This window comes from Hyperoodon ampullatus (assembly GCF_949752795.1).
Source record: "Hyperoodon ampullatus genome assembly, chromosome: 18".
In the NCBI taxonomy this organism is placed as follows: domain Eukaryota; kingdom Metazoa; phylum Chordata; class Mammalia; order Artiodactyla; family Ziphiidae; genus Hyperoodon; species Hyperoodon ampullatus.
The window spans coordinates 61148486-61292664 of record NC_136931.1 but is presented as its reverse complement, the minus strand read 5'-3'; positions in this window follow the sequence as shown (position 1 = coordinate 61292664).

Here is a 144179-nt window from a genome sequence, read left to right as displayed (position 1 = left end):
ACTCCACGCTTTCACTGCCGGAGGACCTGGCTTTGAGCCCTGGTTGGGGAAGTAAGATCCCATAAGCCCCATGGTGTGGCCAATAAAGAAAAAAGAAAAATAACAAAGAGGTGGAGGGGATAGAGACAAAGACTATAAACGGAAAAAACAAATGCTTTCGTAAGCGCTTTCAGACTTTCCTGCCAAGCCTGTTGCAGTTTTTCATCAGTTCTGTTTTTTGGTGGGGCAATGTTTGAGGAAGCAAAGGACCCCATCCCTTTGTTTTTATGTGTTCACTACTCTCTTGTGTCAGGAAAGTTGGATGTTGAGGGCAGCTCCACCAACATTTGTTGGAAGGCTTTGTTCCAAACATCTCTAGCCATTGGCATAATTCTTTGTGAGAAATATGAGGGCTTGAGTCATGAGCTACTTGAACTTGTAAGAAATTAGAATACCAAAAATAACATCACACAATACTTGTATTTTATATCTAAGGAGAGAATGGTCCACATAGGGATCGCCACATTAAAATGTGCACCCCTAAAGACGTTGAATTTTTTTTTAATAGGTAAACTTCTGTTCATCTGGTTTTAAATGCCTGATACTATCTCTCACTCTTTCTTCTTCTTCTTTTTTTTAGTTTAAAAAGAAGTACGTTTATTAGTATATGCACACAGTTTGCAGAATAGAAACATTTAGGGCATTTAGGGAAATTCACTCAAATTCAACAAACCTCAGTGAAAATACGTTGTATTTGTTTAATGGCAGACAGGTAATTACTTGAGTCTATTAACTGGCTGCATTTTCAGTCTTCAATAGGTTCTTTTTTTTTTTCTTTTAATTTTTTATTTATTTTATCTTTGGCCGCGTTGGGTCTTCATTGCTGTGTGTGGGCTTTTCTCTGGTTGCGGTGAGCGGGGGCTACTCTTCGTTGTGGTGCGCAGGCTCCTCATTGTGGTGGCTTCTCTTGTTGTGGAGCACAGACTCTAGGCACGCGGGCTCAGTAGTTGTGGCGCACGGGCTTAGTTGCTCCACAGCATGTGGGATCTTCCCAGACCAGGGCTCAAACCCATGTCCCCTGCATTGGCAGGTGGATTCTTAAGCACTGTGCCACCAGGGAAACTCTCAATAGGTTCTTTGAAAAGATGTTTAGCAAGGTGGAAGATAACTTGATCCATGTCACTTAGAGCCTTTATTTATCTATTTTTAAAAATTTTATTGGAGTATAGTTGATTTATAATGTTGTGTTTCAGATGTACAGCAAAGTGATTCAGTTATACATATACTCATTCTTTTTCAGATTATTTTCCCTTATATGTTATTACAAAATATTGAGTATAGTTCCCTGTTCTGTACCGTAGGCTGTTGTTGGTTATCTGTTTTATATATAGTAGTGTGTATATGTCAATCCCAGTCTCCCAATTTATCCCTCCCCCCCAATTCTCACTCTTGATTCCATTCTACGTGGGTTTTTTTCTTTTTCTTTTTTTTAATCATTCATTCATTCACTTCGATATTTATTGGATGCCAGAATCACTGTTCTGGGCACTTGAAAGGCATCACTGAACAAAACAGATTGAAAAAAGAAACAATCTTGCCCTACAGAGTTTACATAAGCAGCGTAATAAACAATAAATTGTATAAAATACTAGAAGGTCATAAGTGTTACTGAAGGGAAAAAATGGAGCAGTGTAAGTTGAATGATACACACCAATCTGTGAGGGGATAAGAACACGTCATAATTTTAAATAGAATGGTTAAAGGGGGGCCTCTTCTCAAAGCTGACATTTATGCAAAAACTTGGGAAGAGAACAAGGTGCTGGCTATGTGGGTATTTGGAGAAAGTTCTCTCCATGTAGAGGGAACGTCCAGTTCAAGGGCTTTACGGCTGGGACATAACCTGGAATATTCGAGGCACATCAAGGAGGTGATGGAGCTGAATCAGTGATGAAGAGAGGGAATAGTAGGAGATTAATTCAGAAAGGAAATTGGGAGTCCAATTGCAGTCAAATGCTGCATAACACTGTTAGGGTCTTGGCTTTGACTCTGAATGAAATGGGGAGACATTGGAGGATTTGAAGCAGAGGAATGGCTTGATCTGCCATGTCTTTGAAGGGTCACACCGGCTGATGTATTGAAAGTGGTTTGTCGGAGGGTTTGTTTTCTTTCTTGTCTGACAGCGAGGTGCTCATCCTGTATGGCTGTGGCGTTCTGAGGTGAGTCCTAGTTCTTTCCTCTTTCCGCTGTTTCAGCCTCTCTAACCCTGTGGAAAGGACTGGACATTTCCAAGTCCCCCTCTGCAGCTTTCTAGCGGTTGAATCATAGGTAAAACCAGTAAAATAAAACACACATCCAAGTTAAATTCATGATAAAGGAGAAGGATCCTCCTTGTCCGATCTTATAAATGTTTGTGTGAAGTTTCTTTTTGTCTTTACAGAGTAAAGTGCCAGGGATTTTAACAGGTGAGTCCAGATGTATACATGCAGGTCTCGTGTTTGTATGGGTTTCACAGTTGCCACCATGGACTTACTCCCTTGTGCTGGCATTGGATATGAGTACTTGAAATTTGCCCTGAGATTTTTTTTTTCCTTTGAGGCTAGTTTTCAAGCTACACAAGATAATCAGTATTAACTGAAATAATGTGAAAAAAATGTGCCGTACAGGGGATTCCTTGGTGGTGCAGTGGTTAAGAATCCGCCTGCCAATGCAGGATACACGGGTTCAAGCCCTGGTCCAGGAGGATCCCACACGCTGCAGAGTGACTAAGCCCATGCACCACAGCTACTGAGCCTGTGCTGTAGAGCCCGAGAGCCATAACTACTGAGCCCGCGGGCCACAACTACTGAGCCCACAGGCCACAACTACTGAGCCCGTGTGCCTAGAGCCTGTGCTCAGCAACAAGAGAAACCACCGCAATGAGAAGCCCACACACCGCAACAAAGAGTAGCCCCCGCTCGCCACAACTAGAGAAAGCCCACATGCAGCAATGAAGACCCAATGCAGCCAAAAAGAAATTTAAAAAAAAATGTGCCGTACAGAAAAATATAAAATTATCATTTTCCTCACTCGGGGCCTTCTTCAGAGCCCGTTTTTTTTTTTTTTTTTTTTTTTTTTTTGGCTGCGCTGGGTGTTCATTGTGGCGTGCGGGCTTAGTTGTCCCGCTGCGTGTGGGCTCTTAGTTCCCCCACCAGGGATCAAACCTGCATCCCTTGTATTGGAAGTCAGATTCTTAGCCACTGGACCACCAGGGAAGTCCCTTCAGGGCCTTTTTTTTTGTTTGTTTTTTTGGGCTGCATTGGGTCTTCGTTGCTGCGTGTGGGTTTTCTCTAATTGTGGCACATGGGCTCAGTAGTTGTGGCTCGTGGCCTCTAGAGCGCAGGCTCAGTAGTTGTGGCACACAGGCTTAGCTGCTCCGCGGCGTGTGGGATCTTCCCAGACCAGGGCTCAAACCTGTGTCCCCTGCATTGGCAGGCGGATCCTTAACCACTGCGCCACCAGGGAAGCCCGTCATTTGTTTTGAATCTCAAAATTTCCCAGATTTGAGTCCATGGGAGTTCCTTTATGCTGGTTTGTCCCATTTTCATGTCACCATCACATTTTGTGCACTTAGCTCTGATGCAAAAGATAATACAGTTTCATCCTGCAAATTTCCTTTCTCTGCCAGGAATCAGTCTTTTCTCCAAGGAGATTTTCTTTTTGGTAGAGAAAGGTATTGAGAAATCAAGAACTGGGTCTTGGATGTGCTCAAGGACATAGGTGAACCGTTGCTTCCGGGCCTTCTTTGACTACACTGCATTTAGGTTCACAAACACTACCCATGCCATGGCAAGATCCAAGTCATTAACTAAAGTTCAGGAAGTGTTTTAAACTTTTTCAATATAAAGTTTATTTCAGGGGAATACACGAACATCAGCTGTACAATGTGATGACTGATAAATGCATTTATCCATGAAAAAACTTCCCAATCTAGGTATAGAACAATTCTGTGATGCCGAAAAATGCCCACTTGCCTGATTGCGTGAGTCTCTGAGAGTCATTCACTTTCTGATTTTTTTCAATGTAGTTGTTTTGCCTTTTCTTTCATTGGTATCTAAATTTAACCCGTACTGGGGAATTCCCTGGCTGTCCAGTGGTTAGGACTGGGTGTTCTCACTGCCAAGGGTCTGGGTTCAATCCCTGGTCGGGGAACTAAGATCCCACAAGTTCTGCAGAGTGGCAAAAAAAAAAAAAAAAAAAAAAAAAAAAAATTTAGCCTGTACTAGTTTTATGAAATAGAAGTATTTTATTGGAAATGTTAAATAGATTTATCAGTTTTAATTAAGGTCTTTATTGATACTTTTCCTGGGCTTTTTAATTACCCAGGCATAACAAAACTATGCATACCATCGAGTCAGCTCATGGCTGTCCCTGTGTGCACATGCTTTGGTCTCCTTATTCAGGAACATGGTTTGCACCTTCATCTTACAGTGTTAGGCATCTCTTCCTGTGGGCCTTGCACTAAAGGATTCTATTTTGGGTTTTCCTCACAGCCTCCCCATGAAGCAGGTGCTTGACAGGCCTCATTTTCCATAAAAGGAAATCGAGGCTCAGGGAGATAAATGTACTTGCTGAAAGGCAGGGAACTGATGAGCAGCTGAACCAAGCTGGAGACCCAGTTTGGCTGTACATGGTGTTTGTGCTGTATAACCACAAAGCTATGCCACGTGGCTCCAGAATGGGCCAAGGTCTGGCACGATGGTGACCATGATGATGATGGGGATGGGGATGACAATGATGTTGATGATGGCAGCTGGGATTGTAACCATCAACAGACCCATTCGTTAGGGAGCACCAGGTGCTGCCCTATGCACTTTTCCTACATTAACCAATAGACCCTCCTACGGCCCTGAGCAGTAGCTACAACATTATCCTATTTTACCGAGGAGGAAACTGACACACAAACAGCTCATTGACTAGCACAGGGTCACACAGCACGTAAGCAGTGAAGCTGGAATTTGACTCATCAGTCGGCCTCCAGAACTGGACTCCTGGGTGCTACACAAAGGAGGAAAGGACATGCAGCAGGAAGGGGAAAGTGGAGGTGAGGGGGCAGTGGGATCGGGAGAATTTAATGGGATAAAGGAGCCTGTGGGGGGGGGGATGATTTGGTGATTCCCAGATGTTAGCAGTTCATGAACCACTAAAAAAATTTTTTTAACTAGAAAGCTCACACAGATTTGGTAAAAAAGGACATTTCACACCCACATTTCTAAAAATAAAGGACTTTTACCAGGAAAGAAGGCAGAGGATAGCATCTCACACTGGAGGGGCATCTTCTAATGTAAGTTGAGCTTAATGAGAGACTTAATGCATTAGCTGTATTCTCCTGACTTTGAGAGCACAGGGGTGTCAGAATTAAACGTGTGGTAATCAACAGTGCCTGGAACAGGCCTGACATGTGCTCAGTGTCAGTGGACATTAGTGACGGCCATTGATACCAGTGCTTTCAGTTTAAATGGATGTACTTTTTATTTAACTTAAGTAGATTTATTCCAGGAGGGAAACATGCATTACTCTGGTAAATTGGAAAACCAGTTTGATTGGCTACAAATGAAGACTTGCCCTCAAAACACAACAATGAAATTGAAATAATGAAATCAAGTCCCAGGGAACTCATGCTGCCTTCTGAAGCCTGTGAGTATAAAATTGTTCTCTCATAAAAGAGGGAAATTATTCACAGTCAGGGGAGTATCAATAACCAAGCACGAATGGAGACTTCCTTTTAAAAACTTTAAGGCAGAAAAAGGAAAACGTTCATCTTCTCAGTGAGTCCATCATGGCATGTGAAGAAGGTAATTATAATCCAGGCAAACAATCAGAAATATAATACATGTTGGCAGAAAGAAAAAAAAATCCAATTGACTGTGCGTCCACTGCCGGGGGCCCTGTTCGATCCCTGGTCAGGGAGCTAAGATCCCCAAGCCACGCGGTGCTGCCACAACAAACATACAAACAAATCCAATTGAATAGTAACATACAAGGATAAGTAGACGATGTTAAAATAGTTTTTACAAATATCCTACATTTGTTCTTGGAAGTCTACAAAAGAAAGATCTTGATAAAGGTAACCCATGTACATCAGTCTGAGCAATCAACATTTTATTTTCTTCATATTTATTTATTTATTTTCATATTTATATATTTATTTAAGTCCCCCCACACAGTTCTTTATGTCAGAGAAAAAAAATGCAGTAGAAAAGATGACTTAGGAAAAACGCCTTTGTTTTTGGTTAAGGGTAAGGATTATTTAAAAACAAAAAGGTAGGACTTCCCTGGTGGCACAGTGGTTAAAAATCCACCTGCCAATGCAGGGGACACAGGTTTGATCCCTGGGAAGATCCTACATGCCGCGTAGCAACTAAGCCTGTGTGCCACAACTACTGAGCCTGCACTCTAGAGCCCGGGAGCCACAACTACTCAGCCCTTGCGCCTCCAGCCCGTGCTCCGCAACAAGAGAAGCCACCGCAATGAGAAGCCCGCGCGCCGCAAGGAAGAGTAGCCCCCATCTCCACAGCTAGAAATAGCCCGCGCAAAGCAACAAAGACCCAGTGCAGCCAAAAATAAATTAATTTATAAAAATAAAGAAAAACACAAAGGTCATCAACCAAAGAAAATAAATTAATTGAAGCTTAATCAAAATTAAAACTTTGCTTTTCAAGAGATAGTTAAGAAAGTAAAAACTCAAGTCACAACCTAGAGAAAGATATTTGTAAGAACTATCTCTGAAAAATGACTGTGATTCTCAATATGTAAATGGTCCTTATAACAATAACGAAAAATAACACAATTCAAAATATTCGCAAAACTTCTGAAGGCATGTGTCACCAAAGAAGTATAAATGGTAAATAAGAAAATGAAAATATGCTACTCCTTATTACTCAGCATTGTAAACACATTTTAAAGCCACAGTGAGGGACTACTAAACACTCATTGGAATGACTAAAATTCAAGCACTGACAATTTCAAGTTAATGAAGAGATGAAACAGCTACAACTCATATATTTCTTGAGGGAATACAAATTGATAAATAACTTTAGAAAATACTGTTGTACTGTCTTGTAATGCTATACATACACATATCATACAACACGGTAATCTCAATTGTAGGTATACCCTTAAGAAAAATTAAATCTTATGACTCAGGAATACTTCGGTGGAAATATTCACAGTAACAGCAGCTTTATTCATAAAAACCAAAAAACAATATAACGTTTGTGATTTTACTTTTTTTCCTCCCCATCATGTGTTAAAATAGCTAAACTAGTCCCAAGACAGAGTGGCTCATTCTAAGACCCAAATCTGAATGCTGAAACTTACTTCAATTTCTATTTCTTGCAGATATCTGGCTCTTTCAGGAGGGGAAGCCTAAGGCCAGCCAATCAGAATATGCCTGATCAGCTTCAGTTTTTCACAACCTTGTTCCAAAACTTCCCTGTGCCCCACATAAAGAAAATTAACCTTGCTATGACCAATCAGCTATTGCCTAGTATGAATTCCTTGTTCTCAAGTATTTTTGTCTATGTAATCTGTGCATTCTGAATAGCTCTTCAGAGCTCCTCGCTATTTTCTAGACTGGGTGCTTTCCAGTTCATGAGTCACTACATAAAAGCAAATTATATCCCAAAATTAAAGTCTGTGAAATTTTCTTTTAACACATGTATTAAGTTTTTTTTTCATAATTGTATAGGTTTGCATAGTCTGAATTTTTAAAATTTATTTATTTTTGGCTGCTTTGGGTCTTCATTGCTGCAAGTGGGCTTTTCTCTATTTGCGGCAAGCAGGAGCTACTCTTCGTTATGGTGCTCAGGCTTCTCATTGCGGTGGCTTCTCTTGTTGTGGAGCACGGGCTCTAGGCGCGGGGGCTTCAGTAGTTGTGACACATGGGCTCAGTAGTTGTGGCTCCCGGGCTCTAGAGCGCAGGCTCAGTAGTTGTGGTGCATGGGCTTAGTTGCTCCGTGGCATTGAATTTTTTAAATTAAATTTTACATTCAAATCTTGAAATCTTTCTTTGCTTCTTTTTTTTTTTTCATGCTTTTGGCAGGTATAGCAGTGCTACTTAGAGATATCTGGCATGTTTTCTTATTGATACACTGGTTTACATAGTGCATGTATCAATAGAAAGTATTTTTTGCACAAAGGGGCAGAGGTTTAAAGTAACTGCATAACGCTAAACACTTCTGCAAAGTAATTTTAATAGATACTCAATGGCAGTTTGTGATATTTACTAATTTCTTTAGTTTTACCAACATTTGGTAATGTCAGACTTCCTTAGGCTCATCAGTCTGATTGGTTTCATTTTCATTTTCCTAATGGAAAATAAAACTATTTTGTTAAAAATGTTGTTTGCTTTCATAATTCTAATCTGAAGTGGCATAGAAGAATTTTGCCTCCTCAGGTTTTAAATCTTTCATTTGTAGTACTTATCGAATTTATTTATTATTTATATATTAAATCTTTAATAATTTATAGATGTCTCAATATCTTCCTAAGTGTTTTCTTGTCATTTCAATTTTTATTCTTTTAAACAAGTCTGCTATTATCATATAGTTTGTGTATATGTTATGATAATTTTTATATTTGCTTTGAGAAGTCCTGCAAGGCATGCCAAATTAATAATGTTGTGAAATGTGAAATATAAAGGAGTCAGTTCTGTCAAGGGATTTTTTAAAAATTAATTATTTATTTATTTATGGCTGCATTGGGTCTTCGTTGCTGCGCGCAGGCTTTCTCTAGTTGCGGCGAGCGGGGGCTACTCTTCGTTGTGATGCGCGGGCTTCTCATTGTGGTGGCTTCTCTTGTTGTGGAGCACGGGCTCTAGGTGCACGGGCTTCAGTAGTTGGGGCTCGCGGGCTCTAGAGCGCAGGCTCAGTAGTTGTGTCTTGGGCTTAGTTGCTCAGCGGCATGTGGGACCAGGGCTCGAACCCGCGTCCCCTGCATTGGCAGGTGGATTCTTAACCACTGCACCACCAGGGAAGTCCCCTGTCAAGGGATTTTTTTTTTTTTTTTAACATGGAGCTGGGAGGCTATTAATTAGTGGACCTCCTGCACTTCCCCATCTTGTGAAACCATGAACTTTTGATCTGGGCCAACCTGCAAATATTCCAAGGATTCTGCAAAGACACCTGCAACTTGTCACACTAATGGACTATTACTTCCCTGTAGTGATAGCCTTAGCACTCAGTCCTGTTCAGCGGAGACTAGCTTCTGCCTCCAACTCCAATTAAAATCCTTTGTAATGCAAACCTCTCTTTGTCTTTAAAAGCTCCTTTTATTCCCTAGCCCACCCCCCCCACCCCACCCCCACCCATCCCCAAACCCCCCACCCACGTGAAAAATTGTCTTCCACGAAACCGGTCCCCAGTGCCAAAAGTGTTGGGGACTGATGGCCTAGCCCTACATCTTTTTTGTTGCTACTTAAATGTGTGCCCCGAATTGCAATTCTTTGATCCCAAGATAACGCGTTGTGCTTGATTATTGCCTCTCAGGTTAATTTAGGTTGACAGTATCCATTATACAGTTATGTTTTCTAATTTCATGTATTTTTTTTAGCCAATGATCAACATACTTTATTGCACATTATTCCCTTTTTATTCCAAAATCTTATTAACTTGGTTTTTCTTATTTGAAAATACTTCCAAGGTTTTCATAAAAAACAAAAACAACAAATAAGGACTCTGGCTACTCTCAGTCTTTACACAACTGGAATGCTTTTTTTCTAATCTTGTATCAACTTTTATGTTGAGAAATGAGAGCTAAATCAGAATTTTAAAAAGATTATACATACAGGGTTTGATGGGTCTGCTTTGATGTGTTGTTCTTCCCGCACGGACTTGGCCCATTAGTGCCCCGGAGTTTGGGGGAGGGTCTCCTCCACCCCCGACTCGGTGGACCGAGGGGAACTACATTACCCAGGAGACTGTGTGCGGACCGGCCTTGTTCTTCACACCAGTGAAGGCCCAGAACAGTGCTCTTCCGGTATTGTGAACTAGGAGTGGGCGGGACTTCCGGCTCCTTCCTGAAGGAGGTCGTTTGCCTGCTTTTGCTGCCGTCTGCAGCATCCGAGGCTCAGGATCACTCGGTGGAGCCGAGCTTAGAGAAAGTGGAAAGAGCCGGAGGGGCGCCGTCCACACTGCCGAGGAGTGAGCGGGTTGCGGAACCCGCTTCCGGTATTTTCGGCCTAGGTCTCCGCCATTATCCTGCGCGTCTCCTGGCACCACCGCGCCCACAGGGTCCTATGTCAACCAACGCGGTGCAGGACCTGGCCCAGGTGACTGTTCCGCCCTCCCCGCCCCCCCCATCCTGACCCAAATCCTCAAGCCCCCAGGGAGGGTCTCCTGCTCAGGGCACTGGGGTTCAGTCCCCTGCTTCCAGAACTTTAGGTGTGCGTGTGTGGTGGTCCCATTTCTGACAGGCTGTGTGACGCAGTGTGGAGCGTGTTAAAGGCTGTGGCCTTGGCCCGTGCAAAGCCTTGGAGGTGCTCAAGAGCCGGGAGCATTTGGGAAACCTGGGGTTCCAGTCATTCTGCAGGGAACAGAGAATTTAGGGAGGAGTCAACAGTCTGGGTCAACTGTCAGCATTCTGGGAGCTGTGGAGGGTTGTGAATAAATTAGGAACACGGTCTGAGTTAGAGTTTTAAAGTATTCCAAAGGCTGCTCAGGGGAGAACAGACTGGAACAGACTGGGTTCTGAGGGTGGAGGCAGGGAGACCTGGGAGAGCCCAGTGCATTCCACTCCAGAGAGTAAGGTGGCTTCTGGACCAGAGTGGTGCCTATGGAAGTTGCTGACCTGAAACAAATAGACTGCCCGCTATTTCTTTTGCAAAGATGTTTTCCCACCTCTGCCCCTGTCCTCCCCCCGCATCCTCCCCACCCACCATCATTAGGGAATTGCAATTGGGGTGTGCAGCCATGGTGAGCTATCACTTTTATGGAGATTGAAGAAGGAAGTTAGAAGGGCTGTAGCCACCAAAGAGTCCATGGGGTTTTTTTTTTTTTTTTTAAAGAGTCCATGGCTTGGGCTTCCCTGGTGGCGCAGTGGTTGAGAATCTGCCTGCTAATGCAGGGGACACGGGTTCGAGCCCTGGGCTGGGAGGATCCCACATGCCGCGGAGCAACTAGGCCCGTGAGCCACAACTACTGAGCCTGCGCGTCTGGAGCCTGTGCTCTGCAACAACAGAGGCTGCGATAGTGAGAGGCCCGCACACTGCGATGAAGAATGGCCCCCACTTGCCACAACTAGAGAAAGCCCTTGCACAGAAACGAAGACCCAACACAACAAAAATAAATAAATAAATAAATAAATAAATAAATAAATAAACTCCTACCCCCAACATCTTCTAAAAAAAAAAAAAAGAGTCCATGGCTTTTCATTGGCTGAGTCCTTTCCAGGAAAGAAGGAGCCTTCATCCTTTTGGATTCCGTTATTGTTTCAGGTCAGTGAGGGCTGACCCCTTCTGGTGTGCCAACTCTCATTGAGGTTTCTGTTTACTAATTTTTTTATGAAAGAATATAAGTAATAAGATTCTCAATAATTCTTAAAGATAATTGGCAGGATTTCCTGGTGCAGTGAATGTGGCTCTGACCTAAGGACAGAGTAAAGGACAATAAGCATTTTCTTTTGGCTGAGCATCTGGAAGACTTGAGACCAGCAACTGATGTGAGAAGTCAGTTTCAGGGAGAGAATAAAGTGGGATTCGGGACATGCTGCTTCTGAGATTCCAAAGTTGAGGTAACATAGGGGCCGGTGGAATCTGTAGTCTGGAATTGAAGGAGGAGGTCTGTGGCTCACTGATGTCCATGTGGTTACAGACTAAGTCCTGGACTCCGGCCAATTCTGAATCTCAAATTTAAGAGGGAAAGTTTGGTCACTTTTCTGGGAAAGGGGACCTGAGATGAAAGAAGAGAGACCTGGGGCTGGCGGGCAGCGCAGAGTAGGTGAGACTTTCTGAGGCTACCTGAAGGTGGGAGGGTCCTGTGGTTCCAGAGCTTTCTGGGGAAGCAAGGGTATAAGGAGTTAGGAGTCTTGCCTGGGATGGAGATGGAGAAGGAGGTGTGAGGTTGTGTAGATTCACTCCTCTGAACACTTAGCCGACTGTGCGTTCGTTTTTGAGCCAGCAAAAAGTGGGCAATGTTGACCAGTCATTGAAGCCCAGACCCAGTCAAAGGCAGAGGTGCCTCAGCTCTCCCAGGAAACTACAAAGTTAAAAAGATATAGATTTAACAAGTTAATCTTGTGTAAGCAAATAATAACTGCTGAATATGTCTGTGTATAAAATAATAATTAATAAATGCATATATATATATATATATAATTTAGTTTTTGCCTTGGGCTCTTCACACAGACCTCTGAACCCCTTGGAATTTCTTGGAGGTTAGGACTTTTTTTCACAACTAGCCCCTTTTGCCACACAGGAGTTTATTACGATGAGGTGACTTAGAGCAGGGCCCCTAGGTAGACTCAGGAGGGGACTGTTTTTTCACCAGAAAAAACAAGCAATTAGAAGTTTATACTTCCCCCCACCCTCCCAACCCTGGGGCCTCCCAAGGATCAGAAGGAAACTAGAGATTAGGTATAAAAACTGCTGAAGAATGAAATTCAAGATTCCTTCAGATTGGTGAACACACAAAAATTGTGGAAGTGCTGGGGGGGTGGCAGGTACTGAAAGGGCCTGGAAACACCCTGGTGCCCTCTAGCGCCCCACCCCCCCAGACCTAGATATCTCTTCCATTGGGCTTTTCCTAAGTTGTATCCATTATAATAAACCAGAAAAATAAGAAAACTGTTTTCCTAACTTTTGTGGGTCCTTTTAGCAAATTATCATAACTTAGGAAAGGTTCATGGGAAATCCTGAATTTGTAGCCAAGTAGAACAGAAGTACCATTAGCCTGGGAACCAGACATTGGAACTGGCCTCTTTAAAGAGGGCAGCCTTGTGGGACTGAGTCCTTAAACCTTTAAATTCTGTCCCTAACCTCAGGTAGTGTCAGAATATGATTAAAATGTCGGTCACCCAGTTGGTATCATAGAATCAGATCATTGGTGGTGGGAGAGACATCATATATTTGGTGTCAGATAGGGAATCACAGAAACTTCAAGGTATTGATTAAAAGTCACATTTATATAATGACTTGAAAGACATGTAGGAAATACCCAGTTTTCAAAAACATTTACAGAAACGTTAATCCTGTGTTCTGTAATAGCTCAGTCTTAGCATCAGATATGCACTAATGCATTTGATGTCTACACTAACATCATGAGATAGGCACCATAAATATTGCCATTATACACATAAAGACACTGAGTCTCAGGGACGTTGATTCTTTGTTCAGGGCCATAGAGTTGTCAAGTTATAGCTCTGAAGACTGAGGATCCGAGGTCAGAGGTCAGCCTCAGATGACTCATCTCCAGGAAAAGGAAGGGAGGAAACAGTTCAGCCTTTACATCCACACCATGATCACCTTTATCTCAGATCCTCCCTCTTTTCACAGGTTTCCATGGTAGCAGCAGCATTTATGGTCCCTGGACAGGTAAGTGGAAGAAACCCCAGTACCTACCCAGACGTCATCCCTACCCCTGGTCCTGACACACAGATATAGGAGACAGTGTTGTCCTGGGATTGTGGGCCCTTAGGTATGGGCCCTGGCATCATCTCAGGCACAGGATCATTTATCAAAGCCAGCAGTTGTACGGAGGTGTTCCCATGTGTCCAGTGGAGAAGGTCAAGTGGTGACATGTCCTTGGGCACAGCCTGGAGATGAGACTGAGAGGGGAGTGTTCAGGGAACTGCAGGACCCATGATGTGGGCTGATAAAGACTTGGGGCATGAGTCATTCCTGGGATGGCAGCCTGAGGAGCTGGGCCTCTCCTGAGGGGCGGGTCCATGCCACGTTGGCCGCAGAGGAGGGAAGTGATCTGACGCTGGGTCTGAAGAGGCTGCTCTGCCTGCCCAGAGGAGGAAGACGGTGGGGGGGTGGGGTGAGGGTGGAGCCGGGGGCCCAGTGGAGGGCACGGTCCTGGTGAATGTCGACTGTGACTGGATCCTGGCAATGGCTCTATAGCAGGAGAGGAGGTGAGTCTCTGAATCTCCTTTGTGGTAGAGCTGATTTTCTGCTGTACAGGATGAGAGAGAGTAGTCTGACATGACCCCAGGATGTTTGCCTCTAGGTGACGGTGGGGACGCCATGTCTGAGACAGGAGGTCAGAAGTAGGAGTAATGGACAGAAGGACTGTCCAGAGTTCCGTGTCCCCAGGCTGAGTCTGAGATATTGCCGGGGTGTCTCACAGGAGGTGTCAGGTGGGCCACTGGAAACACACACCTGGAGTTCAGGGAAGGTCGGGTTCAGGATTGAAGATACCCCTGACAGGTGGATGGCATGTGAACCAGGTCAGATTCCAGGCCCTCAGGTCATGTTTGGGTGCCATGAAAGTTGTAGGGTGGGGAGGGTGTTCTCCGTGGACTGGCTCACCTCCCTGGGCATGGGGACAGGGGTGGCTGTCATCACTAAGATGGATGAGGCAGTGCAGTGACCATGAGTGTGTGGGGGGGTGGGAGTGGCCTCGGGGGAGGTCCTGGTCGTGGCACGGGATTTGAAGGGGTGGATAAGGTATGGATTGAGAGGCAAAGCAGGAATGGAGGTCAGATGACAGGGAGGTAAGGCCTGGGGCATTGTTTCCCCTCCACAGGCTCAAAGTCTTGTGATGACTGCAGTTGGAGCCTGAAGAATGTGAGACTGGACGACAAACCAGCTGAGGGCAGATGAGCGCAGCTGGGACAGGGTCTTGGGCTGGGCTGGGGGCTGGGGGGCTGGGCTTGGAATGAGAGGAGCAGAGAGAGGAAGGGGTGAGTGGTGTGGGGTCAGCACGTGGGACACTGGAGGACGAGGGCTCTGGGCATCTGACCCCTCACGATGTCTGGATGCTGACGTGGGAACAGGGATCAGGGCCAGGTGGGGGGACGGAAAGCAGTGCTGGGACCGCCTGTAGCAGCGGGTTCCGCAGAGGCCTGGGGAAGCATTGCGTGCTGGGTGGCATGTGGGGAACACGGTGAGGTGCTGAAGTCCTGGGGCCGAGGTGGTGACGTGGGGTGGGGTGCGGGTCACGGTCAGGCACGTGAGGTAGCTGTGACCCTGCAGGGCTGGGCAGTGGAGAGGGAGGGAGTGTGAGCATGGACTCAGAGCCCTTGTCCCCAGGCTTTACTCCAGGGGGCTGAGCACAAGTGTCATTGTATGTGATGTGATCTGTGTGATCTCAGGAGAGTCGACTCTGAGGAGGGTGGCTGGGAGTCTGTGGGGCAACCACAGAGCGTCTGTGAGACTGCCTGTCTCCCTCTCTGTTTTAACTGAATGATGTAATGCTAGTGAGTTCCTGTGGCATCAGGACCTGGTGTGTCCTCTGAGCTGGGTCACTGGGGTGGACAACCATGACCTGGGGGTCCTGGTTGCAGAGGCTGCTGTGAACTCACTTGTCCCCCTCATGACAGGGCCATGTGATCTTTGAGGATGTGGCTGTGTCCTTCTCCCAGGAGGAGTGGGGTCTCCTTAACGATGCTCAGAGACTCCTGTACTGTGACGTGATGCTGGAGAACCTGTCACTTATAGCCTCCCTGGGTAAGGACCCCTGTTCCCACACCATCACCCCGTATGGGACTCTGCCCTTTTTGCATGGCTCACTCCTTCCTTCTGAGCCTGGACCTTGGACACTGCTTACTTCCCCGATTTCCTGGCACTTGAGCTGTGTTCCCCCACCCTGTGTGTTGTTCAGCCCTATACCATAGATGTTGAAGCCTTTCACAGAAGGCTTTGGTCTCAGAGGCTTGAAGCCTGCCCGACTGATACCACTTAGCTTTGCCACCACTTGTTGTGTTGCCTGTTCATATGTGTGCAAGATCCGTGTCACACGTTCTAACCCTTTTTTTTGCACTGCCTCTGTCAGAATTACAGACACTTAGATGGTCACCACTTGTAGTCAACCCTAGATTATGTTTGCAAGACTCCTTAAGGTTCTTCTAGTGATACATTTTTTTCCTGAAGTCTGTCATTGTTTGGTTCACTCTGGGCCAGTGTCTTGCTCCTAATGGCCTACTTTCCTCTGAGGACTTTGATCTGGTAGGGTTCATAGTCACCCAGCCTGAGCTGAGGGGTGGAGGCAACCCTGGGTGCCTGGCAAGGTAGGCCCCTCTCTAGTCATAGGTGGAGTGTTAATTGCATCCTGGGCCTGGTGAGTAGGAGCTGTAGGAAGGTGTGATACATTGATGATGTAATCCTACAGGGAAATGTCCTTTCTCTACGACTGTTTTAGTCTTAAACTCATCATGGCTGTACCTCATTCTATCGTTCTTCCCCATTTTGACACTTTGCCCCTTTTACGTATCTACTGTGGGTTCTTTCTCCTGGCTCTTTCTAACTCAGTGTCATCCACGTTTCTCCTTTTCCTCTCATTCTGCAATGTTGTCTAATAGTTTCTTCTTAATGTATCTTGGGAGGTGAAAGTACTTATGTATTCCTTGAACTCTTGGTAGTCAGGTGTGAATGCCTTTTCCTGGAGTGGGACACACATTCTACCCAGTACACTTGTCACCACCAAAAAATCCTGCTGAACATCGTTGGCCGAGGAATGGGTTGTTCCAGGCCTCTACTCCGAGTACAGTGCCATATCCTGGTGTCCTGTGTTCTTGCTGTTTATAAGATCTCTCCCTATTCTGTGACCATCAGAGGTCTAGTACTCACAGTAGCCCCTTCTGCCACCTGTCTGCCTCCCTTGTCTGAATCCTGCACCATGAGACTTCTTCTCTGATGTGTCATACAAAAAGCTATAATGGGCTGCTGTCCCACAAAAGCCTCCGTGCACTTTATCAGTATTTTTTTTTGTTTTCCTTTCAGGTTGTTGGCATGGAGGAGAAGCTGAGGAGGCCATTTCTGAACAATGTATTTCTGTAGAACAAGTGATGGAAGACAGGAATCCAGTGCTGGAGCCATCTATCCTGAAGCCTCTGACTTCTGATACGAGTGTCCTGGCGGAGAAAGATGTTTTGTCCTTGTCTGACAATATGTTCACGTGCGGAGAGGTTGAGAAGGCTTTCCTAGGCAGCATGGGCTTTCCCCAGCACCAGCCCTCCCACGATGGAGAACATCCACGTAGAAGAAGGCAGAGCAGGGAGGTCTCTCACCCTGGGCAAGGGCATCACAAGTGCAGCGAATGTGGCAAAGCCTTCAGTAAAAAGTTTAAATTCACAGAGCACCTGAGAGTTCACACTGGAGAAAAACCTTATGAGTGCAGTGACTGCGGGAAGTTCTTTAGACACAGCTCCAGTCTTATTCATCATCGGAAAGTTCACACAGGGGAAAGGCCTTATGAGTGCTGTAATTGTGGGAAAGTCTTTGCCCACAAATATAAACTTTTTGAGCACCAGAGAATCCACACTGGAAAAAGACCATATGAGTGTAATGAATGTGGGAAAGCCTTCCTTCGCAAGGATTCACTTGTTCAGCACCAAAAAATCCACACTGGAGAAAATCCTCATAAGTGCAGTGAATGTGGAAAGTGCTTCCTGTACAAAAATAACCTTCTTGTGCACCAAAGAATCCACAGTGGAGAAAGGCCTTATGGGTGTAGCAAATGTGGAAAGTCCTTTGTCTTCAAAAAAAGGCTTCTTTATCACCAGCGAATCCATACTGGAGAAAGGCCTTACATGTGCAGTGAATGTGGGAAAGCCTATGTCTACAAAGGAAGTCTTATTGTGCATAAGAGAATTCACACTTTAGAGAAGGCTTATGGGTGTAACAAATGTGGGAAATTCTTTACAAGCAGTTTTGCCCTCAATAGACATGAGAATGTTCACACTGCACGAAGGTGTTATGAGTGCAGCGAATGTGGGAAAGCTCTCAACGGCAAAGTTAAACTTGCTGAACACCAGAGAATCCATACTGGAGAAAGACCCTATAAGTGTAATGAATGTGAGAAAGCCTTCATGCGCAAGTATACACTTGTTCAGCACCAAAAAGTCCACACTGGAGTAAAGCCTTTTAAATGCAGCGAATGTGGGAAGCCCTTCACTTACAAAACAAGTCTTGTTGTCCACCAGAGAATCCACACTGGAGAAAGGCCTTATATGTGCAGTGAATGTGGGGAAGTCTTTGTCTACAGAAGAAGTCTTGTTGTCCATCAGAGAATCCACACTAGAGAAAAGCCTTATGAATGTAGTTCTTTGTAGGCAGCTCCAAGCTCATGAAAAACAAAGTTCACACTGGAGCAATGCCTTCTGGACTTATGCTTTCCTTCACTTGAGTTAATATCTAGCAGCACAATTCCTATGTAGTAGAGTAGATGAATGTATACCTTATGTGTGGCCAAACTTTTCTAAAATGGTAGGACCTTTTTATAGTCTCACGAGAAGCAGCAGAACATGAGTTCCTGTTTTTTACATTTTTACCAACACTTGGTATGTTCAGGCTTTCTAATTTCAGTGATGTCATAGGTGTATCTAGTGATTTTAACTAACATTTCCCTATTGACACAATGTGAGTGGTTTTCCATGTGTTAATTTCCAACCATATTTCTTTTTTAAAAAAATTTTTATTGGAGTATAGTTAATTTACAATGTTGTGTTTCAGGTGTACAGCAAAGTGAATCAGACAGCCATATTTTTTGAAATTTATGTTCATATAATTTTGTCATCTTAATTACTGAGTTTTGATGTTTCTTCATGGATTATTGATTAAGGTCCTCTAACGGAAATATTTACCAATATTCTTTCAGACTTGTTCTTCTCATTTTAGTCGCTTTTCCAGAGAAAGACTTTATTTATTTTTTGGGGTGGGGGTGGTTTGGCCATGCTGTGGCATGCAGGATCTTACTTCCCTGACGAGGGATTGAACCTGTGCCCCCTGCAGTGGAAGGGCAGAGTCCTAACCACTGGATCTCCAGGGAATTCCTCAATATGAAGCTTAGAATCCACTTTTCAATTTGTGCATCACAAAAAAATCCTACGAGAATTTTGACTGGGATTGCATTTAATCTTCAATTTAGAAAGAAATACTGAGTGTCCCAATCTATAAACCTGATAGATCTGCTTTTATTTAGATCTTGCTTAATTTTTGTTAGCAGTCTTTTTTAGTTTTCTGTTTGTAGGTCTTAAACATCTCCAGGTAACTTAAACATCTCCAGGTATTTTCTACATCTTATGATATTGTGAAAGCGAATTTTAAAAAATCTTCAGTTTATGAATTGCTCATACCTATTACACTTAGAGAGATATAAAACTAAGGACAGAGGTGATTTTTTTTTTAATTGGGCGACCTGTGGGACCTCAGTTCCCTGACCAGGAATTGAACCTGGGCCATGGCAGCGAAAGCCCAGAATCCTAACCACTAGGCCACCACGGAACTCTCTAGTAGTTATCCTTCTTAATCTTATAAATAACATCTACAAAGAGCTATTAGAAATACTATCCCTTTGAACCATTATTAAAGAATTCCCATTAGAATAAAAGGAGGACAGCTGCTCTTTGTTCTCTTATTCAGTATCATCCTGGAGTTCCAATTTCATTCAATACAAAACAAAACAAAGAACAAAATAATGAATATGTAGCAATTGGAAAGGAAGAAATAAACCATCTAAAATATGTCCACAGTTTTCATCTTCACTATGAGTCCAAGTCCAAATACGGACACTCAGTTTAGTGTCTGGACCCATCGTAAACTCCTAATTTTTTCGTCACCCATTCGCTGACCTTACTTCCTTAGAACCCATCACCTTCTATTACACGATGCAACTTAATATCATAGATGAACTGCTTATTGTATATTTCTATCAAATACAGACTAAGTTCCAGTAGGGGAATATGTATTTACATGTGCACTGATATATTCCATATTCCTAGAAACATGTCTGAAACACCTATGGTACATATTGATGACTTGAAATACATAACAAAACGACAACGCTCATTTAACTTTCAATTGCACAACTGTGGGTATACTTTCTAACTCTCCTCACCCTGCCTTTCTCTTCACCCTGCCTTTTCCTTCAGTTTCACTACCCTCAATGCTCTGAGTTACGGGACAAATCATATTTTGCAAAAAGCCTTTAAATCAACTAAAAAGTCCCAATGGTTATTTTATTGGCTTCCTTCTCTTATTAGATCTCAGAGGGGTTTTTTCCTCACATTCCATTGGGATTTTGATTGTTTATTTCAAAAACCGGTTTTCCACCATCAATTTCTGCCACTTCTGATGCATATCTATCTTTTTCTTTGGCTGTGTGACATGTGGGATATTAGTTCCCTGACCAGGGATCGAACCCCCTCTCCTTGCAGTGGAAACGTGGAGTCTTCACCCCTGGATCACCAGGGAAATCCTGATATCTATCTCATTAAGCACTTTTAATAGCTCTTGGTAGTTACACAGTCCCAAATGTTTTTCAGAGTTTGTCTCCTCTCTGCAGACACTGTCAGTGCACTTACAGGTGATGTGGTAATCACTTCCAAGAGCAGATGACATCGTTGGGTTCTAAACATTTATCTCGGGCTTTCGTGTCCCCATTGCAGACTCTCAGTTTCTGCCACGGCAGTCCTTGTTACGGGAGCATATACGCATTTGGTAAGTATATCTTCAGGTATCTGATTCTTAGAAAACATTTATGTCAGGAAACCCGAGAATAACTATTCTTAAAATAAATTTCACTTCCTGAGGTCAGGACAATAAAAAAGGAACCGCCTTAGGAAGGTTATATATATATAGATACATAGATACAGACAGATAAGAACAAAGCCATAAAATCAGGAAAGGCATTTGCTGAGGAAACCAGAGGCATGTTGCCCCTCATCAACGTACATCAGGAGTGCCTGATACTTCCCCTCTCTCCTCAGTTGCATTGTTTTGAAACTTGTCTCACTGACTTCTCACTAAACACACCATAAACAGGGTTCACTCTAGAGGCTTCATGATAAGGTAGGTTGTGAGTAATAAGATGAAGAAGATGAGTTCCTACTCTGAGTAGAGGCCTAGTGTCTGTGGTATCTGCTGATGAGGGGCATGTTGTGTCACAGAGACTTCAATGATGTGTCTCTAAATTTTTATCCTTGGCGGAAGGCTGTTCATTGCATCTCAAGTACTTGGATGTCCTCTTTATCATAGTAACCGACACTCTCTACCCTCCTAGGGCCTTGGTTTCCATACCTCACCTATAAAAATGGATCCATTCGGGCTTCCCTGGTGGCGCAGTGGTTGAGAGTCCGCCTGCCGATGCAGGGGACGTGCGTTCGTGCCCCGGTCTGGGAAGATCCCACATGCCGCGGAGCGGCTGGGCCCGTAAGCCATGGCCGCTGAGCCTGCGCGTCCGGAGCCTGTGCTCCGCAACAGGAGACGCCACAACAGTGAGAGGCCCACGTACAGCAACAAAAAAAAAAAAAAAAAAAAATGGATCCATTCTTCTGTCATCTATCTGTCTATCGTCTACCTCTATATCTATCCTCTTTGCCTTATTGTGATTTCATCACAATGACATAATTTTTTAAGAAGATTTTCTTGGTTTGATGTGGACCATTTTTAAAGTCTTTATAGAATTTGTTACAATATTGCTTCTGTTTTTATGTTTTGGTTTTTTTGGCACAAGCCATGTGGGATCTTAGCTCCCTGACTGGGGATCGAACCCACACCCACTGCATTGGAAAGTAAAGTCTTAACCACTGGGCCGCCAGGGAAGTCCGCCATTTATAATTTTTTTAGAGAGAAAAAAATTGGACCAGACACCCTCTTAGAAGAATTGAATCATCCTACACTCAGTGAGAACAGGGCATTTAAATTAGACCCTTCCTGTGCCTCCACAGAACCTCTATGATAAGGGGAAGTTATCAATCATTATTGTCTGTGACTCACTGGAGGTCATTATGAATGGATTGACCCATGACCTCAACAATGTCATGGTTGTCAGACTCTCAGGTTTATGCAAACTTCCAAATTTCCATGCTAAATTCTGTTGACATATGTTTTTGTTATTTAACCTCACCTTGTGGTTTCTCTCAATATTCCTGGTTATTTCCCTTGTCAATTTTCTTATTCTGCTTAATTTTCTAATTCTGTAAACTCTTTTCATTATACTTGTGGAATTTTTTTTTTACTTTAAGAATAATGACTAACAGAACATAGTCAAATTTTAGAAATTTCATATAATATCTAGAATATTTATATCAAAGACATTTACCCATACATTATAACCTGGGAGGGTTTATCACCACTTATTTGGCAATGCTTCCCATGTAATTTCACATAGCAAATAATCCTAATTAGCTTAATATCTCTGGCTCTGAGATTCTTCAGGGGCCCACTAGAGGTCAGAAGAAACTGAATTAGAATTTGATCCTTGGGAATTTTGTCAAAAATATCAAAAAGCTTTTAAAACAGTTGACTAAGAAGTATCATAAGTCACTGTCAAACATGTTTAATTATTCACTTTACCAAAGTGACAATAAAAGATTTCAAAGGCAAATACAGGAAGTCATAATAGATTACTTAAAAGATAAGGAAGCTTTACAATCTGCTATCAATAGCTGATCAATATATATATATTTGTCTTTATTGAATTTGTTACAATATTACTTTTTTTTTTATGTTTTGGTTTTTTGGCCATGAGGCATGTAGGATCTTAGCTCCCCAACCAGGGATTGAGCCCGCACCCTCTGCTTTGGAAGGCAGAGTCTTAACCACTGGACTGCAAGGGAAGTCCCAATAGCTGAACAGTATTCTAAGAAAACACTGTCCTCAACAGAGACGAAACCAAATTTAGGTTTTAGTACCATCTTACTCTTAAAATTCATTTACTCAATTAAATTTATTCTATTCTAACTCCTGACCACACACAAACCCCTCCTCCCTTCCCCCAGGGTTTCTTTTCCACAAACCTTCTATGACTTCCTTTTTTACCTTCAGATTTTGTCCTATGCCTTCTTTTTATCTCTCTCTCTTTTTAACCTCTCTTTAGGTCAAAATTACTTTCTCTTAACTAAGTGTATTTCCTTTCCTTGTACCTTCTTTTTTCTTGCATACAAAGATGTTTTCCTTACTAATTTTTAGTGTTTTTCATTACATATGTTAATTAGAATTATTCACCTTTAAAACCTTAATTTCTAGTGAAAACTAAGAAGCAAGCAATTTTGAACTATCTTTTACATTAGCATTCTGTAAGTTGGCAAACTTATAAATACTATTTATAATTTCTTTTAAAAAGTGCTTTCTTATAGAAAATGTCTCCTGTGGCACCAAACATATATATTTTTTTAATTTATTTTTGGCTGTGCTGGGTCTTCATTGCTGCATGTGGGCTTTCGCTACTTGTGGCAAGTAGGGGCTACTTTTCGCTGGGGTACGCGGGCTTCTCATTGCGGTGGCTTCTTGTTGCGGAGCACGGGCTCTAGGCGCGTGAGCTTCAGTAGTTGCAGCACATGGGCTCAGTAGTTGTGGCATGCAGGCCCTGGGATGCATGGGCTTCAGTAGTTGTGGCACACAGGCTTAGTTGCTCCGCGGCATGTGGGATCTTACCAGACCAGGGATCGAGCCTGTGTCCCCTGCATTGGCAGGTGGATTCTTAACCATTGCGCCACCAGGAAAGTCCCTGGCCAAACATATTTATTAATAGTCCTAAATATCTTTAATTTCCCTGTAGAAGGAAGCCTATGTTCCGTAATTAATTTCCCAGTGTCTTATTTGGGAATGATCTAGATATTCAATAAACTTCCATCATTTAACTTAACTTAGCAAAACTCAAAAGTTTGAAGTTACCGAAATCTGGAGATACTTTTTTCTTCTTTTAAATTGATTTATTTTATTTATTTTTGGCTGTGTTGGGCCTTTGTTGCTGCGTGCAGACTTTCTCTAGTTGCGGCGAGCGGGGCTATTCTTTGCTGCGGTGTGCAGGCTTCTCATTACAGTGGCTTCTCGTTGCAGAGTGTGGGCTCTAGGCTCACGGGCTTCAGCAGTTGTGGCTCACAGGCTTAGTTGCTCTGCGGCATGTGGGATCTTCCCAGACCAGGGCTCGAACCCATGTCCCATGCATTGGCAGGCGGATTCTTAACCACTGCACCACCAGGGAAGCTCTTTTCTTTTTTAATTGAAATATAGTTGATTTACAATATTGTGTTAGTTTCAGGTATACAGCAAAGTGATTCAGTTACATATATATAATTTTTTCAGATTCTTTTCTATTATAGCTTATTACAAGATACTGAATATAGTTCCCTGTGCTATACAATAAATCTTTGTTGTTTATCTGTATTAGTGTGTATCTGTTAATCCCATACTCCTAATTTCTCCCTCTCCCTCCATCCCCTTTGGTAGCCATAAGTTTGTTTTCTATGTCTGTGAGTCTGTTTCTGTTTTGTAAATAAATTCATTTATATTTTTCTTTAGATTCCACATATAAGTGATATCCTATAATATTTTTCTTTCTCTGTCTGACTTACTTCACTCAGTATGATAATCTCTAGGTCCATCCATGTTGCTGCAAATGGCAACATTTCATTCTTCTTTTATGGCTGAGTAATATTCCATTGTGTTTATATACCACAACTTGTTTATCCATTCAGCTGTTGATGGACACTTGGGTTGTTTCCATGTCTTGGCTATTATGAATTGTGCTGCTATGAACATTCAGGTGCATGTATCCTTTTGAATTAGAGTTTTCATCTTTTCTTGATATATTCCCAGGAGCGGGATTGTTGGATCATATGGTAACTCTGTTTTTAGTTTTTTTAAGGAACCTCCATACTGCTTTCCATAGTGGCTGCACCAGTTGACATTCCCACCAACAGTGAAGGAGGGTTCCCTTTTCTCTATACCCTCTCTAGTGTTTATTATTTGTAGACTTTTTAATGATAGCCATTTTGACTAGTGTGAGGTGATACCTTATTATAGTTTTGATTTGCATTTCTCTAATAATTAGCAGTGTTGAGCATCTTTTCATATGCCTGTTTGCCATCTATGTCTTCTTGGAGAAATGTCTGTTTTGGTCTTCTGTACATTTTTTATTGTGTTGTTTATTTGTTTGTTTTTTTATATTGAGTTTTTTGAGCTGTTTGTATATTTTGGAAATTAACCCCTTGTCAGTTGCATCATTTGCAAATATTTTCTCCCAGTTGTAGATTGTCTTTTCTTTTTGTTTATGGTTTCCTTTGCTGTGCAAATGCTTATAAGTTTGATTAGGTCCCATTTGTTTATTTTTGCTTTTATTTCTTTTGCCTTGGGAGAATGAACTAAGAAAACATTAATATGATTTAGGTCAGAGAATGTTTTGCCTATGTTCTCTTATAGGAGTTTTATGGTATCATATGCTTAAGTCTTTTTTTTTTTTTTTTCTGCACCACAAAGCATGCAGGATCTTAGTTCCCCGACCAGGGATCAAACCCGTGCCTCCTGTAGTGGAGGCACAGAGTGTTAACCACTGGATGGCCAGGAAAGTCCCAGCCTTTAAGCCATTTTGAGTTTATTTTTGTGTATGGTGTAAGGGTGTGTTCTAACTTCATTGATTTACAGGCAGCTGTCCACCTTTCCCAACATCCTTTGCTGAAGAGGTTGTCTGCTTCCCATTATATATTCTTACCTCCTTTGTTGAAGATTAATTGACTGTGGGTTTATTTCTGGGCTCTCTATTCTGTTGCATTGATCTATGTGTCTGTTTTTGTTTCAGTACCACACTGTGTTGATTACTATAGCTTTATAGTATTGTCTGAAGTCCAATGGGTTATGCCTCCAGCTTTGTTCTTTTTACTCAGGATTGCTTTTGCAATTCTGGGTCTTTTGTGGATCCATATAAATTTTAGGATTATTTGTTCTAATTATGTGAAAAATGTCATGGGTAATTTGATAGGGATCACATTAAATCTGTAGACTGCTTTGACTAGTATGGCAATTTTAACACTATTAATTCTTCCAATCCAAGAGCATGGAATATCCTTCCATTCCTTTGAATCATCTTCAGTTTTCTTTATTAATGTTTTATAGTGTCAGTGTCTTTCACCTCCTTGGTCAGGTTTATTCCTAGGTATTTTATTTTATTTTATTTTTGATGTAAGTTTAAATAGGATTTTGGTTTTTTACTTTCTGATACTTCATTGTTATTTTAAAGAAATGTAACAGGTTTCTGTATATTACTCTTGTATCCTGCTACCTTGCTAAATTAATTAATTAGTCCTAATAGTTTTGTGTGGAATCTTTAGGGTTTTCTATATAGAGTATCATGTCATCTGCATATAATGACCATTTAACCTCTTTACCTTTTTCTTGTCTGATTGCTTCCAATACTATGTTGATAGAAGTGGTGAGTGTGGGCATCCTTGTCTTGTTCCAGAATTTAGTGGGAAGGCTTTCAGCTTTTCACCATTGAGTATTATATTGGCTGTGGGTTTGTCATAAATGGTTTTTATTATGTTGAGATATGTTCCCTCTATACGCAGTTTGGTGAGAGATTTTTTTATCATGAATGGACATTGAATTTTATCAAATGCTTTTTTTGCATCTATTGAGATGATCTGTGGTTTTTGTCTTCTTTTTTTGATGTGGTGTATCACATTGGTTGATTTGTATGTGTTGAACCATCCTTGTGACTCTGGGATGAATCCAACTAGATCGTGGTGTATGATCTTTTTTATGTGTTGTTGGATTTGGTTGCTAACATTTTGTTGAGAATTTTTGTATCTATATTCATCAAATATATTGGCCTGTGATTTTCTCTCTTTCTTTTTTCTTCTTTTTCAAAGTCATTTAAATTGGTAGAATGCTTAGAAGTTTGCAAAATGCTTTTACATCATCACACTTAAAAACCTTCCCAGGGGGTTTGATCCCTGGTCTGTGAAGATCCCACATTGCCATGGAGCAACTAAGCCTCTGTGCCACAACTCCTGAGCCTGTGGTGTAGAGTCTGCGAGCCACAACTACTGAAGCCCACAGACCACAACTACTGAAGTCTGCGTGCCTAGAGCCCGTGGTCCGCAATGAGAAGGCACTGCAATGAGAAGCCTGCATGCTGCAACAAAGAGTTGCTCCTGCTTGCTGCAACTAGAGAAAGCCCACGTGCAGCAACAAAGACCAAACACAGCCAAAATTAAATAATTAATTAATTAATTTGGAAAAAAAAAACCTTCCCAGGTAGGCAGGGCAAATGAATGAGCATTTTGTAGATGAGAACATGGGGCCCAGGTAGATGGGGTGACACACAGCTCATATTGCTTGTAAGTGGTGGGACCATGGTAGAGCCATAGATTGCAAGTCTCTTTCACTCCAGACTATTATGGGTTTTACTCTGGGGGATTTTCTTTTTTGGTATTGTCTGTCTGATTTTGGTATCAGGGTGTTGGTAACTTTGGGAGGGTTCCCTCTTCACTCTTTCAGAAGAGTTTGAGAACGATCAGTATATGTTCTCCTGTGTATGTTTGGTAGAATTCCCCAGTGAAGCCATCTGGTCCTGTACTTCTGTTTGCAGGGAATTTTTTTTTAAACTACAGATTGTATTTCACTTCTAGTGATTGGTCTGTTCAAATTATCTTTCTTCTTGTCAATTTTGGCAGGCTCTGTGTTTCTAGAAACTTGTCTGTTTCTTCTAAGTTTTCCAATTTGTTGGCATATCACAGTATTTTCTTATTTTTTTTTTCCTGTGGTATCAGTGGTTATTTCTCCTCTTTGATTTCTTCTTTTGTTTATTTGGGTGGTCTCTCTTTTCTTCTTGGTGAGTCTGACTAGAGGTTTTCAATTTTGTTTATCCTTTCTAAAAACCATCTCATGGTCTTAGGATCTTTTCTCTTGTTTTTTGTTTAATCTCTGATTCCTCTCTTACATTTATAATTTCGCTCCTTCTGCTGACTTTGGATTTTGCTTGTTCTACTTTTTCTAATTTTTTTAGGTGGTAGGTTAGGTTGGGTTTTTTTTGGGGGGGGGCGGGTGGTTTGAGATTTTGTTTGTTTGCTTGTTGATGAAGCCCTGTATCGCTATGAACTTCCCTCTTAGGACTTCTTTTGCTACATCTCAGATTTTGTAAGGCTGTGTTTTCATTGTCATTTGTCTCAAGGTATTTTCTGATTTCCTGTTTGATTTCGTCTTCGACCCATTGCTTTTTTAGTAGCATTGTTGTTTAGTCTCCATGTAATCTTTTTTTTTTCTCATTTTTCTTTGTGTGGTTGATTTCTAACTTTATACCATTTTGGTAAAAAAAAGACACTTTAAATAATTTCTATCTTCTTAAATTTATTAAGGCTTGTTTTGTGTCCTAGTATGTGGTCTATCCTAGAGAATGTTCCATGTGCACTTGAAAAGTATGTATATTCTGGTTTTTGGGAATTTAAAAAAATCCCAGGAAACAAAACTTCAGGACTGATCGGCTTCACAGGGGAATTCTACCAAACATATAAAGAAGAGCTAATACAAGTCCTTTTCAAACTATTCCAAAAAATTGAAGAGGATGGAACACTCCCAAATTTATTCTACAAGGCCACCATTGCCCTGATACCAAAACGAGACAAAGTCACTCTAAAAGAAGAGAATTACATGCAGGGACAGGGGGAGAAACTATGGTTCTGAGTGTTGTTTGTGGTTGAAATCTTAGTGCATGGTTTGGCCATGTAACTTGTGGTTCTATTCTGTTGTCTTTGTGAAACAACTGAGTATCTTGTTACAAACAGGATAGGGCCAGTTTTAGTCTGATTCTGCAGTTACACATTTAAGGCAGGTTACCTGGTCTTTGCTCATATTCTCATGGAAAAGAAACTTAATATCACTGACATACTTAACATGATTAATATTTTAGGTTTTGACCAAATGTGTTCTGCCTAAGGTTGGGTTTTGCAAAAGCAGAACCTGACATAGGGTTCGAAGACATATGATTTATTTAGGGGAAATTATCAGGAGAAGTTTAATGATAGAGTACAAGGCAAGGAAAAGAGCTAAGTAAGGGTGTGGGCTCAACTGGAATCTCCCTCAGCCTGATCCCTTTTGGAGATCTGGAATGTAAATGGTACCACACATTTGTCCCACCTTGAGACAAGGGAGTATCTTTTTGTAACTCCAGGTCAGACAGTCCTTAAATATTTCCCAGATAGACTGCTTTCTTTGTTTACTTTTTCTAAAACATTGGACTTACCTGTAACTGCAGGAATCCATATACGAGGCATTTTACTTGGTGTTCTTTCTTTCTTTCTTTCTTTCTTTCTTTCTTATTATTTTTTTGGCTGCATTGGGTCTTCGTTGCTGCACGTGGGCTTTCTCTAGTTTCAGCGAGTGGGGGCTACTCTTCATTGTGGTGCACAGGCTTCTCATTGCGGTGGCTTCTCTTGTTGCAGAGCGTGGGCTCTAGGCACGTGGGCTTCAGTAGTTGTGGCTCGTGGGCTCTAGAGTGCAGGCTCAGTAGTTGTGGCACACGGGCTTAGTTGCTCCGTGGCATGTGGGATCTTCCCAGACCAAGGCTCAAAACCGTGTCCCCTGCATTGGGAGGCAGATGTTTGACCACTACACCACCAGGGAAGTCCCACTTGGTGTTATTTCTGAACATGAATTTCTTCTTCTGTTGCAGAGTCTAGATTGCATAGCTATGATCATTCTAAAAAAGTGCATCAAGGGGCTTCCCTGGTAGTGCAGTGGTTAAGAATCCACCTGCCAATGCAGGGGACAAGGGTTTGATCCCTGGTCTGGGAAGATCCCACATGCCATGGAGCAACTAAGCCCATGTGCCACAACTACTGAGCCTGTGCTCTAGAGCCTGCAAGTCACAACTACTGAGCCCACGTGCCACAACTACTGAAGCCCATGCACATAGAACCTGTGCTCCACAACAAGAGAAGCCACCACAATGAGAAGCCCGTGCACTGCAATGAAAAGTAGCCCCTGCTCGCCATAACTAGAGAAAGCCCATGTGCAACAGCAAAGACCCAATGCAGCCATAAATAAATAAATAAATTTATTTTTTAAATAAAATAAAATAAAAATTTAAAGTCCATCAAAGAATAAAACTTCTCACTTGTTTTACAATAAATAAATAAATAAATCAGAGTCCTATATTGAAATGCCGAGAGTCTGTTTCACTTGGCTGTTTGATTGACTCTAAAACAAAATATGTTCAAAAGTGAGACTCTAATATTTCCTCCTAACCTCCTCCATGTACACCACCACTACCCTTTCTATCTCAGTTAATGACAAATCCATCCTTCTGGCTTGGACAAAAACCTTGAGTCATCTTGATTACTGTAGTGTGAGGCTGATTAGGAGGTGAAGCCATGGTCTGATCTGAGGACTTGGAGCTGTGTAACCACAATCATGTGCATATCCTCAGTAATAAAGATACTATATAATGAAAACACGTGGCATCTTCTTAGTGAATTTTTATTGGATAAAGTTTAATGTATAGAATGAAGTAATTGTGCATAATCTTGCTAGTAGACTGAAACTGGTGGGGAGTCACTTGCCTTTCACAAATGTTTTTCAGAGATACTTTCAAATCCTTTGGCAGATGTTACTGCCATTAGAGCAAACAGATTGAAATCAAGAAAACCAGAACGTTTATCTCAGAGTTTAGGTGGCCATTTTCTACACAATTCCACCACTGCAGGAAATGTCGTAGCAGGAAATGAAATTTGGTGATATCTCTCCTTTTCAAATAGATCTTAGGTGTCACACTACTAAAAGAACATGCCTTGGAAAATGGTGTAAGAAATACTATCTTGATATAACAGCTGGGTTGGATACAAATACAATCAGTGAGTATAGAGGCAGAGGTGTTTTCTGACGGAAAAGCAGACAGCACCTTGCCCACGTGATTCAAGGCTGCCTAATATTGCTGCCTTTTCCTCCTCTATGGAGTCTTTTCCCCCTTTTCCCTCACCAGCATTGGAGCTCACAGAATGACTCTCAAGCTTCAGTCTCCCTGAAATTGAAGAGCAGCAAGATAATATTAGGTAGAATCTTTGAATGGAGTCACTTTCTATCTGCATGATATCATGGTCTGGTGTGTCCCTTGGGGATTTTAGCCTTTGGGCACGTATGAAATAACACGTCTAAGCATTTTCCTTAGCTGCAGAAGACACGACCCGTAAATGGGGTGGTGGCCATTTAAGAAGCAAAGACGCCTCGCTCCGCCTCTAGAGCCCGATGACTTCGTTTCCCAGAGACCCTCACGCGGGCACCTCTGATCCTTCGCAGAGATTCCCGGAAGGGCGCCCTTCGAGGTGCCTGGTGGTGCTGCGGAAGCAATATTACCCAGGAGGCTCTGCGGCAAGAGGCGGTAGCTCCGGGCCAATGACTGTGCAGGACTGGGATCCCACGTTGGGCGAGACTTCCGCCGGCATTCTCGTGGCGGTCGTATTGGCTGCGCCTGCCTCTGTCCTCGGTATCGCACGCAGCTCCCGAGCCATGAGCGGGCTCGAGGGCCGGCAGAAAGTCTCAGGAAGAGGCTTCCTCCCCTCCCTGCACGGAGGCAGGGCTGAGGGTGGGCGGGGCAGGGGAGTGGCGTCAGCTGAACCGTTGTGACTCTCCCTGGTCTCCTGCGTTGCAAGGTCCAGGTCCCTGGAAAGGGTCTCATGGCTGCGGCAGAGGCACAGACGGACCCGGCACTGGTGAGTGGATGGTCCCTCAGGCTCTTTGGGCCTCCAGCCACATCATCCCGGCGCCCCCATATAGAGCGAAATTGTCCTGGGTCTCTTCACTTCCCCTTACTCTGCCTTTGAGTCTGGGGGCCGTGGAGGCCGGTCAGTCAGTCCCAGCCTAGTGCCCTGAATCCAAGCCAGGGTTTATATGGAAGAGTTCCCAACTCAGTTAGTCGATGATCTGTGCAGGGGTGTCCCAGGCACTTGAACCACTAGGTGAAAATGCTGGGAGGTGAGGCTGAGCTGGGTGGAATTGCGAATCTCCATTTTGCCTGTTGGGGACAGAGTGGCGAGACAGAAGTCAGGTCTGGAATGGCAGGCTGAGGGGCGGGGTCTCGTTTTGGTTTGTTGTTTATTTATTTAGCTATTTATTATTTATTTTTGGCTGTGCTGGGTCTTCGTTGCTGCGCTTGGGCTTTCTCTAGTTGCGGCGAGCGGGGGCTACTCTTCATGGCGGTGCGTGGGCTTCTCTTCGTTGCGGTGCGTGGGCTTCTCATTGCGGTGGCTTCTTGTGTTGTGGAGCACGGGCTCTAGGCACGTGGGTTTAAGTAGTTGCAGCACGCGGGCTCAGTAGTTGTGGCGCACGGGCTTAGTTGCCCCGCGGCATGTGGGATCTTCCCGGACCAGGGCTCAAACCCGTGTCCCCTGCATTGGCAGGCGGATTCTTAACCACTGCGCCACCAGGGTAGTCCCGGGGTCTCTTTTTGGGTTGACGGAAACGATAGAGGATTTGGAGGCCAGGAGGGAAGGGATCTGATCCAGGTTTTAATAGGTTTCCTCTAGCTGTCAAGTGGAGAGCAGGCTTGAGAGTGAGTGGAGTCAGCAGCAGCGAGGGAACTCCCTGCAACCCCCACACAGACATGGAGCTCCCCGTTCCACATAGTGTCTTCAGCCATCCTCCCAGCCCAAGCGTGTGTGGCAGGTGTGCAAAGCAGGTTTCGGCGCCCACGGCCTGGGTGCAGCTCCACGCTCTGCCACTGCCCAGCAGCAGGAAAGTCTGCTAAGTCCTGAGCCCTCAGTTTCCTCTGCTGTGAAATGGAGCTAATCCCAGCGTCTTCTCTTTGGGGTCCTTGTGAGAGGTGAGTGGGGCGGGGAGTGAAAACCACTGCATGCAGCACAGTGCACCCAGGAATGCTCAGGAAATGCTAGTGGGGCTATTCGTTACTCTGATTTCCAGGGTCCAAGGAGGCCGTTTCCCTGGTTTTGTCCTGAAGGCGGTGCAAGCGAGGGAGCAGTGGGACGTCTCAGAATCCCCTCCGTACCTGCACCATCTGAGTGGACTGAGCCTTAGGAAAGAGCTCAAGCCACGGTGTGGAGACTTCAGTGTACATCCTGTCCACGCCCTTCCCAGGGCTGTGACCTGAGCAAGTGTCATCGCTGCCCTTGTCTCCCATCTCTTGGGGTTAATGAGAAGGTTAACATTTCCTCCCCCGGCTTGAGGTGATCAGAGAGGGCATCTGTGTGATATGTGTTCCCCAGTATCCGACCAGGTAGCATAACTCCAGACACTTTTGAGGGAGCAGCACCCCTGTCCTGTGATGATCTTAGGGACTCACCCGGGGGAATCTGGTCCTGTACTCAGTCGAGGCCTGGAGGGAGAGGGAGAGCCTGCAGCCTAAGGCACAGTGGGTGCACTAGTTTTGGAATCACTGCTCCTCTGCTAGGAGTACCCTTGGGCAGGCTAGGAGCCAGGGAAGTCACTGGATTCATCTTGGCAGTTGCCATCTGTTCACGGTATGGAAAGCTGGTTTGCCATTTACAGCAGTATATTCGTTTTCCTGTTTAAGACATTTCCTTTTAGGTGAAAAGTGAGTCCATTAACGATTGGGTGATGGTGCTGTGTGAGAACGTGGTGTGCGTTTGAATGTCAACACACAGGAGGCCCCAGGCTTCTCTCCAGCATGTGACCCTGTTTACTCTTGTCATACCCCAGTCACTATCAGGAGTTGTCTTGTGCATTTGCTTTTTGTTCCTTCATTCCAGTCGTGTGGCCCCTCCTTAGAGAGGCCTTTCCGGATTTGCCCCCAGCCTCTCTAACCCCCCACTCTGGTTTCTTGTCACCAGAACCCTTAGGGCCATCTGACATTGCCTTGCTCGGTTACTTGTTGAGGATCTGGGCATTGCTGTTTGCCGCTCTATGTCTAGACCTAGAACAGGGCCAGCCCTGTACGTAACAGGGGCTCAGTAGCCGGTTGGAGAGCTGGTGGGCGCTCATCACACTTAGAATCAGTTCAAACCCTCACCATGGCCCGCTGCAGCTGTCCCTCTGACTACCTCTGTGCTGCCTGTGTGTCCTTCTCCCCTCCCATCCTTCCCCGGCTCACTGCCCTCCCAGCTACACCATCCTCCTCTTGCCAAGCTCTTACCCACTTCCCAGCCTTTGCCCTTGTAGTCCCCTCCGCCTGGAACACTTTCTCCCTGTGCATTGTCCAGGCCTCTGCTCAAATGCCACCTCTTCATTGAGGTAGGTCCTGGTCTTTTTTTAAAAATTTATTTAGAGTTTATTTATTTATTTTTGGCTGCGTTGGGTCTTCGTTGCTGCGCGCGGGCTTTCTCTAGTTGCGGCAAGCGGGGGCTACTCTTTTTTTTTTTTTTTGCGGTACGCAGGCCTCTCACTGTCGTGGCCTCTCCCGTTGCGGAGCACAGGCTCCGGACGCGCAGGCTCAGCAGCCATGGCTCACGGGCCTAGCCGCTCCGCGGCATGTGGGATCTTCCCGGACCGGGGCACGAACCCGCGTCCCCTGCATCGGCAGGTGGACTCTCAACCACTGCGCCACCAGGGAAGCCCAACGGGGGCTACTCTTCATTGCTGTGAGTGTGCTTCTCATTGATGTGGCTTCTCTTTGTTGAGGAGCACAGGCTGTAGGTGCGCGGGCTTCAGTAGTTGTGGCACATGGACTTAGTTTCTCTGCGGCATGTGGGATCTTCCCAGAGCAGGGCTCGAACCCGTGTCCCCTGCATTGGCAGGCAAATTGTCAGCCACTGCACCACTACAGAAGTCCCTCCTGGTCTTTTTAATCCTAGCTAAAGTACCCACTGCATCCACATGCTTAAGATCTGGCATTTTTGTGCAGAGCTGAGTGCTGGGTTGAGATTTTCCAGGGTGTTTGAGGAGCAAAGAGGAAAAATAATCATAACAAAACAATGGTTGGGGGTGGGATGAATTGGGAGATTGGGACTGACATATACACACTAATATGTATAAAATAGATAACTAATAAGAACCTGCTATATAGCAAAAAATTTTAAAAAATGGTAACAGTGGGCTTCCATTGGGCCCTTGATTTACTCTGAGGGACTGTGATTATGTTTCATTTCATTCAATCCCCCCACTTCCTCAGAGTTAGTTTCTGTTATTATACAAAATGCTTTACAGAAGAGGAACTTGAGGCTCAGAGACGTTGTTACCTGCCCAAGGTCACACAGCTCTCAAGTAGTTGAAACTCACACCTTGTCCATCAGCCACCAGAGCCTATGTTCCCAACTATAGTAGGCTGGGAAGGACAACGCCTAAATTAAACAGGCTCTGATCCCATCCAACAGCCCCAAAGTGCATGATGCTACTCTATTTGACTTTTGAGGCACCAGTAACCTTCAAGGATGTGGTTATGACCTTCACCCTGGAGGAGTGGGAATTACTGGATCTGGCTCAGAGGACCCTGTGCCCGAAGGTGATGCTGCAGACCTACGGGCTCCTGGTCTCACTGGGTAAGGCTTCTCCTCACCTCCATGGGGGGTCGGCGGGGAGAGCTGCAGCCTCCTTCTCTGTTCCATCCTCTCTCTCAAGGCCCGGATGGTGGAGAAGGTCTCTGGAGCTACCCACCCTCCTCCCCATCATCCCTGCCATGTTCTGGGCTCGCTTTCTCCTGTCTCCACCACGGATCATCGAGCAAGAAGCATGGCCCCCCTCATGGAAGGAAGCGGGGATCCCAGGAACAGGATGTCCTGAGGAGCTGTCCTCAGGAACTGGGAGGACGCGTGCCTGTGCCCTGGCGCTGGGTTTCCTCCTGGCTTCTCTCTGTGGCTCTGCTTGTGTCACTCTCTTTTCACAACAGCTTTGGGTAGAAGTGGGCATCTCAGTCCTTGCTCTGTGAGACCCTCAAATTTCTTATCTCTACTTTTCTCTGCGTGTTTCTGTCATGCATTTTCTGTGTAGGTGTTTTGTTTGTTTGTTTGTTTTTGTGCTGTGTGGCTTGCGGGATCTTAGTTCCCCAACCAGGGATTGAACCTGGGCCCTCGGCATTGAAAGTGCAGCATCCTAACCACTGGACCACCAGAGAGTTCCCCTGCATAGGTGTTTTTGTGACAGGAAGTGACCACTTGAGCCTACACTTCCCTCAACCTCTCGCCCCAGCACTCAGCCCAGGCTCAGCCTGGGACCTTTATGAAAGATTCCCATGCGGGGGATCTGACTGGCCCAACCTGGTTGGGTCAGGTGACCCCGCTGCCCAGTTAGCAGGGTCGTGGACGATGGGCTGATTCTCCAAGGAGGGGGAGAGGCAGGCAGGTCCCCAGGAGGCGTCTGCCGTCCGTGCTGCCCATCGGCTTTGTAAACAGCACAATATCATTTGGAAGTCTTCTTCGGCCCTCGGTGTCTGCATGACCATCCGCTTCCTCTGGCCTCCCCACACTCTCTGCTGGGACCACAGGTGATTTTAGAGGACACACAGATGTATCACCAGGTGGCTTTGATGGACACCCTGAGAACGCTGTTTCCCTCCTGACTCGTGGCAGGAAAATGTCTCAGCTCGTGCTGAATCATCCGTGCCTTCCACCCATGACCGTTGCTGATTTCCCTTTTCAGCAGAGGGAGCGGCCTCCAACTCTCACACCCCCGAGCAGGCTGATGAGCTCTCTGGGACTTAATCACCTTATTTTGATTTCATTGTTGTGTTTTGATGGTAACCTTTCATTTGTAGCAAGGGAAATGTTTTCCCATTTTTCTAGAGTGATAAGAGATTCCCTTTTGAAAAAATTGATTTAAGAGGTTTGGTCGGAAGAAGAGCCTTTAGTAACAGTTAGTCACAGCTAATGCCCCCTGAGCACTGATGCCGCGTCACGCCTGTTGCAGGCGCTTGCCCTGCTGTGCTCACTGAATCCTGTGAGATGCAGGGTTTTCTTGAAGCTGCCTGACTCTGAACCCAGTTCTCTCCCCTCTGGGGACCTCCTGCCCAAAGGAATCAGTCAGATTTTGGAGCAAAATATTTTATTGTGATAATTTAAAGTCTCATATATTATTCAGTGATATTATTACATTATTAATGTTATTACTTCAGTAAAATGCACAGTCTTATGTATCCAGCCCAGTGCATGTTTTACTCATGTACCTACTATTGTGGCTTCCACCGGATCCGTCTTTGGAGCATCTCCAGCCCCCAGCAGGCTCCGCTGCCCCACAGTATAAGGAAAACACAGCCGCGGCAGTGTTTAGTTTCTCGGGAAGATAAAGTGCTAACATTTGAACTCAACCTTAGAAGATGTCCCTTCATGGTGAGATGCAATCCTCTGCCTTCCTTGGTGGTCAAAGCCCTTTCCTTTGTGAAATGACGCTGAAAGGAGATGAAAGGTGATGTCTGTGGGAATGTCCACAGTTACCCAAGTCACCATGTGGGTTTCCCCGTGTCTGACTCTTTTGTGGTTCCTACAATGCACAAGTTGGGGAATCACCAAGAAGGCCCCTCGCACCATCCCCTGGTCCCCGACAGTTAAATCCCACATTCACATTCCCCCCAAATCAGCAGCCCACTTTTTCCCAGCTGCTGACCTCACACAGGGCTTCTGAGCCACTTTCTCCCCAGTGCGATGCTCAGCAGGCCGGGCTTCGGAACCGGGCTGCCTGGTGTTGAATCCCAGCTCAGTTGCCTTTGGGCTGTGGCAGGTACTGAGGCCAACCCTGTTCTCTGTTTTCCTGCTCCTTCTCCCAGTGCACGGGTCTGCTTGGGCCTCATCCAGGTACCTCACCAGCCACAAGATGCTGCAGCAGTGACTGGAGCAGTCGAACACCCAGTTCAACCCTTTCTTCTCCCACAATCAAGGCTCTCCCTTCTGACTGAGCCACAGGCTTAAGTCACTGGTCTGCTTGAGACTGCTGATGGTCGGGGGAACCATTTGTAAGTTGATGGAGACCAGGGCTTTCATTACTCCCAGGTGCCAGAATTACCCAGGGAGCCTTGGAAACTACTAATGCCCAGGCCTTACCCCAGAGATCTAGTTTGAACTGGTCTGTGGTGAGAATCAGGTGTCACCTGGTGAGACACACTGACTTAAGTTAATTAGAAAACAGCTGCAGAAGGAGTGGGTGACTTTTCCAGTGTCCCGTGGCTACATGTGAGTGGGGTGTACACCTGCCCAGTGTTAGGTTCTATAGATGGAGACTATTGGGTAGACATTGCCCAAGGCTGGTGTTTGTGCCTTGGTTTCAGGATCCAGGTCAGCAATTTTTTTTTTTTTTTGCTTGCACGGGAGCACCATTATTCTGAAATCTTCCCTGTCCTGAATACCACACTCTATAGAGAGGGTCCTCGTGGTCTTTACAAAACACCTTTGTCCTGTATCTCCACAAGCAGGGCATCCCGTTCCCAAACCAGAGCTGACCTACCTGTTAAATCTTGGGCAAAATCTATGGATGGTGAAGAGAGGCTTTTCCCAAAGCTCTTCCTCAGGGGGGTTGCCAAGAGCCAGGCAGTGGGGGTCACTACAGCATGCAGACCGGGAGGGACTGCTGCCTCTGAAATTCCGTGGAAGCTTCTTGTTGGGGCCTCCTTGGGGACACCAGTCACTTCCAAGATGTTGAGAAGGCCAGAACCAACCTTGAACAATTATTAGATCCCTCATCCAGCCATCTGCAAGTCCTGTCCATTTTATACCCCACATCCATTTCCTGAGTCCATCCCCTTCCTGAGCGTCACCATTACCACCATTATCAACCCTCTGGTCACCTCTTGTCTGCGTAATGCTGCACACCCTGTTGTCTCTGTGCATCTGCTCTGTGCATCCACCCAGCTCTGTCTCCTGCACCAGCTGTCCTAGCCACCCACCTTATTCCAAACCTTCACCACTCCCCAGCTGCTGGGGCCTCATCCTATGAGAAAACTCATGTTGGAAATAAAGATTGCTTACTTCTCTTTCTCTTTCCTCAGTCCTTTCAGACTCATCTGTATTTGATTGCTGCCTACAGCTTCTGCTCTCACCTCCCTCTGAAGCTGTTACCAGTTCCTGCACCAGGAATATCTCCCGCCTTCTTGGGAACTCTTTTCATCTCCTAGTTCCTTCCTGAGCTCTAGAATGGCCTCTAATTGGTGTGACTATCCGTACAACCACCTTCTTAGAGGAGGTGTTTCATTCTTAGAAGAAAGATCTACACTAGACTTCCATGCATCCCTTCACTCTTCATATTTTTCTGCTTTTTCAAAACTGAAGTGCAACTGACACATATCAGTATTCATGAATCTTAAAGGGCTTACCCTGATGAGTTTTTAGATTTTTTTTAAGATTAATTTTATTTTTGGCTGCGTTGGGTCTTTTTTGCTGTGCACAGGGTTTCTTTAGTTGCGGCGAGCAGGGGCTACTCTTCATTGAGGTGTGCAGGCTTCTCATTGCAGTGGCTTCTCTTGTTGCGGAACACAGGCTCTAGATGCACAGGCTTCAGTTGTTGTGGCACGCAGGCTCAGTAGTTGTGGCACACGGGCTTAGTTGCTCCGCTGCATGTGGGATCTTCCTGGACCAGTGATCGAACCCATGTCCCCTGCATTGGCAGGTGGATTCTTAACCACTGTGCCACCAGAGAAGTCACAATCTGATGAATTTTTACACATGAATAAATCCAAGTAACCACCATTCAGGTCAAGATACAGACCTTAGGAGGCTTCTTGTGAGCCCTCCTAGTCCATACTACCACCTACGAAGGTAACCTCCAATACTCAGACACCGTCAATGAGTTTTCACTGTTCTCGAGTCGATAAAACAGAACTTCATAGTATGTTTTCTGCCCATCTTCTATTGATCATCAGGATGTCTATGAGATTCATTCATGTGGTTGCAAATGGTTGGAGTGTGATATTTTCATACTGTGAAATATCTCATTATAGTAATATATTGCAGTTTATCCATTCTCCTGTTGATGGACATCGGAGTTGTTACCCTTTTTTTGGATGTTATGAACAAAACCGCTATGAGCAGGTCTGTTGGGCATATACCCAGGATTGGACTGGCTCAGACATGGGATAGGTGTATATTCAACTTTAAGAAAAACCGCCAGACAATTTCCAGTGTGGTTGACCATCCCGCACTCCCACCAGCCATGTATGAGAGTTCCCATTGCTCCACATTCTCATCAGTGCTTGGTGTCATCTCCTTACTCTTTGTGGCACTCTAGAGGAGATTCTCAGGACCACAACACTGAAACTGAAGTGTTTCTTTCTTATCCCCATACCTCCAGCACAGAGATAACCATTTTGCATAATTTGGATTTATTATTCATTCCTTGTTTTGTGGTAACTTATGTTATTACAAAATCTATTTCCTTGTAGATGTAGAGCTATTCAGATATTGTTTTTCTTATGTTAGTTTTGGTATGTTGTGTTTTTCAATCGGTCCACTTCATCTAAATGTTCAATCCATTAATTAAAAAAAAATAAATTTATTTATTTATTTATTTTTGGATGCATTGGGTCTTTGTTGCTGCGTGCGGGCATTTCTCTACTTGCGGTGAGCGGGGGCTACTCTTTGTTGCCGTGCGTGCGCTTCTCATTGCGGTGGCTTCTATTGTTGCGGAGCACGGGCTCTAGGTGTGTGGGCTTCAGTAGTTGTGGCACATAGGCTCAGTAGTTGTGGCTCCTGGGCTCTAGAGCATAGGCTCAGTAGTTGTGGTGCACAGGCTTAGTTGCTCTGTGGCATGTGGGATCTTCCCAGACCAGGACTCGAACCCATGTACCCTGCATTGGCAGGCGGATTCTTAACCACTGCGCTACCAAGGAAGTCCCAATCCATTACTTTTTAAAATTATTTTATCATACCTGTGTGTATATATGTGCGTATACCTGGGCAATATATTGTGTAGGTTTTTTTTCTCAAACTTTATAAAAGGAGTATCCTGTAGTCATCTGAGCTGGCTTTTTTTATTCAGTGTTATGTTACTAATATTTATAATACATATAGCTGTATTTCACTCATGTTCTTCAGCTGTAAAATATGCTGTGGCGTGAATATACCACAGAATATTCATTCTCTTGGACATTTACTTTTTCCGTTTTTCACTCTTACAAACAATGCTGCTGTGAAAATTCTTCCACATGCGTCCTTGTGCACATGTGCAGGAGTTTCTCTCTTTTTTAAAAAATAAATTTATTTATTTTATTTTTGGTTGTGTTAGGTCTTCGTTGCTGCGTGCGGGCTTTCTCTAGTTGCGGCAAGTGGAGGCTTCTCTTGTGGAGCACAGGCTCTAGGCGCACGGGCTTCAGTAGTTGTGGTACGTGGGCTCAGTAGTTGTGGCTCACAGGCTCTAGAGCTCAGGCTCAGTAGTTGTGGCACACGGGCTTAGTTGCTCCACAGCATGTGGGATCTTCCCGGACCAGGGCTCGAACCCGTGTCCCCTGCATTGGCAGGTGGATTCTTAACCGCTGCGCCAGCAGGGAAGCCCAGGAGTTTCTCTTGATATTGCTCCTTGCAGTGGAATTTTGGATAACTAGGTGCCTGGAACATTAAAATGATACTCAGTTGTTTTCTTTCTCTTTTTTTGTTTTTTGGTCGCACTGCACATCATGTGGGATCTTAGTTCCCAGACCAGGGCTTGAACCCATGCCCCTTGCATTGGAAGCGTGGAGTCTTAACCACTGGACCACCAGGGAAGTCCTACCCAGTTGTTTTCTGAAAGTGGATATAATAATTTTCACTTCCAATGTCTGAGCAATTCCATTGGCCCATATCCTCTCCAATATCTGATATTGCCAGGCTCCTTAATTGTTGCCAGTAAAGTGGATGTAAGAGTATCTCACCGTAGTTTGTTTTGAAGCCCTTCATTTCTAAGAAAGTTGAGCAACTCTTTATTTGTTTAGTGGCCATATGTGTGTCATCTTTATTTATGTCAGTTTATGAATTTTTTTGCCACAACTTTCTATTAAGATGGTTGCTCTCCTCTTTTTGAGTTATCAGATTTTTTGCATATTCTTTTTTTTTTTTTTTTTTTTTTTTTTTGCGGTATGTGGGCCTCTCACTGTTGTGGCCTCTCCCGTTGCGGAGCACAGGCTCCGGACACGCAGGCTCAATGGCCATGGCTCATGGGCCAAGCCGCTCCGCGGCATGTGGGATCCTCCCAGACCGGGGCACGAACCCGTGTCCCCTGCATCGGCAGGCGGACTCTCAACCACTGCGCCACCAGGGAAGCCCGATTTTTTGCATATTCTTGACACTAATCTTTTACCCATCATATGTGCTGCAGTAGTTTTCTACTAGTGCTAAGCTTGCATTTTTATTTTCTTTAAAGTATCTTTTGGTGAAAAGAAATTCATATTTTGTTTAGTCATGTCAATTTATCTTTTGTTTTATGATTTCTGCTTTTCATGTCTTGCTAGGAAATCTTTTTCTACACCAAAGTAAAAAAGATATTCTATTTTTCTATTGCTTACGAAAATATTTTGAAATTTGGCTTCTGCCATTTAAGTTGTAACGAATCTGGAATTAACTTTCTGTGTGGTGTGAGGTGGAAATGCAATAACTTTTTTCCTCATCTGGGAAATCAGTTTTTTAGCTGCATTTGTTGTATAGTCCCTTCTTTTCCCACTAATCTGCTATGCCACCTCTGCTGTATCTCTGTCTATATCTCCACCACCCTCGCATGCCCTGCAGTTTCCTGGACATCCAGGATTCTCTATAGACTATGCACCTTTGTACACTCTGTCTCCTTTGGCTGTGATGCCTTCTCACTTTCTGTATCTGTATCTGGTAACTACTCCTAGTTATTTAGGACTCAGACCTCAAGACACCTCTTCTGGGAAACCTCCCTTGACATCTTTTTCTCATCTGGGCTGGGTTAGATGCCCCCTTCCCAATGTTCTTGTAGCACCACGTGACGTCCTTTCTTAGAACAAATACAGCACACACAGTATCATCATTACCCCCTCCTTGGACAGTGAGGAGGGCACTCGACTCTACCTTCTCTGGCCCCTGCCCCAAATTCTCCTTGAGGCTGTCCCTTTAAAGGTGTCACGAATCCAAGGACTAGCAAAAAACAAAACAAAACAAGGGCTTAACTGGTGGCGCAGTGGTTGAGAGTCCGCCTGCCGATGCAGGGGACACGGGTTTGTGCCCCGGTCCGGGAAGATCCCACATGCCACAGAGCAGCTGGGCCCGTGAGCCATGGCCACTGAAGCTGCGCGTCCAGAGCCTGTGCTCCACAACGGGAGAGGCCACAACAGTGAGAGGCCCGTGTACCGAAAAAAAAAAAAAAACTGATGTGGGAGAAAGGAAAGTGGCCACTGTAGTCCAAGAGTGTGTTGACAGTGGACTGGCCCAGGATGGTGGCATTGGAGACGATGGGATGAGGATGGCCTGGGACATGTTAAGAGGCAGACCTGACAGGACATGTGCATCGTTGGGATGTTGGGGTGAGCCCCAGGGAATGACTTTTCCCCCTTAGTCCTCAAGAGAAAGCCTTCTGCATTCATGGGAAACGTGACTCATGGCTTGGCCTTGTGTTCCATTTTCTTGAGCAGCACCTAGCAAGTGTGTTGAGTGAGTGAGTGAAGCTGAAGGTCCCTTTCTGGGACACAGAAAAGGCAGGATGATTCCTTGTCCCCATGATGGTAGTATGGGCAGTTGAATTTTCCATGACCTTATTTCTCTGACCAAGGAGGGACCCTGGCCCTGCCCAGATTAGATGACTTTAGGCAGGAGGGTGCGTAGAGCAGTGATGAGACTTGAATCATTTCAGGCACTATTCTCAACTGTGCTACTTACCGGTGGCCATAACTCAGGGCAACTCAGGGACCTTTTGGGTTCTTGGTTTCCTCCCCTGTAAACTGGGAGATTGAATAACCATTTGAACCCTCATTTTCATTGTTTATGAAACAAGTGTGTTGACCATCCCACTTTACCAGGTTGTGCAGGTTAAAGAATAGTGTTGTAAAGTGCCTGTCACAGTGTTGGGTATGTGTATATGCTTAAAAGTCAGCTATTGTAACTCATATGTTACTCGTTTGGGTTATTCTATTCCTTCCTCACCAGGAGATGTTCTGATGGGATTTCTAGTACAAATATACTGCAGTTCCTGATGGCATCTCAGCAGATTTTAGTTCTTAAGAAGCTTGATCATGGGCTCTAGTGACATTCTGCATAAGGTCTTGGTTCCCCGTCAGGCAAAGCCAACATTTTTCCCTGCCCCTTGTTTTTTTTTTTCACTGGTGGAGATGGGGTGGCTGAGGATGCCATGGAATATTAGTTGTGCTTTGAATGGACATTTACACCTCCCCTTGAAAATCCCTTGTGAAGGGAACTTTGAGCCATCAAAAAATACTTACTGCTAATTTAATTTATTCCATATGTATTTAATGTAATAGTTGGTATACATAATTTGGGTTTAAATATGTCCTCTTATTTTTCGGATTTCTTGTGTCACTTGTGCTTTCTATGCCTGCCCCCCTCCACGCCAAAAAAAAAACCTTCCTATTACTTACAGATTTTCTTTATTCTAGTTTGGAAAGCATATACTCTAATTCTGTTTGTTATTGTCTAAGCTGAGATTTACAAGCACTTATTTAAAGAGTACAGAGTTATACATACTTTTTCCTCTTCCCAGGCTATATAAGGGACTTGGAACATTAACCAATACGTCCTGTCTCAGTATCTGTGTTGAGACTTTGTGTGTTAATCCATCATTATAACTCCAAAAGGAAGTGTTATTACTGTTTAATACAAATCCTGAGCAGTTGTATCCATCCACATGTGCATTCCCCTCTTGGATCCTCTATTGCAGATCTTTCATCTGGGATCAGTTTCCAAATTCTTAAATATAAACTTTAGGATTTCATTTTATGTGTGCTAATCTTCCATTAAATTTCCCATTTGGGGCTCAAAATAGTCATACTCTTTCTTGAAAGACAGCTTTGCTGTGTATAGAAATCTAGATTGGCAGGTTTTTTCTTCAGCAGGTCCTCGAATAGTTCCTTCCACTGTATTCCAGAACCATAATTATATTGGGAGTGAGTGGCAACTTACTTTGTTTATAGCCTTCTGGTCTTAGTTTAGATTATGAACAGAAATAACTAACATTAACATGGAGGAATGGGACTTGGGGTTATCACCCCCAAAGTAATAAATAGTGCTAAATGTGTAGGAGGAGTAATAAAATGGATTATCTGGTGACTAAACTGATGGATCGTGCTAGAAACTGGGTAGATGCTCTCCTATCGAATTTTCTCTTTATGGACACCCTGCTTCCCTTAAATGAGCTTGAGGCAATGGAATATGGGCAGAAGTGATCATGAAATTATGTCTTCTAATTTTTGCTTCTCCAGTGGGATATGCCCTTGGGTATTAGTGGTTTCAGTTCTCACACTTGCTCAGGATTTAGTGCTCTCTTGGGAACTGCAGTTTCAGGCTACCTATGGACTGATGGTGAGGTGGGACCCTTGTACTGGCAATATTAGCAAATTCCCTGATGATACTGATGCTACTACTGGTTTGGGAACAACTGAATTAGATCGGGCTCTAGAGCGCAGGCTCAGTAGTTGTAGCACACCGGCTTAGTTGCTCTGAGGCATGTGGGATCTTCCCAGACCAGGGGTCAAATCCCTGTCCCCGGCATTGGCAGGTGGATTCTTAGCCACTGTGCCACCAGGGAAGTCCCTCGTTTTGTTTTTTAATTATATATTTTTCCTGAGGTTCTGACAGGTTGAGGAGGTTTGCCTAAGGCTGCACAGGCAGAGGTCTCCAGTTAGATATCTTTCAGGATGGGACTTCGCCCAACGTGGCCACAAAACTCTGGCGTGGTCCCTGTCTTTGGAACCGCAAAGCATTATTTCTCAGGGTCCCTCGCAGGGCTGTTTGGCCTTTGCCATGGAGAATGGGAAGGGCCCATCCTTACCTGGCGGGAGGTAGGACAGAAACTACATTACCCGGAAGGCTGTGCTTGTGCAAGCGCGAAGGGCGCTCATCCAATGACTACCCAGGAAAGAAGCGTGCCTCCCAGGGAGGTGGAGGCGGGACTTCCGATGAAGTCACAGAGGCTCTTGTGGGGTCAGCACGCCTCGTCGGTGGAGACTCGATCCTGATTCCCAGGCGTCTCTTAGGGATCAAGTAAGGAAAGAGGGGAGAAGAGACTAGGACCTACCTCTGCGCCTTTGTACGAGCCGTGACCCCCGCCTGGCGGCGTGCTTTTCCGGCTCCGCACCAATCCGCTTTCCTTCAGGTCCCTGGAGTCGGTGTCCTTAGCCTTACGTGCCTTTTACACGTGGGAAACTGAGGATTGGAGGGCGGGGTCAGCCAAGGTCACGCCCCGACCAGGGCCGGACGACTGGGGAGTCCACTAAGCTTGAAGGCCTCGCCTGGGTCCCCGCCCAGTTCACAGGGTGGACTGGAGACGGGTAGCCTTGTCGGACGCAGGTGAGTGGGTGGGCTTCGGGCCGCCAGCCATTGGGACCCTCGTCCTATTAGCCCCAGAGCCCTAATATAGAGGATGCTGTTGTCCTAGGACTTTTTCGCCCTCCACTCTCTCTGCCCTGGAGTTTGGGGTACTCAGAGGTGAGTTATTCTTGGCCTACTGTCCTTAATCGAAAACGGGGATTGTATGGCGCACTTCCAGTTTTTGGAACCCAATAGGATGAGGTAAGCGTTGCCAGGCACAAGAACTAGCATGTGCATATGCTTCGTTGTGGCACTGACCTGGGAATGTTCTAGAAACCACAGGTCTACGCTATGTCTTTTGGGACTAGAGAGCAGGTGGGCAGGAATCAGCCGTGAAACGGCAAATGAGGAGCTGGGCCTTCTGAGGGTGGTGGGAGCCATAGACGGTTTAGAGCTGATGGAGGTGCCCTGATTCAGGTCGTAACAAGCTTTCTCTGGCTACAGAACACACTGTGGGGGTGATTGTTTCCCTAGTATTCAGTCAGCTGTATTTTCCTCTGACAAGATCTAATGATACATATTTTATTATTTTTACTTTTTTCTAGATTTAATTTGTTCTATATTTTGTTAAGGATTTTTTTCACCTGTATTAATTAGGACTCTAGTTCTGTAATTACTATTTTTTTGTACTCATTACGTTTTTATATCAATTAGTTGGTCTCTTAAAATGAGTTGGAAAGCATTTGATCCTTCTCTTATTTTCTGAAAGGACATGTTATTGTAGTATTATTTACCCTGTAAATGTTTTATAGAATTTGCCAGCAGTGTTTGATAATTTCTTATTGTTTTTGAACATATTTTATTCAGTTTATTTCTAAATACTTCATATTTTGATGGTATTATAACAGATTTCTTCTTTTCAATTTCCAAACATTCATTGCTAGTATATGGAAACACAAGTAATTTTTGTATATTGGCCTTTTTATCCTGGGAACTTGCTAAACTCAATGATTCTCAATCATTAGACCTAGTAGCTTTTTGGTGAATGAGTTGTAATTTTCAACATAATCATGTCTTCTTACATGAATAGACAGTTTTGGTTCTACCTTTACAATCTTTAGAATTTTTTTTTTATGTTACTAACACAGACCACTAGTACAATGATAAGTGATGAGCATAGACATACTTGCATTATTCCCAATATCAGGGCAAAAGCATTAGGCTTTCACCATCAAATATATTAGCTATGGTTTTTTTCATAGATACCCTATATCAGGTTGAGGAAGTTCCCATCTAATCCTAATTTGCTGAGAATTTGTATCATTCACTGGCTTTGAATTCTGTGAAATTCTTCCACTACATCTTTGAGATGATTGTTTTTAGTCTATTAATATAGATTATAGATTCAGTTGTTAAATCATCTTTGCATTCCTGATAAACAGCACTAGGTTATGATTTATGTGTTTACATATGTATAATGGCTGGATTCAGTGTGCTAAAATTTTGTTAAGTTTTTTGTTGTATCTATGATCGTGTGGGTATTGGTCCATAGTGTTTTTTGTTTTTTGTTTTTTGGTTTTTTTTACGGTATGCAGGCCTCTCACTGCTGTGGCCTCTCCCACTGCGGAGCACAGGCTCCGGACGCGCAGGCTCAGCGGCCATGGCTCACGGGCCCAGCCGCTCCGCGGCATGTGGGATCTTCCCCGACCGGGGCACGAACCCATGTCCCCTGCATCGGCAGGCAGACTCCCAACCACTGCGCTACCAGGGAAGCCCCATAGTGTTTTAATAGCATCATTCACTTAACTAGTTGGGAAGTGTTTGAATCTTGTTTTAGAAGAATTTCTGTGTAATTGGTACTGTTTCATCTTTAAATATTTTTAAGAGTTTTTACATGTTCCAGGGATGACCTGGTAGCTGACAGCCACCAAGAAAACAGGAATATCAGCCCTGTAACCACAAGGAACTGAAATTGCCTAACGACTCAAATGAGCAGGAAACAGAATTTCCTCCACTCCATGAAAAGAAACCACAATCCTGCCAACAACTTGAGTTTAGCACAGTGAGCCCATCCCAGGTCTCAGTGGGCATATGACATATAGAACTATAGTATAAATTTATGTTGTTTAAGCCATAAGTTTGTGGTAATTTGTTAGGACAGCAATAGAAAGCTAATACATCAACATTATTCTTCAAGTACTTTTTTTTTTTTTGGCCATGCTACGCAGCTTGTGGTATCTTAGTTTCCCGACAAGAGACTTAACTGGGGCCACGGCAATGAGAGCACTGAGTCCTCACCATTGGATCGCCAGGAAATTCCCTTCAAGTACTTCTTTACTTTCTAATGCAAGAATATTTCCTATGCTCATGTTATACTTTTCCAGCTCCAACCTGGAAATAGCCTCTTATCTAAGGAGTTCTGGTTCTTTTTATTGAAATATCGTATTCATAAGACAATGACTGGACAATCAATACGCTCACAGCTGCTGGAATGCCACTTCTTTCTAGGCTGTCTCAGAAGAGATAGGGAATGTGTTCATATGTAAACATCTCTACATACATTGAGTTTTTAATGTGTTTTTAAATTTACATAGATTTCACAAGATTGGATATTTATTTATTTTTAAAATTTATTGATTTATTTATTTTTGGCTGTGTTGGGTCTTTGTTGCTGCGCACAGGCTTTCTCTGGTTGTGGCGAGCAGGGGCTACTCTTCATTGTATATTGTGGTGGCTTCTCTTGTTGCGGAGCATGGGCTCTAGGCATGCAGGCTTCAGTAATTGTGGCTTGTGGGCTCTAGAGCATGGGCTCTAGATCGCAGGCTCAGTAGTTGTGGCGCACGGGCTTAGTTGCTCCATGGCATGTGGAACTACCTGGACCAGGGCTCGAACCTGTGTCCCCTGCATCAGCAGGTGGATTCTTAACCACTGCACCACCAGGGAAGTCCCAAGACTGGATATTTAAAAGGGTGTTAAGACTCCAATAGCATACTCAGATAAGGCTTTTTTTACAGACAAAGATAAGAGAAAGAGTACAATACCAAAAGTACAATCAATAAAAAACAAATGGGTAAATTGGATTTCATGAAAACTAAGAAATTCTACTCTAGGAAAGATAACATTAAGAAATGAAAACCAAAGCCACAGACTGTGAGGAAATATTGGTAAAGCATATATCAAATGAGTAACTTGCACCCAGAATATATTAAGAAGTTGCAAGACAGTTCTTTAATAGTAGGCAAAAAACTTTGAACAGATAATTCACTAAAGATATATGGATGGCAGATACACAGGGAGTCATTAGGGAAATGCAAATTAAAACCACAGTGAAATACTACTAGAATGGCTAAAATGAATGGCCAGTGTCTTACATACAAAGTTCAGGAAGGATGTGAAGAAACTGGAAAACGAATACACTCCAGGAAATGTGAGATGGCATAACCATTTAAAAAACAAGGTGGCAAGTTCTTAAAAAGTTAAATATTTGGATCAACTTCCAGCATGACAGTGTGAGGAACTCTGCAAGCCCTGCTTCCCAATGAAACTGGTGAAAAATTATAAAAACACCATCTAAAGCCTCTAGAAATGATCCTAAGTCTACACAGCAAATGAGGAAACATTTAAGGAAATCTAATACTCAGGACGAACAGCAGGAGCCAGTTACATCTGAACCAAGGCCACACCCTCTCTCCCTGCTTCGAACTCAGAGATGAAAACTCCAGACTGAGGCAGTCAAGAACACAGGGCTCCCTCTCACTAGAGCTGCTAGGCAGAGGACTAGCCTCTCAAGAGGGGCAGGATGTCAGCAGTTCTCATCCTGCTCCAGTGTGCATGTTTGGATGAATGGTATTCAATTGTTGGCTCACTCATAAAGGCTGCTCTCAGAGCTTCCATGTTTAAGTTGGGTTGACCAGGAGACAGCACATGCCCTGCACTCTTAAGGCCTTTCTCCGATCTGAACTTTCTGGTGCCAAACAGGGTTAAGACTGTGGCTACAACCTTTCTTCGTGTCCCCGTATTCATAAGGCCTGTTTGAGCTGTGAAGTTTCTGTTGCTGAATCAGAGTGGACCTTTGGTTAAAGACTTTTCCACATTAGCTGCATTCAAGACTTTTCTCCACTGTGAACTTTATGGTGTTGAATGAGGTTGAAACGCTGGCTAAATGATTTCCCACAACTGCTGCACTCATAGGGCATTTCTCCAGTGTGAATCCTCCGATGTTTAACAAGGCTGGAGCTGTGGCGGAACAATTTCCCACATTCCCTGCACTCATAAGGCCTTGCTCCAGTGTGAACCCTCTGGTGTTTAACAAGGCTAGAATTCTCACTAAAGAATCTTCCACATTCATTGCACTTAAAAGGCTTTTCTCCAGTGTGAACTTTTCGGTGTTGCATGAGGCTAGAGCTTTGGCTAAAGAATTTCCCACATTCGCTGCACTCATAAGGCCTTTCTCCAGTGTGAACTCGCCAGTGATTAATAAGGCTTGACTTGTGGCTATAGAATTTCCCACACTCACTGCACTTATAAGGCCTTTCTCCAGTGTGAACTCTCTGATGTTTCATGAGGCTTGAGTTAAAGCTAAAGAATTTCCCACATTCGCTGCACTCATAAGGCCTCACTCCAGTGTGGATTCTGTGATGCTGAACAAGTGTGGAATTATGCCTGAAGGCTTTTCCACATTCACTGCATTTAAAAGGCTTTTCTCCAGTGTGAACTCTCCGGTGTTGAATGAGGTCAGCATTGCGACTAAAAGATTTTCCGCATTCACTACACCCGTAAGGCCTTTCACCAGTGTGAACTATTTGGTGTATAAAAAGGTTGGATTTATGGCTAAATAATTTGCCACATTCGCTGCATTCATAAGGCTTTTCTCCAGTGTGTAGTCTCTGGTGCTGAACAAGTAAGTATTTCTGACCAAAGGCTTTCCCACACTCGCTGCATCTGTAATGCCTTTTTCCAGGGTGAAAGCCCTCCCCACTTTCGGTGCTCCTATGTGGCTCCCCTCTGCTGTGAGCCACCTGATGCTTGGGAAGACCAGAGCTAGTTGGGGAGACCTTCCCACCCTCCTCACCCTCTTCTCTTCTTGAGGGTTTCTCTCCAGAGCTCAGCTTCTGGTGTTGGTGAAGGTTTGCTCTGAGCGCTCCTTCTACATAAACACCCTGCTCAGGTGCCACATCCTCAGCCTCCGCTCCACACCAACAACCTGAAAGCAGAGAAATGCTGATGAAGAGTACGTCGACTTTGGCGGGACGGGGCAGCACCCTCACAAACGTGTCTGAAACAGCCAGTATGGAGTCCCTGGGATTACTGGCAGGGTGAGGGAGAGCTCGCTGTGCAGTGCAGGACCTGACAACCTCACAGATCAGGGGGACTCATGAGTAGCAAGGATACAGGATGGGATGCAGCCCAGGGAGGAAAGGCAGGGTCTCCAACACACTCCTCTGCAAATGGCTTTCAGCTGCTGGTGACACAGGAACACAGTGCAGAAGGGTGTGTCCAGGCCCAGAAAAATTGAAGGCAATTGAATAGCTGGTGTTCAAGGACTATTAAGGATATGTGTACGCCTCATGACACATGGAGTGAAAGCTTGTATTGTGACCTGGAAAACTTCCCATCCTCCTGTTGCCTCAACAGCCCCACATACAAGCTGTGAACTATGCCACCATGTGCACCAGTGTGCGAAGGTGGGCCCCTGCCACGAGTTCTCTCACCTACCCTGCTGACTGAGACCCAGGGCCATTTAAACTCACCGGCAAAACCCCCTCGCACCTGCTCATGTTCCTCTCCTCAGTCCTCGCCAGCGATGCTGCATCCCCATCCGAGGAGTCCACCATGGCACTCTGTGCAGGTCGGTGGTGCCGGCAACCGCTGCTTCACTGCTGTCGCTCTTTGTCTCCTGATCCCATGGGTATTGGGGGCCCCATTCCTGGAGATCAGTGGCTCAAGATCTTTCGGGCCAGGATCTTAGCAGGAACATTTAATTCCAGCAACTCCCAACAACCAGAGGAGGTGGGCCAATTATTCAAGAAAAGTAAAACATCTTGGCAACATTGCTGGGCTCTACCTAGTGCCACTGCCTGTCAACGTGCCAACTACTGCTCAGCTCCTGAGGTCTAGGAACGATCGGAAAAGGAGATCTGGCCACCAGAGCTGTCCTGAGTGGATCCCGACCCAGCTGAAGTCACCTTAGAAAGGGAAGCTGCTGCCTACGAGAGGGGCCACAGAAAGGCAGCATCCAAGGCCTTCTCAGACCCAGCGGCTCAAGAACACAGGAGATCACAAGGAATTATAGGGTGAAACTTGCAATTTCACAAGACTAGAAATACCAATGATTCTTAAAGATTTCATTCAAAGAGGTGGGGAAAGGGAGCTGATTGGTTACTGAGAGCATTTAACATGGGTGCACATTCAGCCCCAGAGATGAGGCAGCTGCCAGCATTTGGAAAGAGGCTAAGATGCACAATTAAAGATACTTTGGCCCTCCAAGTTCAATTCTCACCTGATATTTGGGGGCTGAAGGACCCCAGGGAGGACAGAGGGCATCCCAAACGCCAGCGTAGGTGTGCCAGAGACCAAAACTTGATGGGATTATAAAGGCCTCAGATGAGGAATCTGAAGCCTCTACCACCACTTGGGACTCAGAAGCCCTGCTGTTAACTGAATTGGATTTTCATGGCCTGGAGATGCCCAATGGGAAATAAATGGTCAAGGAAGACCATGTGCTCCTTTGCAAAAACCAGAATGGTTCAATGGATCTATCAGTTCTTTGGGCATTCAGACAAGGAGAACCCTGAGCACGTTTCTAAATCAGAAGGCCCTCTTTGTCACAGAGTCCAGGAGTTGTTCTTGCAGGCGCCCATCCCGATACAGAGATTTGTTGCTTAACCTTATTGGTATATCTCACACCAAATGGGAGGCCATGGATGGAACTATCTCCAGACGTGCCATGAGAGCTCCGTGCACCCTGACTCACAAATTCTGACGTATCACATCCACCGCCTGGTGTGCAGGTAACCACCCCCCACGCCTAGCATTCTTTCCCGACTGGCTGACGCCACCTACTGCCTCCAAGGTGATACTGGTAGAACTAGTCATGGCAAACAAACTGCACCAGGTGTCAACAGTCTTTATCAAACAGCTGCCCATGATGGTGACCCCTGATGCTTTGAGTTTTCCTATGAGAGACAGATGTGTATGACACCTGAACAAGCTCAAGATCCTCTCACAAAGTGAGAACCTGTGGAGTTGCCCCTGCTGGTGAAGGTAGTAAACATGCCATAGTATCACCTGAAACAAGGTACTGGCCTTTGGCTGGTTGTTCAAGATCTACTAAAAGAAGGGGAGATTATTCCTGCTATTTTTCCTTAATAGGAGTGGCACTTAACTGTTGGTTATCGAAACCTTAAAGCTCAAGTTCCCCCCATCAGGGGTCCAACACCTAACATAATCCAGTTAACTGAAGACATCAAGAGGGCACCAGTGACTACTTGGCCATGGTGGATCTGGCCCAGTACATTTTATTCTGGGCCTATGACCCCTTAGTCACAGCCCCAGTTCGCCTTTACCTTTGAAGGAACCCAACATACATTTACCAAGTTGTCCGTGAGTTATTTAAACAACCCAGCCCACAATTACTGCCAGGACTCGGACCGGGTCTCCTCCCCACTCCAGTTCTTTATCCACCAGGTACCCCCCTTTTTCCATCAACCCAAGGATGCTGGGCAAAACAGGCAATTATCTATTCCCATCTTATTTTTTTATTTTTATTTTTTTGGCTATGTCGTGTGTCATGCGGGATCTTAATTCCCCAACCAGGGATCGGGCCTGTGCCCCCAGCAGCAGAAGTGTGGAGTCTTAATCACTGGACAACCAGGGAAGTCCCTATTTATTCCCATCTTAATCAGACTTGTGATAGCCACAGGAGACACCAGCTTTGGCACCAGTGCAGCAGCCTTTGTCAAACAAGATCAGATCATGTCTGCCAACCAGCACCTTCCAGTGGCTGTCTCAGATCACGTACAAAGGCTGCAGGAAACCTTGGCCCTTATTCAACAAACCTACAAGTCTCTGAGCCCAGATGGTCATGGATAACAGACTGGCTCGTGATTGTTTACTAGCCAGGAAAGGTGGCTCAGGACAGCTACAGGCCAAGCTACGAGGATTAGGACAAGTGGTAAAAATCTTTCGTAACATAACCAAAAGCTTCCAAAAGACTCCCTTAAACCCGGAGGTGCCTGATCTGTTCTCTTGCCTTTCCCCTACTACCTGCCGTGCTGGCTGCAGCCTGGGTTTCAAACCCTCATTATATACCTGGTAGGACCCTTCTTAGTTGTCACCTTTGTCAAAGATTGCCTTTGGTGGTAAGAACAGACTATTCCTGTCACCTCTAACATCGCCACAACCCAGGTGGCAAGCGTCACCCATCCCAATGAGAGTTGATAATGATGTTGAGACACCACAGGGTCAACTATATTGCAACCTTTGAAGCTCCCTGTTTTCCTGCTCCTTCGGCATCCCCACAAAGAGGCTGTGAGCACCCCGCCAGTGGCACCAGGGTGAGGAGGCTGGTCCCTGCCACAAGTTGCCCTTCTGGTCCTCCCCTGAGTGTGACCTAGTACGTTTAAATGCACCAATAAAATCCCCTTGTGTTGGGACTTCCCTGGTGGTGTAGTGGTTAAAAATCTGCCTGCCAGTGCAGGGGACACGGGTTAGAGCCCTGGTCTGGGAAGATCCCACATGCCAAGGAGCAGCTAAGCCCGTGCGCCACAGCTACTGGGCCTGCGCTCTAGAGCCTGTGAGGCACAACTACCGAGCCCGTATGCCACAACTACTGAAGCCCGTGTGCCTAGAGCCCGCGCTCTGCAACAAGAGAAATCACTGCAATGAGAAACCCACGCGCAGCAACGAAGACCCAACGCAGCCCAAAATAAATAAATAAATAAATCCCCTCGTGCCTTTTCTTGCATTCTCCCCCCAACCACCCAGAGACACTTGCCAACAGGTCCTCACCCTCTGCTTCCCCCCTGCTCCGTTGAGCCGGCTCCCTCGCGCTCCTCCCACGTGACCCCCTTCTCGGCGTGCAGTGACTGTATCTCTGGACCTGTGAGCATAGTAAACTTTGGTTTCTTCCTTAGGCTCTCCTGTGTTTCCTCTCGTGGCTGCACCTGCCTTGCCATGTCATAAAAGAGCACAAAACGGGTCTGCTGTTGGCGAGCACTGCAGAGGAAGCACTGGAGGAGGGTGGGGGACAGCCCTGGCTCAGAAAGCAGAGCAGCCCTGAGCAGCGGGCAGAGCTGAGGAAGAAAAGGAGAACATCAGCCTTGGCCCCTTGTTTGACACCAAAACATCAGGGCACCGTGGAGAGACTCTGGTACGATTTGAACCCACCCCTGAGCTCCCTCTTCCCCACGTCCTCCCTCCAAGCACCTCTTGGCATAGCTGTGATCACGACTCCACAGGCAGGCACAAAGGGCTCTCCCCACTGCTCCAGCTGAGTAACTTCCTGGATCCTGGAAGATGTGAGTCCTAAGGGAGGGACAAGGCAGGCAGGTCAAAGCAACCCGCACCACAGCAGCCCACAGGCACGAACACTGAATATGACAAACAAGAAGCTTGGAGAAGGATCTTGCAGGAGCGACCCAGTCAAGCAGTGGCCGTGTTGGTACCTCGATTCCTGGCACAGGCAGATCCCATGTCAGCCAAAGGAAGAGGGCAGAGCTGGGCACACAGGACTGCCGTGGATTCTCCACAGCATCCGGCCAGGGAGAGGCCAGCAGTGTGTGACCCATCCGTCGGGCTACAACACTCCTGATCCCCAAACCCTTGCCTGCACAACTCTGGGGCCGCAGCAGCTTGGGGACAGAAGGGGTAGTGTACCCAGCCCAGGCTTTCACTCACAACACCTACGACAGGACACAGGGAAGGACGCAGTACCCACAGACCAGCTTTGGGAAGGACAGACCTGCCCTTGGAGAAGGGGGAGAGCAGAGCCCCGCCGACGCTGTGGGTGCAGGAACTTACCCAGAGAGGCCGTCAAGGAGAAGTTCTCCAGCATCACACGGCGGTGCAGGAGTCTCTGGGCTTCATCGAGAAGCCCCCACTCCTCCTGTGAGAAGTAGACAGCCACATCCTCAAAGGTCACTCGGCCCTGCCAAGATGGGGATGGTTCAGCTTATGTGCAGCCTCCTTCCCAGGACTCTAAGCATCTCCCCAAATATACACCCTCCTCCCAAGCGACCAACCTCAGAGGAGATTCCAGGCCCTGGTGCCGTTGATGCCCACCCTCTGCTGGCCGTCTCGTCGATCACTGTGTTCAGCCCTCATCAACCACAGGCAGGGGGGCACGTGTCACCTGAGCCCCGGTGCTGGCCTGCAGAGCCTCACCCTTCTGCCAGACAGCTCACCTGGGATCCTCTAGACTGTGCTTCCCAAACACAACCAAAACTGAGTCACTGTTCTCCCCTCAGGCCGCAGTCCAAGGGCCTAGGGCCATCAGTTGACACTCCCTCCCAACATGTACATCGTTCTTTTTTTTGTTTTAATATAAATTTATTTATTTATTTTATTTTTGGCTGCGTTGGGTCTTCGTTGCTGCATGCAGCCTTTCTCTAGTTGTGGCGAGCGGGGGCTACTCTTCATTGCGGTGCATGGGCTTCTTATTGTACTGGCTTCTCCTGTCGTGGAGCACAGGCTCTAGGCAAGAGGGCTTCAGTAGTTGTGGAACACAGGCTCAGTACTTGTGGCTCGCGGGCTCTAGAGGGCAGGCTCAGTAGTTGTGGTGCACGGGCTTAGTTGCTCCACGGCATGTGGGATCTTCCCGGACCAGGGCTCGAACCCGTGTCCCCTGCGTTGGCAGGTGGATCCTTAACCACTGCGCCACCAGGGAAGTCCTGTACATTGTTCTTTACACCACAGCTCCCTTCACAGCCCCAACCCCTTGCTGCCACCACCACCCCCTACACCACATCCTGCATCTCCCTGGCCTCACCACGTACCAGTGTGCACATGGCATCCTGAGGGTGCTTGGCAAGTGCAATCAGAAGCCTACTGTCCCAGTGTTCCAAAGGCACTAACTGCCAGGGGCAACCCCCAGGCCTGCTTTGAAGGCCCCCTTACTTGGCCCTTATCCTTGCTTCATCGTCAGCCACCCGACACGACGCGCAGATCTCAGGTACACTCAGCTCTCTTCCACTTCTGTGTTGCAAAGCTGTCCCCTCATCAGTCTCAGCTTCCTCTGACACTTATTCAAAGCCCAGGTCCAGGGACTTCCCTGGTGGTCCAGTGATTAAGACTCTGTGCTTCCAATGCAGGGGGCTCGGGTTCCATCCCTGGTCGGGGAACTAAGATCCCACATGTGCGCAGCGTGGCCAAAAAATTAAAAAAAAAAAAAGAACAAAAGCCCAGATCCACCTGTCTCTCACATCAGGCCTAACAGCTGTCCCAGAGGACCCTGTGTGATCTTGTGCTAACCTCCGGGTCACAGTGGGGATAAGAACAAGAGCCTGGGGAGCCCATAGCTGGATGAATAAGCAATAGCACCAGGTTTGCTGTCATCTCACTGCCTTGTCTCATATCCACTCCCCATGGAAACCCTGGCCACCAGCCAGATCCTCCTCACTCCTACAACACCTCCCCATGGCCACTACATTCCCTCATGTGTTTCTGTGAAGCCCACCACCCCATCTAGCAAGAGACCCAGTCCTCGGCCCCACACACTCCTCCCTTGTCACCTAACACACTGCCACAGGACCTGAAGGTGCCCCCTGCCAAACCTGATCGCAGTTCCATCGTGGTCCACACACCATCCATATTGTGGATGAATCCAATCTGAATGCTTCACCTGAACTCAAAATGTGTGTGTCCAGGTATCCACTGGATGAATCCACTCAAGGGTTTCTGGAGCATCTCAATTCAACAGCCAGAACCTAGCTCCTAATATTCCCCCTGAAAATTACTCTTGCCGCCGACTTCGACATGGTAGTACTAACCCTGCTTCTAGCTACTATGGCCAAACATCTCAGAGTCACACTCTTCCTCTTCTCTCTCCCACCCTCCACATCAGAAAGTCTGCTCAGACCTACTTAAAAAAAACAGGGCTTCCCTGGTGGCGCAGTGGTTGGGAGTCCGCCTGCCGATGCAGGGGACGCGGGTTCGTGCCCCGGTCCGGGAGGATCCCACATGCCGCGGAGCGTCTGGGCCCGTGGGCCATGGCTGCTGGGCCTGCGCGTCCGGAGCCTGTGCTCCGCAATGGGAGAGGCCACAACAGTGAGAGGCCCGCATACCACAAAAAAAAAAAAAAAAAAAAAAAAAACAGACACAGACTCCAACATGTCTCCCACCTCCACTGCCACTACTCTGGTCCAGCTACCAACACTCGCCTGGACTATTGCAGTAGCCTCCTCCCTGGTCTCCCTGTAACCCAACAGTCTGCTCTCTACTCTGCAGCAGAAAATGCTTGTTAAGCCTGGGTCAGATCAGTTCCCTCTGCTCCAAACCTTCTATGGCTCCCACCACCCTCCGAATAGAGGCCCACCTCTTCAGCCCACCAATCCAGGTCTAATGCCTGCTTCCTGCTGTTTCCACCAGACATAATGGAGACCTAAGGTTGCCTGGGCATTCCCAGCTTAACCTCACCTCTAGCATCTTCTAATGTTGACCACTGTGAATGGAATTTCTTCTAAGCGTCATGCCACTGGTTGCCAGAAATGGAAACCAATCCGTATAATTCCTGGTCTGGACTCAGGAACCTGACCTTGGATGACCACCTTCGAGGGATCTCAGATGGCAGGGTAGGGAGTATAGTAGGTAGAGTCCCAAGACACTACAATCCTGGAGCCCATGCAGGTGGGAGGTGAAAAGGGTGAAGACCGAGGACACCTTTCACTTACCTCTTCATGGTCCGCAAGTGATTCTGCAGCCACAGCAACCTATGGAAAAGCAAGGCTGTGAGAAGCAGGCAATAATGTTGGGCCCCAAAGGCTCAATCAAGGTGCCTTACACCATCTGGGCCTCAGTCCTCAGTGATGCCTCTTACCAGCTGTGTGACCTTGGACAAATACTCGACCTCTCTGTGCCTCAGGGTTGTGATCTGTCAAATGGGGATAACAATGGTGTCCACTCAGTGGGGCTGCTGTCTGCATCAAACTCATTCCTATGCAACAGGTTCTAAATATCAACTCTTACTGTTCTCATAAGTGATGCTTCTGTCAAGATTTCCTGGTAGGTATTAAAAATGCAGTTTTTTAACATGGCTTTTAACTAAGAAAATACAATATTGAAGTTGTTTGATTTAATTGAATGCTTAGCAGTATATTGAAATTTCAACCAATTATTAAGTGTTTATAACCATTAACTTGTTAAAGCCATGTTATTTTAATTGCCTATGTAAGTGTGTATGTATATACATAAATATTTATGTACACACGTATATATGTATTTTTACCAGTTAGTGTTAAATGAGTATTTATTTCATAAACTCACGATTTAATAAACTGGGGACTTGGGCCTGAGAAAACTGAGTAGATACTAGTCCTACTGGCAGCCTAACTGCCTGCTATACACTCTCCTGAACGGAGTCCTGCTAGGGGCCGTTGCACTGGAGCAGCTGCTCATCCCTCCTGCCCTAAAAGCTGGGGGGAACTTAGGCACCAAAGGAGATGCCCTACTAGCCTCGCTGAGTATTCTTTTTCTCCACAAGGAGTGGAAATGAGGGCCTGCGGAGCCTGGAGTGGCTAATCTACGCCACTGAACATCTCAGTCTCCACCCCAGACCTGGGTCCTTATACCCTATAACCCTCCATTCCTGCACACACCAGCCAGAACCACTTTGGAGCACAGGACTCCACCCCTCTGGAGGCAGCCCCACCCTCCAGGCTCATCTGAAATAAAAACTTTGATTCTCCCTCCTAAATAGGACCCACAGTGCTTGCCCTGGTCCAGGCCACCACCCATCATCCCTTGGATATCTCCAGCCCAGATCCTTCCGCAGAACCCCATGAGTGAGTGAGCAAGCTACCCCCATGACACCTCCACTCTGGGACATCTCAGGGTTACCATGTCCAAAATCGAACTCCCAATCTTGTCCCTGAAGCCTGCTCCCTGCAAACCGAACAACAGGATCGTCCTTCCTTCCCTGCTTTTTCACAGCCACCTCTGGTGCAGCAGGATATCCTGTCAGTTCAATGTTCAAAGCCCATAAGAAATCTGATCAGTCCTCCCCGCTGTTGCCACCAGCAGTGGTCCAGTCCGCACCAGCACTCTCTATTAGTCTATTGTACTCACAGGTCTCCTAGTCTCCACTCTTATCACCCCCACCCCCCTCTGTTTTTCCCTGAGAAGCCTTTGGAAAACTTTGACACATAGATTGAGTCTCTCCACTTCACAACCCTCCGTGGCCACCAGCGGCCGCAGAATGAAGGCCCAGCTGCTCCGGCTGCCTTTTCCCGTGGGACTCATCCCCTTAAGCTGTTCCGTGCAGACTCGAGAAAAACTTCAAGTTTATGCCTCTCAGTTCGGTTACTGTTCCAAGTCTTTGATTGTGCCGGTCCCTCTGCCTGTAACCCTCTCCCACACCCCATTATACTGGCTGACAGAAATGGGGGACCCCTCCCCCCACGAGCTCCCTACAGACCTGGACCCAGGGGTTCGAGCAGGGCACGATCAGTGGGGCCTTTGGTGTCCGCTGGGGTGAGGGCGGTGAGAGACCGGAGGACGAGTGTTTACCTGAGCCGGGACTGTAGGCGCTGCCGCAGCCATCGGAGTCTGTGGGCGGAGCCGGGCCGGGAGCGGCGGACCAGGTCGGGCCCCAGGCATCCCTGTCCCCGACCCAGAATCAGGTCACCTCCGGGCGCTGCTGCCCGAACGTCAGACCCGCCTCAGTGCAGTGCAGCGCCTGCCTCCTCTCGCGCCTTCCCGCTTTCGTCACCCCAGTTCAAAGCAGCTTTCCGGAGCTTCAGACCAGGCGGAGAGACCCAACAGACCCCAAAACGACCGCCCCTAAGTGGACGCCAAAAGTCCCGCCCAGCGGGTTCCGCACGCGCGCGGAAATGTCTGTTTTCCTGGCCGAACACAGCCACCGGGGAGAGCAGCGCCTGCTGGGTAATGTAGTTCACACACCGCCAAACCTTGAGGAAGTGGACACGTAATAGGGGCGGGGCGGGCACGCAGCTGTTTGCACGCGCCGTTACAGCGCGACCGTTACCTGGCAACCGTTACCGCCAGAACGCTAGGGGTGACTGTTAGCGCCAGACCTGAGCGGGGCGCTTAGAGGTCCCGCTGGGCTAACGGTATGACTGGTGGTGGTCCTCCAGCGGAGAGTGTGGTAAGAGGCGGATCCCGGACTCCCCCGCCCCCAGGCCCTCTGGCCTTAGGCGGGCGGGTGAGCTGGGGGACCCTGGCGGGGAAGGCTGGGGGCTGTGTCCTGCAGAGCTCCAGAGCCCTTGCCAAGGCCGCCCATTGGCGGGGCCCAGGCCTTGAGGCAACGGCAAACGTCTCCCGTCATCCCCACCTCCGTGACCTAGTGGTGGCGGCAGTCTGCATGGATCACGGTTTGCAGAACCCTGCAGACATGCACACACACGTCCCACCACCCCGTTTGGGCAGCCTGAGGAGCCCGAGGGCCAGTTGGGTGCTTGGTGCCTTGCTCCCCCAGTGATGACGGCTGGGCAGGGCCTGTGGACCTGGCCCTGAGGGCACCGCCAGCTAAGATCTCCCTCTTCACCTGACAGGGTAACTGGCCGGAGCAGGGACCCCCTTCTCTTAGCCAGGACCTGGACCTCAGAGGGTGAAAGTTGTGCCTTGGGACCTTGCCCTTTCTTGTCAGAACAGAGGATAAGAAATACAGGCCAGTCTTGTTTGGTGGAGCTTTACAGGAACACCGTTACCTGACCTCAAGAACAAAGGATCTGATGCCAAAAGTTTGCAACAACTAACCACGCCCCTCCCTCACCTTTCCTATAAAAGGTCTTTGCTGACAGCTTTCAGAGAGTTCGGGGTTTTTAAGGCATGAGCCACCCATCTCCTTGCATCGCCCTGCAATAAGCCTTTTTCTGCTCCAAACTCCGATGTTTTGGTATTGTTTGGCCTCACTCTGTGTCAGGCACAAGGACTTGAGTTCAGTAACAGGCAGAGCTGCAGAGATGGAGGTGGAGGGGAAATCAGGGTCAAGAACTCTGCCAGACTCTCATCTAGAGACTATCCTTATTGTAGATTGGCCTGTATTTTAATGTTCCTGCGCAGCTTGTGCTCCAGACTTTCCTTCCCTTAAGGATTTAAAGAGGATCTTGAGGGCCAATAAAGCAGTTTCCTTGGAATGAACCAGTTATACATTACCAATTTCCTTTGACAATGGGACGCCCAATATAAAAAACAATGGTGGTAAAGCGAAGACTCTGAGTTCTGGATGTAGGTGATGAGATAGTCGAGGATCCCAAGTGTTCACCTTCCTTCTTCACCCCAAACTCATCTGTGCCCTTTCCCTTCTTAAGGGCTCAACATGGGTGTCCAAGCAGGACAATAAGCCTCAAACCCATAAGCCAACACTCCTCTCCCACCAGATTTCTCCCCTTCATCCCTTATTACCCTTTTTGTTCCACTACAGTTCCATTTCGAGATACAAAGCTAACTCCCTGCAGGTGGGAAGGATGCTGGACCATTGTTGACACCAGGCAGCTGTTGATAAAAGAGATACCAACACTTTATTATGTGTTCTCCTACCACCTACTTTACCACTGACTCCTTTCGTGTCAATCTTCATTTCCCTGATTTTTCTTCTGTAAGTTTCGCCTGTGGACTGAGCAGTGACCAACTTCATCACAGCTTTGGAATAACTCATGAGGGCAAAAGATGATGAAGCCTTCACTCCTTCCTGGAACTTTCTGGAAGGGGGTGTTCAGTACTAGCTGATTCCATTGTATATATTCCTGCCTCCTTTGTCATAGATTAATTGACCATAAGTGCATGGGCCACCATCTTTTTCTTTTTTTTTTTTTTTTTTTTTTTTTTTTTGTGGTATGCGGGCCTCTCACTGTTGTGGCCTCTCCCGTTGCGGAGCACAGGCTCCGGATGCGCAGGCTCAGCAGCCATGGCTCACGGGCCCAGCCGCTCCGCGGCATATGGGATCCTCCCAGACCGGGGCACGAACCCGTATCCCCTGCATCGGCAGGCGGACTCTCAACCACTGCGCCACCAGGGAGGCCCCATCTTTTTCTTTTCTTTTTTTTTTTTTGTGGTATGTGGGCCTCTCACTGTCGTGGCATCTCCCGCTGTGGAGCACAGGCTCCGGACGCGCAGGCCCAGCGGCCACGGCTCACGGGCCCAGCCGCTCCGCGGCACGCAGGATCCCCCCAGACCGGAGCACGAACCCGTGTCCCCTGCATCGGCAGGCGGACTCTCAACCACCGCGCCACCAGGGAAGCCCCACCATCTTTTTCTTAATCACCAGTAAGCAGGGATTCAGGGGTTCTGTCACTGGGAAGGGCTCTATATAGGTCTGTTCAGCTTCAAGACCAGTCTCCTCAAGGAGGCATTCAGATTACCCCTGGGTCGCCAATGATGAGGTGAAAATTGTCCACTCAGGCAAAGCCTCCTGTGGCCAATGCCTTGGCGAGTGGATCCTCACAAAGAGATGGTGTGTCAAACTGACAGTCCCAGCTCACCCATATTTATAGCACATTATCTCCAAGACCAGATATTCATTTTCGGAGGGGGAGAGTTTCTAATGCCAACTGTGTCACCTCAGGTCAGCTTGGCAGGAGATCCCCAAAATGTCTGCCTCTTTTTATCAGCATGCATGGATCAGTCGTGGCTCAGTTACAACAATGACTGAAAGTGAAGCCTCAAAAAAAAAAAAAAAGTGAAGGCTCCTAAGACATGGAGTCAGCCTCCAGACAAGGCTTTATTTCATGCTTGATGGAACTGACACCCATACCTTAAAAGGCTCCTTCCAATTGTATACTTTATGCACACATCACGTCAGAAATCACACACATCACAAAAGGAGTCAATATTGGAGTTAAGAACATAGGATGATAGAAACCCAAGTTACATCAGTTATTTAGATCAGGCCACAATGTGGCATGTAAATGGGAGGGAGGAGAGTCAGGAGAGATAGTCCCACCGACAAGTGTGAGATGAGGTGCAGAGAAACTCCCCTATTAAGCCAAGCACAGAAGATATGTGTCACTTTCTTGAAATCACATCTTGGAAGAGTAGATTCTGGATTATTCACCCTATCAATTACTGATGAGCTGTGGAAATGAGCTGACCACCATACTATGAACCTCTGTGGATAAATCTAACAAACATGTTACAGAATCTAGTCAGAAAACTGCATACATGGGCTTCCCTGGTGGCGCAGTGGTTGAGAGTCCATCTGCCAATGCAGGGAACATGGGTTCGTGCCCTGGTCCGGGAAGATCCCGCATGCCGCGGAGCGGCTGGGCCCGTGAGACATGGCCGTTGGGCCTGCGCGTCTGGAGCCTGTGCTCCGCAGCGGGAGAGGCCACAGCGGTGAGAGGCCTGCGTACCGCAAAAAAAAAAAAAAAAAAGAAAGAAAGAAAAATGCATACACTATGATACAATCTATGGAAATTTCAGAATTTCGCAATAAAAGACAGTCTATCATTTAGGGAAATATAGATAAGCAGTAAAACTATAAAGACATCAAAAGAATGATTATCAAAATGTCAGGTGTGGGGACTTCCTTGGCGGTCCAGTGGTGAAGACTCCATGCTTCCACTGCAGGGGTCGCAGGTTAGATCCCTCGTTGGGGAACTAAGATCCCACATGCCATGCGCTGTGGCCAAAAAATTAAAAAAAAGAAAATGTCAGGTGAGCTCTAGGGGCCCAGAGGAACATGTAAAGGTAACAAGGGACAGGGGATGCCTAAAAAAAATTATATACACGAGGTGAGTTTTATAGGTGTGGTCTTTGTAAAAGAAACAATTTGTACATCTCATATGAACATACCACTGAATGTATGAGTTTTTAAAATAAAAAAGCTAGGTAGACAGTTTATTTTTTTTTTGCATTTAAAAAAATTATTTTTTTAAATTTATTTTTGGCTGCGTTTGGGTCTTCGTTGCTGTGCATGGGCTTTCTCTAGTTGCGGCAAGTGGGGGCTACTCTTCTTTGCGGTGTGCAGGCTTCTCATTGCAGTGGCTTCTCTTGTTGTGGAGCACGGGCTCTAGGCACGAGGGCTTCAGTAGTTGTGGCGCGTGGGCTCAGTAGTTGTGGTTCGCAGGCTCCAGGGCACAGGCTCAGTAGTTGTGGCACACGGGCTTAGTTGCTCCACAGCATGTGGGATCTTCCTGGACCAGGGCTCGAACTGTGTCCCCTGCATCGGCAGGCATATTCTTAACCACTGCACCACCAGGGAAGTCCCTATATTTTGCATTTTTAAAGTTTATTTATCTGTTTATACACAACCTTGTTCCAGAAATTGTTTAAGGTGGCTTAAAAGAATCCACAAAATATACCAAGGAATTAGTAACAGAAGAACCAGGAATAAAACATGTACAAAATGCTTATACGGTTCTACTCATTTACTCTGGGTGGACCACAAATTTGGCTCTAAGCTTTTTAGCAGGCAGTCAGAAGAGGAAACTTAATTAGTTACATCATTTACAGTGTCCATAAAACAAAAACACCCAATTACCCAAGCGAAGCACTGTTATTCCTAATATTAAGACCAGAAAGAAATTTCTCAAGAGGCTTCATAAAGGGGTCAGTGTATGATGTAATAATCAGTGTTCTCAGTAGCAACCTAATGGGAGACTCAGAGATGAACTTCCCAGGGCTCTTTCTTCAATATATGCAGATGGCATCACACCAACTTGAAAATCAGGAAAAGCAATTTTATCATGAGTTTGAGGGTTGGGGGACGAACACAATATGATCCGGTCAAGGTACTCAGCTCTCTGCTCAGCAAAACCACACTTACATTTTAGAAAACCAGAGTTGAATCCAGTACCCAGAATGACTCCAGAGAAGTCATGAAAACCCTAAAATTCTGTGCAACATTTTTTTTTTCTTTTTGGCTGTACCGCAGCTTGTGGGATCTTAGCTCTCCAACCAGGGATTGAACCTGGGCCCAGGGCAGTGAAAGCGCAGACTCCTAACCACTGGACCACCAGGGAATCCCCTATACAACATCTTCAGAATAGGTGTATTTATTCTTCTTGACAGAAAACATAGTTTATCAGATACTCAGTGTACCCAGTTGGTACCCAAAAGTTAGGACCCATTTCTTTAGACAGTCTTGAGAATTAAACAGACTACAAGTCATTCATACTATTCAGATACTTTTTTTTTTTTTTAATCACAGCCTAGCGTTTTTTCCCCTCTGCAAAAGAACATTCTTTGTTTCTATTTGGCACCACGGCTCAGGTGAAGGTTTCAGGGTGGTTAAAAAGTTGCCTCCTGGCTGAAGGAAGAGGCTCGGGCAGAGATCTCGAGGAGGGCGGAGGCAGAGGGGTCCCGCAGAGGCCACTGGGCTCCGGAGGCTCCTAGTCGTGCTCGCAGGACAGCCTTTGGAAGACACTCGCCCAACCCGGCCTGGGGGCCAGCCAGCCTGCGCAGGTTGGCCAGATAGTCGCCCATCTTCTTGAGGAGCTTCGTCTCCTCCTCCAGGAAGCGGCTCTCCAGGAACTCACAGAGCTGGGCGTCTGCGGCTCGCAGAACCCAGGGCATGCAGATCCAAGAGGGCCTGGTTCAGGCTCTTCTCCAGGGCTATGGAGGCCTCCATGGGTCCACGCTGGCGCTCCGCTCGTTTGGGGACAGCTCCTGCCCGTCCTGGACCAGGGTGCGGCTGCCCCACTGCTTCCACATCTTCAAGAGAAGCTGGGCACCTTCGCGCTTCTCCTCAGCCAACTCCCAGAAGCAGCAGCCCACACCCTCCAGAGCCACCTCGTCAGCTTCAGAGTAGAAGCTCAGGGAGAGGTAGGTGGACGAGGCCTGCAGATGCGGGTTGATCAGGCAGCTGACGGCGGCCTGCACCTCGGCAGAAGAATTCTGCTAGATCTGGGTGCTCATGGTTAGTCAGAGGTGAGGAGGACTCTCTCCACAAAGTGTGGTGTGAAGCTGCAACAGTTTAATTTTGTCACAGGAATTGATAAATGGATGATCTCAACAGACTAAAACAGCTTCAAATGGGTGTGGAATTTGAAATAACTTGACTAATGAGAAAAGAACAGACTATTTAATCATTTAGTTTAGGTAAAATGATTATCTACTGTCTGAAAATGTACCTCGGATTTGTTTTAATCAGGTATGGTAACACAGACAGACACAAATAATTTTCATGGAGGAAGAAGATTACACACAGATCCCTAGAAACAAGAGGTAGGGCATGCCATGCAGGGCCACATGGGGAAGCACCAAGGTGGATCATGAGGCAGAAGGGGGAGGGGGAAAGCATGTCCCAGAGCCTTTATTGGAGTTGTCATGGAAAGGAATGGGTGAGGCTGAGGAGGTACACCGAGTAAGGCTAGGATTGGATACTTTGAATACTTTCGCCAGACTCTGGGCTATAGGAGTAATCAGTAGGACTCCACAGCTCTTACTCCTTCTGGATGAAATCCACAACTCCGTTCCTGAAAGCTGTCGGTATTTTGTTTACTCCGTAAAGAAGAAAGAGGTCTCCACTCACCTTCAGGAGAGCACTAGAGCAGAGAGCATGGGCTATGTGTCTGCGTCTACCTCAGGTTGGCTGTGTGGGACTTCAGGAAGCTGCTATGTCTCTCCTGGATTTTGTCACCACCTATATTTACAATGAGGCTGACCACAGACAGGGCAAGGTTGTGCATGATCAATGCTAACTGATGAGGGGAAGTGTGTTACTAACCCCAAAGCTAAATTTTGGAGGGTAGGTAACAGGGAAGACTGAGATCTTTGCCCCTTTGGCCACCGATGTGCTTTTAAAAAAAATTTTTTGGACGCACTGCACAGCATGTGGGATCTTAGGTCCCCACCCTGGGGTGGAACCCACGCCCCCTGCACTGGAAGTGCAGAGTCTTAACAACTAGACTACCAGGGAAGTCCCACACCGGTGTACTTTTGGTCCATTCAAATTTGCCAAATGTAACCTGATTTGTTTTGAAATCACCTTCTGTCTGATGTGTGGAGCATGAGCTGAGGTGGAGCAGGAACTAATGCTGATACGGGGTGGAGGCTGTTTTGTAGCCCAGAAATGTACTGTTGGTAGACCGGCCCAGGGCGGTGGAGTTGGAGGTGTTGGGACGCAGATGTGACAGGACATGTGGGTGGTTGTGATGACAGAGCAGGGCTCAGGCAATGAGAGTTATCCCCCTCAAACACTCTGTATCTGTGGGCCGGCAGGGCTTTTCCCGTTCTGGTTTCTTGGTCAGTGCCCAGGAAAAACATGTTTAGGGAATAAATAAAGCTGAAGGCTAATATTTCTGGGACAAAGAAAAGGCAAGACTGATCCCTGTCCTCATGGCAGTTACCTGGGCAGTTGAATTTTCCATGACCTCATTTCTCCAACATAGAAGGGGCCAGATAGATGACATTGGATCAGAGGCTGTGTTGGGCAGTGGTTAAAGCTGTGGCTCTGTGGACTCCATTCCCAGATGTGCTACTTAACAGCCATAACTGAGAGTCATAGACCCTTTGCTGCCTCAGTTTCCTCATATTAACCTAGATGACCAATCCACCTCATAGGACTAGTTCCATTTCTTTTGCTATTGTTTTTACCATTCTATTGATCATTTACATTCGAAATTTTTCCTCTTCTAGTTTGAAAATTATATTCTGGTTGCATTTATTATATTTAAGCTAAAAATTGCAAAAGCTTATTTAATACATTAGAGTATAGGGTTAGAAATACATTTATTCCTGATTGGAAATATAAGGGATTCAGAACATTAAGCAACTAGCCTCCTCTCAATGTATATGTTCTGAGGTTATACATGGAATTCCATCACTTTAACTCTATAAGGAGACATATTCATGTTTTACACAGATAACGAGCAGTTATTTTAATCAAAAGATGCACACGTCTCTCAATCCTCATTCCAACTCTCTTTGCAGACTTTTCGTCTGGATCAGCCTTCTTTGTACTTGAATATTATTTTCAGTTTAGAAAATTCTGTTTAGAATTTTATTTTCTATGGGTTTGTTTTCCATTACAGTCGTCATGTTTATCCTCAAATAGTCTTACATCACACTTTGTTAAAAGGCATTTTTACTGTGTATAGAAATTTAGTATGGTAGCTATTTCTTCTGCACAGAAACAATTTTTATTGTCCTTCTAATTGACAAATAAAATTTGGTAAATTACCTTTGTCAATGGAAAATAATCAATAAACAATCTACAATGGGAATAGAAAAGAGGTTTTTTTGATCCAAACTGAGGACTATAGCCCAGGAGACAGCTTCTCAGATTACTCTGAGGAACTGCTCTAGCGAAGCATAGTTTTGAGCACAGTTTTTTGTTTTTTTTTGCGGTACGCAGGCCTCTCACTGCTGTGGCCTCTCCCGTTGCGGAGCACAGGCTCCGGACGCGCAGGCTCAGCGGCCATGGCTCACGGGCCCAGCCGCCCCGCGGCATGTGGGATCCTCCCGGACCGGGGCACGAACCCGTGTGCCCTGCATCGGCAGGCGGACTCTCAACCACTGCGCCACCAGGGAAGCCCCTGTGAGCACAGTTTTATATCTTGTTATAACAAGGAACATCGAACAAGTCAGGGATACACTCCTTCAACGTTTCAAAAAAACAAAAACAGATTAGCACATACACAACTCAGTATGGCCTTGCCACCTGGGAAGAAAGTCTTATGATCAAAGGAGTACTAGCATTGGCATCCCTGGAAGGGAGGCCTTTAATTTTATCTTTAAAATGGACATTCCTTACTTCTGGTCAACGTGCCTTTTTCTTTAATAATTAAAGCAGATGTACAGTGCATATTTGGCCACAAACAGGCTGTTTTGGTTAGCCTGAAGTTCAAGTTAAATTATATATAAGCCAGAATGACTTCCCCATACCTTAAGAAGTGAACATTTCTTCCATCACTTTTCTTTTCAGATCTTTGTAAGATACTAAAAGGAACTGAATACATCTGTGTATACAGAGTTAAATATTTCTGTAATAGGGGCGGGGCAGGCGCTAGCTATAGCAGCCCCCCTCAGCCATTGGTCAGCACCGCAGTGGGCCCCTCCCCCTCTTTTTTAAAAGGAGCCGGACTCCGGACCGAGGGATGATGGATGTTTTTGAGTTACCAGTCTGCCTTATTCTGGGTCTGCTCGCTTTCCGATTAAAGTTATTCCTTGCTCCAACAGCTCGTCTCCCAATTTACTGGCCTGTCGTGAGGCGAGCAGAACGAGCGTGGGCTCGGTGACATTTCTTGTAAAAAGTATTACTCACTGGGTTAGACACAATCACTGATTATAAAGGCAGGAGAAACATTTTCTGAGGTAACCAGAGACACCAGCATTGTCCACCTGTTCATCAGTGTCCCACATCCCTATTGCACTTAACGTGGTGCCCGTGTCTGGAGTCTCCGCTTTTGTTCCTGATTCTAAATGCTGAGGCCCACACAACTAACCCAAGCGCATCGCACTACGTTGTGTATATTTGAGAACAAATACTATTTATTAGCTTCCAGCTATGGAGTTCTGAGCGACATTAGTATATTGTGTGTGCATTTGATTTTTCTGGTGAGCATTCTCTATGTAAAGAAGCCCCAAATAATATGTTTCTGAACATTTTTGTGATGTGTTACAGACTACACTCACCGGAAATATGGGTGCGTCTCCTTTAAGAGGAAGCAACGCTCCGCCTAATCCTCAAACTAAAATATGCAATTTCTAGGCGCCGCTAGCTGGGTGGCTCCGCCTTTGACCTGGAGGTGGCGCGGGAGTCCCACTCCATCGTTGGTGCTGTGGGAACTACATTACCTAGGAACCTTGGCGGCGCTGGGCCAATGAAGGCCCAGTAAAGGGGCGTTTCCGTTCGTACGGAGGACGCCGGGGCGGGACTTCCTTTTCCCTTGTTGGGCGGACATTTTGTTTGCTTTCGGATTAGTCCAACGAGTCCGTCTCCGGAGCGCGGCGAGACACCCGAGGTGACAGGACAGGGAAAACGCGAGAGGCGTTGTCTGCCCTAAACAGAGACGGACCTGAGGATCGGCAGTGGCACCGCCCAGGTGACCCGGCCGCCGGAGCCCGGGACCTCGCACCTGTCACTCTCCAGCTACTCCCCTCCCCCTCTCCCTCCCCGGTCCGCAGGTGCCGATGGCGGCCGCCGTGCTGACGGACCCGGCGCAGGTGGGTGCTGCACCCCTGGGTCCTTCCCCCGACCTCCATCTCTGAATCCTGAAGCCTCGAATGAGGGACGCCTCAGGTCCCTGCAGCTCAGGACCATGTGTCCAGACAGTGGGGACTGTCTTGGTCGGGTCCCATTTCTGACAGCCAGCATGATGGGATGTGGAAAGATGTTACAGTCGAGGGGCCAGCATGTGCAGAGGCTTGGAGGTGCGACACAGCCGGAGCATTTGGGAAACCTGGGGCCTTTGGTGTCTGAAAAGATCAAGAGTCCGAGCAGCTGTGCCTCAGTTCTCAGGGTGATGGGAGCTACGGAAGGTTCTGAACAGAGAGACAATATCTGATGGTTTAAAAAGTATTCCGTAGACTGCCCAGGTGCGTACAGACGTGAGGTGAGGGCTCGGACAGTGGACCCCAGAAAAGTTGAGACATAGTCCAAGGCAACACGGCTGGTACGTGGCCCTGAGGACTGAGGCTCAGAGGACAGACAGCCCCAGGTCTGTGGCAGGGCAGGAGGAGAAGATAGGCCTGAGCCTTGGGCCTCTTTCGTGGTTGCTTGTCTCTCATAGTCTCCCTCTTACCACAGGTTCCCCTGATCTCAGTAGTAATTATGGGCTTTAGACAGGTGAGGGGAGGATGTCCAGGCTCTCATCGATTCCACCCCCACGCACGAGGGCTTCAGGATTGTGGTGTCCTAGAACACTTTACTTTTTTAAAAATAAATTTACTTATTTATTTTTGGCTGCGTTGGGTCTTCGTTACTGTGCGCGGGCTTTCTCTAGTTGCGGTGAGCGGGGGCTACTCTTGGTTGCGGTGCGCAGGCTTCTCGTTGCAGAGCACAGGCTCTAGGCGTGCGGGCTTCAGTAGTTGTGGCGCGCGGGCTCTAGAGCGCAGGCTCAGTAGTTGTGGCGCGTGGGCTTAGTTGCTCTGCGGCATGTGGGATCTTCCCGGACCAGGGCTCAGACCCATGTCCCCTGCATTGGCAGGCGGATTCTTAACCACTGCGCCACCAGGGAGGCCCCGAACACTTTACTTGTACTCTCCCAGCTCTTGAGTCTGAGGACCCTGGAGAAACCCCAAGCCCAGGGTTCTGTGTCTAGACCAGGGGTTACGTGCAAGGGTTCCCGTTTTCTGGTGACCACTGGAATAAGGTGTGGAAGTTTGTTCCAGGAACAGGAACCAGCATGTGCAAATACTTGAAGGAGAGATTGACATGGGAGTTTTCAAGAAACTACAGGTCTCCACCACATCTGGTAGCAATCAAGAGCAGGTGGGCAGGAGTCAGGCCTCTGTTCTGAGGGTGGTGTAGCCATGGCGGGTGTGGAGCAAAGGAGGGAGGTAATCTGATCGAGGTTTTTTTTTTTTTTTTTTTTTTTTTTTGCGGTACGCGGGCCTCTCACTGCCGTGGCCTCTCCCGTTGCGGAGCACAGGCTCCGGACGCGCAGGCTCAGCGGGCATGGCTCACGGGCTCAGCCACTCCGCAGCATGTGGGATCTTCCCGGACCGGGGCACGAACCCGTCTCCCCTGCATCGGCAGGCGGACTCTCAACAACTGCGCCACCAGGGAAGCCCTGATCGAGGTTTTAACAGCCTCCCTCTGGGTGCCAAGTGGAGAACGGACTGTGTGTGGTGACGGAAGAGGGAATTAGGCTAGAGACAAGGAGCCTGGGGAGGAGGCTGCTTCAGTATTCCAGATGCGTGGTAATGGATGGCCCAGAGGGCTGGCTGTGTAGATGGGAAAAGTGACTGGGTCATATTTTCTGATGTGTGAAAGAGACAGCCCCAAGGTGTTAGGCCTTATCAGTCAGAAGGGTAGAAGCTCCAGCGGCTGAGATGGGCAAGTTAGTGGTAGACGTAACTCTGCAGGGGTATCAGGAGTCTATTTGTGGCCACGTGAAGAGTCTGAGATGTTCCAGAGAACACTGAGTGGAGGTGTCAAGTGAGCTGCTGGACACAGGGCTGAAGTCCTGTGGAGGAGCTCAGGATGGAGACATCCAAAAAGCAGAAGATGGTGTGTACATAGGTTTACAAGGGAGAATCTACACATCACCACGGCATTGCAGTTAATGAGCCAGGAAGGTGATGGTGGAGGCCAACAACTGGGTGGGGGGCCAGAGTTGTGAGATTGAAAGTGATCCAAAAGACTGGTGTGCATGTGGAAAAGGAGTATGAACTGATGGCCCTTGGTCCCTGGTGTTGGGGACTTACGGGAGAAAGATGAGCCCAACTTTGGTTGTCTGGTAAGCATGGTCTTAGCAACTCCAGGAGAACTGGCTGGAAGGACATGGATGGGGATGCGGTGCGGCCCCACATGCCAGCCCCAGAGCTTAGATGGCGCCTTTCTGCCCACCTGCCTGTTGTTGGTGTGGGTGGACACCGTGATCAAAGGGACCTTAAGGAGAGAGCAGACATATGTGGCCCCTGGCCCTGGTATTTCCAATGAGTCGAGGACCTAGGTCAGAAGGAATGCTGAAGGGAGCTCTGTGGGGGCAGGATGGGGGTCCTTAGGAGAGAGACTACTCACAGACTCGGCTCTCCCCATTGTGGCAGGGGAAAGTGAACTTTGAGGACGTGTTCGTGTACTTCTCCCAGGAGGAGTGGGGGCTCCTTGATGAGGCTCAGAGGCTCCTGTACCGCGAAGTGATGCTGGAGAACTTTGCCCTTATGGCCTCACTGGGTAAGGCCCTCACATCCCCTGCAGTGTCCTGGACTGGGCTCTCCCCCTTTCCTGTTTCTTCTATCAGAGCCATAGGCATCACCTTCCTCCCCCGTTCCCTAGGGTAGGTGCTGTGGATGCCAGGTGTGAGCTTTGTGCACTAGCACCTCTGACTTCTGAGCAGTCCCAGTGCCTGCTGCCCTGAAGGCTTACATGGATGGATGCAGGCGTGAAGCGTCCTGCTGTCACCCAGTGGATCATCTCCAGTTTGTTCTCTCCCGACTGGGTGCCTCTGTCCAGATCCATGCCATCCCTGTGCCCCAGGTTCTACCCCCCTCCTCTGGCTGACATTTCTAGTAGCCTGCCTGTGTCAGGAATTGCAAGGACCAGTGTGGTCACTACTTGTTGGGACCGCTAGGCTATTCCTGCAAGACACTACTTCAGAGTTATTTTTATAGTATTTAGTCGTCTTCTCTGAGGGGTGGGTCACCCAGACAAGTGCTGGCCATTTACCTGTCTTTTCCTTAGGATATGCATCTTCCATGTTCCATGGGGTTGCCCCACTGGAGCTAGACAGTGAGCCCTGGCTATCTGAGTGGGCCAGCATGACTCCAGCCATGACCAGAGAGGCTCAGGGTGGGGCTGGCCCTGGTGAGTGGGAGCTGGGGAAAGGTGTGATGTCGGGCTGGGTTCTAATCATTCCCCAACCTCTCTGTGCCCACAGTTGTTTGAGTGCCAAGGCCAATGGCCACACTTCATTCCTATCTTTACTTTACCATTTACACACTTATCTTTTATGTTCTGACTGTTCCCCACCTCTGCCCACATCTGAGCTGTTCCTCTCCACTGCTTTCCAAAACTGGCTTATATGCTTAATGTGTCATGAAATGTGCATATACCTCAAATAATTCTTAAAAACCACCTAGTCTATTTGATTGTAGCTATTCAGGGAACACACCCTTCTGTACATCTCCCTAGCAGCCAAGGCCTTGCTAAACTCCATTTGTGGATGACTTCATTAGACACCCTGTTCTTCCTGGGCTGTTCCCCACATTTGTGTCCTCTCCCCATCAAGGCCACTTCCATCCTGTGACCTTTAGATGCCAACTACTGCATAGTAGCCCTTTACTCAGCTTGCGCTCTGGCCTCTTGTCTGATAGCAGACCTTCATCCTAGTTCTGATAGATACACATTTGTAATGAGACTGCCCGTTCCCACCAGTGTCGCTGTGTCCTTCACCAGCATTTGTCTGCTTTCAGGTTGTTCGCATGGAATGGAGGAGGAGGAGATACATTTTGAGCAGAGCGTTTCTGTAAAAGGAATGTCACAGGTCACGATTCCTAAGACGATTCCATCTTCCCAGAAGGCCCACCCCTGTGAGACATGTGGCCCGATCTTGAAAGATGTTTTGTACTTGGCTGAGCACCAGGAAACATACCCTGGGCAAAAACCATACATGTGTGTGGCATGTGGGAAACAACTCTGGTTCAGTGCAAACCTTCACCACCAGAAGCAGCACAGTGGAGAGAAACTCTGCAGAAGGGATGAGGGTAGGGCCTTTCTTGTGAACGGCTGCTCTGTGCAATCATTGGACATGCCCTTTACCACAGGGGAGGGTTGTAAGCACTTCCCAACTAGCTCAAGCATGTTCCAGCACCATTCCCCTCTTAGTAAGTGGAAGCCACAAAGTAACACCAAGTGTGCAGAGGCCTGTCACAGTGGACAAACGCATTACAAGTGCAATGAATGTGGGAAAGCTTTCAGCCGCAAAGACTCACTTGTTCAGCACCAGAGAGTCCACACTGGAGAAAGGCCTTATGAGTGCAGTGAGTGTGGGAAAACCTTCAGCCGCAAACCCATACTTGCGCAGCACCAGAGGATCCACACTGGAGAAATGCCTTATGAGTGTGGCGTATGTGGGAAAGTTTTTAATCATAGCTCTAACCTTATTGTACACCAGAGAGTCCATACTGGAGCAAGGCCTTACAAATGCAGTGAATGTGGGAAAGCCTACAGTCACAAATCCACACTTGTTCAGCATGAGAGTATCCACACTGGAGAAAGGCCTTACGAGTGCAGCGAATGTGGGAAATACTTTGGTCACAAATACAGACTCATTAAGCATTGGAGTGTTCATACTGGGGCAAGGCCTTATGAGTGCATTGCATGTGGGAAGTTCTTCAGCCAAAGTTCCGACCTTATTGCACACCAGAGAGTTCACAATGGTGAAAAGCCGTATGTGTGCACTGAGTGTGGAAAAGCCTTTAGCCACAAACATGTGCTTGTTCAGCACCATAGAATCCACACTGGAGAAAGACCGTATAAGTGCAGTGAGTGTGGGAAGGCCTTCAGGCAAAGGGCTTCCCTCATCAGACATTGGAAAGTTCATGCTGGAGAAAGGCCTTAGGATAGGGAATATGCCGTAGTGGGTGACACCAGAGAGAAGCTCTGAGAGTAGCCTATGTGAGTAGCCGTCAGCTGGAAGATGAGCCTCATACGTTTGAACTCCCACCCTGAGGAGATTCTTCTGGGTGCCCCCTATATGGGAAGGTTTCTGGAGCAATATTGCACTTCGTAACATGCCTTTGTTCACTGTGAGAGGCCTCTGCATGCTTGCCAGAAGCATATCACTGCCAGTGTCTCCAAAAGAATCCATATGTCTGTGCAACAGCAGGGTGCCACGTTGTGTGTAAGTCACCCCAGCGTGCTTTGATGGGCAAGATCTCTGCTCTTCCTCCCTTCCCTGGAGGGAATCATCAGTAGCCTGAGCCCATTGAAGATCCTCACTCCTTCCTGCCCCCCTACTGGTTAAGCGTGGATGTGACCCAATTTTGGCCAGAAGAACATAAGCTTTGTTCTGCTGGCTGCTTGCAGAGATTTCCATTTTTCAGACTTTATTGGTCTCGTGGCACTCGTGATGGATTTGTCCAGCCCCCAAGTCACCTAACTTGGGAATTGTCTGCCTCATATTCTTCTGGGTTTGCAACAAATACCTTAGTTTTTAACTACCTTTAATCCTGGGGATTCTGTTCACTTTGTGGGTTGAGTTGAGAACAGAATTGGGCTCTGCCAGCCTGAAAGAATGAACAGCTTGTGTGAGAGGTCCAACTGTTGTGTCTCAGTGGTATTCGCAGAATGGTGAAGAAAGAACAGCTCTTATTCTAGTTTCAGCCTAATTTGCATTGCTACTCAAGGCCTCCTAGGAAAGAATACCAATCTTTGCAGGCCTAATCATGTGTCCTGTATGCCAAGATGATTTGTGTAACCAAGGTCTTCTTGAGCAATGGGCATTTGTCATGACAACTTCTGATGTGCCTGGGAACAGCATGAATTGGGTCCCTTGTTCCCAGGGAATGCTTCATATTCCCCAGCCCTCTTTAGGAAAGTTTGATTCCCTGGGACCTACCAGCATCCCTGAAATCTATTATTTGGTAGGCAGGTGTCACTGTCCCCTAAAAGGACATCTGATAAATAGGAAGTTGGGAGACTATAGCCAACTATAGGGAATATAACTCTTCTAAAGGCGTATCCACAAATGTTTCCATCACTGTGACTTTGGTATGAGGGTTTATGGAAATTCTCAGGACTCATATTTGTGTCTCATAATCTTACAGCTACAGTTACAGTCTGAGCAATCTAAACATTTTCTGCAATTAATTGCACATATTTATAGTGTATAATTTGATAAGTTTCGATACATGTTTGCACCTTTGAAACCAAGTTTCCTGATTCCTTTTATAATATCTCTCACCCTCACCCATTCCCAGGCAACCACTCATCCTGCTTTCTGTCATTATAGATCTGTTTGGATTTCCTAGAATTTTAAATGTGTGTGTGTATAGAATAATTTAAAAGGTACTAGTATGTATATGGGTTTTCAAACTCTGCATAATTATGTTGTGATTTATCAGTGTTCTGTGTATCAGTAATTCATTCTTTTTTTTTTTTTTTTTTTTTTTCGGTATGTGGGCCTCTCACTGCTGTGGCCTCTCCCGTTGCGGAGCACAGGCTCCGGACGCACAGGCCCAGCGGCCATGGCTCACGGGCCCAGCCGCTCCGCGGCATGTGGGATCTTCCCAGACCGGGGCACGAACCCGTTTCCCCTGCATCGGCAGGCGGACTCTCAACCACTGCGCCACCAGGGAAGCCCAGTAATTCATTCTTTTTCATCCATACTTTTGCTTAAAGTATTCCACTTTAGAGAAACAGTTCCAAAGCAAGTGACCCAGGAGAGAACTCACAGGAACGAAGCCACAGTATCTGTGGCTCCTAACCTTCACCTGGAAGTGATGTGCCATCTTTTCTGACTTACTCTGTGGGTAACACAGACTAATCCTGGTTCAGGGTGGAAGGGGACTCCCTTCACAACAGTGAGAATACAAAGATGTAGGGATTTGTGGGAGCGTTTCTTGAATACTGGTGACCACAATCATAGTTTTTCTTTCTTTTACCTTTTTAGTCTTTTAATGAGGATTCATATTAACTGATTTCAAAAGTTAAACCAACCTTGCATTTCTGAGGTAAACCCCATTTGGTCGTGATGTACTACTCTTTGATGCATTGTTGAATTTTATATGCTGGTTTTCTTTTTTTTTTTTAAGACTTTTGCATCTATGCTCATGAGGGATGTTAGTCTCTAATTTTTTTAATGCATGGGTTTGGTTGCTCTCAGTGTAATGCTGGCTTTACAGAATAAGTTGGTTAATTAAGTGTCCCCTGCTTTTCAATTTTCTGGAAGAGTTTGTGAAGAATTGACATTATTTCTTTCTTAATTGTTTGGTGGAATTCACCGATGAAGTATTTGGGCCTGGAGTCTATTTTGTGGAAGGTTTCTAACTATAAATTTAATTTCCATAGTGAACATAGGTTTATAGAATTTATCTTTTTTCCCCCCTACAGTGAGCTTTGGTGGTTTGTATCTTTCTCAAAGAGTTTGTTTATTTAAGTAGTCAAACGTATCCTTTTATTATTTTAGTACCTGTAGAATCTGTAGTGATGCCACCTCTCTTATTCCCGACACTGGTAATGTCTATATTTCTCTTTTTTTCTTCATCAGTAGTTTGTCAGCTTTATTGATCTTCTGAATGCACTTGATTTCACTGTTTTTTCCTGTTCCTTTTTCCCCCCCATTTTGACTTTTTTTTTCTTTTTTTTCTTCCCACATCCCCTCCCTCCTGCGTCACCCTCCCCACCATTTTGACTTTTACCATTGCCTTTTGCTTTTATTGTATTTCATTTCTGTTCTTCTGCTACTTTTTAACATAGAACCTGAGATCCTTCATTTGAAACTTTTGGGGTTTTTCCTAACATAGGTGCTAAATTCTAAAAGTCACTCTGTAACAACTGCTTTAGTTGCCTCCCACAAAACTTGATATGTTGTATTTTCATTTTAATTACATTTAAAATCTTTTCTGGTTTCCTTTTAAATGTCTTCTTTGACACATGGTTCTTTTTAGAAGTGTGTTATTTGGGATTTTCCTTATCTTTTTGGTAACTGATTTCTAATTTAATTCATTGCAGTCAGAGTATATACTTTATGACTTGAATTATTTTCATTTATTGATATTTTCTTTATGGCCCAGAATATGGGTTATCTTGTATTTCATGTTAGCTTAAAATGAATGTCTATTGTGTTCTTGTTTGATGGAGAGTTCTACAAATGTCAGCTCGGTTAAGACGGTTGACAATGTCTAAGTTTTCTGTATCCTTACTGGTGGTGGGTGGGGGGTAGTGTTCTGTCAATTATTTGAATAAGGTTGTTGACATCTCTGAATATAAAAATGGATTTGCCTATTTCTCTATCAGGTTTAATTCTATCAGGTTTTGCTTTGTGTATTTCGAAGTCTTTTTATTAGGTGAATAAACGTTTCCTACTGTTACGTCCACTTAATGAGTAGACCTCCTTTATCATTAAGAAAGAGTGCTCCTTATCTATAGGAAAATTCTTTGCTCTAAAATCTATCTTGTCAGATACTGTGAACATTGTGTACTTTTGATTGAACACTCAATTTTGCCTTTTTGGGTACTGAAAATACTTGCATTTCAGTAGATATTCTTGGTATTGTTTAAGTTCCTTGGAAGCAATATGATCTTCTGGGATCTTGATTCCAAACATTTTTAGGTTGAATTACTGCAGCATTCATTTTAAGGCTAATTTCTCTCCCCCTACTGAGACACAATCATTCTGTATTCTCTACCTCATGCTTCATAAGGATTCCCATTTAAACTGGTTAGAACAGGTGCTATTCCATTCTCTACATTAGCCTTGGAAATTGTTTCATTGAATCCTTTTGGGTATTTCTTTACCCAGCTCTGGTTATTTCCTGCCTGCACCTACAGATTAGTACATGAGGATGTACTAATATACATGAGGTCATACTTGAGGATGACCCTCTGTATGTTTCTGAAGTTTTCTCTCTCCTGTACTGTGCTCTGTTGGACTCCAGACACCTTAGCAGGCCCAGATTCTAAGTTTTGTGTCAACTCAGGGTGACTTTTGGGGTCTGACTGGACTCAGCATTTTTGTATTAGGGCCTGGGAATTTCTTATCATAGTAAGCTGGGACGGCCACGTGGCTCACATCGTTTGCCCTCTTTCATAGGTCATTGTTATTTGCTTGATGTTCAGTGTATTAAGAATCAGTTTCATATATGTTGTAAATTTTTTTCAAGAAAATCTATGAATTCCCCCTAAAGCAGACACTTTGAATAAATTAGTAGAATTGATAACACCTCCAAACCACATCGGAAAAAAAAAGAAATCACACATTTACAAATATGAGCAAGGAAAGAAGGTATAGCACTAGATATCTTTTTTTTGTGTGTGTGTTATGCGGGCCTCTCACTGTTGTGGCCTCTCCCGTTGTGGAGCACAGGCTCCGGATGCACAGGCTCAGCAGCCGTGGCTCACGGGCCCAGCCGCTCCGCAGCATGTGGGATCCTCCCGGACCAGGGCACGAACCTGTATCCCCTGCATCGGCAGGCGGACTCTCAACCACTGCGCCACCAGGGAAGCCCAGCACTAGATATCTTTGAAACATAATGGGTAATGTGTGATTATTTTATTTTATTTATTTTTTTGGCTGCGCCACGCACCATACAGAATCTTAGTTCCCTGACCGGGGATCAAACCCGTGCCCCCTGCATTGGAAGTGTGGAGTCTTAACCCCTGGACCACCAGGAAAGTCCCTGTGTGATTATTTTAAATGACTCTTTCCCAATAAATGGAAATGTGGAGGACAAAAATTCATTGAAAGATACCAACTGACCAGGTTCCCTCAAGAAGAAATAGATAATCTTAAAAATCCTTTGTTCATTAAAGATATTTAATTAGTATTTCCAAATTACTAGTAATGGTAATCTACGTTTAAATGTAAGAAGCGCTCTCACTTAAAATTTAAAGCCAAGATGGTTTCACTAAGAAATCCTACCAAATATTTAATGAATAATTAAGATTCCATCAGACTCTTCCAAAAAATAAGTAATAACGTATGGGGCACTTCCCAACTAATTTTTAGAAGCCAATATTAACCCTAAGAGCAAAACTAGGTAATGAAATTAAAATTATAGACCAATGTGTGAGCGTAGGTGCAAAAAATCCTTCACAAAATTTTAGGGAATTAAGAGTGTGTGTGTGTGTAGTATATTTTCAATTGTTAAAGCCAACTTTACATTCCTGATAATAATTATAATCTAGTGAGATTTATCATGTATATAAGGTTGGTTTAACAATTGAAAATATATTAATTTAATCTGTATTAACTAGAAGGTGTCCCAGGTTCCTGGCACAGAGCTTGAAATATCTTGAAATTCCTGGAGTGATAGGAGTCTTTCTTGTGCTAATGAAGTGATTCTTGGTAAGCCCCTAGAACGTTTCTGGATGGGGACTGGTTACCAGAAAAGCGAATCATATGATTAGATGTTTGAAACTGAGCCAGACAGACCTGTGGGGAGATCAGAGGGGCTAGATGTTCAGGCATGTGGCCATGATCTAATCAGTTGTGTCTCTGTAATGAGATTCCAGTCGAAACACTGGACACCAAGGCTTGGTGGGGCTTCCTGGTTGGTGAACACATTGATGTGCAGGAGAGTGATATGCCTTGACTCCCCAGAGAGAGAGGTTATGGAAGCTTCACACCTGGGACCCTCCCATACCTTGCCCTCTGCATTCTTTCCATTGGCTATTCCTGAGCTGTATTCTTTATAACAAAACTGGAATCGTAGGTACAGCACTTTTAGTGAGTTCTATGAGTCATTCTAGCAGATTACCGAACCTGAGGGGATCATGGGAACCCCTGAAATTATAGCCAGCTGTTCAGAAGTGCAGTTGGACCCAACGACTTGAAGCGCATGTCTGAAGTGAGGGCTTTCTGGTGGAGGACTGAACCCTTACAGATGTCTAGACTGACACAAACTCTGGGTAGTTGGTGTCAGAGAACTGGCGTCAGAATCAATTTCCTTAAACTGATGTATGGCAGCATTAGAAACCTAAAGCTAACATTACACTTAATGGGGAAAGACTGAATGCTTTGCCCCTAATATTAGGAATAAGCAGGAATGTCCACTCTCACAACTTCTATGTAATGTTGCACTGAAAGTCTGTGCCAGTGACATAAGAAAATTAAATGAAATAAACAATGTACAAATTGTAAAGGAAGAACCAAAATGGTCATTATTCACAGATGACATGCTTATCTATTTAGAACATCCTTAATTATATATTTAAAAAGTTAAGAGATCTAATAGATTAGTCAAGGTGCCAGGATACAAGGTCAGTATACAATAAATGTTTGGAAATTGGAAAGCTATACCCCTTACTCTAGCATCAAAATATGAAATATTTAGGAATATATTTAACAAAATATATTCAAAAACTATTAAGCAAATTCACAAAACATTACTGAGACACACCACATTTCTGAATCTAAGGACTTCATATTTTAATTTATTCTCCCATAATTGTTCTGTAGGTTCACACAATTATCAAATTCCCAGTGATTTTGGTAGAAATTGACAAAATGATTCTAAAATTCATATGGAAATTCAAAAGACCTAAATTACCCAAAACAAATTTTGGAAAGGACAACACATTCGAAACATTTTAAGAATGTTAATAATTACTATAGGGGACTTCCCTGGTGACGCAGTGGTTAAGAATCTGCCTGCCAATGCAGGGGACACGGGTTCGAACCCCGGTCCGGGAAGATCCCACATGCCGCGGAGCAACTAAGCCCATGCACCACAACTACTGAGCCTGCGCTCTAGAGCCCATGAGCCACAACTACTGAGCTCTGCGTGCCAGGAGCCCATGCTCTGCAACAAGAGAAGCAACCGCAATGAGGAGCACGCGCACCTCAACGAAGAGTAGCCCCCCGCTTGCTGCAACAAAGACCCAACGCAGCCAAAAATAGATAAATTAATTTTTTTTTAAAGTACAAAGTACATCTGATTAATAACTGGTGTCCAGAATTTTAAAATAACCTTTACAACAATAAGAAAAATTTTTTTAAAAAGTAAAAGTTTTGAATACCTGTTTCACCAGAGAAGACACTTGAATAATAAGCATGTGAAAATATGGTCAACATAATTAATCACTAGGGAAATACAAATCAAGACTACAATGAGACACAAGTACATACTCACTTGAATGGTCAAACCAACAATGCCAAGTCAGTTAAGTTGTGAAACAGAACTCCCATACATTACTGTTGGAATGCAAAATGTTAAAACCCACTTTAGAAAACTGGTGACATCTGTAAAACTACAGATGAACTTACCATGTGACACAGCCATCTAACTTGTAGGTTTATCTCCAAGAGGAATAAAATTGTGTCCACAGAAATGCTTGTACTCTAATGTTCACAGCAACACCAGCTTTACTGATAAAAGCCAATAGCTAGGGAAAAAATAATTCTGCAAATGCTCATGCATAAGTGAATTGGTAATTGTATTAGTTTGCTAGGATTGTCATCATAAAATACCACGGACTTGGTGGCCTGAACAGCAGATAACATATCCTCTCACAGTTCTGGAGACCAGAAGTCCAAGATCAAGATGCTGTCAGGTCTGGTTCCTCGGAGGCCTTGGTTTGCAGATGGCCGCCCTCTTGTATGGTTCCTTCCTTGCCGAGCTCGGGAGACCTCTGCGGGGGAAGGGATTCGGCCGCGTTGCCCAAGGCAGAGGTCCGCGGGGCCCGCAGAACTGGCGGGATCGTCCCGGTCGTGCTGGGCGGGCGCGCCTCGTGCTTTCTCCGGAGGTTGTAGCTGCAGACTCATGGGGAAGAGGCTGGAGCCACGCTCATGGCCCGGGTGTGGGGCCGCTCGGTCAGTTGGACCAGCCTCCGCCGGGGGCCCTCCTGCCGCCGAGGGCAGCTGGAGGGGGTCTTCGCGTCCGGAGGTGGGAACCGGGCTGGGTGGGGAGGCCCGAGGAGGGCGCGAGAGGTTCAGCTGCGGGCTCGTCCGGGGCCGAGTCTGCGGAGGCGTCTCCGTGGGATTTTGCGGGGTTCCGATCCGGAGACCAGATGGACCGGCTCTGCCCGCGAGCGAACCAGGAGGGAGAGTACGGCCGCCTCTTCCCCCACGGCCCCGGGGTCGGGGAGAAGGACGGCTGAGGAGCTCAGGGCTGCGGGGACAGGAGGACCCCGTGAGCCGCGGGTCGGCCCCAACGCAGGCGCCGTCGTTTTATTGGTTCAGCCCCCGCCTCCAGCCCTTTAGGGCTTCCCACTTCTCAATAGGTGGACATTTTTTCCACCACAACCAAGGAGTGTTTCTTTTAATGTCTGGCGTCACCTCTTTGGAAAGAAAACATCGTGGAATATGGTGCCTCCGTCTCAGTCTCCGCGCGTGCAACGGAGGCGTCGGGCTCCCCACCTTTCCAGTCATACAGACATGGATGAGAAGTTCTAGGATTTCTCTGGATAAAGACGAATAGCTCCTGCAGAGCATCACCCGAATTCCCAGGCACATTGGGATAAACAGTAACAAATGGGGCTGTCAAGTCCTCTCACTTGAAGGAAAGTGAGCGTTCATCTTGAGCGCTTGCATGGAATGGGCTCTGTCTGCTTGGTGTATCAAAAAGGGGTGAGGTGGGCTTCCCTGGTGGCGCAGTGGTTGCGAATCCGCCTGCCGATGCAGGGAACACGGGTTCGTGCCCCGGTCCGGGAGGATCCCACATGCCGCGGGGCGGCTGGGCCCGTGAGCCATGGCCGCTGAGCCTGCGCGTCCGGAGCCTGTGCTCTGCAACGGGAGAGGCCACAACAGTGAGAGGCCCGTGTACTGCAAAAAAAAAAGAAAAAAAAAAAAGGTATAAACAACAAGGTGTCCTACTACATAGCACAGAGAACTATATTCAATATCCTATGATAAACTATAATGGAAAAGAATGTAAAGAAAAAAATGTACATATATGTATAGCTGAACCACTTTGCTGTACAGCAGTAATTAACACAACATGGTAAATCAACTGTACTTCAACAACAACAGCGAAACTTTGTAGAAAAATAAGACAAAATAAAATAAAACAAAATTACAAGGATATCAAAGGAGGGTCTTTAAAGAAATAACCCAGTGGTCCCCACAGGTAGTGACCAGGTCAATGCCTGAACTTCCTGGCATAGGCAGGCTCCAAAGTCTCTCAGCAAAAGGCAAGAGAAGACCTGGGACACCGAGGTTCCATGCCTCTAGACAGAGTCACCCAACCAGGAACATGCAAGGCTGGTGGGATCTTTCAGACAAACTTCAAGATTTCTGACTCCTGAGCCCTGTCTTACAAGACCCCAGAGCAGCAGGGATGGGACTGCTGGGAGAGAAGGACTACAGTGCACAGAACCCAGCCCTGGTACCAACAACACACATGCCAGGAAACCAGGAAAGGAAGCAGTGCCCATGGTCTCACTGTGGGAAGGTCATAGGTGCCCCTGGGAAAACGGCGAAGAACAGAGCCCAGCCCAGGATGCTGGGGTGAGTGGGAGGGCCTTACCTATGGAGGACAAAAATGCAATGTTCTGTAGCATCACATGACGGGACAGGAGCCTCTGAGCCTCATCAAGGAGTCCCCACTCCTCCTGGGAGAAATATATGGCCATGTCCTCAAAGACCACAAGGCCCTGTAAAAACTGGGTTAGTTCACTCCATGAGCAGCTTTGTGTGCTGTATTTCCTTCCATTCTGTATTTGTCTAGTCTCCATCCATCAATTCTAGGGCCAAACTAAAAGCCAAATGTGTTTATATCTCCCCTATCATTCAGAGCGCATGGTCTGAACCACCTCCTTATCTAACTCTCATACACCAAGTCAATATATCCCCTGCCCTTAATCAACCCAGGGCCAGATACCAGACGGCTAGGGACAGCTCTGAAGCTGGAAAACCCACCTGAATTATTCAGACTAGTCGATCATAAGCTATTCCCCTTATTCTCCACATCCTAACATGGATGAACTGAAGATCCTGAAGAGGTAAGTGTATGAACCATTGTATCCACCAGATTTGAATTTATGGACGTAAATGAGTAAGTGAGCACACGGAGAGGTCAGTATTGTTGAAAAAGATTTCTATGATTTCTATTTCCCAAGTGTACAGTGAACACTATGCCACACAGGGCCATGTGAGGAAGCACCAGATTTGAGCAGGAGGCAGAAGCAGGCGCAAGGGGAGACCTAGACCAGAGCCTTTATTGGGGTTTTCCCAGTAAAAATATGGAGAATAAGGGGAATAGTTTAGGACTGACTAGTCTGAATGTGACACATAAAATTTTTCATCATAAGGAAATATTTAAAGGTATATTAACATGCAGACCAATTATTAAGTGTTTGGATAAATTTAACTAATTCAACATGTTCATTTCTAACTGCCTACCTACACACATATTTTGAGGGATGTCGGTTCATTTAGTGTTTAGATCAGTAACTGTTTCATGTTTTTTGTTTTTTTTTTTTTGGTGGTACAGGGACCTCTCACCACAACAACGGTTGTGGCCTCTCTCGTTGCAGAGCACAGGCTCCGGACGCGCAGGCTCAGCGGCCATGGCTCACGGGCCTAGCCGCCCCGCGGCATGTGGGATCTTCCCGGTCCGGGGCACGAACCCGCGTCCCCTGCATCGGCAGGCGGACTCCCAACCACTGCGCCACCAGGGAAGCCCTGTTTTCATGTATTCTTAAGTTAATGAGTTGCAGGGAGGCACTGAGCAGGCAGGTCAGCTATTAGTCCTTCTGAGCCTGCCTGTAACATGGTCCTCTGAAGGGAGATGCAGGGAGCCCTCAGCTGGACAGTAGATCATTCCTCTTACTCCGAGGGCTGGAGGAGGTGAGGCAGTGCCCTGGTCTGGGAACAGCTGCTCCACTAGCCCAAGTAACCTTTGCCTTGTTCTGCAGGGAGTGGTCTTGAGGGCCTGCTAAGCTTGCAGTGGGGAGAATCTACACCAACTCACAACTCAACCTCCATCCCAGGTCAGCTCCTTACCCCATCTGGATCTACCTTTCTACAAACACAGGCCAGAATTCATCCTACAGCCAGATTGCTCCTCTCTGGAGAACCATCATGGATGCACACCCATTTGTGCCCTGCCCTCCAGTCTCAGTCTCCCCACACCTCACCACGGAGACCATCTGAAATAACAAACTTTAGACTCTCTTTCTTCAATCTGACCACCAGGCTACAACCTGGTCCAGCCCACACCCTCCACCCCTTAGGAAGCTCTGGACCAGCAACCGTCCCGGGCCTCCAGACCTTCATATCCACCTACCCAGGAGATGTCTCCATCTTCTGACATCTCAATCTTGAGACATCTCAGAAAAACCCATGTCCAAATACAGCTCATGATCTTTTCCCTGAATCCCGTTCACTGCACTGACTTCCTCATCTCCATTCCTTAAATGTTCAGGGGGGAAAAAAATTGGGATGGTCTTTTATTCTCTACTTTTGCTTACAGCCATATTTGATGCAGCAAGAAATTTTGCCAATCCTTTTTTAATAATCTATCCAAACTCTTCTCACAATTCTCTTGAATTCTGTGGCCATGTCCTCCTCACCAGCCTCCTGGTTCCCTCCTGGTTCCTGGAGGGAACCAAGGTGAGTTCCCTCCTCACCAGGGAACTAAGATCCAGCAAGACACGTGGTGCAGCCAAAAAAATTTTAAAATAAATAATAAAATAAAATCACTGGAGGATCCAGCTACTCAGAAGCCCAGTATTTTTGGGACACATCATCTCCATTTCTGGAACTCCACTGCTCCTCACTGAAGGAACATCAGATTAAGTTTTCTGTGTTAGTCTTCCTAAATCCTGGCACCCCCAGTGTGCATTTCCTCATGGACTGTGTGCTGGCCCCTCGCTGTGGCTCTCTACAACTTTCCCTTTGTGCTGTTAATATTTTCAATCTATAAAATGATATGCCAGGGCTTCCCTGGTGGCGCAGTGGCTGAGAGTCCGCCTGCCGATACAGGGGACACGGGTTCGTGCCCCGGTCCGGGAAGATCCCACATGCCGCGGAGCGGCTGGGCCCGTGAGCCATGGCCGCTGAGCCTGTGCGTCGGGAGCCTGTGTTCTGCAATGGGAGAGGCCACAACAGTGACAGGCCCGTCTACCTCAAAAAAAAAAAAAAATGATATGCCAGATGTCTGTAGTTGTCTTTGCTAAATCTGCCACTGAAACATTTCCACCTAGTGTAAGATAAATTCAAATTTTAAAAATATATATTTATTTATTTATTTGGCTGCACCGGGTCTCTCTCTTTTTTTTTTTTTTTTTTTTTTTGCAGCATGGGAGATCTAGTTCCCTGACCAGGTATCAAATCCAGGCCCCCTGCATTGGGAGCTTTGAGTCTTAGTGACTGGACCACCAGGGAAGTCCCAATTCAATTTTTTTATGGCTTTCTGGCTTTTTTTTTCTTGTTTTTTGCACAAGTGTAGGAGAGGATCTGAGGTCCATCATTGAGTTATCTTAAACTTTAATTAAATATTCCTTATGCACTGAAGTACAATTTGCATTCAATAATAATCTCCCTTTTAAGGGTACATATTTTGATGTTTTGACAAATATATATATGCAATTTTGTGACCACAACCACTGTGAAGTGTGAAATATTTCCATCACCCCAAGATGTTCCATTATGCAATCTTACTCCTTTCCCCAACCCCAGCTTTAGCAACCACGTATTTGTTTTCTTTCCCTACATTGTTGCCTTTTTTTTTTACAATATCAGATGAATGGAGTCATCCTATATATGGTCTTTTTTTTCTCCACCTGGCATAATGATTTTGATATTCATTCATGCTGTTCCTTGTTTCTTCCTCTATAGCTGAGTAGTATTTTGTTTTCTGGATATGCTACAATTCATTCATTCATTATCCAGTTCATGGACAACTTTTCCAAGTTTTTGGCTATTGTGAATAAAACTGTCCTGAATATTTGCAACAGGTATTTGATTGGAAACATTTTAACTTGTGTAAATATCTAGGAAGAGAATAGCTGTGTGCTCTGGTATATGTATATTTGCCTATAAAGGAAGCTACCGAATTGTTTTCTGAGGTGGCCGTACCAATTTGCAGTCTCACCAACAGCATATGGGAGTTCCAGTTGTTCTCCATCCTCATTAGCACTTGGAATTGTCTATCTTTTTTTTTTGTTTTGTTTTGTTTTTTTGTTTTTTTTGCGGTACGCGGGCTTCTCACTGCTGTGGCCTCTCCCGTTGCGGAGCACAGGCTCCGGACGCGCAGGCTCAGCGGCCATGGCTCACGGGCCCAGCCGCTCCGCGGCATGTGGGATCTTCCCAGACCGGGGCACGAACCCGCGTCCCCTGCATCGGCAGGCGGACTCGCAACCACTGCGCCACCAGGGAAGCCCCTGTCTATCTTTTTAATTGTAGCAATTCTAGCCCGTGTGTAGTAATCTTATTACAGTTTTTAAATGGCATTACTGGAATAACTAAGGCTATTGAGCATCTTTTCTTATGTTCATTGTTCATTCGTATATCAATGGTTATTTGTCCAAATCCTTAGTTCATTTTTTTTCTTCTTAACATTGAATTGTAAGAATTTGGGGGTTTTTCTCCTTTACAGTATTCTGGATGCTAGCCCTTTATCAAATATGTGTTTTGCAAATAGAATCTCTGTCATTGGCTTGTCTTTCTGTTTTCTTAGCAGTGTCTTTTGAAGAGTAGATATTTTAAATCTTTATGTAATCCAAAATCTATTTTTTCTTTTATGTGTTCTTCTTGTGTACTATCTATATACTTAGAGTTTGTCCAACCCAAAGTTGCAAATCTTTTGACTTATAAAGCATTCTGTGATTTTCGTTCTTACATTGTGGTCTAAGACTTATTTTGAGTTAATGTTTCGATATGGTCTGATGTAAGGATTTCTTATTATTTTAAAACATTTATATTTTATAACTAAGCAAATCACATATTAATTAGAAATGAGTGTTTTCTTACACCAAAATAATATACACAAAGTTTATAACAATTTAATAATAACCAAGAACTGAAATTAATTCAAATGACAATCATCTATAAGATGCTTAGGTAATTTGTGAAATATATATTAAATGGAAGAAAACTAGGGATTAAAACTATTGCTTTTGGGAATTCCCTGGCGGTCCAGTGGTTAGGATTTGGCACTTTCGCTGCCGAGGGCCCGGATTCGATCCTTGATCGGGGAACTAACGTCCTGCAAGCCATGTGGTGTGACCAAAAAAAAAAAAAGCACAGGAATAGTTTTGATAGTTTTGCATCACCACTGTGAGCTGAAGCCATTCTGTAGTGCTGACCACATTTCATTATCGTGCAGGCACTTCTTCATGAGTCAGTAGTTGATACAATTTTTATTGACAGCATGTTGAGTTTTCTATTATTTGGGAAAGAGAGTTGCCTCTCAAGGGCTCCTCCTTCCTCTGTCCTATATTAGGAGGAATTAGTTGTCTGGGCATTGGCTACAGGTATTCCTGAAGATGAACTTCCAGGTCCTTGAGTGTCAAAGAAACCCTCTACTACAGGCTGTTTCTTTCCACACCTGGGAGCTTTTCAGTATGACACAGCACATCCAGAGACCCAGGCCTGTATCTCTCCCAAAGCAGTTGTGACATATGAGAAATGGAATATTTCCTGCCATATCAATAAACAAAGAATGTCACAGTCATCAACGATTGCAGCCCTCCAACGTGAGCTGGTCAGCTGAAGAAACTCAGGGCTGAAAAGAATGCCTGCCATCTAGCAGGCATCAGACTGCAGCCACTCCTTGTATAAGACCTGAGGAAACTCAGGATGTGTCAGGATACTGGCCCCAGATAGCTGAGGAGCATATCAAAGGAATGATTTCAGGGCTTCCCTGGTGGCGCAGTGGTTGAGAGCCCGCCTGCCGATGCAGGGGACACGGGTTCGTGCCCCGGTCCGGGAGGATCCCACATGCCGTGGAGCGGCTGGGCCCGTGAGCCATGGCCGCTGAGCCTGCGCGTCCAGAGCCTGTGCTCCGCAACGGGAGAGGCCACAACAGCGCGAGGCCCACATACCGCAAAAAAAAAAAAAAAAAAACGGAATGATTTCAGTGAGCCCAGACTCTTGCATCTTCCCATACATAGAAAAGCGCTAAATTCCTTAACTTGAGATGTCTGGTTTTCTTTAATTAACAAGAATCCTTTGATGTTCCCGACCACCTGTCCTTAGCTGCAAAACTCCTATATATGCTGGCTCCCCCCTTGCCTCCTTGAAGCAGTTTCTCAGAGTTACCTGAAATGCTGTCTCCTGGGCTACAGTCCTCTTTTTTACCCCCAATAAATCTTAACTCGCAACTCTCAGGTGGCGGATATATTTTTCTAAGCCAACACGTACTATCCAGAGGATGAAGGATTCTGAGGTCAGTTCTCATCTCCCATTTCTCACCATCTGGTCTTCACTTCTGTGTTCACCAGAAGGGCTAGCTACGGCCTTGCTGCTGTTTGGGCAAGAGTGATGAGACCCTGTCCTTCATTCACATGGCACATTGTGAAGAGCTGAGACATACAGGTGACTGAGATGTGAGCCCTTCCCTGGGAGCTCTTCTCACATGGAGAACACATTAGCTGAAGTAGGTGCAATAAGGGAACTGTTGCTTTGACAGAAACGTGCCTGGGAACCCCAGAACTACAAGATAAAGAAAAATCGAAATGTGGAGGTGTTAGGGTAGATGTGGGGGCAGCAGAGTGACCCAGGTTCTAAGAGTTTGGAGTTGGGGTTGATTGGGGTTGCAGCCTGTCTCCACCATGCCTACCCCCAACCACATGACCTTGGTCATGTCACTTATCCTTGGGGTTCAGTGTTCTTGTGTGTAAAATGGGAAGATGGACATTGAACTAAAGCTTAGGAAGCAAATTAGAAAGAAGCAAGAGGTTGATGCGGAGACCCCTGATGATGCAGGACCCCCAGGCAGGGTCGGAATTGGAGAAGAACATCTCCAGTAAAGGTAATAGCAGGTGTCAAGACAGACCGACAAGAGCATTGTCTGGTGCAGGAACCAGTTGACAGTCACTGCGGCTGTAGAGGGGAGAGGGGTGGGCAGGGAGAGCAGGTCATGGTGAGATGAGGAGTTGGGTTTTGTACTCGTGCAGTTTGAGATGTGTATCAGACACCTAAGAGGAAAGGTTGATCTAGTTGGATGTGCAGTCTGGAGTTCGGGGGTCAGTCGGGTCTGCAGATATGTGGTGCTAGTGCGTCCAGCACCAGGAACGTGTCTGACACCTGTGGTGGAGCAGTGAGGTTTATTGGTGTGCTGCAGTGTGGGTTACCACACCGTGGGAAATGTGGGGCCCTCAGTACGAAGATGTTAGGACCTTTTCTAGGCTCTGGGCTTGTGTTCAGTGATTTGGAGAAGAGTTTAAGGAAATAGAGCTCTGGTCTGAACTGGATGCTGTCAGGAAACGGGCTTGGTTTTATGATCAGATATCCTGAAATTTGTTATTTACAAGGCAGGGGAAGGCAGCGGCACTAAAGCAGCAGCTAATGGAAGATGGAGCTGTCACTCATGTTACCCAGGTGAGGGGACTATCTGCTTGTTTGCCTAGGACTCTGGTTGTTTTTGCTCAGATATGACGATAGGGTGGTTGTGTCATTGTCTCATTTCATCATGGTCACTGAGTGGCCTTGAGTGAGGATGGTGTTCTGTGAAAAATGAATACACAGAAACCTCCGTGAAATAGAGTCGGGAGACCAGCAGAGGGAGCTCTCATGCCTGCAACTGACAGGAGAGCCCAAAAGGAGGAAGAAAGATTCCTCTTTTTTCCTGGTAAGGACTCAGCCAATGAAAAGCCCTGGAGAAATAGCTGGCAGTCTATTTGTTTTAGTTCAACTGTATTCAGCAGGATAATCCCGGAGTTCAGAGGTGAGTGCCAGACCAGCTGCCTGGCCCCCGGGATCCCTCAGAGCTCTGCTTTCCCCCTTCCAATCACAACCCCTCCCACATAATTTAAAACTGTATACAATTTAAACCTATAATACAGATAGCTCCCTCTAGGCAAAGGGAACATCCTGTGCAAAGATGGGGTTGTGGGAGTGATCCTGGGGTACTTGAGCTACATTTTTTTTTATTGGAGTATAGCTGATGGACAATGTTGTTAGTTTCAGGTGTACAGCAAAGTGAATCAGTTATACATATACATATATCCACTCTTTTCTATATTCTTTTCCCATATAGGCTATTGCAGAGTACTGAGTAGAGTTCCCCGTGCTGTACAGCAGGTTCTTATTAGTTATCTATCCTGGAGCACTTGAGTAATTGAAAGTTCAGTGTAGGGACCTCTGAGGCCAGGGTCTGGAGACTGTGGCCCACCTGAGGGGCTGGTCACAGAGGCCTCCCAGAGGAGGTAAGTTCTGAGTTGGGACAAGTTGTGGGCACAGATATCCCAGCAGGGACCCTGTTCCAGGAGTGCCCAACTGCTTGTGGAGCCTGAGTGGCACTCAGAGATTCCCTTAGGGTGACTGGGCTAGTGCAGAGCAAGGGATGTGGGTGCAGCATGGACACATTTGTCATGGGCACCCAAAGGCAGGTACACGCAGGGCACACCCAGACATGCCACGGGGCATATGTAGACTAGCAGTAGACTCTACAACACTATCACACATAGGACTCCACAAAAATGAATCAGCAATGTGCAACTCGGACACATCCGTGGTACACAAAATCCTATGCAGATGCACACACAGATACTCACCAGGACACAGACAGAATAGAGAGGATATATTTATACTGACTAAAGAGACACACTTACACCTAGGACAACAAATAGACACAGACACAGAAAGACACCCAGACACATATTCACAGAAGTCCTGCACATTCCAAGAACAGTGCTCACAGGGACATGCATGGGCAACAGACCGATGCATGCATTGGCACAAACATGTACATGCAGACACAGGGGCACAGATGCAGAAAGAGTATGGAGACATCCACACAATTAAACTCCTGCGTCAAAGAGGCTACATAGGAGAACACAAGGACAGTAGAGATGGGTACTTGGAGAGAGGGGCACATGTACAGATGCAAAGGTAGACACCTTTGTACAGCCACTTTGACAGATGCAGATGTACAAATGATCATACACGTATAGGTGTAGCCATCCAGAGAGAGACACACAAGAGCTCACTCGGTCACACACACACACATTTACACGAGCGTTCCTAAATGCAGATAATCAGATCTGTACACATAGGAATGTGATGATAAATGTTTAACATCTGGTCTTGAGAAAAAAGTTGCATGTAGATTATGTACGTTGATTACAAATTTTACTGATATAATGGATGTGTAGCGCACACTTTACAAATGATAATAATATATCCAATGGGCTTGACTGTAAATTCTACACAGCCAATTGATTCTCATACAGTGCTTTCATTAATTTCAGCTTTAACTCTTTTGTGTCAAGATTTGTATTAAATTTCAACATATGTATATATCAGAACCATGCAAATCCAATTCCAAGCATATATTCATTAGAAATGAGGGCATTTTTTTCCTCCAAAATATATATACGTGGAGGTTTATAACAACTTTATTGATAACACCTAAGAGCTTGAAGCAACCGGCTCCACCACCAACGTGAACATGCTTAAATAAACTGTGATATGGTCACAAAATGGAAGGAAACACAATAATTAAAACTGCTTCATGCAACAATGCATGTGAATCTCAGAGAAAAGGCATAGAGTGACAATGATGTAAGTCAGAGACAAAGCAGTACACATACTGTAGTGTTCTGTAGAAAGTTAAAAAACAGGTGAACCTAATACATGGTAACAAAGGACAGAATAATCGTCACTTTGTGCAGGGCTCTTGGAATGTTCTGTGTCTTTTTATGGGTGTTGACATGCAAATATTTAAGCCCTGAACTTAAGATTTGTCCTCTTTATCTTATTGAAATTACACATATAGGAATAATACAGATAAATAAAATAAATAAATACCAATGCACACCTGCAGGATAAAAAGAGCATAGCAAGATTAGAATTCCTTTATGAACCTCACAGATTGCAAATCACTTCTACTTCAGAAGAATCCTTTATCTAAAATTTTGGATTACTCACTCTCTTTTTTAATTCAAAGTTTGACACCTTATGTATGTATTTGTGTATCGCTAATAATAGTTTTTTTTGACCTGATTTTGAAATTTATATGAATGGAGCCATTACTGTGGTTTTCTCTACTGCAGTTTTTTTTGTTTTGTTTTTCGTTTTTCTGGTTTTTTGGCCGCACCATGCAGCTTGCGGGGATCTTAGTTCCCTGACCAGGGCTTGAACCAGTGTCCCCTGCAGTGGAAGCGGGGAGTCCTAACCACTGGACCGCCAGGGAATTCCCTCTCTCTTGTTAATTATCATCCTTTATTTATTTGAGGTATATATCTTTAAAGCTATTAATGTCCCTATAGAATTTTATTAAACACATCTCTAAAGAATATATGGGGATGTCACTATTCAAAAAAAAGTTTACATTTTTGATTTCTTCACATTTGTGATGCATGGGTTATTCAATATTTTTTTTCAGTATTTTATAACTTAATTTCCAAACACATTTTTGCATTTCCCATGTACCTCTGTTGTTGGTGGACATCTTGATTACATTCTTGTCTTATTCTATACAAAGTGAAGTTCTTTTTTATGGTCAGTTTGTTGACAATTCTGTAAATGTTCAGCTTGTACTAAATATAAACGTGCTGTATCTGTATGCAGATGTCTCTGTCAGGCCAGATTTAACAATTTTATATTGGCTGTTTCTACTAATTACTGAATGGCTGCTATAAAAATGCCTCATATATTCATGGATTTATATCTTTATCCTTATTATTCTGAAATTGTTGCTTCATGTAATTCGAGTCAGTCTTTTAAATTAAATATACAGCTTAAAATATCTTAGCTTCTTGGTAATGCTTTTTCCCTTAAAATTAATTTTTTTCTGATATAAACACACGTTTCACGTGTTTTCATATGTTAATTTTTAAATAATTATAACAAGTATATTTTCCAAAACATGATTTATATATATTCTGTAATGTTATACTTTAGAGAGTCTCTTGTATCCATTTTATTGTTAGATTTTTTTTTTTTTTTTTTTTTTTTTTTTTTTTTTTTTTTTGCGGTACGCGGGCCTCTCACTGTTGTGGCCTCTCCCGTTGTGGAGCACAGGCTCAGTGGCCATGGCCCATGGGCCCAGCCGCTCCGCGGCATGTGGGATCCTCCCGGACCGGGGCACGAACCTGTGTCCGCCGCATCGGCAGGCGGACTCTCAACCACTGCGCCACCAGGGAAGCCCTATTGGATATTTTTAATATCAAAAATTACTGACTGCTAATGTAAGCATTTACTTCATACTCATTTCATGTGATAGCTGATATAGTTGTGTTTAAATACATCTTCTGTGGGTGTGCTTTTCTTTGCCTCAGTTGATCTATACACTTCTTTTTTTAAAGTTTCTATTGAATATTTCTTTACATTTCAATTTTTCCTTCTTCAGATTTTCAGGGTGTATATTCTGATTCTGTTTATTAGTGTTCAAGCTGAAAAATGACAATGTACTTATTTAACACGAGGTGTAGCATTATTAACACCTTTGATCTTTTTCTGGAAAATATAAGAGATTTAAACATTAATTTGCTCATCTCAGCTTATGTGCCATTGAGGATATGCAAGGTAATTTCATCATTCTGTCTCCAAAAATGAAATATTAATGTTTTATACAGATAATGAGTGGTTGTATTCATACACAAATGCACCCCTCTCCCAGATTCTCATTCGTTTTATCATCGCAGACCACTCACCTGGGATCACTTTCTTCCAACCTTAAACATCGTTTTTAAAGTATTCGTGTTGGTTATTTTTTTCATTAAATTTCTCACCTTTGGTCTCAAATAGTCATATTTTACTTGCTTTCTTCAAAGATGCATTTGTTGCATATAGAAACCTGGTGGCGGTTATTTCTTCCAACGGTTTCATTATGTCCTTCCACTGTGTCCCTGACACATAACTTTATATTGAGTGTGAGTGGAGGTATATGTATGTTGCAGAAGACATCACGTAGAGATACTAACTTTGCAATGCAGTCAGTGAATGGATAGAGTTTTGGATATCACATCAGTGAGGGTATAAAAGTGTAGAATGGGGGCTTCCCTGGTGGCACAGTGGTTGAGAGTCCGCCTGCCGATGCAGGGGACACGGGTTCGTGCCCCGGTCCAGGAAGATCCCATATGCCGCGGAGCGGCTGGGCCCGTGAACCATGGCCGCTGAGCCTGCGTGTCCGGAGCCTGTGCTCCGCAACGGGAGAGGCCACAGCAGTGAGAGGCCCGCGTACCGAAAAAAATAAATAAATAAAAATAAAAGTGTAGAATGTAAAAACAACACACACACACACACAAAATAAAAATAAATAAATAAAAAGAGTGTAGAATGTAGAGAATGAATAATAAAGTGGGCATCTGGTGATCAAATCAATGGATTGTGCTAGAAAGTCACTAGGTGTTCACCAATACTGTTTTCTCCTTCTGGACACCGAAGAGGTCAGGCATGTCCCAGCTTCCCTTACTTAATTTGGGACCACGAAAATGAATTTTGGCCAATTGAAATGGGCAGGAGTGATCGTGTAAAATATTTCTTTGATTTATCTTCTCATTTATGCTCCTTCTTGGGGTTGCCTCTTTGGGCCTCACTGGTTCCAGTTTTCACACCTCCCCAGGAGTTACTGATTGCTCCTTTGGGAGCTGCAGGTCCAGGTGATGGGAAGATAATGTCTTCATGAGGAGGAGGACCATACCTGGTGACCCTGAGGCACTAGATATCAGGTTGGGCCACCTCATGATCATGCATTTATACCTGGATTTCCCTGCTCTCAGAGTTCAACAGGAAGGCAGGAGGAGTTTGAGTCTTTGTTCTTGTGAATTAGACATGAATTATGATGTCATCTTATGAAATAAACCATGATATGAAACTATATTAATTCCACTGTCCACTTAAGCCTAAGGACAATTAGTCTTGATAGTTCTAACTTTTGAATAATATGTCCTGTAAAAATGTATCACTTTGACAATAGAGTTACCTATAGTTTATGAAAACTTCCTGCAGCTAAAGTTAAAAAAAAAAAAAAAGAAACTAAAGGTATACAGGTGTGCTTTATGCAAAAATTTTAACCATTGCCTATAATGCTACTTGCTGACTCAGGGAGTGATTGTATTTTATGTTTTAAAAAACATAATCAGGCCTTCCCTGGTGGCGCAATGGTTGAGAGTCCGCCTGCCGATGCAGGGAACGCGGGTTCGTGCCCCGGTCCGGGAGGATCCCACATGCCGCAGAGTGGCTGGGCCCGTGAGCCATGGCCGCTGAGCCTGCGCGTCCGGAGCCTGTGATCCGCAACGGGAGAGGCCACAACAGTGAGAGGCCCGCGTACCGCAAAAATAAATAAATAAATAAATATGTAAAAAACATAATCAGTGATTCTGCAAAGAGGAGCCTCTGATATACTCCTATAGCTGTATGTGTGAGAACCTTGTGGAGATGATGAATAACAATAATAGCTTGTGTGTATTTAGCACCAGGCCTTGTGGTAAGCACTTTTCATCTCACTTCCCATGAGGTAGTCTGTAGTATATTCCCATTTTAGTTGAACTTTGGGGGAGGGAGGGGCTCATGACTTTTAATGAGAGATCCCACCCGCGGGGGTTTCTGTGTCAGAAAGTGTAGGTTGGATCCGAGAACTTGCATTTTTAGTAAGTTCACAGTGATGCTGACCCAATTTGGGTATGAACGAATTAGAGGAACATTTCATGTGTTTAAACGAAGACTGCACGAGAGAGGGATATTCATTGTTCAATTTAAATCTCAGTCCCCAGAACTCAAGAGAGGTGAAGCAGTTCTCCCAGGATGAAAGAATGCTCCACCTGCTGGAGACGGCGGAGGACGCGGCGTTGTCACAGGTGACCACGGAAATCTGGACGCGTCGCCTGTAAGAGGAGCTCTGGCCCTCCGCAACCCAATTCCTCCCCGACCTTTCTCGTTCCACCTGCCTCCGCACCGCTGTCGAGGAGAGCCGGAAAGGGGCCCCTTACCTAGTTGGTATGAGGACACAAACTCCTTTACCCAGAAGTCTGTGCCCGGCGCATCCGCGCTGCGCCAATGACAGCCCTGAAGATGGGCGTTTCCTACCGCCCTTGCCGGCAGAGGCGGGACTTCCGGCGTCGCGGCCGTGACGTCTTCTGCTTGCGCCAGGGCTGTCCGGAGTGGCTGTGGAGGTTGGCTGGGAGGCCTTGCTGGGGTCCGCCTTCCGTGCGGCTCTTCGGAAGCGAACAAGGAAGGACAGTAGAAAGGATAGGACCTCCCTCCGCGCCGTTGTTAGGATCCATGGTCCCCGTCGTAGGACGGGCCGCCTTGCGCGGAGGTGTTAGCCGGGGCTGCGCTCTTTCCGAGGCCTTCGCACCCGCCCTGCGTCCTCGTCCGCTTCCGGAGGCGGCACCCTGAGCCTGAGCGCCTTTTTACAAGGGGGAGCCTGGGGCTCTGAGTGCGACAGTCGTCCCGAGGCCACTCCGCCCAGTGTGGGGTGGGGGTTCGGCTGCTCCCGCAGAGCCCGCTCCAGTCACCAGCTTCTCGACCCGGTTCTGCTCAGAGGATCCCATGGCGGCCGCGGCGCTTAGGGACCGAGCTCAGGTGAGTGGAGGGTCCCTCAAGCCGTCACCGCCTCAGGTGTAGGGGATGGTGTGTTCTAGGGCTTTCAGCACTTCGCCTTCATCGCTCCCTTCTCTTGAGTATAAAGGCGGTGAAGGGCGGTCCTTGACGGTGGATATGTGGCGAGGTTCCCATTCCCAGTGTTGATGGGGTGAGGCGTGAAATGGTTTCCAAGGCCCAGGAGCCAACTGGTACAAACACTTGGAGGTGAGAATGAATTAGGAGTGTTCAGGAAACCGCAGGTCTCTGTTATGTTTGGTGAGAATAGAGAGCCGGCAGTCAGGAATCAGGCCTGGAATTGCAGCCTGAGGAGCTGGGCCTCTTTTCTGATGGTGGCGGGAGCCGTGGAAGGTTTGTAACAGAGAAGGGAGGTGATCTGACATAGGTGTTAACAGGCTTCCTCTTGTAGCAGAGTAGAAAGATTGGGGAAGCCTGAGGGTGGGCAGGGAGACCAGGATGGAGTCGACAGCAATAGTCCAGGTGAGTGTTGATGGTGGGTGGACCAGAGTGGTGGCCGTGGAGGTTAGAGAGGTGTATGGATTTTGTATATGTTTTTAAACTAGGGCCGTTGGAGATTTTCTGATGAGACATAGTGATATTCTGGGACTCTTCACTTGTCCCGCCCCCTGCACTTGAGTCTGGGGGCCTTAAAGGAGGGGTCCTTTCAAGCCCAGCATCCTAAATCTAGATCGAGAGTTATGTGAAGAGCCTCCTGCTTCTGGCAGCCAATAGGATGAGGACTGGAAGGGTGTATTAGACCCAGGAACAGCATGTGTAAATCCCTGGAGGTAAGGTTGAGTTGGGAATCCTTAGGCACCTGGGTGGCAGTGGTGCCTGGCATAAAGACATATGAGTACTTCCTGGATACTGTATACTTCCTGGATACTGTATGCAAAATGGCTTTAGGAGTGGGGGTTGCCTTGGAGGTGCATATGGTGTGGATCAGAAGGTTGTCAGTGTTAATGGGGTGTGGTCCCGATATGATGAAGGTGTGGTTCAGAGTGATGTACATGTTGGGAGGAGTGTGATCTGATGGCCTTAGTTGTTTCTGGGAGGCATGTTCTGGAGGATGCCAGCAGGAGAGTGTTTGGTGCCCTTCATGCAAGACCCATAGCTTACATAATATATTAATATATCTGCTGAGATGTCTGGTTCTGCTCTGGGCTGCACACAGCGATCAGAGGGACAGGACAGAGCAGGCAATAGTGGTGTCAAGGCCTAGTATCGCCTCTGAATTGGGAGGCTCGGGCGGACCGGGGTGGGGTAGGTTAATGGGTAGACTGGGGAGTCCTGTTGTCCATGGGCTCAATTGTCCCCTTCGTGGCAGGGCTGTGTGACCTTCGAGGATGTGTTCGTGTACTTCTCCCGGGAGGAGTGGGAGCTCCTTGAGGAAGCTCAGAGACTTCTGTACCGTGACGTGATGCTGGAGAACTTTGCACTTGTGGCCTCGCTGGGTAAGTCCCTGTTTCAGTTATCTGTTGGTACATGGCAAATTACTCCAAAAGTTAGCGACTTAAAACAATGAAAATGTGTTATGTAACTTTCAGTGTATCAGGAACCTCGCTCGTCACAGCTTACCTGGGTGCTTTTGGCTCAGGGTCTCTCATGAGGTTTCAGTCAAGCTGTCAGCCAAACCTGTGTTCTCATCTGAAGGCCATTCTCGGGAAGGATCCACTTACAAACTCACTCGTGTTTTGTGTTTCCAAGATGTAGTTTCTTGCGACTTGTTGAACTGTGAGTGTTAGTTCCTCACTGGCTGTTGGTCAGAGGCCTCCCTCGGTTCCTTGTCACGGTGGCCTTTCTGTAGTGCACCTCGTAACGTGGAAGGTGCCTTCTCTGAGCAAGGGAGCAAGCGAGAATGTCCAGGATGATGGCTGTTCTTTTTCTAACCTGACCTGGAGAAAATGATCTCATCGTTTTTGCCCTATTCTGTTCCTTAGAAATGGGTCAATCAGTCCCGCCTGCGGTCAAGGGAAGCAGCCTACACAGGGGCGGGAATACTGGGAGGTAGGCATTCTTGGGGGCCATCGGAGAGGCTGCCTTCCACAGGCCCTCAGGCCCGCTCCAGTGTCCTTGGGGTTTGCTTTTCCCCCACTTCCCTTGGGGCAGCTCTTTCAGTCCAGCCAGATCAGTGACTCTTCTCCTTCCCTTCTTTGGTTCCCAGAGTAGGCGCTGTGGGTGCCGAGGCTGGGCCGTGTGTGGTGTCCCCTCCCTCGCTGAGCAGTCCCGACACCTCTGCCCAAAGCCTTTCAGGATCGGGTTAGGAGTTCAGGGCCCTTTCAGTCTGCTTCACAGATTCTGCCTGGCTTGGAACTTCCAGATCCGTGATGCCTCTGCGTCCATGTTCTGCCCCCATCTTCTGGCTGAGATTTCCTGGGGCATGACTATGCCAGGAATTGTAGGTACTGACATGGTCACTGCTTGTGGAAGGCACAGGGATGTTCCGCCAAATCCTCCTTTGGGTTTTTTTGTCTTTTTTTTTTTTAACATTTTCTTTTTTGTGTGGGATGGGTCTGTCTAGGCCATTCATCTGCTCTATGTTTTGTTTGTTTTTTCTTGGAGTATAGTTGATTCATAATGTTGTGTTAGTTTCCCCTATGTGTGTGTTTTTTTTTTTTTTTTACAACTTCCATCTTCCGGATCCTATGTAGTTGCCCAGGTGGAGAGGGGCGGGAAGCCCCGGGTGCCTGACAGGGAACCCTGACTCCAGCCACAGTGAGAGAGGCCAGAGAGGGCCTGGCCCTGCCACATGGGAGCTGAAAGAGGGCCATCTTAGGGCTGAGTTCACATTCGTACTGTCAACCTGCTTTGTGTTCACCAGTGTTTTCTTGCCAAGGCACATAGCAGTACCTCACTTCTCCCTTTCCTTCTCCATACTTGGCACTTGACGTTTCTCTTCTGTTTTCCATCCCTTGGCTGTTTCTCCACCTCTCTGGCCTCCGTGTCTCTCACTCATTCTCCTCTTCCCCGTCCGCATTGCTCTGCAACATTGGCTACTGTAATGTGTCATGAGTTGTGCACATATCCGTACGTAGTCCTTAAGAACCAGCTACTTACTTGCAATCAGATTTTCCTGGCTTGGATACAGCCTTCTGCACAGAGCTCACCTGACACCAGCAGCCGAGGCCCTGCTGAAACCCTTTTGTAGAGGAGTGAGTTGGAGACCTCGCCTCTACTTCCGGTACTGTCCACCATTATTGTGTCTTAACCCAGCGTTAGAGTTCCTCTGTACTGTGACCTTTAGAGGCCCTGGACTGACAATGGGCCCTTCCTCACCCTGATCCTGGCTCCCTCATCCTGCCAAAAGCCAGTGGACTCATTCATTGGTGTGTCACACATACATATGTGATGGAGTTGCTGCTTCCCACCAAAGTGAACATGTCCTTCACTAGCATTTCTTTGCTTTCAGGTTGTTGGTGTGAATCAAACAGTGAGGAGGCTCCTTCTGAGCACAGCGTTTTTGTAGAAGGAGTGTCAGAGGTCAGGACTCCTGAGTCATGTCCATTTATCCAGAAAGCCCACCCGCATGAGATATGTGACCCACTCTTGAAAGACATTTTGCACCTGGCTGAACACCAGGGATCATGCCCTGCACAGAAACGGTACACATGTGACCCCTGTGGGCGAGGATTCCTGTTCAGTGAAAACTTTTATCAGCATCAGAAGCAATATAGTGGGAAGAATCCAGTCAGAAGGGATGATGATGGGGCCTTACTTGTGAAGAGCTGTGCTGTCCACATGTTAGGGAGACCTTTTACTTGCAGGGAGGAAGGGATGGACTTGCCGGATAGCTCTGGCCTCTTCCAGCACCAAAGTACTCACAATGGAATGAGTCCGTGCAGAAGGGCTGAGTTCATGGAGCCCTTTCCACAAAGCTCCAGACTCGGGCGACACCAGGGAGACCATGATGAACTGGTGCTTCTCAATTGCAGTGACAATGGGAAAGCCTTCCTGAACACCTTCACTCTCCTTGACAACAAGATAACTCAGGCTGAAGTGCGAGCTTTTAGGTGCCTACCACGTGGAAATCTGTCCAAGGAGAAATCGGCTCTTATTCATCACAATAAAATTCATAGTGGAGAAATTTCACATGTGTGTAAGGAGTGTGGAAAGGCCTTCATTCACCTGTCTCACCTAAAAACCCACCAGAAATTTCACACTGGAAAACGACAGTATACATGCAGTGAATGTGGAAAAGCTTACCGCAGAAGCTCCCACCTTGTTCAGCACCAGAGAATTCACACCGGAGAAAGGCCTTATGAGTGCAGCGAATGTGGAAAAGCTTTTAGCCGCAAAAACACGCTTGTTCAGCACCAGAGAGTTCACACTGGAGAAAAGTCTTATGACTGCAGTGAATGTGGAAAAGCCTACAGCAGAAGCTCCCACCTTGTGCAGCACCAGAGAATTCACACTGGAGAAAGGCCTTACGAGTGCAGTGAATGTGGGAAATTCTTTAGCCAAAGCTCTCACCTTATTGAGCACTGGAGAATTCACACTGGGGCAAGGCCTTACGAGTGCATAGAATGTGGAAAATTCTTTAGCCATAACTCCAGCCTCATTAAACATAGGAGAGTCCACACAGGAGCAAGGTCTTATGTGTGCGGCAAATGTGGGAAGGCTTTTGGCTGCAAAGACACGCTTGTTCAGCACCAGATAATTCACACTGGAGCAAGGCCTTATGAGTGCAGCGAGTGTGGAAAGGCCTTCAGCCGTAAAGACACGCTTGTACAGCACCAGAAAATCCACACCGGAGAAAGGCCTTATGAGTGTGGCGAATGTGGAAAATTCTTTAGCCATAGCTCCAACCTCATTGTGCATCAGAGGATTCACACTGGAGCAAAGCCTTATGAGTGCAGTGAATGTGGGAAATGCTTTAGCCACAACTCCAGCCTCATTCTACACCAGAGGGTTCACAGTGGAGCAAGGCCTTATGTGTGTAGTGAATGTGGGAAAGCCTACATTAGTAGCTCCCACCTCATTCAGCACAAGAAAGTCCACACTGGAGCGAGGCCTTATGAGTGCAGTGAATGTGGGAAATTCTTTATCCGCAACTCTAGCCTCATCCTTCACCAGAGGGTTCACACTGGAGAGAAGCCTTACATGTGCAGTGAATGTGGGAAAGCCTATAGCAGAAGCTCCCATCTTGTTCGGCACCAGAAAGTTCACACTGGCGAAGGGCCTCATGAATGCAACATCTTTGGTGGCCCTTTAGCTGCATCTGTTACACTTGTTTAGCAGCCAGAAAGTTCACACTAGAGAAAGGCCTTATGAATGCAGAAAATGTGCTGTATCCTTGTTCAAGGTATTAGGACTCACACCAGAGAAGAGGTCTGTGAGTGCCCTTTGTGAGGGAGCCAGCAGGTCAGCCTTGTACAATTGTACATCCACCCTGGGGAGATTCCCGTTAAGTACCACGTAGGTGAGAAGCTCTCATGAGGTGCATTGCACTTCCTCAACTGTCCAGGGCTCTTGACAGTTATATCACTGCCAGTGCCTGTGGTGGAAGCCATCTCATTGCTGTTACGTTCCCACAGTGTCTGTCAGTTACTCCAATATGCTCAGGAAAGGTGGACCCCTGTGCTGTCTCTCCTGATCCCTCTAGAGGATTGTGAATGTTCTGAGTGTATTGAAGATCCTCATTTCCTTCCCCATGACGGGGTTCTGAGTGACCATGATCTATCTCTGGCCGAAAGGATCTGAACTGGAACCTGCTGGTGATTACCAGACAAGATTTCCCTTCTTCCTTGACAGTGTTGACTGTAACATGGTAGCTGTGACTTATTTATCCTGCTTTCAAGTCACCCAACTTTGGAACTCCCTGCCCCATGCTACTCTGGTTTGTGCAGTGATAAAGGCCTGCTGTGGCAGTTTTTACTCTTGGGAGGTCAGTTCACTGTGTCTAATGGATTGAGAATAAATTGGGTTTCGCCAGCCTGAAGGGAGGAACACCTTTTCTTGGCACCAACTTTATGTGCCTCAGAAGGAACAGTAGGATGGCAGAGAACACCTCTCAGTCTAGTTTCTCCTAGTTTGCATTGTTGCCCAAGGCTTGCTAGAAAAGACTGAAGAGCTTTGTGCACCTAATCCTGTGGCCTAGAAGTCAGGATTTCCTGTGAGCCCAGAGTTCATTCTGAGGAGGGCACAGTCGGTGTGGAAATCTCCAGTGCTTGTGGAGGCAACATGAATTGGGTCCTTTGTTCCTAGGGAATGTCCCATATTCCCCAGCACTTTTGAGGGATTTCTGTCTCCTGGGCCTGTACAGGAGCCAGTCCCTGATGTCCAGAATCCCATAGGCAAGTATCATTGACTGGAAGGCTTTAGCCTTTTAGGGCAACATGGGAATCATAGTTGGTATAGAAACACTGAGATAATGGAGTGGGGATGACTGTGTCTAGTGAGAGGATGTGTGCCTATTCTAACGGAAGCATCTGTAAATGTCCATGTGATTTTGGCTGTATGGCATGAACGGTACAGAAATTGTAAGGACCTTCAGACATCTGCGTCTCCTGTGGCCAATGCACTGTCACAGTAGATAATCTAAAGGTTTGCAGATTTCTATACCTCCCTCGGCTGTTGATGTTATGGCCATCACAGGCACAGGTAGGAACCCCAGCACTGACAAAAGGGAGATCCAGGGATCGGGCTTCTCTGACCCAGCCAACATTCCCAGTGACAGTAGTGAATGTGGACTTCATTGCTCTCCAGTTTTTGCTGATATTGAGGCAGGGCTTATCCCCCTAAATTGTGGGGAGAGGGGTATAGTTGACCCAGAACAGTTGCCAGATGTGACTTTCCAAGAGGAATGGTAAATATGGATTTTTATGGGAAATATTTAGTTCTTAACATCTTTATTGAGGTATTGTGACATGAAATAAAATGAATATATGTAAAGTGTAAAACGTTTTATGTTTCACCATGTGTGTATATACTGATGAGACCACACAATCAAGATAATGGAGATATCCCACACAAGCTAAGTATTCCTGTGTCACTATAATCCTTTCCTTCCAGTCCTTTCTAACCCCCTTTCTCACAATTCACAAGTAGTAGCAAGCACTTTCTAGTATTTCATGTAAACAGAATCATATGGTATATACTTTCTGGGGAGTGGGACTCTGGCATTTTTCACTAACTGTAACTATTTTGAGATTAATCCATTTGTTGCATGTATCAGTTGTTCATTTGTATTGCTGAGAATTATTCCATTTTATAGATATACCACATTTGTTTTTTATCTGTTCACCTGTTAGTGGATGTTTGGGTTGTTTCCAATTTTTGGCTGTTAGAAATAAAACTCCTATGAAGATTTGTGTATAAGGTATTACTGAATAACATTCCATTGTATGGCTATACCACAGTTTGTTTATCCATTCACTGACTGAGGGACATCTTGATTGCTTCCAAGTTTTGGCACTTATCAATAAACCTGCATTATGCATTGTGTGTAGGTTTTGTGTGGGTATAAGTTTTCAATTCGTTTGGGTTCAAGCCAAGGAGCATGATTTACTGGGTCATATAGTAAGAGTATGTTTAGTTTTGTAAGAAACTCTCTTCCAAAGTGGCTGTCATTCTGCACTCCCACCAGCAGTGGGTGAGTGGTCCTGTTGCTCCATATCCTCGTCAGCATTTGATGTCAGTGTTTTGGATTTTTGCCATTCACATAGGTGTGTAGTAATAGTATATTGTTGTTGCTTTCATTTGCAGTTCCCTAATGATATATGATGAATATCTTCATATTCCTTTTTTTTTAAACAAGCCTTTGATGGCTAGCTTTTTTTGGGGGGGACCGCATCAGGTCTTAGTTGCGGCACGTGGGATCTTTTGTGGCGGCGCACAGGTTCTTCGTTGTGGTGCGTGGGCTTCTCTCTAGTTGTGGCATGTAGGTTTTCTCTGTCTAGTTGTGGCATGTGGGCTCCAGGGTGCGTGGGCTCTGTAGTTTGCAGCACGCGGGCTCTCTCGTTGAGGTGCGTGAGCTCAGTTGTTGTGGCGTGCGGGCTTAGTTGCCCCGTGGCATGTGGGATAGTTCCCCGACCAGGGATCGAACCCATGTCCCCTGCATTGGAAGGCAGATTCTTTATCACTGGACCACCAGGGAAGTCCCTCTTCATATTCTTTTAACAGTGTCTTTTGCAGAGCAGAAATTTTAAATTTTAGTCAAGTCCAGATTACTAAGTTTTTCTTTCATGTATTGTGTTTTTGGTGTTGTATCTAAAAAGTGATTGCTAAACCCAAGGTAACTTACATTGTCTTCTGTGTTATCTTCGAGGTGTTTTATAGTTTTGAGAAAATATTTGTAAAAGGTATAAGATGTGTGTCTGGGTCACTTTTTTTTTTGGCTGTGCTGCACAGTTTACGGGATCTTAGTTCCCCTACCAGGTATCAAACCCATGCCCCCTGCAGTGGAAATGGAGCCCTAACCACTGGACCACCAGGGAATTCCCTGGATCACTTTTTGTTTGTTTATTTTATAAACAGAATACATAATTTATTACCTATTTTACTACCTCTTAGCATGTTTTTTTTAAATTAATTACTTTTATTTTGGCTCGCTGGGTCTTCACTGTGGCGTGCGGGCTTCTCTAGTTGCAATGCGCAGGCTCAATTGGGGTATGTGGGATCTTAGTTCCCCTACCGGAGCCCCTGCATTGGGAGCATGGAGTCTTTTTTTTTTTAAATAAATGTATTTACTTATATTTTTGTCTGCATTAGGTCTTCATTGCTGCGTGCAGGCTTTCTCTAGTTCTGGCGAGCGGGGGCTACTCTTCATTGCGGTGTGGGGGCTTCTCATTGTGGTGGTTTCTCTTGTTGTGGAGCACAGGCTCGAGGCGCACCGGCTTCAGTAGCTGTGGCACATGGGCTCAGCAGTTATGGCGCACGGGCTTAGTTGCACCATGGCATGTGGGATCTTCTCAGACCAGGGCTTGACTCTGTGTCCGCTGCATTGGCAGGCGGATTCTTAACCACTGTGCCACCAGGGAAGTCCCTGGGAACGTGGAGTCTTAACCATTGGACCACCAGGGAAGTCCCTGGATCACTTTTTAAAGCCCATTTGTTGAAAAGACTTCTTTCTCCATTCCTTTTCCTTTGTTCCCTTTTCAAAGACCACTTGAATGTATTTGTGTGGATCTATTTCTACACTCTCCGTTCCAGTTTTTTCCATTTATTGAGATACTAATCGTGTGGCTGTGTGGGGGTTCTTATTGTCTTTTATTTTATGGTTTATTCCATTAATTGATATTCAGATATTAAGCCAACCTTGCATTTCCTGGGACAAATCCCCCAGATCATGTTGTATTATCCTTTGTGTATGTTGCCAAGACAGTTTTCTGATATTTTGTTAATGTATTTTACATCTATATAGATGAATGATAATGGGTTTGTAGATTTGGGTTTTTTAAAAAAATATTTAATTATTTATTTGGTTGCACCGGGTCTTAGTTGCAACAGGCAGGCTCCTTAGTTGCACCTCACGGGCTCCTTAGCTGTGGCATGTGAACTCTTAGTTGTGGCATGCATGTGCGATCTAGTTCCCTGACCAGGGATCGAACCTGGGCTCCCTGCATTGGGGGCGTGGAGTCTTAACCACTGTGCCACCAGGGAAGTTCCCACATCAATTTTTATATGTAGCATTTTTATCTTCATCTAGTTCAAAATATTTGTTTTTAAAATTTCCCTTGTAATTTCTCCTTTTACCCACAGGATAATTAGCAGTGTGTAGTTTAGTAAGTCTCTATTAAATTTACAGGGATGGTATCACAGAGCAGAAGGAAAGCTTGTGATTTTTCAGTCAATGGTCCAAGTGTTACTGTTGAAATGGAGAAAATCTGTGAGTTATTTGAAATAACTTGGTTTTTCTTCATAAGATGGGAGACCCTTTTTTCCAGTTTCTCTTCTATTGACAGTATTTACAAGTGTCCTTTTCAATAGGTGGTTGGTTGGGACGTGGGCCCTGTAGCCCCTGCTGATCTGCAAGGACACGTTTTCTTCAGATCCTGTCTTGTAAATATGAGTTGCCAGGTTTTATAGTTCAAAAGGGGATAATTATTCTTTTTTTATTTTATTTATTTTTGGCTGCGTCAGGTCTTCAGTTGTGGCACACACGGGATCTTCGTTGAGGCGCGCGGGCTTAGTAGTTTTGGCGTGTGGGCTTAGTTGCCCCGTGGCATGTGGGATCTTAGTTCCCTGACCAGGGATCGAACCCGCATCCCCTGCATTGTAAGGCGGATTCTTTACCACTGGACCACCAGGGATGTCCCAGGGCTAATTATTCCAAGTTCTATTTTTGAATTAGGTCTCCACCTTCACGTTTAACACCATTGGTAAAATGACATGAAACAGCTGCTCTTAACATCAGCACCTCTGTAACTCCCAACTGTTGAAATTAGGAATTTTTTCTAGTCTGTCTGAAAATCTCCTATAGTTTAAAAATATTTTTGTTTTAATGATTAAATTACTATACAATTGATCTTTACTGGTCATGGACCACCAGACCAGAGACTCGTAAACCATAGGCATCCTTATTCCTGAAACTATGATTAAGAAACGTCACAAGATATTTAACTCCAGCTTCTTTGTTCCTCCCCTCTAAAACCCCACAACTCAAAGACCCAGTTGCAGTGGGTGTCAGACTTGTCTCCCACTCCCTTGATTGGTGCCCTGCAGCAAACTCTTACTTAGCTGCAAACACCCAATGTCAGTTTGGCTTTTGCTCGGTTACAGTAGGGGGTCTGAGCAAGGGAGAGAGTTGGGGGGGGAGGTGCTAAGGAGAGAGATCAGAAGGATAAGGGGGTGGGAGCGCTGGATGTGGGAGGCTACTGCAGGACAAGGAGAGGGTGGATTTACAGGGGAATGAGTCTCCTTTGTTCCTGCTGAGTTTGTCGACTTGCTCATTAGTTTGGCCAAAGAATCTTTTAGTGATGTAACTTTTATTTCAGAATTTAATTTGGAGTCCTCTGCATACTAAGAAAAAATACTATCCATCGGGCCTGAGAACTCTTATTTCCTTTATTTTCAAAGATGTCTTACAAATTAACCCCTTTGTTCAAATCAAGTGTCCCCCACAGTGGCCACTGAAGGCCCAAATCATCCTTAGGATAGTTATGCTATTAAGAAACACAGGCACACAGGACTTCCCTGTGTGGTCCAGACAGCCCAGGAAAAAAAAAAGCCAAAAAACATAACTCAAAGGACATCAAAAAAGGTATGAAAAGGAATGGCCTGATCCACCAAGTATCTCAAACAACAGGAAACTAACAACAAAATCCAGGTGTCAAACTGAGGACGAAAAGCCACAAAACTCAACACAGAGCAGAGTTTAGACCTATGCTGACTTACCACGTCTTCACGGACTCAAGTTGCCCTTGAGCAGCAAGGCACAAGGGACATCTGTGGGTACCACACCTGGTGGAAGGCTGGGGTCTGTGGTGACAGGCAGTGCAGACAGTATCTCAGTGGGACTTCCACAATAAACATAATAGGTTGTAACATAGCTTCTACAGTGGATACATCCAGTTTATCTTGTTCCTTTTGTCCACTGAACGTTGATTAGTGAGACACAGGCTCAACAGTAGTGTGAGCTGGAGGACTGATGATACTCAGTGTGGAAGCTCCTTACAACTTCTATTACTATTTTACCTTCTTAATCTGAGTTTGTCTTAAAACTTATTTTTTCACTTGCTTTGACACTAGTTGAGGAAATCATACATCTCTCATGCTTAACTGTTATCTGTCCATCATTTTCAATTTTGAATGAACTATATCATACAAAGACCTCAGAGAGTACTTTTACCACATTTAGTGAATATCCACTCTTGAGGAAATTCATCACAAAATTTACATTTGCATTTTGCATTTTTGTATTCAGTATATACAAAATATAGATAACAGCAAGTTCAGCAAGAATAGAAAATATTGCCTTTTCAATCTCACATGTGTATCAGTTTGTCACAAGTCCAAACTCATAACTAAGTTTTAACAGGTTGAACCATTGAAAGGTTTGCAAACTTGTGAACTAACAGTGAATTGAACTTGGTATCTAATTCAACAACAAAAAAAGGGAACTTCCTGTTTGCCTGTCTGTCAGGGAGAGTTCTAATTGTCAGGCAGTCACCTCAAAAAAAGCCAGAGCAGGTCTCATATGAGCTTTTGGGAAGTCTGGCATTCAGGAATCAGCAGACTTTCAGAAACAGGCATATTTAAGGATTGAAACCTATCCGTAAAGGAGAGCGAATTATCACATGTCATTTCCTGCCAAGACAGCTTGTGACCTTCTAACCTTCGAAGCCTGGGTACGAAGGGGGCATCCTACTCAGGAGACAAAGGTTTGGGATTCCGTGATCCCATCTCCTTGATGGGAACTGATTTATCAGGTCACCTGAAATTGCAGCAACAGTGAATGCACAGGGAGTTGAAATTATCTCTGAAAAATACTTGAAATGAATATTACAAAAAGTTATTAACAGTGATTATGTAGTTACTCAATGAAATTGGGAAAAACGGTTCTAGAGGGCTTCCCTGGTGGTGTAGTGGTTAAGAATCCGCCTGCCAATGCAGGGGATACGGGTTCGAGCCCTGGACTGGGAAGATCCCACATGCTGCAGAACAACTAAGCCCGTGTGCCACAACTACTGAGCCTGCGCTCTAGAGCCCGCGAGCCACAACTACTGGGCCCGTGTGCCACAACTACTGAAGCCCGTGCGCCTAGAGCTCGTGCTCTGCAACAAGAGAAGCCACGACAATGAGAAGCCCGTGCACTGCAACGAAGAGTAGCCCCCATTCACTGCAACTAGAGAAAGCCCGCGCACAGCAACGAGACCCAACACAGCCATAAATAAATAAATAAATAAATTTATATAATAAGTAAATAAAAAAGAACTGAATACATATCAAAATGTGGAGTAAGAAATATGTGTTGGTCACTGGATGGGACACCATCACTGGCTCTACGACTGAAGCCCGCGCCTACAGCCCGTGCTCCACAACGAGAAGCCACCACAATGAGAAGCCCACGCACCGCAACGAAGAGTAGCTCGCTGCAGCTAGAGAAAGCCCGCGAGTAGCAACAAAGACCCAAGCAGCACCCCCTCCAAAAAAATAGTTCTAGAGAAACATATCTGTTACAGGTGAAAGAAAGTTAAAGAAAGTTAAGCTCAGTAGCTACAGTTTATTACAGTGAAAGGATACAGATGAAAAGCAGCAAAGGAAGATGGTGCTATAGGACAGAGTGCAAGTGGGACCACATTGCCAGGTTCCAGTTGCCCCCTCGCTTAAGTCTCACAGCATTAATGTGTGACAGCACACATGAAGTATTGCTAACCACGGAACCTCACACAAGCCTTGGTGTTGTCCAGGTTTTTGGGGAATATCTGTCACACACAGGGACACCTGTGTGGCTGACCTTACTCTCTAGCTTCTCCAAATATCAAACTGATACAGAGACCTAAGGACCCCCCCACCATAAATCACAGTATTAGCATAAACTGCCTAGCACAACCCAAGGACCAGGTAAATAAAGACACGTTTATTAGTGAATGTATCAAGAGCTTGGAGATTGTCTCGCGGGAGTTGGGCAAGTAAGTGCCACATATTTCTTTGGAATGAATAGACTGGACAACTCAGGCCTGTGATGTCATCCTTTACACAGGTCAAGTGAAAATACTCAAAACTTGTCCCTTCGGAATTCTTTTACATTTTACCCTAATCTATGTTCTCAATGTTATTTATGGGTTTCTGTAGACTATAATGGTGTGCTACTTCACATCTTCCCAAGTCCACACTGGGTGACCTTGAAACCATGCCCCATAGGGTTAACAGAAGCTGGTGAGTAACAGAAATCCTTGAGTTTGTCTTATAGAACTACAGATAAGGGAACAGCTTGCCAAAACCCCTCTGCTTGTAAACTGCCTTCACTGATTAAGCTCGTTTTAGTTTTTTTTTCTCTTTAGTTGCATATGCTCCAAGCTTCATATGGTCTAAGTAATATCACAAGACTCCCTAACGACCCCTGTAAATAACACCTCTGATGTATGGGTCACTATAGTAAAGGGAGCCCCAGTTGTTTTTTATTTTTATTTTTTGGCTGCGTTGGGTCTTTGTTGCTGCATGCAGGCTTTCTCTACTTGTGGTGAGCGGGGCCTACTCGTTGTGGTGCATCGGCTTCTCATTGCAGTGGCTTCTCTCATTGCAGAGCACGGGCTCTAGGCGCGTGGGCTTAGTTGCTCCAGGTCGTGTGGGATCCTCCCGGACCAGGGCTTGAACCTGTGTCCCCTGCATCGGCAGGTGGACTCTCAACCACTGCGCCACCAGGGAAGTCCCCCCAGTTGTTTTTTAGGAACTTAAGAGTCAGCTCTTACACACTTGGAGCTAGTTAAGACTGATTGTAATTACCAACCCATAAAATTTGGCCTGCACAAGTGTTCAATGAATGCCCTTTGGACATCAGATGGCCAAAAACTCCACCCTTAGATCGTGCAAAGTGACTATTTCTGAACATGCATCCCATGAAGAAGCATGTAATGCAGATGCATCTGCACACACCGATCACCTCACCTTTTCTCACACCCTTTCACGTTTCCCCACACCTAAGACCACCCTGTGTCTTTATCCCATAAATAACTCAAGGACCACAACTCCAGAGAGGTGGATCTCAGGCTTGCTCTCCTGTCTCCTCCCTTGGCTGCCCTGTGAATGAATTTTTTCTCTCCCGCAAACCTTGGTGTCTCAGTGTTTGGCTTGTGCACCTCTGGAAATGCTACCCGGTTTGGTAACAACCTCATGTTCACAGCTTGAAATTGCCACAGTTGGAGTATTTGTACCAGGGAAATTGGCAAACACTACAACCAAGGGTCGATTCATTGTTTTATTACTTGTCTAGACTTAAGAAAGTAACGGGGCTTCCCTGGTGGTGCAGTGGTTGAGAATCCGCATGCCAATGCAGGGGACACGGGTTCAAGCTCTGGTCCGGGAAGATGCCACATGCCACGGAGCAACTAAGCCCATGTGCCACAACTACTGAAGCCTGCGTGCCTAGAACCTGTGCTACGCAGTGAGAGAAGCCACTGCAATGAGAAGCCTGCGCACCGCAATGAAGAGCAGCCCCCGCTCGCCGCAACTAGAGAAAGTCCGCGCCCACCAACGAAGACTCCACCCAGCCAAAAATCAATTAAAAAAAAAAGTAATGGAGAATAAGTTAATGAGGACTGTACGTTGGGAATAGCACAAACATTCCACCCAGCAAAGTAACTTCAGAAAAGTCAAGTTCTAACACATTTCGTTTATTGTCTTCTTAGTTATTATAAAAAGGGAAATATTAACCAACATTCACTACCAGTTGGAAAATAACTACTGTGAACATCTGAGATACACAGCTGGCAAATGAACACATTAAAAATGTTCAACATGATGAACCATTAGGGAAATGCCATCAGGCCACAGTAAGATAACTCTACCCACTTTTAAAACAGGTTAATATTTAATACATTTAATATAACAGCCAAGTGCAGGTGAAGAATATAGGGGAACTTGAATGCTCCCATACCACTGATGGGAATGCAAAAGGGTACAGTCATTCACTTTAGAATATGAAACCATATATTCATATAAAGGATTTTATGTACGTTCATAATAAGCTTATCTCTGATAGCCAAAACAGAAACAAACCACAAAACCCCATCATTTAACAGATGAATGGATAAACAACCAAAGGGTGGTATATCCAAACAGTGTATTTTTCAGGAATTAAAACAATAAACTATTAGGGAATTCCCTAGTGGTCCAGTGGTTAGGACTCCGTGCTTTCGCCGCTCAGGGCCTGGGTTCAGTTCCCAGTCGGGGAACTAAGATCCCACAAGCCTTGCGGCATGGCAAAAAGAAAAAAAACAGAACTATTCACATCAGCAACTTGGATGATTCTCAAGATAATTATGCACCATGAAAGAAAAAGGCAAATACAAAAGTAAACACATTAAGATTCCAATGATATTAAAACTCTAGAAAACATTAACTAATCGAATGTGAAAGAAAGTCAACAGTAGTTGCCTGGGAGCCCATGGAGAGATGTCAGAAGGTAGATATGGTAGATATGGAACTGATGGATGTTTTTTATTATAATGATGGTTGTGATTTTACACATATTAAAACTTACCAAGCTGTACATTTTAAGTGTATTCCGTTCAGTGCATACCAACTATATAGCTCGATTAAGTTTTACTAAAAATTGGCTTCACATAAAAATCTGAACCTCCTTTTTGGAAAAGTAGAACTCTGGAAACCAACACGTTAACTCCATCACCTCTTCTTGTCTCATGGGAGGGACTGTCACAGTAGCAATAAAGACACCCATCTTTATAGCAATGAAAGGTGTTTCTACTTGAGTTATCCAGGACCTCTTCCTTTTTTTTTTCACTGTGCAGCAACGGCCTTGAGATAAACAATTTGGAGATGCTATGGGATCCTAAAACCTTTACAGTATTCTGTCTGACACTGACTTGGACCTCAGGAGAAGAGAAACAGCTCTGTACCTAAGGATTTCTGCAAAAACTTTATCCTAAATGGCCATAATCCCTGTACATTTGTGAATGCAACTTTTTTATTTTCCTAAAGATCCCAAATTACAGCAGTTTTTCTTTTTATCAAAGTACAGTTGCTTTACTGGATGCAGCTTTAGAAAAGGCTCATCCTTACTTGTTCGCTTGTCTCTCACCCCCTATTAATTCCCTGAGCGTTTCTGTACCAAATATGGTTCCCACCTAATGTCTGTAACGTAACGCTCAGCAACACCAGCCCACCACATTGTGGACATTATGGCTCATGGCTCTTTTCCAGTTGGACTTAGAGAACTTCTCTTGAACAGTACTGGGAGTATGATGTGACATCCTCTGTGAAAAAGAGAACTCATGCTGCTCCAAAAAACACTGGTGGTTCTCACAACTGTCCTCATCTCAGGGTGACGTCAGGACCCACCAAAAATTCTGATATCCAGGTCACAACATTATTCCCACAAAGCCCTGCAGGAGGCCTTGGACAACAATGCAAATTCGACACAAACTGCAATGAAAACTATTCTCTGCCATGATACTATGCACACTGAGGTATACAGATTTCCCAGACAGGTGACATAGAGCTAGAAAAATCCATCTGGTGTATGACATGAAATAATGCCCCTGAAAAAGGTAACCCTCTGTAAGCCACCAGCAGAACCCAGACTGGGTCACCTTGGTCAAAGCTGGTTAAATCCATGGCCTGATCAGTTAGACACAAGAGAATGACAACACCCAAGTGCTCAGGCCACTCATGCTTCCCTCCACAGGATGCGAGAGCACAGAGGTCTACCTACCCTGATCACACGGAGGCGACTGCCGCTTGGTAGAGGTAAGATGATGTTTACCACAGAAGCTCACACTGACATTAGTCTGGCAAGGGCCCTGCACAGGTTAGAAAGTAGAGTGTAGCTCCTTAAAAGCTTCCCATGAACCTGGTACTCACAGGCAATCTACACACCAGGGCTGTTCAGATGTACGGCATTCAACTTCCAGTTGATGACTTCCTCACAGAGCCTATTCAGTATGATGTATTAACTAAGGAGACAGCTCATTTGCTGCTCTCATCTCATTTGAAGGCCTTTCTCCAGTATGAACTTTCTGGTGACGAATGAGGTTAGACCTTCGGCTGAAAGCTTTCCTACATTCGCTGCACTCAAAGGGTCTGTCTGGGCTGTGAAGTTTCTGGTGCTCAGTCAGAGCAGACCTTTGACTAAAGATTTTTCCACATTTGCTACACTCAAGAGGCCTCTCTGTAGTGTGAACTTTTTGGTGTTGAGTAAGTTGAGTGCTTTGGCTAAAGAATTCTCCACATTCAGTGCACTCATATGGTCTTTCTCCAGTGTGAATTCTCTGGTGTTGAGTGAGGCCAAAGCTTTGGCTAAAAAGTTTCCCACATTCACTGCATTTATAAGGCCTTGCTCCAGTGTGAACTCTCTGGTGCTTAATGAGAGTGGAGCTTTGGCTGAAAAGTTTCCCACAGTCACTGCACTCATATGGCCGTTCACCAGTGTGGATTCTCTGATGTTTAATGAGGCTGGGACTTTGGTTAAAGAACTTCCCACATTCGCTGCACTCATAAGGCCTTGTGCCTGTGTGAACTCGCCGGTGTTTAATTAGGTTGGAGTTGGACGTAAAGAATTTCCCACAGTCACTGCATTTATAAGGCCGTGATCCAGTGTGAATTCTCTGATGTTCACTGAGGCTGGAGCTTTGGCTAAAGAACTTCCCACATTCACTACACTCATAAGGCCTTTCTCCAGTGTGAATTCGCTGGTGCCGAACAAGTGTGGGTTTGTTGCTAAAAGCTTTCCCACATTCCCTGCACTCATAAGGCCTTTCTCCAGTGTGGACTCTCTGGTGCTGAATAAGTATGTGTTTATAGCTGAAGGTTTTCCCACATTCACTGCATTCATAAGGCCTCTCTCCAGTGTGGACTCTCTGGTGCTGAGCAAGCCTGTACTTGCGGCAGAAGGCTTTACCACATTCACTGCACTTATAGTGCCTTTGTTCATTGTGAAAGGCTTCCACACATTCGGCGTCCTTTTGTGGAGTGACCTGGTGCTGGAGAAGGCTAGAGCTACCAGGGAAATTCTTCCCAGCCTCCTGACATGTGGAAGACTTCTTGGATGCGTGGACTGTGTGGCTGTTCATAAAGGCCTTACCCACATCTCTTCTAAAGAGTTTCTTTCCACTGTGCTGGTGAAATTTCACACCTGACCCACACAGTTTCTGGCCAGGGTTTGTTCTGAGGTCCTCAGCTAAATGCAAACCACCTTCCAAGTCCAGGCTACACCTCTCCCAGGGATAGGCCTCCTGGGTGGACAGGTCTGTCTTTGAAGTATTTATTTGTGGCACTTCTACAGAAACATTCTGCTCAGAAGGTGTCTCCTTGACCTCTGCTCCATGCCAACAACCTGAAAGCACAGACATATGGATGAACTTCATGTAGATTTTGGTAGAAGGAGGCGGCCCCATCACAAGTATCAAATATGTGTCTGACATAACAAGGAAATAATCCATGGGACTGTTTTCAGGACAAGGGAGCTGGGGGCAGGTAAAGAAAGGGCAGCTGTGCAAGACTGGGCCTCTCCACATCACAGAACAGGGAGGACTCACCAGGCAAAAGACACAAGGATGGGGTGGAGCACACGGAGGAGCTGGGGTCCACAACTCACTCCTCCAGGAACGGTTTTCACCAGGGCCTTGGTTGCTGTATGGAAAGCTGTGTCCAGGCCCAGGAAAATCCGATTGTCACTGAGTAGCTGCTGTTCAAGGACTATTTTGAGGATAGGTGCAGAACTCATGACATGTTAAGTGTAGGCCAATACTGAAAAGCACAGAGGAGTGAGGATGGAGAGGACCAATGCGGAGTGGAAGACAGAGAAGCGAGGGATAATCCTGGGTTCGAAGTCAGGGTAGATGTGACAAAAGGAGTAAAGTGTCAAGAATGGGTAGGAAAGACAGAGATGAGGTACACAGTCACTGTCCTTGGCACCAAAACAGTGCTGGGCACAGGACATGTTCCTGATATGACTTGACTCCAACCATAATATCACATCCTTCCCCTGATGCCAATCACCAGACCCAGGCTCACTTTGAGCCCCTCATGTTGTGCCTGGAGTCATGTCCACTCTGTCATGTACCCAGGGTTCTCCTCCCAGCTCCACTTGGACAACATGCGACCTAGAAAATGCAAGTCCTAAGGGAAAGACAGGACAGGTGAGTGGTCAGTACTGGCCCACAAGGGCAATCAATTCCAAAACAATCTCAGGAAAGAAAAACACTATCACATATTGAATCTTTGAGGAGAATATCACAGCAACAGCCAGGTGGACCCCACAAACAGTGACCATGTCGGGTCTGAGCAATTCCTGGTAGAGTCAGGCCCCAGGAAACGTTAGCTAGAGGGCAGAGTCTGGAGCACAGAGGTGGCATGGGTCTACAGTCCACTTAGCAGGGAGTGGCTGAGACTAATGAAACCCGCTGGACTAATTCCAAGTCATTTGACACAGAAAACCTTCACTGAAAAAACTTCAGAGCACTTGGCATTAGGGCTACTTGTGAAAGGAGGTCATATACACACTCAGCCTTAGCACCGACAGCACAAATGACAGGGAAGCAGTAACAGAGATGTGCCCACTGTCTAACTGCGAAAAAACAGACTTGCCTTTGGAAAAAAGGGGAAAGGCAGAGACCTGCCCAGGATGCTGGGATAGGTGTGAGGGCCTTACCCAATGATGCAACAAGTGCAAAGGTCTCCAGCATGACATCGCGGTACAGGAATCTCTGGGCCTCATCAAGAAGCCTCCATTCCTCCTGGGAAAAGTACACAGCCACGTCCTCAAAGGTCACAGAGCCCTGTGATGACAGGGACAGATGTCTCCATAAGCAGCCTCTCTCCCCAGGACCCCATAAGTACCCCTAACCCATACTCACTCTGGGTTCATCATCCGCCCCAGCTCCCTAACTCAGAGGGCACTGGTACCGAATAACTCTTCGTACTTCCTTGAGCACTAGGTACAACTCTCAGCAGCAACAGGCAAGTGGACAGATAGATGCCATCTAAGCTGTGGGCCTGGTATGCAGGGCCCCCTCCCTCTCCTGCGAGACAACACAGCCTGTGAGTCCCCAGGATCACGTTACCTAGACACAAACTTGGGCTCATCGTCCTCTCAAACTCCTGGTATGAGGGCCCTGGGGCAATTTGGTCACACACCTTCCCCACATGCATATTACTCACTGGCTAACTAACTCCTCATACATCTGATCCCCATCACCACCACCCAGCCCACAAAATTGGCATGTCTCCTGCCTCCTCACATACCCTCTGCACACGGCATCAGAAAGTTCCTGCCAATGCAACAGGATCCCACCGTACCCCAACTCTCCACTGGCGGTTCCCCAGCCCTGTTCTGAAGGCTTCCCCACCAGGCCTTGTTCCTGACTTTAACCTCAGTCAAAACATGCAGATCTAAATACCCCTGGTCTGGTTCCACTTCTGTATTCCTCACTATGTCTCTTCACCAATTAGAACCTTGTCCATATAACACCCATTTAAAATCCACACCCACTTGACACACCTAAGGTAAACACATCTGACACTGTGACAGAAACTCCCCGAGTTCCACCACAAAAGCCTGGTGAGTGCATAGGAGGAGAAATAACAGCAGCCTGACTTCGCTATCACTTCACCTCCATTTCTGCTTTCCCTTTGCATCAATTTCACAGCCACTCTCCCGTGAAAACCTGGGCCACCTGCTGGACTTCCACCAGCCCCTTCTGTGCCACTGATGGTCAGTCCTGTTCCTTGAATGACACCCACAGCCCCTCTCTCCTCCCTTCTCTCCTAATGCATCCTGAAGCCTCCCCAGCACTCTAGATCTGCATGTTCAGCCGTCCACTTGTCTCCTATACTTGGGAGTCACTGAAACAGCTGAGACTCAACAGGGCCAAAACCCAAATCATAATACTCTCACTAAAAAGGACTCCTACCGGGCTTCCCTGGTGGCTGAGAGTCCGCCTGCCGATGCAGGGGACATGGGTTCGTGCCCTGGTCCGGGAAGATCCCGCATGCTGCAGAGCGGCTGGGCCTGTGAGCCATGGCCGCTGAGCCTGCACGTCCGGAGCCTGTGCTCCGCAACGGGAGAGGCCACAACAGTGAGAGGCCCGCGTACCGCAAAAAAAAAAAAAAAAAAAGGACTCCTACCACTGACTTCTGCACCTCAGTTTGATGGTACTTCCACACTTCCAGATGCAAAGGGAAAAAACTCTGGAGTCATCTGTGATCCCTCCACCTTAGAAAATCTGGTCATCCCCTACTTTATTTTTTATTTTTTTTTTTTTTTGCGGTACGCGGGCCTCTCACTGTTGTGGCCTCTCCCGTTGCGGAGCACAGGCTCCGGATGCGCAGGCCCAGCGGCCATGGCTCACGGGCCCAGCCGCTCCGCGGCATATGGGATCCTCCCAGACCGGGGCACGAACCCGTATCCCCTGCATCGGCAGGCGGACTCTCAACCACTGCGCCACCAGGGAGGCCCAGCCCCTACTTTAAAAGCAAATCCAGAAGCCAAGTGTTTCTCCTACCTCCACATCCACCCACCCTGTCCAGCCACAACCAATGCTTATCTGGATGACTGCAACAGCCTCCTTGATTATCTCCTTGTCTTCCTCTCCCTCAGTCTGTTCTGCACTCTGCACCCAGGGGTAGCCTTTTAAATCCTAAGTAAAATCACTTTTCTCCTCTCTTTCAAGTATACCATGGCTGCTGTCACTCTCAGAACAGACTTCTGAGAGTACCATTCTAGGTGCAGCTTCTCAAAGTACCACTCCAGGCCTGACTCCGGCCCCCTTGCTCTCCATCCTCACCAGACATTAACAGAGACCTAGAAGTCCTAGAACACTCCCATCTCACTCTCATCCCCAAGCATTTGTACATACTAACCCCTGTACCTAAGACAACCTTTCACATCTCAGTCCACTGGCTGCCAAAAATGGGTATCTGTCCATATAACCTCTGGCCTGGACTTAGAAACCTGGGCTTAGGGTTTCTCTAGGGTCTTGAGATACCAAGGCCAGGAAGGGTGGCAGCAAAAGAGTTCCAGGACACCTGACACTCACCAGTGCAGTGTCCATAAGTGGTTCTGCTGAGTGTGGAACCTGTGGGAAGAGCAGGGCCATGTAACTTTAATTCCCATCAGCAGTATAGACGAAAAAGAAGATTAATGAGTGAACCGTTTAATACTGAAGTCAAAGATAAATATTCAAGGGAAAATAAAAGCATGTAAAAGAGGGCAGAAAATGTTACAGAGTTGTGCCATAAAGTCACATGGATAACTTGAGAAAAGGCTTTCCAGAACTGGGACAAAAAGGTGAAAATCCTCTCTATCAGAGCCATGCCTGGTGTGTTTGAGCAGCATCCACAAGGATGGTGTGACTGGAGCCCAGTGAGCCAGAAGAATAAGGGATCGTGTTGGTGAGGAAGTGGTGTTGGCAGGTCATATAGCACTGTTAAAGCCCTGAGCCACAAATATCAAAATTTAGTCTCATTTTATGTACAGGTCTGTTTCTGACACTTCCATTTGTTTCCCTTTTTCTATCTGTTTGTCCCTTGCCAATAATAGATTTTTCTCTTCCCATAGCTTGTAGCTGGCCCTAACAGGTGGTCAGGAGTTCTTACACTTCCTTTTCAAATTTTACTCTGGTTATATTAAAAATTATTGTTTTATATAAAATTCCAGCTTACATAATCCATAGATTAAATTCTGATTTGAAATTACTGTAACATAGTATAGTATAATTTAAGAATATGTACTTTTAATACTTATCCATATTCTTTGGTGTTAACTTTTCCGTAAATATTCAGACAGATTATCTGTAATTTCCTACATGCTTTTCTCTCCCGTGGAAGAGAACAGAACCACCATTTTCTGACTATGCATTCAAAATGAATCTCTGATAAAGGGGTTGTTCCTAGAATCAGTAAAGGTGCCTGGCCTCCAGCCGTTGGGGATAACTGGACCTCATTTTGGAGTCTTTAAACTTAAGAGAAAGGAAACAAGATACAGGACCTGACCTCTATTCCATCCTCATTATAGAGACATGGAAATATCTTCTTGAGCTCTTACTATCCTGCTAGGGTTTCAAAGCATTATGACTTTTTATCCTTACAATGATTCTTTTCAGCCCCCTTAAAACAAGTATTTTAACAAAATATTTTAATCATTTTCTCTTACAAGATCACCAGAGGAAAATGATTTAACAGTAAAATAAATATTAGTGGAAGAGCACAATCTCTTAAAACACGAAAAACCTGTGTGTGCAGACTGTAAAAAAAGTAAGTTTATGTAAGGCATAAGTGTGTGTCAAAATATAACTATGAAATAGTTTAAGTATAATTTTCATTCAAAGAACTAAGTTAAAATTAGTAACACGGAGCAAAACAAGATGAGTAAGTGGAAACGTTAATTTAAATACAATAAAAATTTTAACATATAAACTAGACAGGTGTGTGCTTTATATACTCCAGAACACATTGCAAGTATGACTACAGTACTAGTGCTTATAGATACAGAAAGCAAACCGAAAAATAAAAAAACCAAACAAAACCCAAACAAAAAACCATAGGCAAAAAAAGGCCTTCAACAGGAAAACGTACATTTTACTCATGTATTCATATCTACAGAATACTACACAAAAAGGAAGATAACCTGCATGAAAAACATGGGTAAGGTCACACCATATGGTGCAAATGAAGAAAAACACATCATAATAGTTATATGATTCCATTAATTACGTTTTAAAACAAGCGACCGGAACTAAACTACAGCCGTCGAATATTTTCCACATAGTTGGCAAAACTATCAAGAAAAGCAAGGAAACGCTTACTTTAAACAACAGACAATACCTTAACTTTTGAGGGATGGGTATAATTGTTTTGAAGGACCCCACTGGCGGTTTCTGGGGTCGCATTTTTTGACCTCAGCGCTTAACAGATACGAATTTTAGAGCTGCTTATTCAACTGCATGTGTAAGTTCTGTGCAATTTTTCTCCACGCAGGTCATTATTTTAAAATTCGGAAAACCAAGGTTTGGGGGCATGAATAAATATAAATATAGGACACGCGTAAGAAAAAACTGGTAAGATCAGAAACAGTGCAGAATGAGAAGAGTTGGGGGAGGGCCCTGAGGGTGCAGCATTTACCTGAATCGGACCCATCAGCGCGGCCGCCGCCAAGGGAGTCTGTGTGCGAACGTGGGGCCCGGGCACGGCGGCCCCCGTCCCGGACCCGCAACAGAGTCAGGCTGGATGGCGCCCACGCCGAGCCTCAGAACCGCCTCAGAGCTGCCTCAGAGCACCGGGCACAGCAGCTTCCTGGTTCCCTGATCTCGGACTGGACCAGCGTCCTCAACCTAACCACCAGTGAACAGATCCGAGTTTACAAAATGTCGCCGGCGATCCACGCCGGAAGGCCCGCCCAAACGCCGTCCTCCAGAACGGAAGTACCTCTGCCCGAGTCTTCATTGGTCCAGTGCCCCTGGCGGGCGGTGCAGTGCCTTCAGGGTAATGTAGTTCACAACGCTCCCGTCCCCGGCAAGAGGCGGTGACCCCCAACTTTCAGAGAAATGGTCCGCCTCACCCGGAGGGTTGCTGGGAAGTACAGAGGCTGTGAGCACGGGCCGGGGTTTCACGTTTCTTAAAGAGGACGCACCCAGATTTCCTTGAAATGTATGTAGTCTGTGCTGATCACAGAGAGGTACAGTGACATTAATATTTCAGATGTTCCCCAAACCGGCAAAACCAAATGGGCACATGATACCGGGTTGTCGCTCAGACACAAAGTGCATCCATGCTGAGCTGGAGTCCAATAAACATTGTCTTGTTGACAATCTTGTTGACAAATCACTGTCTATATAAGGCACTCACACTCTGGACTGCTATACACCATCCCTTATGTCCTAGAGCCAGGATACCAGGCAACTGGAGACAGCCTCTATGCCCCTGACACCATGAAATTATTCCAGCCACGTCATCCATGGGGAGCCTCAGAAACCTAGCTAGCCCCAGACCTCTTGCTACACATAGGGTGCTCCGTACAGCTCCAGGTTGCTTACTGTGTCTCTGTACAGCCTGTTTTGTGCCCCGCCTGATGCCCTTGTCCCATTCTAAGCCCTAGGTAACACAGAACTCTGCCTTTTATCTACCCAAGTGTCACCAAGAACATTTTTTTTTCAAGGTTAAGAAGTCCAGCACCATTTTTTTTTTGGCTGCGTTGGGTCTTCGTTGCTGTGCACAGGCTTTCTCTAGTTGCGGCAAGCAGGGGCCACTCCTCGCTGCGGTTCGCAGGCTTCTAGTTGTGGTGGCCTCTCGTTGTGGAGCCCGGGCTCTAGGCACGTGGGCCTCAGCAGCTGTGGAGCACGGGCCCAGTTGCTCCGCGGCATGTGGGATCTTCCTGGACCAGAGCTCGAACCCACGTCCCCTGCACTGGCAGGCGGACTGTTAAGCAATGCACCACCAGGGAAGTCCCCTAGGGAGATTCTCTTAAGTACCACGTATATTGGAAGCTTTCATGATACACCTTGCACTTCCAGACCTTCTTGGAGTCCTTGCCAGAAATAAGTTGTTGCCAGTATCTGTTATCTTAGCCTTCCCTCCTCTGCCACACGGCAGGGTGCTGCAGTGTGTATGAATCATCCTTACAGTGCTCGGGAGGCAGGAAGCTACACTTTCTCCCTTCATCTGGAGGACTCACCCGTCTCTTGACTTTTGGAGTATCTCATACCCTTCCCACTGATGGTTTTGGGTGGGATGTTACCCAGTTCTGAAAAAGAGGACTCCAGCTGGCTTCTGCAGGCAGTCTGTGGAGATTTCCCTTCTTAGGGAGTATATTTGATAGACTTGTAATGGTTGGGTTGATTTTTCCACCCTCAAAGTCACCCGACCCAGGACTCTCCAGCTCACACTGCTGGTGTTTGTGATGGTAAAGTTCTTATTGATTAAGGGACATTTACCCGTGGGGTTCTATTTACTGTATGCTGTGGATTGACAACAGATAATTCCTGCTCTGTCAGAATGAAACAGTGAACGGATTTTGTGGGGACCTCTAGTTTGTATTTGCTATTCAGGATGGAATAGCAAGAGGATAAAGAATAGCTGTCAGTCCATATTTGGTTCAGTTTGCATTGCTGCATGAGGCCTCCTGGGAAAGTCTGAAAGACCTCACCAATTTCTTTGCCCTGGATATGAAGATTATTTGTCTCCCAGAATCAGCTTGAGGAGGGGCATTTGGCAGTAGCCTGAGTTGGGTCCCTTGTCCAAAGAAGATGTCCCATATTCCTCAGCATTGTTGGGGGATAGCTAACAGGGCATGTGATTCCATGAGGGGGAAGTGTCAGGTTAAGGCCCCTGCAGGCTGCTTGGCCAAACAAAATGGATGCCGAGGTAGCAACATGATGGAGTAGCTTAGCTAAACTCTCAACACCCTAAAAATGAGAGTCTCAGCAATCCACGGATGTCCACATGAAACCTAGTCACATGCAGGAGGTAAAGGGTGGGGATCATACTACCCTCCTAAATTAGAAAAAATCCCAGAAAAGAATCAAGGGTTATCTTTTTTTTTTTTTGTAACACTGTAACTCTTGGGGGTACACAGGCTCTCTCAGCTCTCAGAGATCATTCTTTTACTTATTTGTTTGTTTATTTATGGCTGCGTTGCGTCTTCGTTGCTGAACGTGGGCTTTCTCCAGTTGCGGCGAGTGGGGGCTACTCTTCGTTGCGGTGCGCGGGCTTCTCATTGTGGTGGCTTCTCCTGTTGCGGTGCACGGGCTCTAGGCGCACTGGCTTCAGTAGTTGTGGCACGTGAGCTCCGTAGTTGTGGCACACAGGCTCAGTAGTTGTAGCTCGTGGGTTCTAGAGCACAGGCTCAGCAGCTGTGGTGCACGGGCTTAGTTGCTCCACGGCATGTGGGATCTTCCTAGACCAGGGCTTGAACCCATGTCCTCTGCATTGGCAGGAGGATTCTCAACCACTGCACCACCAGGGAAGCCCCAAGGGTTATCTTGAAGCAAAAGAACAGCTTATCGTTCACAAGGTCTGCAAACCAGAGATGCACAGCCTTCAGCTGTAAATGAAACTACGTTTGGGAGGGGTGGTGAAGAGGGTGAGGAATTTTTAAAAGCAAAACCTACAAAAGCCACAGTTAGGAGACTTGTAAAGGGAATGGATGGTCCTTGCAGCTTGACCACAAGCCCTTGTGAAATGGAGCAGAACCCTGCATGGCCTTCCCATGAAGAGAACTCCCCACCCCTGTGTCCCCTGCCTCTTACTTGTCGGAAAGCTTTATCCTTTTAGGCCTTCTTTCAGTTCCAAAGAACAAATTTAATCAGAGAAGTAAGAAAATGCAGAAACAAAGGAAAGCATTCAAGCGAGACAAAATAATGATAGTTTAGCCATGAAACAAAGTCAAGGACCTTTAGTTCCTTCTCAAAGGCTGTAGATAATATATTGAGCCATATCCTTGAGTTGTTTTGCAGATACTAAAACTCCCACCAGGTGGAGGAAGTTCACTGCATACTACCACCAGACAGGTTGGAGCCAGGTAATTGATAATTGAGATTTCTGAAATACCACCCTGTTACCTAACCATCAACCAATCAGCAATTGTTCATGAGCTGATCACACACCCTGTGACCCTCTTCTGTCATTAAAAACCCTTCCCTGAAAGCCCATCGGGGAGTTCAGATCTTTTGAGCATAAGGTGCCCGTTCTCCTTGCTTGGCACCCTGCAATAAACCCGGTACTTTCCTTCAGCACAACCCAGTGTCAGTAGATTGGCATTACTGTGCATGGGGCAAGTGGACCCAAGTTTGGTTCAGTAACATGTGCAGCTTGACTTCAAGTTTTCGATGACTGGCTGTCATCAGAGCTTCTCCTCAGGAACTTTTCTAGGTAGGACCCTTAGCAGAATCTGAAGTCCTTACAGTTTTTGGTTACGGTTTTTCTAAGAACACAGAGTACATGACTGAACACCAGGTCTGTCATGACTGCCTGACTCCATTTTATTTTATTTTATCATAGCACAAGGTACACTTTATTGTGATATGCAATGGAAAACATCTGTAAACCAGCTTACTGTAGTGGTGACAGCTGCAACCATGCTAAGGCCCGTTTTTTTTTTTTGTTTTTTTTTTTGCGGTACGCGGGCCTCTCACTGCCGTGGCCTCTCCCATTGCGGAGCACAGGCTCCGGATGCGCAGGCTCAGCGGCCATGGCTCACGGGCCCAGCCGCTCCACGGCATGTGGGATCTTCCCGGACCGGGGCACGAACCCGTGTCCCCTGCATCGGCAGGCAGACTCTCAACCACTGCGCCACCAGGGAAGCCCTAAGGCCCTTTTATTATATTAAAAAAGGGTGGATGTGGGAGTTCTGTTCACTCCTATGTAACAGCAAATGGGACCTGAATTCAGAGATTTTTAGGCATATGTAGCTTTTATATATCTTCATGATTTCTTGAGAGTTTTTTTTTTCATTTAAAACAGTGCCTTCTTTGTCATAAGTAAGTCTAAATGCAGCATATACAGAACAGTTAGGAATACAGGGAAATTTAGCCATAAGTGTCGACCAGTGTAGGACAAGCTACTCTCTTTTAGATGTGGTTCCAAAGGAAAGGCAATGATGAAAACTTGGAATTTTACCATATATTCAGGAAGAGGGAGAAAAGAAAACTATTTTTTTCTTTTAAAAATATCCAGGGAGGGCTTCCCTGGTGGCACAGTGGTTAAGAATCCACCTGCCAATTCAGGGGACATGGATTCAAGCCCTGGTCCGGGAAGATCCCACATGCTGCGGAGCAGCTAAGCCCATGCACCACAACTGCTGAGCCTGCACTCTAGAGCCCGCGAGCCACGACTACTGAGCCCATGTACTACAACTACTGAAGCCCACGTGCCTAGAGCCCGTGCTCCAAACAAGAGAAGCCACTGCAATGAGAAGCCCGTGCACTGCAACAAAGAGTCGCCCCCGCTCGCCACAACTAGAGAAAGCCTGTGTGCAGCAGTGAAGACCCAATGCAGCCAAAAATAAATAAATAAAATAAATTTATTAAAAAAAAATATCCGGGGAATTCCTTGGCAGTCCAGTGGTTAGGACTCCGTGCTTCCACTGCGGGGGTCACGGGTTCGATCCCTGGTCGGGGAATTAAAATCCCGAGTGCTGCATGGTGTGGCCAATAAATAAATAAATAAAAATATCTATGCGATGGCAGAGTTCTGAACTATACTGAGTCAACGGTGCAGATCAACTACCCTCGGGTCCCAGTCCTGGAGTAGTTTCAGGATTGTGTGGGAGGGCCTCTGGCCCTTTCTACTGCTCTAGCTGTCAGACTTGGGATGAGTCCCTTTACCATTAAATATATTTTGTCCCCAAGAGTATTGGGAGAGGCCCCTGCTGACCTTTCCAGATTGGCCCCTTGGCCCTGTCTGCTTGGCTCAACAGCCCTGCTATGGAGCGGGTGGGCTGCCCTAGGCCAAGGAGAGAAGGGGGTCATCATTGAGCTTGAAATATTTTAGAATCAAGAAGCGGACAGTGGAGCTGCCCCGCGGGGGTGGGGAGGAAGGCCCCTCCCTCCTGCCTCCATTTTATTTGGGGTCCCTGTTAGACACACTGGGTCCATTTTCTATGTCCTTTTCTTAGGGAATTTATCTTATTTTTACTTTTCCTTAGTGGAGGTTACTTAATTTCTACAATGCTTTTATGGCTAAAGCAGCACAGAATACCTAGGTGGACACATCCCTTATTTAGCAAGAAGAAAAAACACGTTAGGGTTTGTTCTAGGGGTGTTTATAATATGTAATATTGATATTAAATATACAATATGTTTGAGAGCCTGTGAAAGCTGAATTGCGAGAGAGAAATGATTAGTTTGGCCTTGCCATAAATGAATGCTAAATAGACAAATACAGAATTTTAGGAAACATGCAACATTCCTGCATTCACAGAGCAGCTGGCAAACCTATTCCACATGTGTCACATTCACCTACAATTGTGCCTAAAACCCAGTAAGTGCTCACTGAACATTTCTTACAACAGTAAATACATACTACAACATAGCTTCCATATTCATTCTTACATTTCTAGCAAGACTTTCAAAAGATTGTCTCAATCTATCCCTCCAAGCAGTTAATGAGCCATGTTTTCAAGTATGAAAAAGAAGCACATTTTGGAGAGAAAAGCCACAGGCTCAGCTTCATTTTCTGGCTTTTCAGACTTCACTATCTCTTGCTTAAACTTGGCTAAGATCTTAACTTTTTTTTTTTTTACATGTCACACATATGCTTTTCTAGAACTATTTCTGCTGCTTTATTTTAATAACTACATAATCAATAATACCTTTCAGTAATTTCCATTTCACAAGTGTTTTTCTCAGATAATTTAAACTCCCTTTGAAGACACTGCTGCTGCAATTTGAGGTGAAGTGATAAATAACTTCCTAGCAAGAAGAGGAGAGACTAGAATCCCGCACATCTGTCTTGGGGGCAAGATGCCCCCCTTGTACATGTGCTCTGACTATTAAAAGATCACACAGTGTCCCAGCAGAAGATGGAATGTGATAAATCACTATTCTTTTTCAGGTAGGTTTCAGATTCTTAAAAGAATTGGAAAATATCTCAGATATGGAGTAATAAATATTGTTTGAAGAAACGTGTTGTTCACTAGGTTCAAACAGAATCACTGACTGTACAGCCAGAAAAGCTGTTTTTCTGGGAACCAGAGTCACAGTTTCACCCTTTCAAGCAATTCTGCATTTCCTGTCATTCTTCCTCCATTATCTCTACCATGGCTCTATCTGAAGTCTTTTCTTTCTTGTCCTGGACCAAATATGCTGAAGGTCATTAAACCGAATACAGAGCTTTAGTCTGTTACGAAGCAAAATTGGGTCCGCTTGCCCACAGGCAGTAAAGCCAATCTACTGACATCGGGTTGTGGTAAAGGAAAGTGCAGTGTTCATTGCAGGGTGCCAAGCAAGGAAGTCAGGGCAGCTAGTGCTTAAAAGACCCGAACTCCACAAAGGCTTCCAGGGAAAGGTTTTCAAAGATGGGATGAGGGAGGGGCGTTGTAGGGTGTGTGATCAGCTCGTAGACATTCTTCTGATTGGTTGGTGGTGAAGTAATCTGGAGTCAACTTCATCAACCTTCTGGTTCCAACCATTCTGGGGTTTATGTGCTTGCAGGCAGCATGTAGTTAATTTCTCCCACCTGGTGCAGGTTTCAGTATCTGTAAAAGAGCTCAAAGGTCATGGCTCAGAATATTATCCATAACCCTTGAAGAGGAACTAAAAAGTCCTTGACTTTGTTTAACAAGTAAACAATTATTATTTTGTCTTGTTTGACTGTTTTACTTTCCTTCTGGATTTTCTCACTTCTCTGATTAAATTTACTCTTTGGAACTCAGGGAATGATTTTAGCTAACGAGAGGATCTCGGTCTTTGTTTTCTTTGGAGAAAGAATTCAACAAAGAGACTAAGATTGCAAGGCAGGCACAGAGTTCATTAGAAGCACAGTACATGTGGGAAAGCACAAGGCTAGCTCACGGAGTGAGCTGCGTGCAATAGGGGCAGCTTAGGTTGTTAGTATGGGGTTAATCTTCCAGGGTTTGGGCCAGGGTGACTCCCCTTTTCCCTCCCCTACGATAGTGTCATCTGCAACTCCTTATTTGGGCTTCCACCAGGCTCCATTTTGAATCTTTCCCAAGAACACCTAAGCAAAACCTATTGGGGGTGGGTGTCAAAATTGCAACGCTAATGATATTATAATGATATTACAATGTAGCCAAAGTTACTAGAGGACGACTTGAGAACCCCCTGTGCGCATTTGTGGGGCTGGGAAATCTCCGTGACCACAAGAATGTGGAGGCTGGGGTGGACCCTTTCATCTTTCATCCAATTAGGGCTCCTAGTCCCAATAGTAGTTTATCAAAAGGGTCAGCATGAAACCAGTTGCAGCAGGTTACCCCGAAGCCTATCTATCTCCTACCTCAAAGCACACGCTCGTTCCATGGTTTTCACCGTCAAGAGTTTCTTGCTGAGATGTTGCGAAGTTTCTGTTTTAGATGCCATTCCAGGGAATTCCCTGGCGGTCCAGTGGTCAGGATACGGCGCTTCCACTGTCGTGGGCTGGGGTTCAGTCTCTGGTCGGGGAACTAAGATCCCAAAAGAGTGCAGCACCGCCAAAAAAAAAAAAACCCAGCCATTCCTCCATGCACCGTGGCCGCATTAAGTGCAAAACAAGTAGGTGGCTTTGCTTCTGCCTAATCTTTATGCATGAAGAGGCTATCCTTGGACCTGTCCCTGTCTTTCCTGCCTCCGGGAGGCCTAGGAGGCTACACTTTTTCTACAGACAACAGGCAGTCAGAGGACATGGGATGTGGGGGAGGAATCTGTTCCAGGAAAGTCCCATAGGGTCCTGTTAGGTTTCAAGTTGTTGAAAAGCGACAGCATAGCTGACAGCTATGAGTGCACATAGAGGGTCATTATAATATGGTGTGTCCCTTTGGATGTGTAGATTTGGGAACTTGCTCTGTTTCACAGTCTGAAATAACAGGTCACTAAACTTTCTGTAAGTTTTCCTGGACTGCTCTCCAGAAATCTGGGTGCGTCCCCTTTAAGAGCAGGGGACACCCCGCCCGTCGTTGGAGCCAGAGAACTCCGCTTCTTAGTGCCCCTGAAGCCACTACCAGCCACTTAGGGAGTTCTGCTCAGATCATAGACGGAAGTGGTGGCAGTGGAAACTACATTACCCAGAAGTTACGGTGCGAAGCGGCGGTGATTGAGCCAATGAAAGCTTAGGGGAGAGACGCATATGTGCGTGTTCATCGCGTGGGGGCGGGACTTCCGGCGTTGTCTCTGGTAGTGTTTGGGTGGTTGTCGGGCTGTTCACCGGTTCAGGGTGTAGGCGTCGCTTGGTGGGCAGCGAGGTGACGGAGCGAAAAGCGGGAGGAGAGAAGTTGGCCCCGCTGCCCAGAGGCGGCTGTGAGGCTCCCTGCGCCCGTAGTTGACGACGGTGCCCTAGTTCCCGCCCCGCTCGCCGCCTCTCCCGGCTCGGTTCTTCCCACCGGCCGGTGACCGAGGCGGCCCTGATGAGGCCGACTCAGGTGGGTGCTGCGTCTCCCGGGCCCCCACCCGGCCCGACCCCCGCCTCCGAGTCCCAAATCCGGAAGGAGGTGGGTCCGCTCAATTCCCTGCCGGTCAGCCCCAGAGTCCAGAACAGAGGGCGGCCTTGGGAGGGGTCCCTTTTCAACCAGTGGACTGGGGTGAGGGAGAGAGTACCCTTGAGGGCCGCCGGTGCACGGATTGCAGGTGCTACGGAGTCGGCAGCATTGGGGAAACCTGGGGTCGCTTTTGTCGGGGACAGAGGGGGACGAGGTGTCTCACCTGAAACGGCAACCTGAGCAGGTGGAATCCTTGGAAGTTTGTGAAGGGATTGGGGATGGGAGAACCGTGTTCAGAGTTAGAAATTTAAAATTGGGAGAATGGGATGCGAATGGAGGCAGGGAGACTGCTGAGGAGACCACCGCGATAGACCCCAGGAGAATTATGTCAGGGGCCGGGCCAGGAAGGTAGCGCGACATTGGGAGATGGGATGGGATTCTGGAGAAATCTCAAACTTGGAGTAAATGGGATTTCCTGCTGCCTAAAATACGGTTGTAAGCAAAAGTAGGGAATGAAGTACCGTCCAAGTGGTTTTGCCTGAACATCTGAAAGTGGGGAGATGGGGAAGTCAGCGCGAGGAGCAGGTTGCAGGGGAAGATCACGAGTTGTATTTGGACATGCTGATTCTGACATGTATCCAGATGGAGATGTCACCAAATAGAGGTACCATATGTGGAGGTGAACATAAAGTCTGGAAGTAGAGGAAGGGGACAGGGTTGGAAATATCAAAGGCATGGAGGGCGTGGACTGGACCAGGGCATGGCCTGGGGATCAGATTGAGGAGGAAGGCTTAAGATTGTTTTGTTTGTTTTTGTTTTTATTTTATTTTTGGTTGCATTGAGTCTTTATTGCTTCACGCGGGCTTTCTCTAGTTGCGGCAAGCAGGGGCTACTCTTCGTTGCGGTGTGTGGGCTTCTCATTGCAGTGGCTTCTCTTCTTGCGGAGCATGGGCTCTAAGTGCGTGGGCTTCAGTAGTTGCAGCACACGGGCTCAGTAGTTGTGGCTCGCGGGCTCTAGAGTGCGGGCTCAGTAGTTGTGGCATACGGGCTTAGTTGCTCTGCGGCGTGTGGGATCTTCCCGGACCAGGGCTCAAAGCTGTGTCTCCTGCATTGGCAGGCGGATTCTCAACCACTGCGCCACCAGGGAGGCTTAAGATTGTTACATGAGATGGGCCCTGTGGTGAAGCAGGGCTGAGAGTTGGACGGGAGGACATGAGGGCTGGGTGCTGGCATCCCTGATGCTCCCTTCAGAAAAGAGAAGACCTGACATCGGAGGGCTTCTGGCCCGTGTCTGTAGGAAGGGAGGCCTGGATAGGGTACGGAGCGTCCCTTCTGTGGAGCCTGCAGTGTGTGCTGGTGTGGATTCTCCACTCGCAGGCTCCACTGACCCTCAGGGCCACTCCAGATGGAGCAAGCGGAAGGTGAGCCAGAGCGGTGCAGCCAGTGGGTGGTCCTAGACGAGGGCACTGCCACCTCACCGCCACCCCTCAGGGCAAGAGGGATGATCCACTGCTCCCTTCTGAGGGTTATTTAGTGGGTAGGCCTGGTTGCTGAATGAACTAATAGCTGACCTGCCTGCTCAGCCCCTCGCTACAACTCATTAACTTAAGAATATATGGGGGCTTCCCTGGTGGCGCAGTGGTTGAGAGTCCGCCTGCCGATGCAGGGGGCACGGGTTCGTGCCCCGGTCTGGGAAGATCCCACATGCCGCGGAGCAGCTGTGCCCGTGAGCCATGGCCGCTGAGCCTGCATGTCCGGAGCCTGTGCTCCTCAACGGGAGAGGCCACAACAGTGAGAGGCCCGCGTACCACAAAAAGAATGTATGAAAATTAATTTAAACACTAATTAATCAATATTCCTCTAAATACATACACACAGGCAATTAGAAATGAGCCTGTTCACTCCGTTAAATTTATGCAAACACTTTGTAATTGGCTTGGCATTGAGTTACCTCTAGGTATTTGCTTACAGTGCGAAGTTTTATATATGACATCCTCTGAGATCTTAAACAAGCAGGAAAAATAAAGATCCCAGATTTCAAAACTGTATCACTTCAGTTGCACTGAAAATATATACAAAACCATTGTTCCTATGGTCAGTCATAGCTGACACATGGTATGTACTCCTTACATTAGATGACAATATGACCCCTGTGAGGTTGGAAGCATTCTTAATCTTCATAAACGTTTTCTTTTCCCTGAGACTCAGGGAGGTTTAACCCTTCTCCAGTGTCACTCAGCTAGTAAGAGAGAATACTGTTTTGTGAGGAACTGAGCTTAGACTCTCAGGCTGACATCCCATTACACCAGGGTAGGGCAGAAGTGGTGGTCCAGCTCTGCTGTAGGATCCTGCCACTGTTACCCACTTCACATGGCTTCCTCCTTCCCCCAGGGTCCCATGGCAGTGGCAGAAATGCTTATGGACCCTGTACAGGTGAGTGGAGGGGTCCCACCTCTCACCCATCCCCGTTATCACCCTGATAGTTTTATCATCCTGATCTGTATGCTCTCAGGGAATGGTAGTGTCCCAGGACTTCTATCCCTCTTTTGTCTCTTGCCTCTGAACACCCTGTGCTTTCACCAGGCCCAGGATCCTATATTTAGTCCCAGGTTATATAGAACAGTTCCATTTCTGACAACTGATGGGGTAAGATGTGGCAGAGAGTCCTGACTACCTTCAGGATTCTGAATGTTCAGACAGTTGCAGGTGATACTGAGGTGGGATGTTCAGGGAACTGCAGGTCTCTGTTATATCTGGTGGGAATGGGGAGCTGGGATAGGGGTTCACAGGTACCAGGCCTTGAATGATAGCCTGAGGTCCTGGTTCTCTCATCTCAGGTTGATGGGAGGTCGGGAAGGTTTGAAGCAGAGGGGGAAGGTGCTGTGACTCATGTTTTAACAGATTCCCTCTGGCTGCAGAATAAAAGACACACGAGGGTGTGAGTGAAGGCAGGGAGACCGGAGGGGAAGTTCTGCAGTCATCTAGGTGAATGTTGGTGGTGGCTACACCCCAGTGGTGGCTATGGAAGTAGGGAGTGGTTGTTCTCTGGATGTGTTTTGAACAAGAGCTGCCCGTGCTTTATATATTTTTTTAAATGTATCAGCATATTTTTAATTGAAGTATAGACGGTTTACAGTGTTGTACTGCCCATATTTTATGTAACGGAGAGTGAAGGGCTAAGGAAGTGGGCTGATAGGAAGAATCGGGGATGAGTTCAGGTTTGTGGACTCGTTAGGAAGGACGGGTGCCTCATCCACTAAAGTGGGTGAAGTCAGCTTTAGGAGGAATTTGCTGGTGGAATAAGGAGAGTCCTTTTTTTGTCCATGTCACAAATGTTCCAGAGACTCCCAAGGGGAGGTGTTGAGTGGGCACTTTTACACAGAGGGCTGGAGTCCAGGGGACGGATTCAGGATGCAGACGGCCACAACAGAGTGGCCAGTGTGTGGACTACGATGAAGCCGAAGGTAAGATTTAGGCGGCATCGTTTCTAGTTTATGGTGGTGATGCCATTAGAGGACAAGGCGTGAGAATGAAGGGCCTCAGGACTAGGTCTCTGGGTTGGGTACCTGGCCAGTGGTGATGCGCATCACGAAGACAGATGAGGGAGCGGAGTGTCGTTGTCTGTGCATGACCGCGGGATGTAGGCGTGAGAGTCTTCTGAGGCCAGAGCGGACGCGAGATGGGTGTTGAGGGAGGAAATGGGATCAGCTAGGAGAGTCGCTAGACTTCTTTGTCTAGGGTGCAGTGACAGTGTGGGTGGGGAGGTCGGTGTACCTGGGCTTCACGTGAGGAGAGACGGTGCTGACTGCTTATGGGACAGTTTGTGCAACACGGAAGAGGAGGAGGGCTAAGGGGACCTGAGGTCTCACCTAGGAAGGGTGGCTGGGGAGGAAGGAAAGAACAGGGCCAGGTGGTGAGACCTTCTCAGCAGGGCTTGGGGCAGGCCCTGGCCCCGGGGGACTTTGGTGTGCAGGGGTGGGACTGGGCTGAGATGAATGCTGGACGCATTTCCATTCCCTGCCTGGATTCCATGTGCAGAGTGCCCTGTAAGGAGGTGAAGGAAGTGCCTATGGTGTGGGCTGGGGCTGTCTGTGGAACTGTCACTGTGGAAGGGTCAGAGTCGTGAGGACGGTGCAGTCCAACGAGTGAGACGCAGGTGAGGAGGAGCGCGAATGGTTGGCCCTGGGCCCTGGCCCTGGGGGCTTGAGGACAGGGACTAGTCTGAATGTGTCTGCGGGTCAACACCCGGGGGACCCCAGGGAAACTGTGTGGCAGGAGAGGGGTAGGGCCCTGCATGCAGGTCCACACCTTAGACGGCGGTTTTCTGCTCCCTCCCCCATGTGTTTTATGCTGTGTGCCGGGCACAGTGATCAATGGTAATGAGGAGAGAGCAGACACTGGTGCCACCGGGACCTGGTATATCTTCCATGGTGGGACGTGTGGGAGGAGGATGAGCAGGGACGGATGTGTAGGGGGAGGGCTGAAGGTCCTGGAAAGGGAAGTGCGTCAGTGATTGCACCCACAGGATTTTAACTTGAGGAGGCGAGTGAGTCGTGATACAGAGAGGCCAACGACATTGAAAGACAGTTTTATTACTTATATTTCCCAAGAGGAGGAGGTACACTATGTCACAGGGCCACCTGGAGAAGCACCAGATTCGGTCAGGAGGCGTGAGCACAAGCTAAGGGACACCAAACGTCAGAGCCTTTATTAGACTTTTGAGGGAAATGCAGGGAGGACTGGATGAAAAGTTTATGGGTGACTAGTTTGTATAATTCTGTGTACCTGGGGTATGGGAACGGTCCCTAGCTGTCTGTTACCTGGTCCTGGGCTGCTTTAGGGCAGGGGAAATACTGACCTGGTGTGTGAGAGTTAGTTAAGGAGTTGGTTGAGAGTATGGGCTCTGGATTGCAAGGGAGCTATAAACAAATTTGGCCATTAGTTTAGCTCTGTAATTAATGGATGGCAAATAGATAAATACAGAATCCACAAAAATGTAGTTAAAACAAGAAGCTGTCCATGAACCAAACTCTTCCAATTTTGGCAGGACCGTGTGGTCTTTGAGGATGTGGCTGTGTATTTCTCCCAGGAGGAGTGGGGCCTCCTTGATGAAGCTCAGAGACACTTGTACCATGCTGTGATGACGGAGAACTTTGCACTTGTGACCTCCATAGGTAAGGTCCACACGCTCACCCAGTGCCCTGAGCTGTGGTCTGTTCTTTCCCTTTTCCCATGGGGCAGCTCTGTACTCCCCACACTGAGACCACGGGTACTGCTTCCTTTCCTGGTTTCCTGGCATATGTGTTGTTGGTGCCGGGGCTGGACTGTGTGTACAGTGTCATTTTTCTCCCTAGGGATCCCCATCCCTTCTACTCCGAGTCCTTCCAAGATAGGGCTCAGGAGTCAGAAATCTAGATTTTGTCTGAGACCCCTTCAGACCTGGCCTGTTCTTGGTTGGGTCCTCAGTCTAGATGCTTGGACTCTTGTTGTGCCAGGCCTTACCCCTTCCTCTTGCTGACATTTCTTAGGGCCTCCTGTGCCAGGAATTTTAGCACCAACCTAGTTACTAATTTGGGGAACCACTGATTGTTACTACAGTCTCCCCTGTGAAGTTCTTATAATTTTAGAATGCCAAAAGCCCTGTGTTGGATCTCTGTCTACATGTGCTGGCCCCTTCTGTTTCTGTCTTTCACGTAAGACTGACCCCTTTCAGGTGCCACATCGATGCTCACCTGCAGCAATGGGGAGGGCTCTGGGTACCTGCTAGTCTAGTGTGGCCATTACTACATCAACGGCAGGAGACACTCAGAAGTACCCGGGCTTGGTGTGAGGTCCTGGGAAAGGGTGTGATGTCAGAGCTGGGAACCTGTCCTGTGTTCACCATTGATTGATGCTCGGACCAGTGCCACACCTCATTTCTTCCCTGTTCTTATTTCTTCTGTCACACTCCAACCACACTTCTGTGACTCTCGCTTGTCACATGTTCTGTTTCATTGCTCCCTTTGCAGTGTTCAACATTTGACCTATATGTAAGATGTCATGAGGTCTGCATGTATCCTTAAATAGTCCTTGAACTTTAGCATTTCTTTTGTATCAAGTATTTCTAGGTCTGGGCACAGCCTTCGACACAGTACTCACCTGTCACCAGTAGCCATGGCCATGCTGACTTGGAGGCCTGCCACGACTCCCTGCTCTGGTGTGAATGTTTGTGTTCCCTCATGTTCCATATGTTGAAAACCCCATGCCTAAGGTGACAGTATTAGGCGATGGGGCCTTTGGGGTGGTTAGGTCATGAGGGCAGAGCCCTCATGAATGAGATTTGTGTCTTTATAAAAGGGACCCCACAGAGCTTCCTAGCTCCTTCCACCATGTGAAGACACTATGAGAAGTCTGCAGCCCAGGAGAGTGCAGGCTGATCTATGGGTTCCAGTCTCCAGAAGTGTGAGAAATAACTTTCTGGTTTTATAAGCCAGCCAGTCTGTGGTATTTTGTCATAGCATCCCAAATGGACTGAGACAGTAACTCTTCCTTCAGTCCTTGCCTATTGTCAGGGCTCTCTCATCATGGGAGCTATGCAGGGCCATCTCTGCACAGCAGACCTTCCTCTCTCTGGCTCTGGTCTTCAGTGTTGCCCCTCCTACCAAAATCATCATGCATTTTACCAGCATTTCTCTGCTTACAGGTTGTTGGCATGGAGCCCAGGACGAGGAGGCACCTTCTGAGCAAAGTGTTTCTGTAGGGATGTCAGAGGTTGGGACTCCAAAGCCAGATCCATCCACCAAGAAGGCCCAGCCCTATGATATGTGTGACCCACTGTCCAAAGACCTTTTGCACCTACCTGAGCATGACGGAATGTACCCTGATGAAGGGCTGTATATTTGTGGGGCAAACCTTTTCCAGCACCAGAAGGAGCAGATTAGAGACAACCTTTCCAGAAGGGATGAGGGGCAGCCTTCATTTCTGACCAACAGCAGCGTTCACTCGGCAGAGAGGACCTTGACATGCAGCAGAGACGGAAAGGAGTTCCCAGGCAGCACAGGCCTTCTGCAGCAGCCGACCCCTCACAATGCAGGCAAGCCACACAGGGACACTGAGTGTGGGGAAGCTTTTGATCGTGGGCTGAGTGATTACAGGTGCACTCTGTGTGGGAAAGCCTTCTGTCAAAAACAGATCCTTGTTGAGCACCAGAAAATCCACACTGGTGTAAGGCCTTATGAGTGCAGCAAATGTGGGATGGCCTTCATTAGAAAGTTTCACCTTGTTCAGCACCAGAGAATCCATACTGGAGAAAGACCTTTTCAGTGCAATGAATGTGGGAAATGCTTTAGGTACAACTCCACACTCCTTAGTCATCAGAGAGTTCACACTGGATTGAGCCCTTACGAGTGCAGCAAATGTGGGGAATTCTTCAAGTACAATGCCAACTTCATGAAACATCAGAGAAAGCACAATGGAGAAAGGCCTTATGAGTGCAGAGAATGTGGAAAATTCTTTAGGTACAACTATAGACTGGTAAGACATGGGAGAGTTCACAGTGGAGAACGACCTTATAAGTGCAGCGAATGTGGGAAATTTTTCAGGTACAGCTCCACATTCATTAGACATCAGAGAGTTCATACTTCAGAAAGGCCTTATAAATGTAATGAATGTGGGAAATTTTTTAGGTATAATTCCACACTCATTAAACACCAGAGAGTTCACACTGGAGAAAGGCCTTACGAGTGCACTGAATGTGGGAAATTCTTTAGGTACACATCCACCCTCATTAGACATCAAAGAGTTCATACTGTAGAAAGGCCTTATGAGTGCAGCTTGTGTGGGGAATACTTTAAGTCCAAGTCCAAACTCATTAAACATTGGCAAAATCACACTGGGGAAAGGCCTTACGAGTGCAGTGAATGTGGGAAGGCGTTTAGGTACCACTGCAGGCTCATTAGACATAAGAGAGTTCACAGTGGAGAGAGGCCTTTCGAGTGCAGCGAATGTGGGAAATTCTTTCGGTACAACTCCAACCTCATTAAACATTGGAGAAATCACACAGGAGAGAGGCCTTATGAGTGCAGAGAGTGTGGGAAAGCCTTTAGCCACAAGCATATACTTGTTGAGCATCAGAAAATCCATACTGGAGAAAGGCCTTATGAGTGCAGTAGATGTCAGAAAGCCTTCATTAGGAAGTCCCACCTTGTTCATCACCAGAAAATCCACACTGAAGACAATATGAGTGCTGTGAATGTGGGGAATTCTTTAGATACAACTCCAACCTCATGAAGCAGAGAATTCACAGTGGTAAAGGCCTTATGAAAGGGCCTACTGTATAGCACAGGGAACTATATTCAATATCTTATAATAACTTATAATGGAAAAGAATCTGGAAAAGAATTATATATATATAATATATATGTAAACTAAATCATTTTGCTGTACACCTGAAACATTGTAAATCAACTATACTTCAATTAAAAAGCTAAAGACCTTACGAGTGCAGAGGTTATGGTAAATTGGGTACTACTACAAACTCCTAACACTGGAGAAGTACCGCATGAGTTACGTTGGAGTGGGCCTTCTGAGTACAGCGAGCATGGAAAGTTGTTTTGGTACAGCTCCCCACTCGTTAGACATCGAGTTCACACCAGACGAAGGCCTTCTAAGTACAGTGAATGGAAGTCTTCAGGTGAAACTCCAACCCCATTAAACATCTATTTCACAATGGAGAAAGGTCTAAGTGCAGCAAATATGGGCATACGTTCAGCCAAAACTCCCACCTCATTCAGCACCAAAAAGCTCGCACCAGAGAGAGTATTGCAAATGTGGAAAGACTTCAGCAAAATGTCTGCTCTAATCTGTCCCTGAGAACTATTTTTTTTCTTTGATTGTGGTAAAATATATGTAACAACGTTTACCGTCTACCTTTTAAATTGTTGGGTGTAGTGTGTTTAAAAATTCACATCTAATCTGCAGAATTTTTTTCATCTTGCAGAAATGAAACTCTACACCCCTTAAACAACACCTCTTTCTACTCCTCCCCACCTCACCTGGCAACCTCTTTTTTACACTCCGTCGATGAATTTGATTACTCTGGATGCTTTATACAAGTATAATCATACATTTTTCACCTCTTTGCAACTGGCTTATTTAGCTTAGTATAATTTCCCCATGTTGAAGCATTTGTCAGCATTTTCTTCTGTTTTGAGAAGGAATCAGAATTGACCTAAGACATGGGGAAGGGCTCTGATGGTCAATACAAGTTTGCCTGATAAGATGCTATTTAGAGAAAGGGGAGATCCAGATTTTATATGGAATATTTATTAACAGCTTTATTGAGGCACTGACTCAATTTCATATTGAAATTGTAAAATGTATTTTCACATCTGTGTGCACAATGGGACTATCACCAAAGTCACGAGGGCTTCTCTGGTGGCACAGTGGTTGAGAGTCCGCCTGCCGATGCAGGGGACACGGGTTCATGCCCCGGCTTGGGAAGATCCCACATGCTACGGAGCAGCTAGGCCCGTGAGCCATGGCCTCTGAGCCTGCGCATCCAGAGCCTGTGCTCCGCAACGGGAGAGGCCACAACAGTGAGAGGCCCGTGTACCACAAAAAAAAAAAAAAAAAAAAGTCATGATAATGAACATGTCCATTACTTAATGGAGTTTCCATTAGCCACTTTGTTTTCTCTCTCCCAAGCCTACCCAAGTTGCCATCTCCAGGTAGACATTGTAGTTTCCATTTTCTAGAATTTCATGTAAAGGGAATCCTACAGGTTTCCTTGTTACGACTGTTTTCACTGAGTGCATGAATATATTTTTAGTATTATTCATATGTCCAAAGGAATGACACTAAATAAAAATAAGGAAGGCTTTGTTATGTATTAGAGCTGCATTGTCTGCAAGAAACTTGTTTTTTTTCTCACAATGAGAAAAAGTTGTTTAAAGTGGAAAGTGAAGTTGAAACTAAGTAATTTAAACTGAAATTCAGTTTCATATGAATTCATTATAAATGAAAGAATTTTGAACCATCTGCGTCATACACAAGCTTCCACTGACACATCGTTCTAGATTTTTCTCTTATTTGGCTTCTTTTTTCTAGTGTCTTTAAGCTATAACTTTGTGTCATAAAGGTTCTTAGGGATTTTTTTTGTGTGTGTGGTACGTGGGCCTCTCACT